The sequence below is a fragment of the Triplophysa rosa genome, linkage group LG3 (assembly GCF_024868665.1).
Source record: "Triplophysa rosa linkage group LG3, Trosa_1v2, whole genome shotgun sequence".
Classification (NCBI taxonomy): Eukaryota; Metazoa; Chordata; class Actinopteri; order Cypriniformes; family Nemacheilidae; genus Triplophysa; species Triplophysa rosa.
In genome coordinates, this window is record NC_079892.1 from 7,474,345 (window position 1) to 7,578,989 (window position 104,645).

Genomic DNA, 104,645 nt, shown 5'->3' on the forward strand with positions numbered 1-104,645 from the left:
GTGACTATGCAGTCACTATTGAGTCAAAAACTGTATAAACTACCAAATTATAAAAAACGAATTACTTAAAGGGATAGTTCACCCAAAAGTGAAAATTCTATCATCATTTACTCGCCCTCTTGTCATTTCAAACCTGTATGACTTTCTTCCGCAGAACACAAAAGAAAATATTTTTAAGAATGTTGGTAACCAAACAACGGCAGTACCCTTTCACTTCTATTCTATTGACACAAAACCAATGCAAGTAAATTAAATTAAATAATAATTAAATAATTTTTTCTTTAAGAAAAGGACCACTGTAACTGTAAAACAAATATTTTTACCCCAAAATGTAATGGATTAGAACTGATTTTTAGTATTGATTAAAACACATTTAAAATCATCTTGGATGTTATTTCAAGCTTGTCGCAACGCATTATGGGACTGCCTTCCCAACCAAGGATGCATATGGTGCTGTCTTATAATTCAGTTTCTTTTTGAGCTACCCAAAGGTTGCCTATATTTTTGTCCCATCTAGTAAAAAAAGGCTGCCAACGAAGGCAAACTCAGGTTCAGGTTCTGGAACACAGCAATAAAGCGGGCTGGTCCTTCTGCAATTCCTTTTTCATTTCAATTCATTCAACACAAAAGCCGTGCAGGAACATTGCTGAGTAAGATCACGTCACGTGACAGAAAAGCTGAGACCGGGGGAAAGCAGCTGCTCTCTCGCGCTTTTCATGCACCTGGTTGATTCACAGCCAGAGTGTTTTTCTAGGAACTTTTCTGTTCAGCACGCTAGTTATCCTCTTAACTTGCCGTGGAGGAGAAACGTGTCTGTTTACAGAGAACGAATGTGAGCTTTGTCCTCGCTGCAGGTGCGGGTTTGCTACCTGGAAGAAACACCTGAGATGAGCGGTGAATTCAGAAAGAAGATAAAGGGAATGTTTGTCACGGCAGCCTCATTTGGGATGGAAAGCAAATTATTTATTTGCGATTTTTGGAGCTGATTCTGTGCAAACAGCTGACAGTTGTGCAGTCTGTATGTCATTGTAATTAAATTAGCCAAAATATGTGATAAAATATGAATTTTGTGGACATTTGCAAGCTTTCTGCCTGTTGCTGGCTTGACATCATTTCACTATATTTTGCGTTTTAAGTTTCCTCACACTTCAAAGTGACTCTGCTTTTATTACAATCTCTTTTTTTGACTATCTTCTTTAAGTTAGTTAATGTCATGAAGATGTTTCTATTTCACCCAAGCCTAAGAATCGTTACTGTGCTGACAAAGACTATTCTCCAGCAATACAGACAGGATTCTCCTGAATACGTGTGGAACAAAAGGTCTTTTATTTTTTTTCAAGGGCATTTTCTCCATTTCATTATCTAGTACATGACCATGGGGACTTATGTCAGCATTCCTATTTACATCTCTCTGTAGAGAACACCACATTGTGGAGATTGAATGTGGTTACAGGGGTGAATTGCTTCTAGGTGGAAATGAAACTCCCAAGAAATCCATTGACTTGCCACAGTATGGGGCTTGGTGTCACAGAGGCCCGGCAAGGCATTATGGGAATGTGGACACACAAAAAAGACTGCGAAGACATAAATGTGGAATACCTGTATGGTCACTTCTTATTGTGACCAAGTAAAAAAACACTGACAATCTTGGCCATTTTTAATCTCGATGTGCTTTCTTTTCTGGTCAAATAAATGTCATACTGTATTGTCATTTACTCACCCCAAATGTCAATGCAAACCTGTATGACTCCATTTCATTTATTTACACAAAAGAAGAAATGCTGAGGAAAACCAATGCAGTTCTAGTTTTTTCACAAATGAAAGTCATACAGGTTTATTTATATAGATAGGGTGAGTAAATGATAGCAGAATGTCGTCTAACTTCATTACGATTCAACATGCAACAAGAGCCCTTCAGGGGCTTTACGTCTAATCTTTGTTTGGCCATGTTAATCTTGTTCAGAGACATTTTATATTTTAAATAACCCCCAGCCTTTGTAAATGGTTAAAAGACGAGTGGAATGTTTAAGGTCTAAGGCAAAGCGCTGCACATCTAAAAGGAGCTCCTAGAGAAGTAACGAAATGAGGTATTGACTCCTTGTCAGAAGAAAGAACACAATCATTTGTCTCCACTGAGAGGCAGGAACCAATCTTGAGAATGCAAGCCAAACAAATGATGGTGTGTTTGTTGAAAATAACAGAGTATCTGCCACAGTGTGGAAAAACGGTTTGCAAACCGTCCCTGACACGACCCTGAATTCACAGATACTTCTGTTGGAGTGTCAAGAAGCAACAGATCCATCTGCACATTTGTCGTGAATGTATTTACCCAGATTTACGTAAATAATTATGTGACGAGGGAGGCGTGACGAGAGCCGTGGGAGGAGGAAGCGAGGCCGGGACGCGATTGATAATGAGTGTCAGCTGGGCGTCATTCCGGCCTCGTATCTCTCACTGAGGAGCGGAAGCATAAAAGGACGAACGGCAGGATAATACGGCGAGAGAGGACCTGGCCCGGAAATGTTTGTGTTTGTGTGGCCAGCAGTCGTCCGTGAGGGGCTGCTGGCCTTTTACTTCCGTATTATTGTTTGTTTATTTTTCATTAAAGTTTGTTAAATGTTCGCCGGTTCCCGCCTCCTTCCTTCCCTTCTATTGAACTATATTACAAATTATTTATTGATCATTGTGATTTATGAAACGACTGGCCCAGACAAAACACTCCATCACTGAGTCGCTATGATAAAGTATTTCTGAGATGGGTGAAAATGTTGTGCTACGTCTGGCAAGAAAAGTAATCTTTTTTTTGTCATTTACTTTGGACATGATTTAAGAGATGGCTGCAAGGACAGGGGTACTTGGCTGTTTTATGCTGGGACTGTGTTAGGGAGTGAGTCAAAAGTTCTGTTTATTTCAGACCGGCCCATTGCAGAAATAGAAAATATTATTGTGAACAATCTGTCTAACTTCTCTTTTTGTGTTCCACAGAAAAAAAGTCATACAGATTCGGAACGACTTTAGGGTGAGTAAATGATAACAAAGTTTTCATTTTTGAAGTCTCAAGTCACTTAAAATCACTTAGAAAAGGATATACCATATGGGCTTTAGGACCGCAGGAATGATCTCGTAGTTCCGGAATGACTTGCCGAAAGCCCCTGCTTTTTGTTGTGTTCACACCGCAGGGACCGGCCGGAATTTTAGTTCGGGAGAAACTTTTTGGAGGAACACTTAAGCTCCTTCTCCGAGGCAGGGTCTAAACCAGCAGGATAGGAACAACCCGTGACGTAAGCAAACGCTGATTGGCCGAACAGGGGCGTAATTTCCACTGGGGACAGGGGGACATATTCCCCTCACATTTCAAAATCCTGTTCGTGTCCCCCTCACTTTCAAATTTGTTTGCAATGATTTTTTAACCACACGCCGTCATCGCCATGGAGAAGTACTAGGACCTTGCAGGACACACAGAGTCTGCGTGTGTCGATGCGATCGTCGCGTGCACACTCTAAAAATAGATCACTGAAAGATTGTTTTCAATCATCTGGTTTTGATTTGAATTTAATAGAAATTTGTTTTTATGTGGTCGTTGTTTCGGTAGGCTATGTTAAGCTGTTTCCTTATAATGGACTTATATGGGGAACAAACACATAATTTATTATTTTTTTCTTTTGATAAGGATTCGTTCTTTTAATAGCAGTTAGTGTTTATGACAAGGCTTGACAGAAATGTGGGCTTCCCTGGTCATTGTTTAGGTATGATAAACCTCGTTAAGCATTTTAGAAAGTCATCCGGCTCATCTCCTTCCGACCGCAGATTCAGGTTTACAAGCTATGTTTTCCTCCGTTTCTCAATCAATACTCACATTTTCCCCCTTCGTGAACATCAACTTTTGCTACACAATAAAAACATCTTTTGGTTTCATGGTTTAATCAATTTAAACAATCATAAACATCGCAAAATTTTGAATTTGTGATAGGATTCAAATCAAAAACATTTTCCCGCATTTTGTGTCCCCCCACTTCTCAAACCAAAGTTACACCCTTGTGGCCGAACTAGGGCTGCAGCTGTCGATTATTTTAGTAATCGAGTATTCTACCCATTATTCCATCGATTAATCGAGTATTCGTATAACAAGAACGTTTTCTTTATTAAAGAGCAATACTAAATATACAAGAGAACACAAGACAGGTCTCTTAAAATGAACCACTAATTAGTTTCCTTTTTAGAAAAATTTACATATTTATTATATATGTAATATATATATTGCATACATTAATATCTGTGTAAGCTAAACTCATTTAGTACATTCCATTCCCATATTACATTCAAAATGCAATATAATACAAATATATAAATAAGAAATATAAATAAGAAACATAAATAAAAATAGAAAGAATCATTTCAAAGGTAAACAACTAACTTCAGCTTATGCATGATGCATTTAGTTGACCTAAATTCGTTTTAATTTTTCAAAGTTCTGTTTTTTTATTTTTTACTATTAAATAGTAATATATTTGTCCACATAAAACTACTGTAGTTAACCGGACTTTTATTTTGTCAGGTCGTCGGAAGATGCTTATTTTTTAGTGTGTGTTAGCTTCACTTAGTAAAATGTTCTGAAATAAACTCTCAGAGCAACTCTGGAGATGAAGTTCATGTGTTCATGTCGTCTTACAGTGCAGACGCGGACAAATCCATGAGAATCATGCGTGTAGCACGTTAAAATGTGCTGTTCATTCACTCAGACACGCAGAACAGCCAGATGGCATGTTTAAATAACAGGATACGGATTGCGGGCTGAGAGTCAGTAACGTTAATCATGGTCCGTGGGGAAACGCGGTGCTCCATGTGATTTAAATGGATTAAACAAAGCTTAATTCGAATACAAAAAATCAAATTTGCGTCGATTTTTTTTGTATTCGAATTACTCGAGTTACTCGAGCAATTGTTGCAGCCCTAGGCCGAACGTCTGTTGTTTGGTTGTTTGTCGTTGTTCAAATGACATTGCTGTTGACCGGCTTACGTCACTAAATAGTTCCTTTTGCCGGTGCGATGATTTTTTTGTATTCAAATTACTCAAGCAATCGTTGCAGCCCTATTGTAGATGCAGCTGTAAGTGTTTACTCCCACCACACAACAATAGGACAGCAAGGACAATTTAAACTATGCATGTACTACAGTAAAAGATATAAAAGAATAAGCCATACTGTAAATAGTGGCATTGAGAAGCTTTTTGAAATGAATGGAAGGTATATGTGTCACGGTTCTGTTATGTTTTAATTCTGGTTTTCTTGTCTGTTCATTCCTATGTTAATTAGTCATCATTAATTTATCCCTATCACCTGTTTGTCCCTGATTATCAACCCTATTAAAGTTGGTGCCTGTGTTCAGTTCATTGTCCGGTTTTGATTGTGTTTGGTGTGCTTCTTTTGGATTTATTAAAAATAAAAAACTTTGCCTTTGGATTACCTTCTGCGTCGTGCGCTTGTATTCATGCAATACTTTCTGCCTGACAAGTATATGAGGCTAACATCTACATATGAGCACAGAAACTGGGTTAATTTTCTGACTGATCGTAGCCTCTGGCTGTCTTTCATTTATTAAATAGGTTATTTTGTCTTTAAACCAATAAAATCACTCATGTATAGCAACATAATGAACATTTGCTCATGATAGAGAGAAACAGTGACACTGTAAGTTAATGGTCCAGTGTGTAATTTTTGGAGGATCTATTGACAGAAATTCAATATAATATACATAACTACGTGTATCGAGACCTTACATAATGAAGCGTTTTTATTACCTATTACCTTAGAATGAGCTATTTCTATCTACATACACCGCGGGTCCCCTTGCATGGAATTTGCCATGTTGTTTCTACAGTAACCCCCTAAACGGACAAACTGCTCCACAGAGCGCGTTTCGTAAATACGTGATTTCCTTCGGCAAAGAAGTGAAAACATGACGACATCTTAGTCCTTTGTCAGCCACCGTAGTGCTTTGAAAGGGAGGGGTGGAGTGAGCTGTTGGTTGCAGTTCACAAACTCACCGCTAGATGCCGCTACATTTCATACACTGGACCTAAAGCTGTTATTTTCCAAACAAGGATCATGTGCACCAAACTCACACCACTGGATGAGCCAATTTCAATGCACTGTGGTGTGCTGGACACAGTTCTGCTTACAGAATGTTAATAACTCGTCCATGACCCTGACGTCACTCTGACAGTGACCTTAGTGACTGCTCGGTAATGAGTCTGGTGTGCTACCAATGTCTCAATCTGATTTAGCAACTAGGCTAAACTTCAAGACATCTCAAGGTAGGGCTGGGCGATATGGCAAAAAAGTAAACTCAATAGTTTTTTTCTATATTGATCGATAACGATATTTATTTCGATATATATTTAATTAAAAACTGTATTTAAAATAATCTATTTTAAATACAGTTAATTAAAAAACGTTATCCTTTAACCAGTTAAAATTCAATTAAATTATTGCACTGTTGCAACACAGAGGATGTTAGGCCATGAACAACATGTACCAGTTCATTCAGTCTCATTTTGACTCAGTTGACTCGTGAAGTAAAGGGAGTGTTCATTCAGTACATTCAACCAATGAAAGGGCTCCGTTACTGGTACATTCGAACGCTATTGGCTCAGCACCTGCGCACATACATAACGCTGCAATAATGTCTTGCTCGAGTAGTGGGATTCATTCAATGCATTCAGTGAACCTTAGTCTTTCAAAAAGACATCTCACATAAACTGTAGTACATTTCTTTAATCATGCAAGCATCTTACATACACGGTTCAATATTTTAATGTGCACACAAACTCACTTCATTACATCTCTGATCTGTACAGGGCAGCGCTGGTTTGTTTCATATGCACCAGCTCATGTTAGCAGATATGTTAACGATGGATATAAAAACGTTTGTGCTTGAGTTTCTAAGTAACTCTCTTGCAATTGCGCCTCAAGTTTGTTTTGTTTAACCGGCGATTGCTAAAAAAAAATAAGACACTTGATAAACCGCGTGATGACAACTCGAGGTTAGTTTCACCTTTGTTTCCGCTTCCAGTCATGTTTTCCTCCTCATGTTGAGTTTTCTTTGCCATGTGCAGTATGAAATGAACTTTGTACTTTGACGCGCATGATAAAAGCTGCACGCTGACTTGACTGTTCTGTTAGACTGTAAGATTAATCCATATCGAGTCAAAATGCCAATAGCTTATCATCGTTTTTGAAATACATTCTATCGCGATTCGATATGATATCGTTTATCGGCACAGCCCTATCTCAAGGGCTATTATGGCTCCTTCCTTTGGGTAGAAACTGTGCTATGGTGTCTTTTGATTAATGCTTGTTTCATTTGCATACCGGGCCATGCAAACATGTCTGAATCAATATCTTGTTTCATTTTTCTTGTGTGAGATGGAATATAAAGCATAGCCCCCAAATAATAATGGAATATGAAATGCACAAAGCTCATAAATAGATAATGCGTGAACTAGCCTAAATCTCTATACAGTAGGTAATCAGGCCCTTGGCATCTAATACAGACAGCCAGAGTCATTTTCCTGCTATCTCATGTGTATGTATTTTATATAAAAAAATTGTGTAAGAAGTTGTGCAGATTGGTGGGTTCAGGGGCCCTTATGACATTTGTGCCCCAGGACATTATGATCTTTTGATATGGCCCTGTCAACCTGTTTTTATAAATAATAGCGGAGATTTCGGGTTACTATAATTAATATCACATCATAAAATTGAAAGGGCAGTTTTCAACCAGGTGTCTTCCTTCCTATCCCAGAATAAACTACTGGACGACAAGCAGTTCGGCTTCAAAACAAAACACTCCACTGAGACTGCACTGCTATCGGTCACAGAAGTACCTAGCCAAGGCGGACTCTAAATCCGCTGTCCTGATTCTGCTAGACTTATCTGCAGTGTTCGACACTGTCAATCACCAGATACTGCTAGCAACCCTGTCATCACTAGGAATCTCAGGCTCTTTAATCCGCTGGTTCAAATCATACCTCTCCAGCAGATCCTTCAGGGTGTCATGGAGGGGCTCGCTGTCCACTGCTCACCACATGATCACTGGGGTCCCTCAGGGATCGGTGCTTGGTCCACTCTTTTTATCCATCTACACGACATCCTTGGGACCCATCATACGGGCACACGGCTTCTCCTATCACTGTTATGCTGACGACACCCAGATTTACATCTCATTTCACCCAGATGATACCACTGTACCAGCTCATGTTACAGCCTGCCTAGAAGACATCTCAGCTTGGATGAAAGAGCATCACCTCCAGCTGAACCCTGCCAATACAGAACTACTTGTATTTCTGGCACACCCCACGGTGCAACACAATCTCATCATCCAACTTGGCAATACCACAATTACTCCTTCCAAAACAGCCAGGAACCTCGGAGTCATATTTGATGACCAGCTGTCCTTCAATGATCACATTGCAAAGACCACGCGGTCATGCCAATTTGCCTTATTTAACATTAGAAAGGTTAGACCCTATCTCTAGACCCAAATCTCTCACAACATTCAAAAAACTACTTAAAACCTATCTCTTCTGTGACTACTTGAAAGTTAAAAGAATCGGAAATCGAAAGGCTCGGAATCGGATCTGAATCGAAAGGAATAGGAATCGGATACTTGAGATTAAAATTTGAATTCCTCTTATCAATTCCTGTGTGCATATTTTCAGAAAAGTACATGCGTTTGCATGATCTGCTGATATCTCAATAAAAGCCCTTATGTAAATTATCGATATTTTTTACTATAGTAAGCATAATTTAGCTTTAGAATTTGCATTAAAGCACAGGAATCACAAATTAACCATAGTTGCATTATAGTAACTGCAGTTTAACCATGATGTAGTTCAACTATAATAATACAAATTGTAATAAATCAGAAAAGGTGTGTTTCTATGTGTAAATATACACAAAACGGTGCTCATAAATATATATATATATTTTGCAAACAAGTCAATAAGCAGGCTAAATGACCATACAGGTTGATATCTAAATGTTTTACTTCAACTGTGGAATCGAAACTGGGAATCGATAAGAATCGAAATCGATAAGCAGAATCGGAATTGGAATCGGAATCGATAAAATTGAAACGATTCCCAACCCTAGTTAAAAATGTGTTTTTACTTGCTTGTTTAAATCCATTCATCCCCCCCAGAGGGTTGAGAAAACAGCAGTGATCCACAATACCTTGTTGATGTGTGTGGCAGAAAAATAGACCTTAAATAAATACGGAATAGTGATGTATAGGCGGCATTAAACTGCATCAGACGAGGAAAGCATTGCACTCTGGATGACAAGGACAGAATGCAAAATCCCCCAAATACATCAGAACAGATTTATGATGTTTTCTTACGCAGACAAATTCTTCAGACTTTGTATTACTGCATGAGACACAGCCGTCCTATTCAGCTCAAATCCTGGCACGAAATTGGCAAAACAAATCAGTGATTCACATGTCTGAATGTGGTCGGCTGTAGTGTGCACAGAATAGTGACTATAAACATAGTTCTATGAATATGATAAATGAAGACAGCAACAAAAACAAGGACCCAAGTCACTGTGGCATTCTGGTCCATACATACAGCAGCTCGTGATTAAATGTCCTGCTTTTTGAAAAATAAATATCCAGCTTATACACCATAGCACTTTTTTGTCTCAAAGCTTCAAAGTTCCAAAGCCAAGGTGACTTTGCTGGTAGAAAGAGTTGATAGCACCGTTACCTGAATTTATAGGCTATCATAAATGAATTGGAAGAGTTTACTGAACATATTTATGTATTCACATAAGCCTAATTTATCACTGTGTCAGTCTTTTTCTCTCATTCGCTCGATCTGTGGAACGTTGATCACTTCTTTCCATTAACGCACAGCAATCATTATCCATCCTGAGCTTCAAAAGCTGTCAGCATGCTAAGTTACATTGCTTACTCACGAAGGGGCACACACACAGATAACTTGTTGGCACTCTGTGCCAGGTAAAAGTAACACCACAACACTGAAATGATTCTGAAGAATTCTAATTTGATTTTAATGACCCAACATAATGCACAAAGCTGGTACATAGCTTTCTTTTAATGGCTGGGGGTCAAAAGAGACATCGTTTTGGGGCTCTATTTCTTTAAATGCATATTTACAATAGGGTCTTTATAACATTAATGTTTTTATAAGCTTAAATCATGTACGTAACAAGAGTTGAGGTAATATTTGACTCAGGCCATCCATCTAAAACAGCTTAGAATTTATATATTGATATACATTAATACATTTCCATAATAATCATTTAAATTGCTTGTGTAACATTGTTTTCTATTGCGTCACGACTAACGCGTTAGCTAGCTCATGTCCAGTTTGGATTAGCTTCACTTGGTAACAAAAGAGCAAGACTTCAAATCCATCACTATATCTTGACCTTTAACAGTGACCTTTTTTCAATTCGGACAAGATGAAAATAAAATAAAAATATGTTGCCTTCAGATATTTGATTTGTAAGAGCACTATAACGTCCAAGACATCCGAATCAAACAGATACGCTAACGAACCTATGACGTAAAACTCAATATAACTGCACAATCATTATTTTTATTTAACGTTACTAAAACTAGAATAAAACGACTAATCCACCTCAAAATGAAACCATCGTTACTTACCTTTATGTTGTTACTCTGCATGGCTTTTATCTTTGTCGCGAAACACAGCATTGGGCGCTCTTTTACAATTAAAAGATAACAGCGACTATTAACTGTTGGACGTCTTATTGCGTGTCAGCACGTGCGCATCTGCATTCGTTTTCGACTCCACGTGGTGCTGCGCAGACTGTTCGACAAATGACATTACGTTCCGTGAGAACACTGATTTCCAATCCCTCTCGCGGTACTTTGACGTCATAAACCTATCAGTCTGCGCAGAGCGCACTACGCGTACAGTCAACCTCACATGATGCGCTGGCAAAGATGCGGACAACGTTGGCGCAGAAGGCGCTCAGATGTTAAAAATACGTATAAAAAGCTATAGATGTCTAGAGGAACACTTTGAGTTGCTGTTTAATAAATGGTCAGCGTAAATGGACGAGTTTTTTTCGTACAGAACTTACCTTTGAAAAAGTCTATGCGTAAATACGCAGCGCAGCTTCGAACGTGGTTTACGCAAAATATAGCAAATATTTTTATTTTTTAGCAGGAATAGGTCTTGATTTCTGGACATCATGATAATTTATTCGAACGAACAAGTCAGCTTGATTCTTTTTTTTCCGACAGCTAACAGTATATAACCTAAGATATTAATAAAGTTATGAACTGATATTTTATACTACATAAACGATTTTGTTATACTACAGAGACCTGCCTAATATATATATATATATATATATATGTGTGTGTGTGTGTGTGTGTGTGTGTGTGTGTGTGTGTGTGTGTGTGGCCAGTCATATTATTGAAGTGAATCGATGGCTTTCCAATGCAGAAGTACAGAGGAGGCTCAATCAATCTGCAATACAGCAAAAGTGGCTGTGCGAACAATTAATCAACTTTCTGTAAAGCGACATATGTGTAAGCGGGCCACATGTGTTAGACACTTTTTTACTTTTCCTATTTTAGCAAATGTGTTATGTGCACCAGAGGAAAGAAAACTATAAACGTGCCGTTGTGTTGTTTACATGTGCTGTATGGGATGGTTTGGAGACAGCTTGCCCTCTTGGGTCTCTAAAAGATCTTGCTGCCTGCCTAATGATTTGAGTTTACAGCCCATTTCCTCCCATTTCTGCGTGCAGCACATAATCTCTTTGTAGAGATGATAATTATGGCTTCATAGAGCTTGGAGGTCCTTTCTCAAGCTGTCTGAAATGGGGTAATGAGAAGGCCGTCCTGAGGACTTGTTGCCCTGTGTTTCACTGGTCACTGGCAGCTGTGAGATCAGGTAATAAGATACAAAACACAAAATCGTAATCTATCTTCTGTTCCAACTGTGAGATTCTAATGACATTTTTTCCCTCTGGAATCAGTCTCATAACTGAAAACATAAGAAAATAATAAATCTATAAACAAAAACTGTATGCATGTGAATCCGAGAATAAAGAATAGTGTTGTCACACTAACTTATTTTGAATAATCCAATAACTTTCTAAGAGAAGATACATGGTACAAATAAGTATGTCAGATGCACTACCTGTTTAAATATATATTTCATGATCTTATAAACCTTTTGTATTCATTGCTTTAGACTGAATTAGTGATCATTAACATGTTGAGAATGCCCAGAGTGTGCATGGCTGTATTTTAGATATTGAAAAGAAGTTAAAACATCAGATATTTTAATTTAACATATTTTTGTAACAAATGAACATGTTTTACATGGCTTGCTCATAGACAACAAACATAACGCCGATATCTGCGGGTACAGCACATTATGTAAGTGTAACTGTTGCAAATACAATGAGAGTACAGGTGCAGGAAGCCAAAGTCTGCCACGCTCACTGACTCTCAATGCACATTACAAACATTATGAATTCCTTCTGCTACCCAGTAAAAAATGCCCCTGTAACTCTGTGGTTTGTTTGAATATTATTTCTCCATTATAGAGAATGTCTACCATGAGAATAAGGTAAAATAGCACACAGAGCTTGCAGCAATTAAACTAGGGAATGCGAGCATCATTGTTCTTTTGTTTCATTCAGAACTGACATATTTAACCAGTTTGTGACAGGACTCCTTTCTGTAAAAATCCAGAAGAAAACCCTATAACCTACAATCTAATCGTAAACAAATACTAACCGTATTAATGTAAACACAAAATATGTTGTCATCACTAGTCAGATTTATTCAATCCGAACCTGTATTTTGCATTATTTCCGTTTGCTTGCAACTGTGATTCTAAAACGATTCTTGAAACTCTTCCAAACCAAGTTAGGTTTGCTTTCTCTCTCTTTCTCTCTTTCTCTCTCTCTCTCTCTCTCTTTCACACACATATAGACACAACTGCACACTTAAACAAGATGCTGAATAATTATGACACATTGGCCCTGCAACACATTATGAGGTGATGCGCTGAAAGGATTCAATAAAGTCTCCCAGCTGACACGGGGTATGATTCAAAATGGCTTCTGAATATTTAATTAAGTGGCGATATGGCTTTTATAGTGCTTGTGCTGAGTGTCTATCCGGTCTCATATGCATTTTAAAGTTAGAGACTGTGATGCTTTCACAAGGAACTGTGCCCATAAATATTGCCTGCGACATCAGTGAATTATCACAATTACTTCAGTAATCACACGTGGTGATCATTACATACAGTCATCATGTGGTGATGGATTATTGCAATGTTACATATTTATTTTAAATTCACTTAAATACTGTACAGTACAGGCTAATGTGATGGGCAATAGGAATCTCTGTGGTAACCTTCACACATGGTCAAATAAGTAGAGACTTTAAATATGCCTGTGAAACTGCATTGTCAAAAAAAATTGTGTTCTTTTGTATTTGTATTCGCTCTGCAGGATTAAAGCATGGAAACGGGAGGGCATCTTTTAATATATTTAAACATTTCATATTTTTAAACAATATTTAAAAAAATCCACTTAGATATGAATGAAATATGACAACACATGTATAGTATATGCAGAAACATGAAATGTTATGTATAAGAATTTAGAATAAAAGAATAAAACTAATGATTTTGAGGGAGAAGTACTTTGATGAATTCTGCTGAATGTATTTAGTTGAGGATGTTTTTTTTACGTGGCTACTGTGGCAGTTTGTTGCCTGATAAATTAAAATATCTGAAAGAAAAAATCACTTGAGAAGTCAAGCAAACTTTAAATATTATGAGTGAAGTGAGAATGATCCTTTCACTAGATCAGTCATTAATCCGTTTTTTTCAGATTGGGTTTCAAGGACTTTTTCCTCACTAAATGTGCCAGAACATAATTTTATGCGATAATTAAGCTACTCATTTTCCCAGTCTTTATTTTAATTGGAACTTTTCACCCTCTTTTAATTAAATGCATTAGTTCTCCTACACTTTGTATGTGGTCAATTGTCATAAATGAGTTACTCATCCAAAAAAGATTGTACCTGATGAAAACCAGCTCTTACATGTAGTCCATGAACCAAATTGTGAAAATACTGCAATGAATTTTTCTAATAAGCGCAAAAGATCAGTCTAGCAGTCTCGAGTCGTATTTTTGTTTCAAGCAGTCTCGAGCAGTAACTCTTTGTTTTATGTGACCCACAATCAGTAAGGCTCCAGCTCACCTTTCATCAAAACTGTGGCCAGAAATGTGTTCCCTTTAACCTTACTGATTCTGCAGACTAGTTACTGTATACACACACACACATATAGCAATATAATGAAGACATTTTTAAAATATCTACTATGTTGCGGGTAAAAAAAAATATATAAGCTTTGGCAACACGTGTCTCCAAAAACTTCCAAATGCTGCCACACATTGCTTAAATCCTTCTTGTTGACCTCAGCTAGATCTCTACGTTTTCTTCCTGCTAGTAGAATCAATTTCAAGATGCTGTTCCCAATTTACTGGTGCCTTTAACCCCGGACCGACCCTATCAGACCTTCATCAATTCACACACCTCTGCTCTGGATCAATGCAATGAGCCACTTCTGGTCACCTGTCTCTCCCATTTCTCTAAATAAAGGAGAGGCTAAGCTTGTCCTGGTCCAGAAATGTCCCCATTCTTAATTGGTGGAATGGGCTCCCATTACAGATTATACATTGTTCAAAAAGCATTTAAATACTCTTGTATTTACCGGATTGCTTACTTATGTGCATTCCTATCCGCCTTTTCTTTAGTGTTTGCACACTCTTGAAGACAGAAACTTTAGGTATTGGACTATTTTTCGTTTCAGGAAGTCACAGTTCACAAACTATCTCTATTTTTATACAACATAGGAGTGCACATGTTTGTAACTTTATAATTCTGATGATGAAGTTGTGTGGATAAATGGATTAAATTGTATGAGAACGAATCTCAATGCTCCTGTGAATTGATTCTTCCCCCATCTTTATTGACAAGCCTTATAATGCAGGTGAATAATCAATGACATTTCGGCTATCAAGTGCTCTAGCTGAACAAAACCACAACTCCAAGTTTCTCCAAGCAGACCATTTCTGAACAGTGCATTTGTACCATTTTTCTTAGGGAAGATGCAGTTATATAGACAGGCCTGTCTTAAAGCAAGCTGTAGCGAGAGAGTTGTCTCCTGACAACATAATCAGACTGTCTGAATGATGGTTAAAACCAGACCCTCTGTGTTTAATGTTTTCTGAGGAAAGATGTTTCTCTCACACAAGAACTTCTGACATTCCCTTATCTTAAAAACATGAATATAAAGGCACAGGCAAAGGTCAGTCAGAGACTTCAAAAGTCTTCAAAAAATATTCTGATATTTCTGGAATGAAAGAGGTCATAATTTAGGCTGATTGTTTTTTCATTGCATTGTCATACATCTATGGTGTTCCTCAGGAGCATTATTTCAGGGAAATGATACATAGATTCTGTAGGTAAATATGATTATGAATACCGTATCATGTTTTCCCTGAAATTGAGCATCCATTTCCACTATTATCTTATGGACAATCTTTCACGAGAAAATGAGCTCAGCCGCTGTTTGAATTGATTTGACCGCATGCTTAATTTGGTAAAAATCTCGTGGTAGTCCAGTATGACCCACCATTATCATCCTGAATTGATTTTGCGATGCGAATCCAACATTTGATATCCAAGCCAGATATACGCTACGAGTTTCTAATAACAATTGGTTTACTTCCTCCGAAATAAATTTCCTCTCCGTCTACCTCATACAAATTTTCTTTTCTATAATATCATCTGTTCAAAACAGGGGTCAACACAGGATCAGTTCATTTTTCTCATATTGGAATAATCAAAAATATTTTAAATGTAAACATTATTAATACATATGGCTGGTGCCTTTACATCACTGTAATCCTGTCTATGTTTTAGCCTTCACCAAGTATGTCAACGACGTACGTAGCCATCATTTTATGTTAGATTCACACGAAAAGCATTCAGATTAATGCATTTTATGTGATGCGTTCGAACTATGTATTCCGATTAAGTCAATTTTGCTCTGTTGGCTTGAACTGCCATTGCTATTGATATTCCAGGCACTGTCTCTCTCCTGTTACATAGCCGATATACCCTAGACCTCTCAGTTTAAATTACAGCCCAATAATATCTCACTGCAGTAGGGGCTTTAGCAGAGAGAACAGAGTGGGTTCTGTATCATTGATCTCATGCATATCTTAGTCATATGTGCCACTAGTCAGGGTTGGATGTGTCAGCAATCTGGTAGTAAAAGAATGCTCACTCCTGATAATTCCTTAAAACGATGTGTTAAAATTGTTATTCTATGCGTATATGCTAAAAATAAGGTGACATTTTTGTAAGATTTCAGTCCTGTATTGGATCAGGTTTCTGAAAATAAAAACATTTGAGTGCCACTTTGGTACATTAAGATTCCAAATCGGTTCATTGAGTTGTTCTTTGAAACAAGTTTAATGTTCTGCGCATCTCTCAGAAGTTACAGTCCTTCATTCACAAGCAATCATAAGTCTTCGTCTTTTTACCGCACCATCATTAAATCTAAAATGAACTGTGAAGTTTTTTTTTAAGATCAATCATTCATGGACCTTTGGATCCCCAACATTTTTAGAAGTAATTACATTCCCCCCCAAAAAATCTTCACCTTTTAATGTTTCAGCATCCATTCATATTTTATGCATCGTTTCGTGCAGCTGAGGCCCCGTAGGTTTCACTGTGTACACTGGATTGGACTAATCAGGTAAAAGAGTAAGTTAAAGAAATGCAAAGCCAAAGACGAAGATCAAAGCCAGCGCCCCCGGGTGGTTTTCTCTTGATTCCATCTGTTAACGTGATGTTCATCTGATGTTTCTTCTCTTTGCTTGATCACTCTGAACGCTTTTAGTAAACCAGAAAGGGTGATGAATAATGCTTACAGTCCAGCTACAATCTGATCATTTGAGATCAAACAGGAAGTGAATTGGACCACCCTTCTCTTCAAACAGAAATGTAAATATGAAATCCTAAATAATCATTAATAAAATGCTTTGATCTCCTAAAGAAGCGAATTGTGAGATAGCACTTCATTAGAAAAACTGTAAACCAAGATTATTTTAATTGACTGGATTGTGAAGTCAGTGCACCAGAATAAGAAGGCTGTCTTGCTGGAAAAACAATACATATTCTAAAAGTTTCCTTTACAAAAGTGAACCATCAGCCATTTACCATTAAAACCATTACAAAATGTATTCATGTATAGTGTGCTAAACATCTTATTCCAGAAGGATTCAATGGTGATTGCCTTTCCAATACACCCACAGAGACCAATATAGTTTCCATTAAAACCAATAGAATTTCCATTATAACCAATCCAGGAGAATTAGAATAACACGCAGAATATTGTGCATCAAAAAGTAAAAAACTCTATTTATATTTCATGTTGTCTTCAACTAAAGCTTCTAATACATAGTTAATTCAAATTCTAATTTAAATAATTTAAGTTGTTTTATTTACATCACACACGTTACCATTGTTTGGAGCACAAATCTAGGTCTCTCCCCCAGGGTCCAATGAAACCCCATTATGACCTATTATAAACAAATAAATTAAATTACAGAAATTAAGTAGTCGACTGGCACAGCATGTTAAAGTTTCCTCCTCTCATTTTTTTACATTACAAGCAGTATTGCAAGGTACCCTGGCTGTCACGGCGGCTGCGCGCGTCCTTCGAGCTCTGACGCCGTCAATCCGTGTGCGCGTGGTGCTGTGTTGCCAACCTGCTGTCCAGTGCGGACGAGCGCGAGAGACATGAAGTGCGTTTACCGTAGAAGCACCGACCCATTTTGACATTTCGACAGTTGCAGCTGTTGTCATAAAATGCATTGGCAACGCAAAGACGAAACGTAAATCGGTTTTATATGGGAAATCATTCGAAGAGTCGCCGAGCGCTTAGTGGATTTCCATTTGTTTTTGACCCTGTTTATACGCACGTTGCGATGTTGCGATGGCATGCACGAGGAGAACCAAAACTTTGGTGTCCACGTGCGTGATTTTAAGCGGCATGACCAATGTTTTGTGTCTGCTGTACGTCGGATGGATCACCAATTACGTGTCGAAAAACGGGAACGGGAACGTGAAAGTTGCGGGAAGGACGCACGAGAAAAAGTTTGACGAGGATAACAGAGGCGAAACGTTGCGGATTATCGACAGGCTGGACAGGCTGGAGAGTGTTGTCAACCAGCACATTCAAGGTATGCTGTTTTTATACGACATGGGGTGTGTAACAGTTCTGCTCCCTTTACATTCGCGGTAATGCTGTTTATAGACCTACTTGCAGCAGACACGAAGATCAATAAAAGTTTAAAGGGGCTTTGCATGTCTTATAGTGATGGTAATAAGATCGCTCGAGGTAAAATACTCTGAATGAGCAGGAAGCTTATTACAATAGTTTGAACCCTTTAAATGTACTGTTCTGGAACTTGCTGAATGTGGAACGATCGTGATAAAGCAAGGAGATGCGTTGAAATCGCTTCATTGTATTTGGCACCTTTTATCTTCAGTTCTTAAAGTCCCAGAGAAATTAAAAATGACAATTCTTATTTTTTCATGAAATATTGCAGCGTTTATAGTAAATAGCTTATCAGTTTGGGTCATTTTCTTTTAAAATTCACGTACCCTCATAATCTTCTATTTAAATCTGAAAATGCACTTCCGCCCTGAAATGACGATCCATCTCAAATGACGTAAATTAGACGGCTTGGGTGGAACATCCTTTAACTCCCCCCCCTTCAACTGTCAGTCTGCTGCTTGTTTCATTTCAAAATGCAACAGCTGTTTTTATACATCCAATCAATTCGCTGTAAAAACGGAAGCCAAGCACACTAATTTGGCACATGATGGCAACATTTTGGTTGAGCTGTTCCTTTAAACAGTTATTTCTGTGATGCGGTCTGTGTAAACTCGATAGAGAGCGGGGCATAAATTTAACACTTGGCAAAGTCCTTGGACAAACATCAGTCTTGCGGATGGTGCCGTGTTATGCTACTGGACTCAGCATCCCGTTTATACAGCTGGGAGTGATGATAACCTGCAAGAGTTTGATCAGCCTCGTTCATCCTGGACCATTAATCATCATCTTGTACTGTTGCAAACTCTTGATGCAAATCCAGTTGATTTAAAAGATTTGGCCTTGAAATAAACAGAAAGGAAAATTATCTTCAAAATAAACTCCCGTTTATGCTCTAACAGGCTTTATGCAAGAGAGTTTAAGTGAGAAATTGTATTCCGACCCATTTCTCTAAAGTATTAATGCATGCATTAATCTTGTCGGAAAGCCTTTGGCTGGATTTATGGGATACATTGGTCTGTACCAAACATACTTCTCCCATGCTGAGCTCAAGGTCTTGAAGCCTGCTGCTCACCCAGAACAGTCATACAGAAGCTATAAATGTCAATCAAAAAATACACAGCACACCTACACTGTCAGGCAGTTAGAAAGATTGAATGTGTTGTGCTGAAAACATTATATACACTACATTGTAAGACACGGTTGTTAGCAACACTGTGTTCCCTACCCCAATTGTCATTCCATACAGTTTTATTCAAAACCAATTCCAAGCATGTAAATTATTTTTCAGGACGTCCAGAGTATGTCACATATAAAGCAGCAAAATATTGTTTACAATAACATAACATATTAGTTAGATTTGTTTGGAGTGTGACAAACACATTTTGCAACTGTGAATTCTACATTTTGAGATCTAGTTTGTTGGGGATAGTTCACCCAAAAATGAAAAAATCTTTCATCACCTATTCACCCTCTTGTCAATTCAAACCTGTATGGTTTTCTTTCTTTCGCAGAACACAAAAGAAGATATTTTGAAGAATGTCGGTCACCAAAAACTGTTGGTCCCCATTGACTTCTATTGTACGTACACAAAACCAATGCAAGTTAATGGGGACCAATGGTTTTCGGTTACCAACATTCTTCAACAATTCGATTCTGTCTGACATTGCATGTACAGGACAGTTTGAGAGTTTACAGAAAAACAGATGTCAATCCCAAACAATGAGCTTAACTAGTTGCAAATTTTATTTATTCAAAGTCTTAACATCACAAAAAGCCAATAAAGCAAAAAAAAAAATGTAGCCACATGATCTTATGTGTGAAAGTTTTATATGCACTTATGCACTTTATGCGATAACCCAAAATACATCGTGAAATTTTGTGTGGCTTGAACTCCCGGTTACCTACTGAGTGAACACAACCACCATGACGATAATAATCAAGGCGCCTCAGGTTTGCTTGCAGTCTGTGCCAGTTTTATGGTAACTGAGTCTGTGGCTCCTGCCAGGGAGTCTTATTTCCCCGAAATCCATTAAACATGAAGAGTCCGGTTTTCACGCCCATGTGGACCTTCTGATTGCATTGTCATTGGAAGAAACTGACATTGGACCTCCAGTTAGAATTGGCAATCGTGTTGAAGTGCTCTCTCACTGTGAAAGATATGAAGCCACTTGTTCCTCTCAAAGAGTTTCAATTTAGCAAATGCAAACTATAAGGTCAGTCTGAAGATGCCATGGTTAAAAAGGTCACTCTTATAAGTCGGTGGTTCTCAACCACTTTCGACAGCAGACACCCAGCTTTCGCAGCAGTCAAAGGTCAGTCTACTATTCATTTCCATGATTCTAGTGGGTAGAAAAATTACACACTTTAATCTTTTTGGATTGCAGCTCTGCAGCTTCGGCTAATGAACCATCTGTAGCTTTACTCTGATATGAAGCTCATGGTTAAAAAACTCTTCTCTTTGAAGACTTTGTAGCTGAAATCTGCTGCTGTTTTAACCGGATCCAATGTACGGAAAGTACAGTACTTTTATACATGAGCTCATCGATCAGTGCTGTGGAAACAGCTGCTGTGTTTCGCTGTATGTCCAGCAGTGATGCACCAAGCAGAAATATCTTATTCAAACTCTTCACGTTTTCTCTCCGCTCCGCACTGGAGATCATCTGGGTGTCTTTATGGTGTAACAACTCCACCCGCACACCATTATCTTTTCTCTGCTCTTCTCACAAGTTCATAAGTTCACGAGTCACACTTTCGAGCAGAACGTTACCCCGCTAATTTATTTTTTTAATGAAACTTCCTGCCAATTCGGTTCGTATGTTTTTGCGCACCCCCCTCGGGCATCGTTGTCATCTCACGCCACTACTGTTAAATGCCACCTGCAATTCTTATCATTATCAAGGGTGTTTTTTGTCCACGCTTCTCTTATTAGGAGATAGGACACGCAAGGTTCTTGTTTCATTGTCACGCTTCTCTCACTGATGGAAAACACCAGAGGTAAGGAGCCGAGAAGCGGATACTTCAGAACACTTGAGGTCACTATGAACATGCATTCCTGGCCTCCGAACGTTTGATTGGCTCTTTTATGTGTTGCAGTTCATTAAAAGTGGGTAATTGCTTAGACACCCATCAGATTTCGCTAATTAAATGAGTTCTCTCCGCGAGCGCTCGGTCAAGACGACCAACATGTAAATTAAAGCGTTGCCATGACGAGATCTCTGTACATGATCAGTTTTTCAGGGATGTGTCATATTTGAAAGCACGTTTAGGGGCAAGTGACATGTGAACTGCTTTATAAGATCTCTTGGAAATCTCTGGTGATGAGGTCAGCGTTTGAGAAACATGCACTTTCCTGTCTTTGACGGTGGGTTTCATTTAGAATGCATTCCGATTCAGTGATTTGTCAGTCTGGCAGATGTCTGATGTCCGGAGAGCAGCCTGTAATCAGGCAGGAGTCTCTGTAATCCTCTTTGATTTAACTCTAATGAAAGTCAAAGCATTTTAGCCTTATTCCGTCGTCCAATCAGACCCATGATATGACTATTTTGCTTTGTGTAAAGGTGCAATCTGTAATTAAAAAAATTGAGAAACCTTAAGTGTGTTAAGACTGCCTAGACCGTTCCTTGTCAGCAACAAATGCATAAAATTAAACCATTCACACATCATGCTGTGTCGCTAATTGAGTGCAAGAGAGAAAGCTATTTAAAGCTTTGTTTATTTTTGTGTGTTTGTTTTGCAGAACCATCTTCATATTAGATGTGACATTGTATTTATTGAATGTGATTGAAGTATTTATTGCTTCAAACTTTCTCCCAGCCAACTTTATTTTAACAGTATTAAAATAAGCTTGCCGGTGGCATTTTTACGATGAAATGACATTTTTCTGTCCATATTCACTTTCCAGCATTCCAGAGGGAATCGATCGGTTTGATTATGTTTTTTCCAGAACCCCTGTCTATCAAACAGACAATCTTGGTTTGACAATGATAACCTTGAGTTCCTCAAGCGGTACTTCGTATGTGCTAATCTATCTATCTCTATAGAGACCAGTTTGTGCTCTTAAATGGGAAGTTCCACATCAAATAGATTTAAAGTGCTATATTTAATGCTAATGGATTTGAGGTGTAATGTGTCCTTTCTGCAGTATTCGTACGAGAGACAAACGCAAGGTCTCGTACTAAACTCTGAGAAACTGCAACATTTTGATTTGGTCTGCATGGCATTGCACTATACTGCGGAAAAAAATATATGCGATAACTTGCTGTTATACACTCACCTAAAGGATTATTAGGAACACCTGTTCAATTTCTCATTAATGCAATTATCTAATCAACCAATCACATGGCAGTTGCTTCAATGCATTTAGGGGTGTGGTCCTGGTCAAGACAATCTCCTGAACTCCAAACTGAATGTCAGAATGGGAAAGAAAGGTGATTTAAGCAATTTTGAGCGTGGCATGGTTGTTGGTGCCAGACGGGCCGGTCTGAGTATTTCACAATCTGCTCAGTTACTGGGATTTTCACGCACAACCATTTCTAGGGTTTACAAAGAATGGTGTGAAAAGGGAAAAACATCCAGTATGCGGCAGTCCTGTGGGCGAAAATGCCTTGTTGATGCTAGAGGTCAGAGGAGAATGGGCCGACTGATTCAAGCTGATAGAAGAGCAACTTTGACTGAAATAACCACTCGTTACAACCGAGGTATGCAGCAAAGCATTTGTGAAGCCACAACACGCACAACCTTGAGGCAGATGGGCTACAACAGCAGAAGACCCCACCGGGTACCACTCATCTCCACTACAAATAGGAAAAAGAGGCTACAATTTGCACGAGCTCACCAAAATTGGACAGTTGAAGACTGGAAAAATGTTGCCTGGTCTGATGAGTCTCGATTTCTGTTGAGACATTCAAATGGTAGAGTCAGAATTTGGCGTAAACAGAATGAGAACATGGATCCATCATGCCTTGTTACCACTGTGCAGGCTGGTGGTGGTGGTGTAATGGTGTGGGGGATGTTTTCTTGGCACACTTTAGGCCCCTTAGTGCCAATTGGGCATCGTTTAAATGCCACTGCCTACCTGAGCATTGTTTCTGACCATGTCCATCCCTTTATGACCACCATGTACCCATCCTCTAATGGCTACTTCCAGCAGGATAATGCACCATGTCACAAAGCTCGAATCATTTCAAATTGGTTTCTTGAACATGACAATGAGTTCACTGTACTAGAATGGCCCCCACAGTCACCAGATGTCAACCCGATAGAACATCTTTGGGATGTGGTGGAACGGGAGCTTCGTGCCCTGGATGTGCATCCCACAAATCTCCATCAACTGCAAGATGCTATCCTATCAATATGGGCCAACATTTCTAAAGAATGCTTTCAGCACCTTGTTGAATCTATGCCACGTAGAATTAAGGCAGTTCTGAAGGCGAAAGGGGGTCAAACACCGTATTAGTATGGTGTTCCTAATAATCCTTTAGGTGAGTGTATATGATATGCAAAACAACATAAAATTTGTTAAATCGTTTTTAGATATATTAAAACTGAATATAACCTAAGTAATAGTGTACATTTTTTCTGATTGTTTGCTAATTTTGATATATTGTGCAGTGCTTATTTTAATAGCTTCACATGGTGACACTTGACATTCATGCTTATACAGATCACATTGGAAATCTGGCATTAAAACTTGGAATGTTTTAGGATTAAAAAAGTGAAGTATAGAAATATTTTAACAGACAAAAAACGAAAAATGTTTAATTCTGCTGTGTTTCCTGGTCACAAACTGTATGTTTAATGGGCAAATGAGGGACATTGACCATGTCAACTACTAGGTCAAGAAGAACTGTCTATTCCTCATCTTAAATATTAAAATCCATTAGATTTTAATCATTCATTTTACTAGTTGTTTGTTCCCTACTTTGTAGCAATAATACATAATGAAATAAAGATGGGGGTTAGGCATGGTTTGTCAGAGAGCAGCACACAAACCAAGGCGACTATTTGTCACGGCTGGACATTTCACAAACTGACCCAAGAGGATTTCATGGAGAACGGGCTGTAGCTTGCCCAGCAGGCACACCTAAGGGCTTGAATTCAAATGTCTCTCTGTGACTTTATTAACCTTTGCACTGGTTAGAGACACACAAGCCGCTCAAAGCAGAAGTGGCAGCATCTGAATATCTAATCACATATGCACTGCGCAGTGTCCTGGCAATTGTGCTCAAGTCGCGTGTATCAGGACAATACTGCCGTCTAAATGGAAGCAGGAAATATGGCAGTGAAAGGTTTTTTTTATTACAGTACTCGAAGACAGCAGTTGTATTTGTATGAGGCATGCATAACTGTCATTGGAAAACACGGTATTGCTGTGTGCACCCAAAAATAAGAAGTGGTGATCATTTATTCACCCTCATGTCATTCAAAACCTGTATTTGACTCTTTCTTATGCGAACACAAAAGAAGATTTTTTTTTTCAGAAATGTTTATGTGCCTATACAATGGAAGTCAATAGGGCCCCAATGTTTTTGGGGCACCAGCATTCTTCAAAATATCTTTTGTGTTCAACAGAAGAAAGAAAGTCATAGGCTTGAAATGACAAGAGGTTGAGTAATTTTCATTTTTGGGTGAACTTTAAAGATAGCTAGTGTTCTTACAGACCAATTCAAATGTGCAGTTGAACTCGCGACTTCAGTTTGACTATGATTTCGATTTTAGTTTATAAGTGCATGAATCAGCTTTTAAAAAGTAATTTAGCAGCAGCAATAGCGTTTGGTTGAAAAGAAGGGGATCCAGGTTCTAACCGACCCCCAAACAATATATTTTAATAAGGGAAAATGTGCAGTAAGTCAGTGAATAATATACAGTATATTTGCAGTGCAAACACATTTGCTTGAAAAGTGAGAATGTGCTGGAGAAACACTCCTCTTGCTTTCAGACACCCAACGACCACTCAGCAAAGCATTAAAATAACAAGTTTCAGTCCACCCACTATAACACAAATGAATAAACTGAACAATTGTGAGCTGTTACTCTTATAAGCTATTACATGGCAGACACACATTACATCACCGCACTGATGCGACCAGCCCCTTCGAATTATTTTTGTCACATTTTTCCGTCTTATTTGATTATTTAACACATGTTTATTAGATCAATTAAAAGCACAAGAGAATCACAGATGGTGACGTTTCGTCTTGTTTTTTTGGTGCGTGTGAGAGGGAGCTGTGCCGGGTTGTCGTGACACGTAGCAGCACAGCTGACAGCTCATTCTCTGTATTAGGCCACCTGTTAATGAACTGGATAGAGAGAGAGAGCGAGAGAGAGAGACGGAGCGTTAAATGAATGTATTATTTCATAAAGCAATTTGATAAAGGTAAAGCACAGAACACAATAGATAGGTTTCACATAGTCCTTATTTATTATAGCCAAATTGACTAGTCTAGCAAATAGATTTATCATCAAGTGTTTCTGTAAGTGGAGTTTAATTTAGCCTCGGTTTGATTTCGAGTGCACTTGGTGTTTTCCGCGGCCTTATTTGCGAGGTCACTGATGCGATCTCGACTTTGATTTCAATAAGGTTTCTTTTCTCAACAGAAGCGCCGTTGCCGGATGTGGCCGTAATTATCATTTCTCCAGGATTGTGTTTTGCATGCAGAAATGAAAGGCAATGAGCTGTAACGTTTGATTTATGAAGTTAAAGTCATTCAGTTTGCTGGGAATACACAACAGGCGTTGTTTTTCTATAGCTTGTGTGAGTCTTGCCCCTATTTGCAAAGATTGTTATAAAAGATTAAGAAACCACTTTAATGCGTCTTATCACCTGAGGGACACTCACTACATGTTTTAAAGCAGCTCTTAAAATGAATATGGGCATCTGTGGTTGCTCATGCATTCATTCATATACACATAAACATTCAGTGGCCTAGAACCTTGGGCCGTCTTCACCTGCTAATGCAATAACCAGCACAGCCCATGGCATTAACCAGCTTGAGTTCAAAGCTCTTCGCTTTCTTTGTGCATGTTTTATGTTGTTAATCCTTTAGTTTTATAGTGTGTATAATACTAGACAGAGAATGTTATCAGTGTGACAGGAAGTCTAGTAAAATATGGGCAAAAATGTGAGCTTTTGTTGCCTTTGTGAGACTGTTGTCAGGGCTCGAGGACAGGGAAACATGATGACAAGTTGGTCAGGCACCAGAAACCGGTTTAAAAGAATTTGAAATGCAAAGAAACTGAGTTTTTTGAGATTTTATACAATGGAAAATTCTAAATTTATTAGTGTGACAAAAGGGTGGGCTTTGCGGCACTCCAGGGGCTCAGTTAGGATGCTATGCCACAGAGGTCAATGGAAGAAATACCACACTCACTTTTACTATTTGGAAGAGCCGCAAACAAATTACTTTGTGCACTTATTTCAGGTTTGTTTAGCATCCTAAAGATTTCTGCAATTGTTTCATGTTGAAAATTATATTTAAGTTGACAAAACAAAACAGTTTTTTTTCCAAGCTCTGCTTTCAAAAGGCATTGGAAAAGAATATGTGAAACAACTATTATTTTCATATATTCATGTTATCATATAAATGTATTTTCTTGCTGACTATTTTCAAGGTGAAAGGTTTAAAAATACAATCAGGATTTGACCCCAAACAAAACATCTAGGTTAAAGTCGACAGGAAATGGAAATTGCAGTGGTGTTTTCTTCCCTATTTTGATGTATATCCAAGTGAATTGGCTTCTGGAATGACAAAAAAGTAGCTTGGGAATTTTCTGGAATTGATTGGATCATTGGAAGCCTGGCCACTGGACAGTGGATATAGTCCCTCCCTCATGCCAAGACATGCCTCATGCAGAGCATAGATGTCCTTAAGAGTTGGAGGGGTGGTTAATGTTTCAATTAAAGATTATGAGGGCACGTGAATAAAAAAGACCCACAAATAAATTATTTATAATGAACACTGCAAAATAAAAAAGGTTTGATTTCATGGTTAGTTTAATGTCAAGGACTTATTGCAAGGATTGTTGAAATTTGCATACAAACGCCATTTCTTTTTTTCATTAAAACAATAATAGTTTGTGTCAGGGTGTAGAATCCATTCAGGACTGCATCTGTGCTTTAAAATCCTGTTATTTCGGTGATAATTACAATTATTCACATTCTCTCTGATTTAGCGAGGAATTGTTTTGACAGATGATCATTTAGCTCTGTGTGGTGCACATAATGGCCAGAATTCACCAGCAGGTTCACCGAAACTTCTCAAATAATTTTGCTTGATTCGTTTTAGGCCATATTTTATACGTGGACAAAAATCCTCATTAAGACGACTCTCTAAGAAAAAATGTTTCATATACATATGAAGAGTTTGGTTCCAAAACGCGATAAACGGCATTAAAAAAAAAAGAGTTTCCACCAAAATCAGTATTGTATCAGGTCGGTATTGAAAAGTCACTTTTTAATTTTACGCAATATGCGATATCCGCCGTGTTATTCTGTCATGTTTTCTCTCTTTTTTTCCAAACAGCAATATACGGCAGTCTCACTTCTCTGCAGAATGCGATATATCCGCTCAACCAATCACAAGCACACCATTCCACACATTGTAAACAGTAATGAACGATTCGTTCGCGAACCGGCCATCACTAATTAGTATTATCTGGGGACCTCGTGTGATTTATAAATTACCTCCCCACATCAGTATTTCATGTGACGCATTCGCACGGGATGATTTTACTCAAATTTACTGACTTATTTCCCGGATGTGATGGCAAGGCTTTGTGTATAGTTTGTATAGCCTATAGTTGTATTGCGTTTAATGATATATGACCGTACCTTTCAGCATTTGAGACCCGTGATCGTGAACCGGACAAAAGATCACCGCGATCGGGGGTCTCAAATGTTACGAGACTTTCCATGATAAATAAACAAACGGGAGACTTCCGGTAACTTATGGATATGACCCAGCACCCGAAATAATACCAAAACACTTCAAAACAGCCTCCATTATTCGCAAACGGTGGATAAAACCTTGAAAAATGATATATGAGCCCGCCAAATCACAGAGATCCCGATTTGCACGGGCTTAAGATCACAGACAACCTCTGCAATTAATACAAATGACTAGAGGTCCCCAGGTAACACTAATTCTGTGCGAATAGGACTATCAGGGCATATCAAGCAATCTCTAACAAAACAATAGTGAGGCATAGTACAAAAATGTTTTACTCACATAAGATTGCTGCGCCATTCCTATCGGATCCAATATTGACGGCACAGCACTGCTTTTTAATTTTAGTCTCTCCACAAATCCAGCGTCGACCTGTGCCTTGTTCACGAAGGAATCCTCGTAGAAATGAAACGAACAAACGATCCTCGTAGAAATGAAACGAACAAAACGAGCCAAACGCTGTTTTTCCCACATGAGCTGGAACGTCTTTAAAAATAAACTTTAACCACGCATTCCCAATATCGGAATCCGAAGGAAGGTTATGCAGCGACTGTGTTCTTCCACAACCGGGGATGGCACAATATTTAGTTATCTTTAACGGCATGTTTGTTTATTGCTTGCTCGCTCTGTCTGGTTTCACGCCACTTACTTCAGAATTGTCATGCGTGAACCAGTGGGCGGGGCTAGAGAAGTTGTTGATATTCTTTCTGTGGAGGCGGTGTTCAACCTATCAATGGGTGCATTCCAGAACCTGCCGTTCGCTGGGCCTGGTGTCAATAACAGTTGTAATCTCAGTAACAAGGGCGTTTTCAGTTCTGACACTTACATGATGTTCGCGTGAATATAATTCCCTCTTATATAACAAAAGCTCGGGTTAAAATTGTGGTTTTAATTCATGGCATCTTAAAAAAAAAATTGTCATGGATTTATTGCATTTTGGGGAAAAAATGACCAGTTTTTATAATAAATCTTTTAAAATCAAAATCTGGATTAGAATTTTTTATGTTACTAGAACCTAAAGATGCTATGTGAAACTTTGAAACAGAAAATAGAGGTTTTGATCTTGCCACTTTCTTTGTAAAGAAAACACATTTTTACTCAGTTATCAAAATGGATTTATAGCGTTTTGGAACCAAACGCTTCATATAATTATGAAGTGTCAAGCTTGCGGCAATTCGCTCATAGCTAATTTGACAAAGCTAGTGTGCACTGAATAGAAGTCTCACCACTGGCTCAAATGACTCACGCTGTTTCAATTGCCCAGAATAACCGATAATTGTGAGACGTGCCTCTATTTCACACTCCGCAGGGTTGCGTGAACTCCCAGCTGCGAGTCGTTTAGCAGTTTTCAGCCTGATTCTGAAAGACCACAAGCGTGCCCCTGTCATAGAGGCTAATGTATGTGCTACCATAAAGTTGTGCACGTAGAGTCCATAGGGAACAATGACGTTTTCACTCAAGATGCACATAGGATTACGGTCAACGATGGGAGACAAATCATCCAAACACTACATCATACATCGACGAACAAAAAGGGGAAAGGCTTCAGGCTATCCGTTTCAAGCTACATCCACAAATATGATAAAAACTAAGTACACTTTTGCACTTACTTGAGGCTTGATCACAGAGGCACTCAACAATGCTCAACTGTAGTACTGTCGGTTCGCTGAAATTTGAATGTTTTTTAGTAAACATGTCCTTATCACTTGATGACAAATTACCTTAGCCAGCTGAGATTTAGCAGACGAAAGTCATCACCCTGCATGCATAGAGTCTATTCGATTTTTAAAGGCGACATTACACTGTTGAAGTATTTAAGCCTTAGTATTTACTTTTAAAAGCGTTGCTGCAAATCTTCATTGTCTTTCAAGTGATAGAACGAGAACAGTTTGGGTTGCAATCCTCTTTTTTTGTTTTAGCTGTTTGCACTGAATGGAGTAAAGCTGACTCGAGCATCAGCTTCAGATGCCCAGACAGGCCTCTCTGAAGTTTGAAGCCATTGCATTATGGTTACATCAGTTGCATCTTGGAAGCATCAGACACTTCCATCTAGAGCACTTCAGATTAGAGGTGGGATATTAATAGTTTGATTGGTTACGTTTAAGGTTCTGCAATTCAACATAGGTGTAATACTTCCAGCATCACGGCTGGGAATTTAAAAATCATTGATTTGCAACCAGACATTCATGATTCATTGACTAAAACATTATTTGTAGTTTCAGTGAGATTATTTAAGTAACAGGATCCATCAAGTTGGATGTCGCTGTCTTGTTTTGCTGTCGGTGGAACGTTTTAACCAAACATGCTATTATAACAGCTTCTGATGAGAAGAGCAGCCAAGGTAACATTCATCAGCCGTGAGTGGTTCACTTGCAGCTTGGTCACTTCCTATGTTGTAAATGCAACACCTCTCAGCCGTTGTGCATTGTTTTCTGTTGTCTATCCATTATATTTGTGAAAGACGTTTTGTTACAAAGCCTGCTTTACATAACGTCTATATAATGTTTATATAACATATTATAGAATGTAAACTTAGGATAAAGTGATTTGACCTTCACGCTGGAGTAGGGCTGTCACAATAAACCGACGATAAATATCACGTGATTTATGCACAGCTTTTGAGTGGAGTACGGGAAAATGCAGCTGCATCCGAAAGCCAGAGGGCGCTCTCGTGCGGAAACTCCAAATGCGCACTGCAGAAGAAGACCATAACACGTTCTAGAATCTAGGAAATGCCTATGGACATCTTTTTATCACTGTTACTCAAGCCTCATTGGGTATTTTTATGATAATAAAGTATATTTATAATGATCATGTTTGACGGGTGTTGCTTTTCAAATGCACATTATAAGCGACTCAAACTCGCACTGCTTTTAGATCGAGCAGCATTTCCTACTGATCCCAGAGACGTGCTTCACAGACAAGCTACGCATTAAAAAAAATATCAAACATTGCATATCGCAGCCAGCTCGATTACAATAGGATTTAGTGGTATCGCTATAAATTATCGTGCAGCCCTACGCTGGAGTTACTGATGTAAACCTGAGTCCGACTGGGGTCAGAATTACAAAACAATGGTATTAACAGTAACTATGATTATCGATATTGTGTTAATTCTATACATATTGTAATAATATAAATCGTTCGGCACCCATTTAAAATTTTGGCTTAATTGTTACAAACTTTTTTCTGCCGTTTTCATTGACCAAATAAAAGACACAAAAAAACAAAATGAAAAATGAATTTGACTTATAGCATGTTAGCATCATTTATTTCTTTACAAAAGATATTGCGATACTGTAATAATACCGTTAATTATTTTGCCCATGATAACCATGTAGGGAAAATTTTTATACTGTGCCCTAGTTCAAATTTTTTTCTCTTGTTTTAATCATAAATGTAACAAAATTTGATTTGCAAATATCGATAAACTTAAAGCTGCAATCTGTAACTGTTGCCTCTCTGTCGCCATCTCTGATCAAAACATAAGATTCCAAGTTACTTTACGCATTTTATCTGGCTTGTCAAATGACATCATCCTCATCAATTCCTGTGAAATCATACCCGACCTGACAAATCATTATTATAAACCTGCTATTGTGAATCGGGGTAAAGAGACTGATTTGTATATTTATTTTATGTAAATTTGTTTATTTTTAATAAGCGTACAGATTGTAGCTTTAAGGAAAATGAGCCTAATTTAACGTTAGGTTTGCATCTTCAAAACACAATCTGCATGTTTGCAGGCTCCTGGTCATATTTATCATAGGATGATGCATTTCTCATAACTGCTTGCATCTGAATAAATTGCCTTTGGTGAGCGGCTTGCATTTTTCGAATCTCTTGCGACGCATCCTCAGATAAACGCAAGTCCCGTTCTGTGTGTTTAAATATTTGGTGGAAATCCAACGCAGTAAAACCGGCGTCTTCTCCTGAGTGCTTATTTATCTACAAGGATAAATAGCTGCCACAGGCCCTCACAGTGGTACTTAAAGTGATGAAGCAAACATACTGTGCTTCGGACTCCAATAAAAACAGATGAAATAGATTTGGAGGTGGAATCAAAGTCTGGACCAAGTAATTGAAACAAGTCAAAACAGCTTTAGGGATTCTTTAGTTATTATTTACTCATCTTCATGTGTTTTCTTGGCATATGTGCAGAATGTTGCTGCTGCTGTTTGTACAGTTTCTATACAGTGAAAGTGAAGAGAGTCTGAAGCTGTCAATCTTTAACATTCTGCTTAAAGTCTACTTTTGTTGCGAAAGAAAGTCATAGGGGTTTGGCACTCCCGATGGTGAGCGTCCCTTCAAACTTCAAAATGTCTTATAACATCTTTCATTCTCTCTGACAGGCGTACTCAAAAGTGGCCCATTTCCCTTCTCTCTTGTGGTCAAACAGATGGTCAACATGGGCGGCCGAACACGTTCCGCCCAAGAGCTCCCAGCTCCCAGCACCGTCTCTGACTTAAGGCCGGGCCCCAGATCGGCATATCCAGTCTCACTTGCTCATTTTGTCACCATCCCTGGAGGGCTGCAGAAAACTCTGAGAAAGTGAATAAAATATATTTCCAGAGTTTGCCAGCAAGCTGTTGTTTCCTATAAGCCGCTCAGAGCGGGATGTGGGCAAATGGAGCATTTAGATGAGCAGGACACGTACCTTCTGTCACTCCATTTTGTAGCCTTGGGTTGTCCAGCAATATTGTTTAATGACCGTGGCTGGAGAACTAGCCCTGTAGCCATCATGCTTTAAGGGATTTGTGTCTTAAATTTCCAAAAAAAAAAAGATTTTTAAAGGTCAGGCTTTATTTTTCTCCTCTGTAGTGGTCTGATGTATGAGTTTTACTAGAACTCGTAATGCATGGTGTGCAACGCAGTCGATGTAATAAAAAGTGGAAAGTTCTGCACACAAATGTTTATTAGATGGCAACATTCGGTCAAAGACATTTTTCAATGCCTCCCGAAGGTCTTTGTAACGTTGCTGTCTAATAAAGATTTGCGAGCTCCGACGTCATGTTGGAATTTTTCTATAAATTTTAATTGCAACTTTTTGTTTAGCGCAATAGCTGCGATCTATATAAAGTATGTTCAATGCAATCTCTCACAATGTTTGCTGGTACCATGGGAGATTTACTTTTTAGGAGGCTTGTCAATTTCTCTCTCTACAGCAAGATTTTAATATCCTACCTGCAGTTTAAAGCCACTAAAAATTAAGTTTACTTTTTACCTTTGCTGATGGTGACTCAAGAGTTTCAGATGCCCTGCAAGGCTGATTTGCTGTTGCTATGGAAAAGGTACAAGTAGGCTAATTAGAAATGAATGTGAATCATTACCTACGCTTTAAAGTATGCTGTGCATTTTGTGTATATAGAAAGGAGAACATGGACTTTGTATGGTCTCATTTTACTGTGATATTTCGTTACTTCCATTAGCGTTATCTGTTTATGTTCATTTGCGGACATTAAGGCTTGTTTGAATCACTAACATCTGAGGAATTACTTATTTGAAATGTGCTTATTATAATTGCTGTGAGGGAATAGGGTGACCCTGGCCCATATCAATATAATTGGTCTACTTTGAAAACTGTTTAATGAAAAGGGTTCTGAGACCATTTTGTGTTGTGAACAGGAGATTGTGGGTAATTTGCAGGCCCAAACTGAATCAGCGCTGAATTGAATTGAGAAAATACACAATATATTTAAACATGCAAAATGTGTAAAAACAATAAGTAATCAAATTAATGACAATATTTAATAAATAATATTGAAGGGCATATGTAGAACTGTGAGTGGTGGAAATTTGTGGTGCTTTCTGGTGATGCAGAAGTTTTATTGTGAGCCCAGTTTTTTGATACAGATAAATCATTTAAGAATTATTATGAGTATAATGGCTTGCATTATAAGCTCATGGCCTCTCTTGTATGGTAATGTTGTTCTGGAACCATGCAGCTTCTAATAATGTTGGCATTGCTCTGTGTTATATAACATGAGATTATTAAATTTGGGCAATAATCATAACATGGATTTATTACATTCATAAAGAAGATTTGTTAAAGGATTAATATGTACAGTAGTATTCCACTAACCTAAGCTGAAAAAATAAAAGCAAGGATAATATGAGTAGTTGAAAAGACTGACAACAGTCTATTTTGTTTTTATTTTAATGTTTTATTTGACAGAATTTTAGATTTTTCGAAAAATAAATGAATCATTATTATCACTATCGTTATTATAAATCAATTATTCATTATTACGCAAATGTTATTATACGTTTTTCTGGCATCCCAGCTGTCGGAATATTAAAAACATTTAACACTGTAGAAAATTAGAGATAAGCTTTGATTTTTTTTACAGTGTATTGGTTGCTACTTTTTTTGTATTATTAATTTTACTAAACGTCAGTTAAAAATTTTAAATGCATCTTTTTTAACTGAAGAAACTAATATGTTTGCACAATTATTATAATTTGACCGTATGCTTTCAGATCGGAAGGTTTGTAATGTCCAGAGAAAAATGTAAGTGATCCTAAACCTATGAACGGTAGTGTACATTTGTTAAAACATTTAGGCTTATGATCAGACTAATGACATCACTATGGTGTCCTTATCTACAATTCTGCTTTAAAGATAAATGAACATTAAACACTAACAAGTGTTTCTTTTTACAGAAAATTTCATAAAATAACACTTCTTTGAGAAAATAACACTCAAAATGCAGTCATACGCAAAGCATGCTGGGAAATATAAGTCATCTGCCCAATTATAACTATTTTATGTTAACACAACACAACTACTTTATGTTGTCCCAACATGAATGGATTCAGTTATATGACTAAACATAAAAAATCATGTTGTGACCAAATTTTCCAAAAGTTGTGTTGATTTAACTTAAGTAAGTTAAGTAAATTGGACAAGCAGCAAAAATCCTTTTTTTCAGTGTATGCCTGTTATTCCTGTAATTGTTCATTCTGAGTAATGCCAGAATTGATTAAGTATTACAGATTCCATCCCACAGCCATTCGCTGCATCATTTGTCACGGTTACAAAACACAGCTCTTGTGTAGCACAGCTTGTAAAACTGCCTTGGGTATCTGGTCATTTTGCTCTGCAATGTGAGGCTGTTCTGGAAGCTCTTGACTGGATAGAATGTATAATCAGGGCTCTACACTGCGACCGGAAATTAGTCTGTGCGACCGTGAAAAAATATTTAGGCGCACTGGTGCGACTGAACCGACCTAAACTCATAACCCATTTAAATACAATAAAATGAAGAAACTACGACTCCCAAAAAATGTGCCTCCATTTATATTACGTGACATTAAGTATTCACTTCCACTTTCACTTTCATTATCCACTGCGATCGGCTGCATTTCATGCTAGTCAACTGATCGGCGTTTCCCGCTAGAGTTCAAGTTCAAGTTCAAGTGGCTTTTATTGTGCAATACACAGTGAAACGCAACAAAATTCGTGACACAATATAAATCACAATACACAACGTTCAACATCGGAGTGCAAACAAGTAGTGAAACATTGTCCATGTAATCATACTACTGTACATGTAAGCGTTCAATGAGGAACTAGCAGCAGTGTTGGTGCAAAAATATGCAAGTAGGGCAGTTATTGTTGCAAATGTGCAAACAGGGTGTTACAATGTTGTGTGTTAGTCCTGAGTCTTTGTTTAGGAATCGAATGGCTTGTGGAAAGAAGCTGTTGCACAGTCTGGAGGTGAGGGCACGAATTCTCCGGTACCTTTTTCCAGAAGGCAGAAGGTTGAAAAGTGCATGAGAGGGGTGAGTGGGTTCAGCTACGATGCTGGTAGCTTTACGGATGCAAGCGTGTGGTGTATATGTCCATGATAGAGGGTAGAGATACCCCGATGATCTTCTCAGCTGTCCTCACTGTCCGTTGTAGGGTCTTTTGGTCTGATGCGGGCATCTGCTCAGGATGCTCTCAATAGTCCCTCTGTAGAACGTGGTCAGGATGGGGGGAGGGAGGTGGGCTTTTCTCAACATTCGTAGGAAGAAGAGACGCTGCTGGGCTTTCTTGGTGATGGAGCTAGTGTTGAGGGACCAGGTGAGGTTCTCCGTCAGGTGGACACCAAGGAATTTAGTGGTCTTTACGATCTTTCTACTGATGAGACCCACCACGGTCGTGTCATCGGTGAACTTGATGATGTGGTTCGAGCCGTGCGTTGCTACACAGTCACGAGTCAGCAATGTGAACAGCAGAGGACTGAGCACGCAGACCTGTGGGGCTCCAGTGCTCAGTGTGGTGGTGCTGGAGGTGTTGTTTCCGATCCGGACTGACTGAGGAGAAGAAAGGAAAGGACTGACTAGAGAAAGGAAAACATGCTTACGCGCCATTTAGTGCTCCGCTTTTACTTTCGGTTCTGGCATAACTGACCCTTGTTAGACGCAGGACAAATGTTTCTGTGTAGTGTTTCTTTGAGCGATCGCATGACGTCCGACAGCTGAGTCCAACACACTTTCTTTATGATGTTGCTTTTGGTGCTAATAAACAAATGGTTGGTTGCATAGGCGTAATTTGCGGGTGGAACATGTCCCCACCACTTTTTGAAAGAAATTATCAAATGCTTGCGGAAGGTGTGTTTAGAGGCCATTAACATCTAAAACTCGTGGAAAATGCAGGATGCGCCACTTTCTGACCATGTCCCGTTGCTCACACTTGAGTTATATTTGCGGAAGACAGAGAGACACGACTCCAGATGCGTGCATCATCTGCGCTCTCGGCGCTTTCTTGTGCATCCAGTGTCCAAGCTCGTAAACCAATGAACAAGTGACATTTTTAGTCATAGGAATAAACAGTTTTTAAGTGTAACACCGCAACAGCCAAGTGACCTTCCCCAAATGACAGTTTGGGAACCACATACTGTGAGAGCTGGAGTCGAAAAGTGGAGTAGCCAATGGACGGACCGCCCACAATATATGAAAAATACTCCCAACGAGTTATAACAGAAACAATTTATTAAAGTGCTGCGTCTGATCTCCTGCTTTTGTGGCAGTTTGAGAGTTGACTGTAACCAAGGCAAGACACAAAGTTCACACGAGACTAATGTGCAATTTGATCTCATCGTTTGTAAATCTCAAATCAAATGTTATTAATTAGGCATACAGTATGCATATTTAATATATTTGAATGATTCTCTCCGTGTTTCGGGTTGTTTGTATTCTATGGTGGACAGTAGGCTACAGTATAATAACGTTATTCAGTTAAACTTGGCCCAGTGATATGAAACTGTAATGTGGTTGACAGATCTGGAACTACTTTATAGGTGTGCGCGTCCTGAAAATCCATGCACACCCTTAGAATGTTTGCCAGCCAATCACAATGAGACATTCAATTAATGTTCCTTTAAAAAAAACTTCAATTATCTTTGCGCCTAAATTTTGGACTGTGCTCCTAAATTTCGCTGTAGAGCCCTGATAATGATGGCTTGTGTGCAGAGAGATGATCCAACGCTTTAAGAGAAGACGGAGAGAGAGAGGTGCTAGAGGGAGGATTGGAATACAAGGGCTATTTGGATTACGTTGCATTGCGTTGGACCAAAGCAGTTTTTAATGGAAGTTTCAGTGCCAGATATTTGCACTGGCATGAAAGAATAAGGAAATATGTGGTGCTACAGATAATTAATAGTGATTTGTTTGTAGATGTGTCTGACTGTCTACATCCTTGACCACAAATGAGATATTACAGTATACTGTATTGGCTTGATATGGTCTGAATAGCTGTGGGAGATTTTCATTATTTTACCAGTTTTTTTCTTTAACAATTCCTGCAACATTAATGGATGCATATACTGTCCTGGAAGATAAAAGCAACAGCAACAAATCTTCCCTGGATATTTGGACTCGCCACACTTAGAGGCGTACACTACAGAGCTAATTCAATCAAGCTGAGTATCCGTTTACCTCTTTACCGTAAACATCTCATCTCACTGTGTCAATGTGGGGTCAACAAGATCATGACATCATACTTCTGCAACTGTTACATCACCACAATATTGATGTGCCATAAAGAAATAGTTTGCCCAAAAATGCAAATTCTTTCATTATGCACTCACTCTAGTGTCTTTCCAAACTTGCATGACTCTCTTTCTTTTACAGAACAGAAAAGAAAATATTTTGATGAATGTTGGTAACTAAACAATACCGGCCCCCATTGGCTTCCATTGTATGGACACAAAATCATTTCTCACAAAATATTATTTTGGGTGAACTATCCCCTCATGAGCCTTAGGTGGAACACATAATATATAATGTATTATTTTTCATAATTTAGTGATTTGTGGTTTAAATTCACCGCCCTGCCTCTGTCCATGATCTACTTGGCCAATAGGGTTAAAATCCCTCTTTGGGACCCCCCATAGTTTTTTCTTATGTATTACAACCTAAAAAATATATTTTATTTTCATTGGAATGCTGATGGAGCAAAACGTGCAAAAAAAGATACCGTATGATGAAATACTGTATCTCTTCACATGCAAACACTTTTGGTAAGGCAAAAGTTTGGCACTAAAAATTATAAATGATTATTTTTTCATTTATAATGTACAGTATGTGATAAATTAATTGATTCTATAATCACACTTGAAGTGTTATATGTGCTATGTTATGTAATATGTGCGATGTTATGTAATGCGTCATATCACATTACCTCAAAATCAGCCTTGAGTTTAAATGGCAGCAGAAGCATTAGGTCAGCAATGTGCCTCATTAGGCGCAAGTGATCTCATGTTTGTCTTTCAGTGTCGTCTTGCATTTATGAGTCAAACTCAGAAGTCAGTTTTTCAATTAAACAAACACATGTACACAAATGCATAAACCTGGACCTGATATTTGTTATGCAATGATGCTTTTTAGTGTATAAATATGAGAGTATAATTTATGCACATTTTCCAGCTTTTTGCGTGTGCTTTTCTGAACCCTAGTTTAGGTTACGTGTGGGGTGTCTTGTTTTACTTCAGCTGCGCAGACTTGGCACTGACAAGCAGACAGCGTGCCACAGGCGAGGTCAGAAATGCCATCCGTCTGCTGTGACGCCTACCTACGAAGGCTCTTGCATTTAAGAGCGGAACTCTTTCGGCTTTGATCCTTCCTAGAACATTTCCTGTCATAGCATGAATTCTTTCAGCATATTTGTTTTTTAACATCCTGTGCGGTTACATTTGTTGTTTGCTTTGTGCCAATTTTTTCTGAATATTAAATCCGAAGCTCTTAACTTATTTACATGGTATGTAAACTAGATTTACCTCACTAGGTCTTTTTAACACGTTTGAAAAGGAAAGTTTAAAGAAAGTTGATAAAGATAATTGCATGTCTTGTTAAGGGAGCGTGAGATATTGTGAATGTTGCCTTGGAACGGTCACTGTTTTGCAGAATTGTTTTTTTATACTGCATAAATTAAACCAAACTGTAGTACCTTTTGTTAATGCCACACGTAAAGTAGAAAATGTAATTAGAACAAATTAGTGAAATCTCATGAATAAAATTAGTGGCACATTGATTTTAGCATGTTTCAGTAAACAGATTGTGCCTAGCTAAAGAGATTTAGCCTGTTGCTAAGCACCATTAATATTGGTCAGTGTGATGAAAGGTAAAAATTATGAAGCTTGATTCATGTACTTTCATACACGATTCCTACTTTACTTGTTTAGACAACCCGTGCCCAAAAATAACATGTCATTTCAAAACCTGTATGACTTTCTTCTGCAGAACACAAAAGAAGATATTTAGAAGAATGCTGGTAACCAAATAACGGCAGTACCCATTTACTTCTATTGCATGGACACAAAACCAATGCAAGTCGATGGGTACCGCCGTTTAAAATATCTTCTTTTGTGTTCTGCAGAAGAAAGAAAGTCAGTCTCACTTTATTTTAAGGTCCAAACCTCGCTATTAACAAACCATTTACTACGACTTTTGCCTTAATAAACTCCTAATTTGGTGCTTATTAATAGTTAGTATGATAGGTGTTAGGTTTAGGTATTGGGTAGGATTAGGGATGTAGAATATGGTCATGCAGAATATGTGTTTTATAAGTACTAACAAACAGCCAATATTCTAATAATATGCATGCTAATAAGTGACTTGTTAATAGTGAGAATTGGTCCCTATACTAAAGTGTTACCAGAAAATCATACAGGTTTGAAATGACAAGAGTAAATGATGACAGATTTTTTTTTGTGAACTGTCCCTAACATGATAGAAAGATGGTTGCTTGGTTGGATGTTTCATACTCAGGCCTGTCATGTTTCATGCGTATCCCATTCAGGTCTTCCACCCTTGTGGACAAATTTGTCTGACTTTGGGTCAGTAAAAATATTTAGATCATCTTCCACATCTTTTAGAGTCATTGCAAGCACAATTAGACCAAAGAGTTACTGTATAATTTACAGTGGTTTTGTTGGGACTACCTGAATTACACAGTGAATTTAACATACAGTACAAACAAAATAATTGAGGATGTTTTGAGCCCAAGCACTGTAATTCCTCATGATGTGTGATTTCTAGCCTGTTTTCGATTAGCTTCACGTTAATGTAGAAAAAACCATAGTCTCCATTGAAAACCTTTGAAAAGTAGTATGAGAAAATACAATTTTTGCAAGCAACATATTAATCACATACTTTGTTTTTGTCAAGGTGTCTTAACATTGTGATGTATTTAAACTTTTGACTAGAGTTCTGTTATAATAATACAGATTTAAAATGAGAGGAGTCTAAATCTGACTTGTTTTAAATTCTGTCATCATTTACTCGCCTTCTTGTCATTTCAAACGTGTATGACTTTCTTCTGCAGAACACAAAAGAAGATATTTTGAAGAATTTTGGTAACCAAACATTCTCTTCTATTGTATAGACACAAAACCAATGCAAGTGAAAGGGTGCCGCCGTTGTTCAGTTACCAACATTCTTCAAAATATCTTGGATGTTCTGCAAAAGAAAGAAAGTCATACAGGTTTGAAAAGACATGAGGGTAAATGACAGAATTTTCATTTCTGGGTGAACTATCACTTCAAGAGTATACCTGCATGCTGGCCCTTTAAGAGGATTTTTCTTGTTCATGAAAGCCGTGACTTGTGTTGTGAAGTTGGATTCATAGCCTCAGTGTCTGCGGTGGCAGAGATGGATTATTCTCCGCAGGCCAGCGCAATGCAGTGAGTGTAATTAAATAACCTCTGATGTTAATTAGCATTCCTTGATTACCTGCACTGGCCTTTCATCATTCTGTGAGCATTGCCAGGTCACTCTCTTTCTGCATCCATACATCTGCACGGTGCACGCTGTCAGATTTTCTTAGTATTTCAATTTGAAGAAGTGGGAGGAGGATATTACTGTTTTGCTGCCCGGGTAACATAATAAATTGTCTTTTATTGGCAAACTGTATTCTACCAGGTATAGTGATGGTATCAGATAGTACCGCATTACTTTTTCTTTTTTTCTAATACCATTGCAAATATCAATTTTCATATATCATATTTTTGAAGTAGAGTGGGTTAAGATGTACAATTCTGTCATCATTTATTCACCCTCATGTGGTTCTGTATAGGACTCTTTTTTTCTGTGGATTACAAAAGAAGATATTTTGAGAAATGTCTCGGTGGTTTTGTGTGTGTAAAATTGAAATCAATGGGGGTCAATGTTATTTGGTTACCAATGTTCTTCAATGTATCTTCTTTTGTGTTCTGCAGAAGAAAGAAAGTCATACAGGTTTGAAATGACATGAGGGTGAATGATAATGAAAGAATTTTCATTTTGGGGGGTGAACTATCCCTTTAATGTAAGAAACTGTGCCAGTAACATTTCATATTTTTGTTTTTGCTTAGTACACTGCAACACAGCATTATGTTAATGCAGTTAAACACAACCCTCTCTGCTCTTTTTCTCTTAAACTCCAGAGAAACCTCTGAAGGACGGCGACGACACAGCCGACCCGTCCCTGTCAGACACTCTTTTTGCCCACTGGGGTCACGACCTCGGCCCGGAGAGCCGCAAAGTGGCCCTGAGGAAGTTCCAGTATTACGGATACAATGGCTACCTCAGCGACAGGCTCTCACTGGACAGAGCCATTCCAGACCTCAGGCCTGATGGGTAAATGAATCACTCGCTGCTCGCTGTCTGCAATCTCTTTTTTGGCTCTCTCTTTCATCCTCACTCGATTCTTTTCCATGACTACATTCGGTGTTCCTTTAGAAATATTGATTTTCCGTCATCATCATGGTGATTATAGCATGCAAAAAGAAACGCTTGGACGAAGTAAAGATATGGAGGCAAAATTTTCTTTCAAATTAACGTTCAGGCTTTTTGTCAGTTAACGCGGAATCCAAGAAAAAGGGAAAGGATATTTAGTATTTTTGGGAGGCTGCCCAAAAAGCTTTTAGATGGCAGTTAGTACAAATGTGATGCTTTGTCTTGTTTCCTTATCGCCCTGTAGCCCTAGTCAGAAAAATCTCAATGTTTAATAAATAGTGCTGTCAAATCAATTAAATGCGATTAGTAGATTTTTTAAATACATGTTTGTGTTTATATAATATATGTGTGTGTGGCATGTATATTTATATGTATATATATATATATATATATTTTATAAACACAATTTGTTTTAGAATCGATGAATCCTGATTTATCGGTTTGACAGTACTATTAATAAACAGTTTTTTTATTTTTCCTACTATTTAATTCATATTATAAATGTTCATTTTTTAACAGTATAGTTTTTCACTTCAGTACGAATCCCATGAAACATTTAGGATTTTTTCAATGATGTCTGACTGTTTGTGGCTTCTTTCGCCTCCAGCTGCCGAAACATCTCGTACCCCTCCAGTCTACCGCAAGTCAGCATCATCTTCATCTTTGTGAACGAAGCGCTGTCGGTCATTCTGCGCTCCGTTCATTCCGTCATCCATCGGACGCCCTCCCACCTGCTGAAGGAGATCATCCTCGTCGATGACAACAGCAACAACGGTGAGATGATGATCCTGCCCTGGCGCTGCCTTTCATTTAACAGGGATGTACGGTGCCTCCTTCAGCGAGAATTGATTCTTTATGACATAAATATGAATAATGCATGTGAATGTGGATTTGTGTTAAAGTTCATCCTGAGACCCTGTAGCGTGATAACACGGGGGATTATGGGAAGCAGATATACATGTACAATCTTTTATATGGTTTTGTTATAGAAACTAAAAAAAAAAAAAAAGATGAAGAGAAATATAGAAAGATTCATGGAAAAGGTAGTTTCAGAATAATGTGATTATGATTATAGTAAGGTAGAGTCTATTCTGCTGCAGGTTTTTATATACTGCTTGTTTTTTACTGCGACATGTCTGGCGGATGAAGCTCACTGGTCAGGTGTGTTCATCTCAAATCACAAAGCAAAGCCTTTTATTTGCTCTCAGTGACCTCTTATATATTTGGTTTTACAGAATAATGACTTCACAGTTGTTATAATGCAGCCCTGACCTTTTCCGCCACTTGTGGTGTAGTGAAGGAATGGGTGAGGTGAAAAGGTACAGACATTTAATTCTCCAAAAGATTGACAGTGCCCCCACGTCACACCATCCCGTTGCCATGGTGAGACAGGGCGATGACTCTCTCTAATAAAAACAGACACGGAAGGCAGATGAAAAAACGTCAAATATCACTAAGCGCTGGCAGATATTAGTGCACGCAAGTCTGGCGTATTTTAGTTTGTGTTTTAATTCCTGGAGAGTTCACACGTTTTGATTGGGATGTAATAAAAGTCAGGCACGAATGCCAATGGGGTCTTTGTGCTTTACTTCCGTCGAGTACAGAAATGATGCGATGTGGCCACGGCAGGTATTAGCAAAGTTTTTGTTGAGATTTCTTGACTGATCCCTCTTTGTGTCCCCTTAAAGCTGAGCTAAGAGAAAACCTTCAGAGGTTTGTGGAAGAGACCAACCAGCAGCATCCAGACTTTATTAAAATGGTCCGGCATGACAAACAGGAGGGTCTGATTCGCTCACGTGTCAGCGGCTGGAGGGCGGCCACCGCCCCAATCGTCGCCCTGTTTGATGCCCATGTGGAGTTCAGCGTAGGATGGTGAGTAGGCAGGACAGTCGGGTGAACAGTTGGCTTTTAGATGGCAGCACAAGGCTTAGCTCCTCTGTATGAAAAGTTAAAGCACTGTTTCAAGTGCATTGTGCCTTACAACTGTAAGAAATGAATGAGGTACACGGAACATTACACCCAGACTTCATGAGAAATCTTGAATTGTTAATCTCAAAATACTGTTAGAGTTTCTCAAAATATTTATATTTTCATCTCATATTCTATTCAATTACGACTTTACTCTTGAAATTTTGTTCTCATTATTTGATGACTGATTTTATTCTCATAGAAACCTATTATCCAACTATGATTTTATTCTGTTCTATTACTATTAGATTTAATTATTATAGGTTTTATATATTTGTATATAAATGCATATACTATTTATTATATACTGTATGCACATACAGTAGTAGGGGTGAAAAGTGACGTCAAACTTCAGAAAAGACTTATTTGCCTGTTATTCAATGATTTATAAAAGAAATGTGTATGCATGTTGCATAGTGCTTGGAGTGTAATCTGCTCAGATTATTTTTGAGAAGAATAGAATAGAATAGAATAGAATAGAATAGAATAGAAGAATAGAAATTTATTGTCATTGTTTAGAATAGATATGAATAACCGTTTAGCAGCTCTACAACAGGCATTTAAAAATACAAAAAGGAAAAATTCATTCATTCATAAATTATGTCATTATACAAATTATATGCAAGACAATGGATGAGACATAAATACAGTGTCAACAATTTGACAGATATGTAGTGTAAAATGGCTTCAAAATAATTCTACAAGACAGTGCCAGTACAGTGCCAAATAACTTTGTCAAATAAATACTGTACCTTTACCCTGTTTAGTTTTTCAATTTTGTACCATACATATTTTTTATATCTTAATTAAACCTGAGGGTTCACTGAAAAGCAAATATTGTGCATATATGCCCTCCAGACATCACTTTTGGCCACTACTGTATACAGTATTGTAAATCTCATGAATATGGATGGAGACTTAGAAACAGCCCATGGGTTGTTAGTGCAGAAATATGAGCAGAAGTACCTGTCTGCTGCAATGAATGTCTTCAGTGTAGCTGTCATGTCACATACCTGTTAATTATTCTCTGTGTAACGAACCCCCCACAACTCGAAGCGGCTTGGAGAGCATCCAGAGTGTCTCTTATGCGTGTCGGCTTATACCTGCTTATAATTCATGCAGCATACCATCGGTTCATGGACACACGCAGAAGTTATACTTCAGAGCACAACACTGCGGTTTAGTACAGTTTTTATAGAAAGGATACTAAACCTTTAGCTTGCCTGGGGCTGTTTGTGGTGTTCAGACACAGAGCTAATGCTTGTGTTCATTTTTAAGATAGCACGGCTATCAGTAGACTGTCAAAATGAAAACTACAATCAGGTTTAATATGCAGGTGTGAAATTGCCTTTTTATTTGCTGTGGCATAAAGGAGATGCATTAAACATGGCGGACTGTGATGTTTAAAGCAGAGCTTAATTCCGTCTCCACACTACGAAATAGTTGGTGGTAATCAGTATTTTGTCTTATTATTTTCTCAGTATTTTTGTAAAATTATGAACACAATAAATTATTTCATGTTTATGTTATCGTTTTATTTTATCTCAATATTTTTGTAAAAATGTTAACACAATAATTTATTTATTTATTGTGTTCTTCTGTTTTAATGTAATGTATTGTATTTAGTTTTATTTGATATCTTTATTTATTTGTTTGTTTATTTATTTGCCATTGGCAGTGTTCTTTTATTTTATGCATAAAAGAAAATTAACTTGTATGAGGTTTGTGCTTAAAATATTGTGAGGGTGAGAATAAAACCTAATTGAAAATACATCGCCTGAGAGGACGTTTTAATATTGTACATAGTTTTGCTTCTAATTAATCCTTACGTTTATTCTGAAATAAGACAAAAATACAACAAAAAATAGATACTTTGATTTGCAAGAGTCGATAAATTCACAGAATATATCTAACATGTTTTATCTCTGTTGGTCTAAGGGCTGAACCGATCCTTCACAGAATTCAAGAGGAACGAACCCGGGTCATCTCTCCATCTTTTGACAACATCAAATATGACACCTTTGAGATTGAAGAGTATCCTCTCTCCGCTCAAGGCTTTGACTGGGAACTCTGGTGTCGATACCTCAATCCTCCCAAGTCCTGGTGGATGCAGAAAGATCAAACTGCACCAATCAGGTATTCAAGCACTAGCAGAATATTTAAACAAAGATTTATTTAAAGTAACTGTAAGTATCTTTTGTTTGTAGACATAAAGACAAAAAATGACTTGAGAAACTGTTTGTAAATGTACAATGCAGGTTTGTTAAAAATATATATATTTCAAATAATATAGTAAAATACTCTCCACTGAATCATTTGTGTGTCTTCTCTTTTTCACCAGAAGCCCTGCCCTGATTGGTTGCTTTGTAGTGGATAGAAAGTACTTTGAGGAAATTGGTCTTCTGGATGAAGGAATGGAATTTTATGGAGGGGAAAACGTGGAGCTGGGCATCAGGGTAAGAAAGAAATTCATATAGTCTAAGCAATGATTTATAAGTGGTGCAGAACTGCAGAAGATTGAATATCTAGGGTCTGGAAAATAATTTTCTGTTTTAATAAATAATGCATTTCGTTTGATGATAAGATTCTTCGGTATATGAGCAGGTAAATTTGGGAGTTTGCTTTCCCCGTTACAAATGTGTGTGTGCGTGTTTTCACCGACAAAATGGAGCTCTCTAAAGCTTGCTAATGATAACCTGCCACTCCGGCATCTCACTACAAACGGGTGGGGTCTCATCCTCAACATATTAGACTTGTACGGAGACCCATCAAGACCTCATGCGTCTCCTGTCAGACCCACAGGGACTGTAATTAGCCTCCACAGCAAGAATCCATTCCCGGGCTGTGAATGGATCTCAACACACAGAACACACACCAGTGTGCACACCCACAATAGCTCTTACTCTGATCTGGCCTCTGTGAGGGCATGCATTGCGTTTTATTCCCTAGTTGTATCGCTAAAGGTCTCAGCAAGGCAGTAAAAATGGAGAAGTCTCGGAACCTGACGGGTTCCATATGTGTGGCGAGATTTAATACTGCGTGGGGATAATGGCTCAACATCTGTTCTTACAGCTGCTTGTTTGCAGCTTAATTCCGCTCTCTCATCCTTTGAGCTCCTTCGAATCTCGAGATAACATGTTGCAGTCCTGCAGTTGAGTGTCAGGTGATCTCAAAGAAGCGAGGAAATAAAGCTGGATGTTTGTGCAGCTTTCTTTTTATAGATCGTCGGATCTTTATCCTAACCAAAAGCGAATTCTTCAATGCCTTGATGCAGAACCCCTATTCTTTTTTGTTTTAGTTACATTTTTGGGGCTTTTATGTCTTTATTGAATAAAGTTTTTTGATTGGAAGTGAATGTACAGGGGGGGGTGGGGGAAACAGAATCAGTTAAGGACCTTGGACTGGGCATCCCACAAGGCTGTCTGCTCGGACCAATTCTGTAATATCAATACTTTGAAATATGCAGTATCATTAAGTACCATTTTAAATCTCTGCCATTGCACACTTTGATTGACACTTTGGTGAGATCAACATCTAAGCACCCACACAGACCAAACGCCACTGCTCCGATGATGGACCGCTTTATGCGATATCACTCTGTCAGTCAAACACAAGCTGGAGGCAGAAATACAGAAAAAAATGTCTATTTTTGTTGACGCCCAATGGCGTTGTGTTGACTGGAGGTATTTTTCCACTTGTAACAGGGTACACGCTCACGAAAGGTCAAAACATCTGCGCACTTCTATTCTTAGACTTTGCTAAAGGGCTCTGTTTATCAGTGATGGAGAATGAAAATCTCTGTTGAACATGTCAGATGTCATCATGGATTTATTTGCTATCTACTGAAACAGAATGTCAGTTTTATTTCAGGTAATAATATCATTGGTGATTCATCGATGGTCGAAAAATGTCCTTAAATTTTTGTTAGAATGCACAGAATTCCCAGAAAATATCAAAACATACTTAAAACTAGATGAATAGGAATAAGAAATGTACTTGAAAAGCAAATCTACATAAGAAATTAAGACTTGTTTTCAAAGACTAATATTTTCAGTACTACTTATTTTTCATACCCTGTTGGCATTCAAGATAATTTCTTAGCAAACAAGCTCTAATATCTTGCACAAATTTGCTCCTCAAGTAAATGTTTCTTGGTTTAAAGATGTTTACAAGACAAGAATTCTGATTAAGAACAGTTGTGCGGTGCATCATACCCGGATATTTTAGATCACCCTTGATGGTATTTTTGGAAAGAGACCAAGTCTTAAATAATCTCGTAGACATTATAAAGCAAGTTTGATTCTCATCTCATGCTTGCGGAATTTTCCTCAGCAGGACAGAGTACGGTCTGTATATCTTCGTCTCTGGCAGGTATTGTATGCAAATGCGCGAAATGATTTTTTTAATGCTTCGGGAGAACAGACAGCTCAGTCATGGATCATTGGGATCGTTGTCTATGATTATGCAAACGGATCATTCTGCTGGAAAATAGGAGCAGTGCACATCTGTCCACTTCCTGTTGAATTCCACCCAACTAGTCGTGCAGGTTAAAGCCAGCCAGACGTGCAGAATTAAAGTAAATGTGATATTCACCCTGTTCGTTTCAAACATGGTGTCTATTGAATTATGACTCTAGGGACTTTGAATTTATAGTTTGATGCTTATTAGATGTTTTTAAATGTACAGTGATGGCCAAAAGTGATGTCCAGCGGGGTATATTTGTACAATATTTGCTTTTATTGCCTCCTCAGGTTCCATCAAAGTATCAAAATATGAAGTATGGTACAAAATAGACAAAACTTTAAAGGTATTTATTGGACAAAATTATTTGGCAAAAAATGCATATTGGGAAATGTTTTCAAATATACAAAAATGCACTGATAAAACAAAAAGCTTGCAGGTAATAAAGCAGTTTAATCCATTGTTAATATTTATTAATTCTTTATAAAGACATATAATGACATTCTTCTGAGCTGTCTTTATAAACTTTGCAACATGTGTTGTGTTAAATTTTTTACCAATCCTTCTTAAAGTAATAGTTCGCCTTCAGAATTAAAATTCTGTCATCATTTACTCACCCTACTGTCATTTTAAACTGTCAGTTTGATTTTCTTTCTTCTGCAAAACACAAAAGAAGATATTTTGAAAAATGTTGGTAACCAAAAGCCGTTGGTCCCCATGGACTTCTATTGTATGGACACAAAACCAATGCAAGTCAATGGGGACCAACAGTTTTCTGTTACCAACATTTTTCAAAATATCTTCTTTTGTGTTCTGCAGAAGAAAGAAAGTTTTTTTTTTTTTTTTAAGTAAACTATTCCTTTAAAAACTTCTCAAAGCTTACACTCCGAACACACCAGAACTCATCTTTATTGTTAATCTTTTGTATTATCATTTAAATAAAATGCAAATACGACAGTTTACCAAAGTTTGACATCACTTTTGTCTGGGACGTAAAATGACCAAATCTCAACCCATAAAGGAGTCCAGTAGTCTGACACCGTATTTAAAATCTAATCTAAACCTCTAATTTAATGTCATGTTAATCGAGAAATTATTTTTAAGATTCTGTCCCAACAAGATTACTGCTTTGTTTCGTATCCGCGTAAATATGCGAATATTTGAATACAGCGCATCCTGCTGGCATTTGGCCTACATAATCCCAGTGTGAAGATTTGCTAGAGAGATTTACAAAGCACATCCCAGTGTGAGAGAGATCGAGCGAGTAAGCATGTGTATGTTTGTGGGTGTGTTTGAAAATCCCCCTTCTCAAAAAACTCTGCAGAAGTGCAGTGGGTGGAAAAAACCAGGGAGTCGGATCCATACACACACACACACACACACAAAACTGGCACGCTTGATTCAGAAAAATCATTGAATAAATGTGTAATACATGCAAGCGCTCCAGGAAAACGGCAGTATTTTTGATCCTCTCCTCTCTTTACCGAAACACCGGGTGGTGACATGCTGTTAAATTGCTCGTAATGTCAGATGGATATTAGGGAAATGTGTTGAATTGTAGCGAATTAAATGATCCGTTTAAGATACCAAATCATCATTCTGCATATCGGGTGGTGAGAAGCCTCTATATTATGGCAGAGTTTCTAATACAACCATGGGAGTTTAGTTTAACAGAGTTCTGCTGTGTTCAAATGAGTAACCCTGTAGTTGGTTGTCCTAGATTTTAATTATTACTTCTTTTTTGAACGTACCAAAAAATCTAAGCAGCACTTTTATGAGCGTATCCTTGCTTGCTTTTTAATTTGAATGTTTTCAGCAAAAACATCACATTCCCAATTCACTTACTTTAATTACTTGTTTTGTAGACTACTTAACATATTTAAAGAACTTATTTAGAGAACAAAATTTGGTTGGTTTGTCATAAAATGTTTCCAGTTCATGGGAATTAGCTAAAACAAGGCTTGCAACTAACAATAACAACAGAAAACACGCTGTAATAGCATATTCATTTCAGGTATTAAAAAAGAAACATTCAAGAATCTAATAATTGTAAACCTCTGCGTGTGTCGATGTGTGAATCCAGGTATGGTTATGCGGAGGAAGTGTGGAGGTGATGCCCTGTTCCAGAATAGCTCACATCGAGCGCGCCCACAAGCCCTATACAGAGGATCTGGCAACTCACGTACGCAGGAACGCACTGAGAGTGGCGGAGGTGTGGATGGACGACCATAAGAACCACGTTTACATGGCCTGGAACGTTCCACAACAGGTACACAGCTTATATATAAAGACTGTAATTTGTAAACTAAAAAAGTTCCAGAGTGATCGTTATAAAATGTATAAATGAGTTGATTGAAGAGTCCGAGATATACACTTACTTATGTAGCCTACATACAGTATGAATTGAATTATATGTTAAAGTGATCGTTTACCCAAAAATGACAATTCTTTCATCATTTACTTACCCTCTTGTCATTTTTAGGACTTTCTTTCTTCCCCAGAACACAAATGAAGATATTTTGAAGAATGTTGGTAAGTAAACAATGGCGGCACCATTTACTTCTATTGTACAGACACAAAACCAATGCAAGTCAATGGGTACCGCCATTGTTCCGTCACCAACATTCTTCAAAATATCTTCTTTTGTGACCACATCTGCACCTCAAAAGGCCAATTTTGATATTTGGACTTATGTGTTCCACAGAAAAGATTAATTCATACACGCTTGGAAAAACAGTAGGGTAAATAATGATATTACTGGGACTTTCTTTCGTTTTGGATGAACTGTTACTATGATATCACTCTTGACTAACAATATTAATGTAACTAATAAATATATGTTGCTTTCTTATTTTAGTTTGTCATATTAGGAGTTGTGATGTGATGAAAATATCTTGTGTTTTAATGAGTTCTCACTTTCGAGCGGTTACCATGACGCCTTGAAATTTCACTTCTGCATTTAGCATCACTTCAATTTAACTCGCTGTAAACGCTTGACCCTGAAACACTGACACAAGATTCTGACTCATTTCATTCTGGAGTGTACATATGAATTCTCATTTGCTCATGTACAGTAAGTATGTGTTTGGGGCTGTTTTTCTGCAGGAGTCGGGGATCGATATCGGCGATATCACAGAGAGGAAGGCTCTCAAAGAGAGACTACAGTGTAAACCCTTTAGCTGGTTCCTGAGGAATATTTACTCAGAAATGAGAACCTACACAGATACAGTCGCTTACGGTGTAGTAAGTATCCTCTTCTTATCTCATAACAAATTCATGGGAGTGTGACTTAAAGGTTGAGTCGGAAATTTAGCGGCATCTAGTGATGTGGTTGGGAATTGCAATCAACGGCTCACCGCTCACCCCTTCCTTTTAAAGCACTATGGTGGGTAACACAGCACTAAGATATTATCATGTTTTCGCATCTTTGCCGAAGGAGATAACGGATTTACAAAACGTGCTCTCTAGAGCAGTTTGTCATTTAGGAATACTGTGCAAACAGGGCTGAGAGCGCGCCAACATTAGTAGCCTTTTAGCTTAAGAAGGTATAACAGGGTGACAAAAATACAAGCAAAAATGTTTAAATCTTATTATTGTAACTATGGATAGGCATTTGTCAGCATAGTGATGTGTGTTCGTGCGTGCGTGTGAGTGTGTGCGTGCGTGTGTGTACACGTGCGTGCGAGCCCCGCCTCCAAAATGGAAAGCAGATAGAGATGACGGAGACAGCACGAACGGCTAATATAAATGACATTCGTTTTAATGTAAACAAACACACATGTGAACACGACAATATATATTGTAAAATATTGCAATGGATCCGTCATTCTTATATGGTAATTTGGTGCCATGAATTTTCTAAATGATCATAAATGTCGAAATTACCTACTTATAATTTTGTTTAAGTCATACACTGCAGTTTGATATTTATTAATCGAGTTAATATTTATGTGTTTTATTTAAAAGTAGAACACAGTTTAATGGTTCAAGCAATAGTGTTTATTTTTGTAATACACTTCATTTCTATTTTACTTTAAGTGTTATTTCTTTATTAGAAATAAATCAATAAAAAAATGGTAATTAATCATTATCGGTAGGTACTGACCACCTTAGTTATCGTTATAGGCAAAATCCAATATCGGTCGACCTCTAGAAACAACATGGAGAATTCCATGCAAGTGTATGTAGTCAGAAATAGCTCATTCGAAGGTAATAAAAACATAACGCTTCATTATGTAAGGTCTTTATACACCTTTAAAGACGTAATTATGTATATTATATTGCATTTCTGTCTACAGTAACAGTTCTGTAAGTAAAACCTATGCACACTTTTGTGACCAGATATTTAATAACATACTTGAGGTTAAAAGTGACACAACTTGATCCGCTCTTCCACGTGGAATATTTTGGTTTTGTATTTCTTTTGTTGACGTGTGAAATTCATTCATTGTAAGCACAGGAGTCTTTGACAAAAATGATTGGGTGTTAGACGTATTAAGACCTTTGATTTCTTCATTTATCACAATCCAACCCACCCAAGCGTTTTCCTAATTGGCATTCTTTTGTGGAAATGGATAATTAACAGCTTCATTGTGAAGACAAAGGAAAGCTGAGCTCCAGGGAATTTTCAGACACATTGGCCATTAGCAGATAGAGGAGGAGAGATGGGTTTTGCATTCTTAATTCATTTCTTCCTCCGAGTTTTTGTTGTGGTGTGACACAGGCCTGATGTGTTTATACCGTGTGTGTATAGTTGAGGAACAGCCTGAGGCCAGATCTGTGTGTGGATCAAGGTCCCGACTCCGACAACATTCCCATCCTGTACCTCTGCCATGGATTGACGCCTCAGGTTAGTGTACAGTTTGTACTGCACCTTCCGGACTTGTTTTTTTATTATTTTACCTCAGAGTGTGTTTAACTCATTTATAACTCGTTGTGCTCATATTTGACTCCATCATGTCTACTGTTTTTTTTTCAGTGTTTCTTATTCAGTCTGCATTGTTTTGTTTTTATATTGAACTATTTATGGATGCAGTGTAAAGTAAAGGAAGGAAATGGGTAAAAGATGGGTGAACAGAATCAGAAAATGTTGGAAGCTCGCTTCGAACTTGCATCGCCTGTATGAGCACCATGGCTTAATCTTTTACATTTTTTTGCTCTGCTTGGCCACAACTTTTACATCAACATTGATTTTAAGCCTCAAGGTAAAATTTATATATATTGTATATATACTGTAAAATATAGTTAGAAGACTCAAAAAATGAAACAAATACTGTATTTTTTTGGGCGGCTGTATAACACACACTACTATAGCTATAATGTATGGTAGATATTACAATGAAAAAGATGTGTTGAAAGGCATCTTTTGACTTCTTTTTCTTTTATAAAGATCTAGCCGCCTCATCCCCCATGTTTGCGTTTCCTCCATCTTCGCGTCACAATTCATCTCTCAGAGTGATACGCTGTCGAGTTTTCCAACCCGTAAAACTGTCATTGTATTGCAAAAAACCTCTTCATTATTTCGTGCTGAGACCCGAAGAATATATTTCAGAACACTTGGGCTGCTCCAGGCGCTTCAACCTTGTTTCCTACACTGAGTATATTACACCACCTGGTTCCACAACAAACCAAACGCAAAAATAGTGAGATTTCTCCATATAGCTTCATGCTCTCTGGGGAGTGTGGGATTTAGATTCTAGTACTATAGTCATTGTAATGAATCTCAATAAAATGCAGTGACTCCCTGCCAGTGAACACTTGCGGGGAGGGTAGTTTTGCCTCCGCGGGGGCATCATTTAGATGCGAGTATGTGTCAGGGATATGTAAATGAAAGAGCGAGGTAGAACCGCGGCGTCAGCACGATTTGAACTACTTGGTTGGGCCTCCCACACCTGCCGAATTCACATCCGTGTACATTTCCTACAGTTTTATTGGAAAGGACACAATGGTGCCGAGCAACACAGTATGATTCCAGTTCTCTTCCTGCTGAATCCAAACTTTCTAGAATCTGTTGCGGAATTTAGAATGACATCGATGTTCGCTCATTGTGATACATTTTAGTCCTGCGATTCTGCTGCGTTTTTAGTTGTTTTTTTTACTTACAGGACACTGTCTTCATTACATAGTCCATTTTAGTTATTTTGAGAAGTGTAAATATTTATTTTGACATGCATTTTGTGGTTCTTCACAAAAATTATGCAGTGCATTTTAGAATTAGAAAATACAGTAGTGTTTACTATAGTACACTGAAAGGGGCGATTCACATTTCATGGCTTTTGTGCGCGCAAGTTCGTTATTTTAAATGTAAACACACTGCAGGCACGCTCAAATAGGGAGCGATGCGGTCGCGACGCACATACCATACTGTATGGTACACTATATGGTACTGTATGGCGCAACGACGCTGCATCGAGATGGAAATATTTCAACTTTTCAGAGTGATCATTTGACAAGAGAAAGCGGCGCGGCTCATATTTTCACTAAATGTGAATCGCCCTTAATGCAACTTTATTATAGTAACTATTAAATTATACTATAGTAACTGTATTTTACTGCAGTATTATAATTGTAATATGCTACAATTTGCTACAGTTTACTATAGTAAATACTATAGTATACTACTTTATTTTTCATGTGGGTTGGTCTATATTTGGCTATATTGTATTTACTGTAGTAAAATTCCTAGGTACTATAGTGTTTTTAACCTTACTGTAGTAAATGTTAAAGTATACTACAGTACACTAGAGAAGTATAAAACAGAATACTATACAGTAGTATACTATAGTAACTGTAGGATACTATAGTTCAATTACTATAATATACTGCAGTGTACTACAATTTGCTACGGTTTACTATAATAAATACTACAGTATACTACATTATTTTTTTCATGTGGGTTGGTCAATATTTGGCTATATTGTATTTACTATAGTAAAATTCCCAGGTACTATAGTGTTTTTAACCTTACTGTAGTAAATGTTAAAGTATACTACAGTACACTAGAGAAGCATAATACAGAATACTGTAGTATACTAAAGTAAGTGTACTATAGCACAGTATAATCAAAATAATACACTACAGTATGCTACAATATGCCACAGTTTACTATAGTAAATCCTACGGTGTACTAAAGCTCTGTTTCATGTGAGTTAGTCTACTATTCAGCTATATAATATTTACTGTACTAAATGTACAGTAAAATGTCAAGATACTATGGTGTTTTTAATCATATTAAATTTTAAAGTATACTACAGTGTACCAAAGAAGTATACTATAGTATACTATTGTAACAATACTTCCAATATAATTACTGTAATAAACAACAGTATGCTGCGATTTACTACAGTTTACTATAGTAATACTACAGTGTACTACAGTATTTTTTTCATGTGGTTTGGTCTATATTCAGTTCAGTTAGATTAATTTGGTATGATACTTAACTATAGAACATAATAAAATATATACTATCTAAAAATATATACTAGGCAGACAGTGCAACTTAGAGGAATAGTTCACCCAAAAATGGACTGATGGCATCTGTCACTAGCATTCCACCAAAATCGAGGTGTTCCACAACTGAACACAGGTCAAAAAATGTAAAAACCCTGAATATTTTTGGTCTTTATAAACAATTATAAAATTCCATAATGACGGCGTTACATTTATGCATTTTAACTCATCTTAAACAATACCTTAACACTCAGGCAGCTGTTTGGGGATTCAAGGATGTTGGAACTGAAGCAAAGAAACACTCACGCTTTTCTTCCAGCATGTTTCTCCTTTTCATTCAGCCAAAGGTACATTGTTCCTATACAATAGCTGTAAATCTCCCAAGCAATGAAAAAACATGCTTTTCCTGAAGCAGAAATAGTGGAATATGGCTGTCCCTTGCATGTTAAATCATTTATTTTCCCCCTCTTTTATAATATTCCCTGTCCTATATTGTAGCCCTCCATCCATTCTTCTGCCTTTCCAGGGCTTCTCAAAAGATGGTGAAGGGCGGGCATCGTTTCCATTGTGAATATATAATTAGTTGCTTTGTGTCCGCATGGACACGGCTGCTTTCAGGTGTCTCACAAAAGTTCTGCTGTTTTGCAAATCGTGCCTTTCCAAAGTCAAACAATTCATCTAGTTCCTTTCAAAGTGGCCTTTGGTGTCGTGCGGTATTGTAAGAAAGAGGCTAAAGACAGGAATCCAGACTCAGTGAAAAGTGTATTATCTCCACAGGGACACCAAGGTACCGAAATTGATTTGGACCTGAAGAGCAAAGGACGGGTGAAAAAGGCTACTCCTGCACTGCTGTAATCAGATTTTTTCCAAAACAACTCGTACCGAAACTTTTAAATGCCAAAGTTGCACTAGACGACCCAACAAATTGAATCTGGGCATTGGAGAAAAGTGTCAATTTGTATGATGTGCTCAGAGATATAAATGGAGAGGTGAAAAACAAGGCCGGATTCAGTCTGATCAATATTACTGTGAGAGCGTCTTGGAGCAGCCAATCCAGACCCTGAAGAAATAATGTGGTCATATTGCATGAAATGATTTCTTTCTGAAAGCTTATTTTCTGTAAGCCAAAGGATTTAAGTATAAGGCCCATTGATTTGGAACTTGGTGCAACAAAATGTGCATTAGTGATTCAAAGCGAATTCTGAGTATTTGTGACTTTGCTAGTCTGAGATTTCCATTTGGCACATGCCATCAGTGTCTGGTGTTTTTTTTTTAAATTGTAATTCAAGTAATTTCGCACAATACAAGCCAGAATTAACGGTGGGAAAATAGGGTTCTGTTTTTTCCATTTTTGCTTTTGTTAGTAGAACATTTTTTAAAGCTTTTGAAAACATATTTCTTCTTTGTGGTAAGATTAAAATAAATACATTCCAAACCGTTGTATGTTGAAAATAGTAAGCCTAAAGTGCCGATTTGTTTTATTATATTATGTGGGTTTTTAAAGTACCCATTTGTGCATGCTTTTTGGGCTAATATTACCCACAACCCCATGCACAACCAAAGAGAAGTTTGTGATGGTTGTTGTCTTTTACCTTACCAGTCTGAGACACTGCAGTTTTTAAATGCATGGATCTGTTTGCACATTTGTATGATGTATTAAAATTTTTTTAATGCAGCGCATTTTAGAATTAGAAAATTCAGTAGTGTTTACTATAGTACATTGTAAGGGGCGATTCACATTTCGCATCTTTTGCGCACACAGAGTTCGTTATTTTAAGTTTGTTATTTTAAAGGGGTCATATGGCTTGAACACGTGTTTTTCTGTGTCTTTGGTGTGTTGCCCATGCATGTACAAAGTATTAGACACGTAAAATTGCAAAAATTAATGTATCGGAACAAAAGATGCATTCTATCTAAAAGCGAATGCTCACCCAGACCTGCCTGAAACGCCTCGTGTAACCACACCCCCACAAATCTACATCAGTTCATGGTATGATTTGACTAAGACCGCCCAAATGTATACGCAAGTAAGGTGGGCGTACCTGTCAGTACAATTGCTTTGGAACCTGATGTTCCAAATATGGTAAGAGGCGTTACATTTCCGTCACATGCTTGCAGTATTCGACCAATCACTACGCACTGGTTAATTGGCCAATCATAGCACACCTCGCTTTTCAGAGCGATGAGCTTTGTTAAAAATCTGCATGTTTCAGAGAGGCGAGGCAAAGAGGAGATACAAACATGCACGGTATGTGGAAAATACAGCGTTTTTTAACCTGAAATCGTGTATACACATTGCATTACATCTAAAACAATCGATAATATTCGTTTTAGCCGTGTCATAAGACCCCTTAAAATGTAGAAACGCGGCAGGCAAATAGTGAGCGATGCAGTCGCAACGCGCATCCGGTGCGCGTTATATTTAAATATTTAAACTTTTCAGAGTGCCGCACACGCACCGCGGGTCATTTGACAAGAGAAAGCGCTGCGGCTAAATGTGAATCGCCCTTAATACAACTTTATTATAGTAAGTATTCAATTATACTATAGTAACTGTATTTTACTGCAGTATTATAATTGTAATATGCTACAATTTGCTACAGTTTACTATAGTAAATACTATAGTATACTACATTTAGCTGAATACAAAGCACTTGTATCATATATTCATTTTTGAACTGATCCGAAAATACACATGAAAATTTTAGAATTGTGTTGTTTAAACATGAATATGAACTTGTTTTCTTTGCAGTATTCAAGATCTGAAAACATGGCATCTTTTTTGTTATTTTGACCAGTTTGTCCAGTTTCAATTTTCTGCAAATAAATGCAAATAATTCCGAAACAATATTTTGGAATTTGGGAAAATGAATAAAAAATGATTATTTATGTAAACACATACATATTAATAGTAAATTCACAAAAACGTAAAATAATTTTGGAGTGGTGTCTTATTTTTTCTACGGCAGTATGTCACAAAACAGGCAGACTTTTATTACATACTCAAAAGCGTGCACTTTTCCCATCACCGGCTTTAAAATGCATAATAAGAGTATGCAAATTGACCCACTGCCCGGATTTGCATGGGTGGTTATGAAATCAGCAAATGAGAGTCATTCAATAAAGTTATTCCTCTCTCTTGAGTCCTATTAAGATGCAACTCTAGGTGTCATTTCAATGGGATTTGGAGCTGAGCCACAAAGTCTTCACAAGAAAGGCTCAATTCCCCTGCATGAATAATTCATTTTATTGCTTAATGCTGAGCTGCCTAATATATTTAGCAGCCATCCGAACCAATCGATCAAAATATAAGATCAGTGAATAGTTTTTGGAGTTTAAGATACGTGTCTCACCTTTATGTCATTGCAGAATGTGTACTACACAAACTCTCAGCAGTTCCATGTTGGAGGCTTGAGTCCAACCATCGATGATGATGACAACAAGTGCCTGGTGGATGTGAACGGCCGACCGCGACTGCTGGAATGCAGCTACGCCAACAACAAGCATATGAAGCTCACCTGGGTCTTCACTCAGGTATACACACAATCTCAGACAGGGAAGTTGCGTTGAAAGCGAAATCAGAGTTTAAAGGGACAGTTCACTCAAAATTACATAAACACTCATTGTTTGCTGGATTTTCATTCTCCTTGGAATAAGTTAAATCATTGTTTGGAAAATCCTATTTTTGTTTTCTATGTCACACAAAAGAAGATATTTGGAGAAATGTCTCAGTGGTTTTGTGTCCATACAATGGATGTCTATGGGGGTCAATGTTGTTTGGTCACCAACATTCTTCAAAATATCTTCTTTTGTGTTCTGCAGAAAAATGAAAGTCATACAGGTTTGAAATGACATGAGAGTGAATAAATGATTCATTTTCATTTTTGGGTGAACTGTCCCATTAGCAGTCCATTAAATCGAAAAGATGGTTCAGTATTAAGACTTCTGAATAAGCGTTTTAAAATGCTGAAAGTGCATGTGTTAATACAGTTCTGGAAATATGCCTACATTTACACATTTGTCAGACACTTTTATCGAAAGAGACTTGCAGTGTATTCCAGGTATTCAGTTTCTTGGTTTGAATCAGACTAATGCTAATTGACTTATATGGCAATTAAAAAGTAATACAAATGAAAAGGTTTTATATGCTGACTTGGTTGTTATGGGTGGTTGATGCATTAAGTCCAAATGAGATCTTTTGAGAATGGTATTAGAATAACCTGTGTACTGTCTGGTTTATTTTCGTACAGAAATGTCACAAAAAGCTTCACCATTGTGGGCCATTATATTCCCAACTACACACGGCGTCATTACGCACACACACCGACATCCTTCACCGTACAGCTCAATTAAAGTCAATGTCGGAATCTCTCATTCTCCTCCCACAAGTTCTAAAATCATTTAAGTAGTTTAGAACTTTAAAACTGTGTCTTCAGCCATAGACTGTGTACCTGCAGTGGACGTTTTCCACATATGAAGAATGACTAAATCAAATGTGTTGAGTCTTCAAAAGCTCTGCTAATTCAATTTAAGCACCGTTCTGAATTGTGTCATCCACGTAATGTATGCATCTCCATTAAAAGAAGAATGATTAATATATGTCACGGCGGTCTAAAAGATTTCGCTGAACGGTGAGGGAAATGTCACAGCGGGTTATTAGAAAAGGGTAACGCTGCCCCCCCCCCGGGAAAGATGTCGAAACAGATGAACAAACACGTGCCATCGTGCACGGTGTAACAGTACGAGCGATATCAATTCTCACATGGTCCCTCGGAATGTGATTTTATATCTTGGCTGAGCTCGATGGGTTAAAGGGTTTATGGCGGATGCCTTTTCCCCAGAGTTTCTTCAAATGGAATCGGGTGCGGGGGAAAAGGGGCCAAATCCATTGTGGCCTTTTAGATGCTATGAATAATTGATAACAAAACTTGTGAAACAGTGCTTTTGACTCAGAAGTGAGCGTCAGAAACGCCTTTAATTAAGTCTTTATCTACTCGCATTGTCCTAGTGCCAGTATGGTGCTCCATCTGTAACCAGGATGCGCTTGGCACCGCGTGAATAAATATAGTACATCATTTCGATTTTTCAACATATGTGCCCGGTTGAAACGTATTATTTAGTCGCTGTATTATTTTATAGCATCCGGGACCCCAATCAGTCTGTGGAGAAACTGGGATATAAATATTTCATGGAGCCTGATGTTAACTAGAATGTAATCGTAGCAGATGCAGTGGTCCGTGACACCCTTTAAATGATGCGTGTCAGATTGGTTGGATTTAATTACAGGGATCTGCTTTATAATCTACATGACCATGAAAGCTGACGTGGAGTCATACTGTGTAAATATATGCATTTAGAGTATTTATAGTTATGTTTACACACAGTTTGGATGAACTTAAATGACTTGTGAGTGAAAAGTTTGGTCAAAGGGATAGTTCACCCCAAAATGAAATTTCTATCATCATTTACTCAACCTCATGTAATTTCAAACCTGTATGACTTTCTTTTCTCTGCAGAACACAAAAGAAGATATTTTGTATAATGTTGGTAATAGAACGTTGGTCCCCATTGCTTTGGTTTTGTGCCCATACAATAGAAGTAAATAGGGACCAACAGTTTTTGTTTACCAACATTCTTCAAAATATCTTTTTTGTGTTTTGCAGAGGAAAGAAAGTCATTCAGGTTTGAAATGACAAGAGGGCGAGTAAATAATGACAGAATTTTCATTTTGGTGTGAACTATCCCTTTAACCTGTGCTGTGAATGTTTCACGTTGTGTGTTTTTACATTTCAATATTCAATAATATTCACCATTTTTGCACTTTCATGTAATTTCAAACCTGTATGACTTTCTTTCTTCTGCATAGCACAAAAGACGATTTAAAGAACGTTGGTAATCAAACCATATTGGCACGCATTGACTTCCATTGTATAGACACAAAACCACTGAGACATGTCTTAAAATATCTTCTTTTGGGTTCTACAGAACAAAGAGTCATATACAGGTTTTTAACCACGCAAGGGTAAATAAATGGTGACAGAATTTGTATTTTTCGGTTGACTACATCCAAGCTTAGATACAGGAACACCTATGGCTTAGCTTTTACAACAAGAAGTCAAGAAACCACAAAATACTAGAAATATCTTAAATGCGGATCTTGTTATAAAATAATTTAGGCAGTGAAGCGAGCCGTTTGAAGAGGGCTTTGTGCACATCGCGTCTTATGTGGATTTCACAGGACAGCAGATGATTTCACAGCAGATGAACTTCACCCACAGCTTGGTTTTTCATGTTGCTTCAGCGCTGTGAGAGTGAGAATCCTTAAGGCTTCTCTTCAGAAGCATCGCTTTCCTTTTGACACTGTTTTGAATTGAGCTTCGGGTTTGGAGGTTGAAAAGCTCTATTTCATTGATCTCTCCAAGGACTTGTACTGTATTTACAGTATCAACTTCAAGAGGTGTAATTCTCAAGGTTTGCAGCTTTGATTGCTGAGGGACAAGTTTACATTAGTGTGCTTTTGAAAGATGTACATTTATATGAGATCTACATTTATATCTTTAAACAATTGTTGAAGTTTGGATAGAGGTGTCTGATAAATCCCTGAATGTTAAAAGTACAGTGTATGAGATTTAGCAGAATCTAGAGGTGAGGTTGTGAATTGCAACCAACGGCTCACTCCACCCCTCCCTTTCGAAGCACAGCGGTGGCTGGCGCAGGACTAAGATGTCGCCATGTTTTCGTTTCTTGGCCGGAGGAGATAACGTATTTACGAAACGTGCTCTGTAGAGCAGTTTGTCCGTTTAGGGCTACTGTAGAAACAACATGGTTAATTCCATGTAAGCGGACCCGCGGTGTATGTAGATAGAAATAGCTCATTCTAAGATAATAAAAACATAACGCTTCATTATGTAAGGTCTTTATACACCTGTGAACACATAGTTACGTTTATTATATTGCATTTCTGTCAATAGATCCTGTAAAAATGACACACATCACCTTAAATAGCTGTAACCATGTCGTAACATCATTCAATTTGGGAATTATTTAAACTGACTGAATCAACTTTTTTAGAATCACATGCTTTACAATGCATTTTATATATCTGTTTCTTCAAGGGAGGCTCCATTCAGAACAGACAGTCCAAGCGTTGCCTGGAGCTGGTGGAGAGAACTGAAGTGGAGCACGGTCACCAGCTGGCTCTTCAGACGTGCAGCAGTCAGAAATGGACAATTACCAACATATTGCCTGGCAAAGTTTTATAAAGGACTGAAGTAACCGCTGGGTTTACAGAGAACTGAGAAATGTCCATTTACATACATGGATGTTTAATGAGATTAAGGACAGGGTTTTTTTACTCTGGTATTTAACACTGGACACACCTTGATGTCAGGATCTCAAGGACATTGAGACATCTACTGATGATTTATTTTTCATTTTGACCAGAGTGTTTGGAGATGGTGGTACTTGAATATACTGTAAATGAATGGAGATTTTCAGCTGTGTGGTTTAGGGCTGCATGGCTCCAGTATATTTAAGCACTTTTATTTATTTCGCTACTGTGTAGCACAAATGTAAAACTTTTTTTTCTACGTGTCTCAGGTTTGTGAATGATCGTTATGATATTCTATGGGACAAAAGTAGAAGATATTTTGTGAATGTAAAGTCTTTCTAAAAATATAAAAGAAGACTTTAAGCGTCTTTCTTTTACATTTACATTTATGCATTTGGCAGACGCTTTTATCCAAAGCGACTTACTTTGCATTGTACTATACATTTGTTTCTGACTATGTGCAATCCCCTGGGATTGAACCCATCACCTTGGCGTTGCTAGCGCCATGCTCTAACCACTCTTTGGAAAAAAAGGTTAAAACAGCTAAACTAGGACTAGAGTGAACTGGTTTTCTTCTGCCAAGTGTGTTTTAAACTAAAACTCAGAAAGAAATGATGATAGAAATACAAAAAGAACTGTTTGATACTTTATTACTTTTCACCAGCGTAGATTCATTGGTATAAAAACTCATTTATGCTCAGGCAGGTATCTGTATTCATCCAAGGAGAGTTCTGGCAGAGATGAAAGATTCTCATTTATAGCTCACACAAAGTAATTTCTGCTTTAGGGTTTTTTCTCCCGTTTTTTTGTCATCTCATAGGTGATAAAGCCGTCATTTTAATTCAAGTAGGCACATTTTAACAGAACTCTTAGGCTGCAAATCTCACAGAGCGCACAATCCTGTAACCAGGATGAACAGTTGAATGCATCATTCTTTGTGAGATGGTTTACCTTGGAAAGGCAAAAATGATTGGATACAAAAAAGAGAACAGACAAAATTCTTGCTTTTGGTAAACAATACTACAAAGTTGGTTGCTCCTGATAATGGCACGATGATAAATTTAAAACTCATTTTCAATTTACTTTATTTAAACAATGTTATTAAGCAATTTTAGGAATTAGGACATTTGTCAGGACATCTCAGACTGTATTCTTTTTTATTCATCTAAACCACAGCATAAAACCATTTTGACAGTTTGACTATTTACTCCACATAGACCCATGACAAAACTTTCCATCTGAGATGACAAAACAGTTTTTTGACCTTGACAGGAAAATCTAATATTTTTGTCAGGAAACAGGACAACTAACATAGAAGCTATTTATTTTACAAGAGCTTCTTGGCCTGGAGATGCAAGAAAAATGTTTCATTTTCAAGAAGTTTTCATTTTCTTCATTACACTGCTTTTAAAACCTATAACAAAAATTCATTTTCACCTTGTGCAAAACTACATCAAGAAATTTGAAAACAGAAAATGACTTCTCTTAAATTAAAATAATAAATAAAATACTATATTTTAGTATACTATACTATACTATACAGTACTATATCACAGGAGTAATACTAAAAAGATACAAATTTGGTCATCATTTACTCTTATTTGTTTCAATCCCTTTAAGGAACAAGAATGATAAAATAGGAATAGAAATAGAACACCCATGAGAATTGCAAGGCTGCAATTACATCACCTAGGACAGGGTTGGGAAAGAATAAAAGACATCTGTTTTGGAAACTGTTGACGTGTATATCCCCTCACAATACCTCTACATCCACTGATGGATTACTCGAGTCTACGGTATAAGTATAAATTGTTCAGGGCCCACAACAAGTAGTACTGACGTAAGTGGTGCAGAATTCTCAGCTATGAATTCAGAAATGTTCCTATTTCACTGTGTCAGTATTCTAATGATCCAGTGCATGACAATCTAGGAGCATCTCAGGAGGTTATCAGCCCTGAAAAATTGTTGGGTTAGCACTTCTGAACCTCTTAATCCCACAGGCTAAAGCGATTAAATGAATGAATACCCCATGAGAACATACTTTATCTATAACCATAGTTCTGCTGCATGGAAATTGTGGATACTAAGAATATTCGATTTTTTCAACAGGATGAAAATACATAATTGGTAATTACATAATTCAGTCAACATTAGGTAAAACTTGTTAAATCTGAACAATTAGTTCTTTGTGTCTTCAAGACATTTACAACTATTGATATGTAAAATAATATAAAGTAATATAATGACACAACAGCAACAAATATAGACACACAAAAAAAGATACGGCAAGCTTCAATATTATCTTATGGATGCAAATAGTCATTTCTATCTGGTGTGAGCTGGTGCTGGTCTGTTCAGACATTTCAGGAAGCACAATGCTGTTTGTTTGTTTGTTTTTTGTTTATCTTGCTACAGGCATCCCCATCTGAGCATGGGGGTATTACTGAAACGAAAAACAAAAGAAATAATCGCGCAACAACCACAACAATATGTTGCTCAGTCCAGGTGCAGGTGTCTGACGTTTTGTGAAAACGCTCCATGTGATCCACACAGCAGGAACATGCATGGCTCAATTTAATATTATGTCAGAAAAGCTTTCCCCAAGGCAAGAGCCCTTAGGATTAACCAGATCTATGCACCAGTATCCCTCGGGTTCTTCATTTCTGGAATCTTTTACATTTAACATAACCCAACCAAACATGAAATGTTTAATACATTAGTGTAATCTGTACAAACCTAACAACCACTGCAGGCTGGCAAAATGTAAAGGATTGTGTTTGTCAAATGAAAGTTTAATATAAAATTATTGATCATGTTTATGAACTGAAGAGCAGATATTATGCAAGCAAGTCTATTATTCCATTTATTTGCTAGAGGATAAAGTAAAGCAGTGAAACGCTTTGTGTCTCCAGACAGAATAAGTCTCGTCGGTATTGTAAGTCCCAGACAGAAAAGCAAACAGCTTTGAAGAACAACAGAATAGTGAGATTTCACATAGCAAAACCAATCGATTCTTCAAAAGTCATGGCCCATTCATGAGACTTGAAAGGCCTGCCTTTGGTCTGAAGTGGATCTGTTTTATTTGACATGCTTGGCAGGTCAGTGTATTGAGAGCTGCTCCAGACCACCCTCACAGTCTTCTTCACAGAGATGATCTCGGACAGTAGAAAGGTAAATTTGGCAAAGAATTTAGCAGTGTGCCCAATTCATGGTTGAGTGTTCCACGTACATTTTACTAGAGACATCTAGTGGCGATATAAAAATCTTTGCAGGGACTTCTGTTGGTTGTCTCTTTTGCAATACGGAAGGCAAGAGCACCACACACTGGCATAGTCCATAGAAAATGTTTTAAAAACGTTAAAATGCCTCATTCCTTACAATTAATCATGGTTTTACTAACCATTGTCTCACTTGTAACCAGTGTTGGGTAAGGTACTCTGAAAAAGTAATTAATTTCTAGTTACTAATTACATATTCAGTAGAGTGACTAGATTACTGTACAAATTACTCTGTCCAAAAAGTATTTTAATTACTTATTACTAATTACTTTCTATATCTTATATCAACTTGATTAGTTAAGTGATTAAAGGATAGACACAAAACTACTCTTAATTCATTCAGATAAATCATATAAAACTATATAAAGTATTCTTATTAACTGAGTAAAGTATTACAAATGTGAGAAAGATACATTAATGCATGCATTTTAAAAGTAGACTTTGAATTTTAATGTCAATTTCAGCATTGTATACATTACACAGTATTTAGTTCAATTATATCTGAAGTAACTAAATTAATTAAATTACAGAAAAAATAAGAGTAATCCCTTACTTTACTTTTAAGGGAAAAGTAATTAAATTACAGTAACTAATTACTTAGTAACTAGTTACACCCAACACTGCTTGTAACCATAGTTTAACATTGATATTTGTAGAACCAACTATGATAATAAATCCGTTAAAAACTATTTTACGACAATAAATTACCAAAATAAAACCATTGATGATTGCTTACTGGCAGCAACACGTTATTTACTTAAGTAAAATTTTAGGACAATTTTAATTAAGGTTAAAAACTCATTATTTAAATGTGTTTGTCTGCGGCGCTGCTCAGACCAGTCCGCGTGACATTAAAGTATCGCGAGAGTGATTCGAACTTGAAACGGAACCTTTCAACAAGGAACACAAAAGCAGGGAACATATTTACAGACGCTCCGCTTTTAACATTTCCGGCGTATTGTTGACATCAACCGAACGGGAAACAAGCTTATTTTTCCCTCATACACATTTTCCGGATATGTCTCAGCATGCATTAAGAAGACTCATAACCGGAGTTTTTAACGTGCAGCGATCTGAAACTTACCGCTCAGCCTTGCGTGTTGGAAGCTGCGTGAAGATAAACAAGAGGTGTCGGTCTGATGAAGTGAAGGGCAGTGAGGAGTTTGATGTGTCCATTCTTGAGTTTCTTGTTTGTCCACTGTCCAAAAAGCAATTGAGGTATAATTGTCTATTAAATATGTAATTTAAATCTTATTTTATAATAGTTATGATTAACTTTATTTAGTTGAGCTGGTGTTATACAATCTTACAAATATTTGTACAATAATAAAATATAAAAAATAGCTACAATAATATGTATATAAGTAATGATGTTAGCACCCAAAATGAAAGAAAATGTGAATGTTTTTAAGTAGAACTTAATTATGGTTTACTATAATTGTACTAATAACTACTTTATATGTGTTTACTTGTATGTAATTTATTTCTTGTTTTTTTTTTTTCAAGGTACGACGAAAAGAGTAATGAACTAATAAACGAGGAGCTTGGCATCGCGTATCCCATCATTGATGGCATTCCTAACATGATCCCACAAGATGCTCGAATGATCCAGAAAATGGAAACCTCTAAGAACCCCTCTGAATCTTAAGAACTTTAATAAATTCAGTGAATTTTCTGCAACAATGTTTTTCTCCTTATCCACAGTGACTGTTCTTGTGCCACTAATATCCCTGACTGGACTGTTTTATTCAGCTAGTGTGGATGAAAACTTCCCTCAAGGCTGCACGAGTACAAACAGCTTGTGCTTCTATAGTCTGCTGTTGCCTGTAACAATTCCTGTGTACGTTTTCTTTCACCTATGGAAGTGGATGGGAATCAAGCTGTTCAGACACAATTAGATTGTATCATTAATTAAAAAAAACATGGAGACTGGTATATCCTCACAACATACGACTATTTTAATCTGTTATTGTGAAGAATGCTTGTAAACAAACTACACATGTTTGGTGTTCAAAAATATTAAAGGTACACCACAACGTGTTATTCAGAACATGTAAAATTTAACATTAAATAAACAATAATATTAAACAAACTGTCTTTGCCTAAATGTGCACAGAACTAGGCTGTATTTAATATGAACGTAATGGTAAATTACATTCGATGTTACTTCTTCGTTTTTTTCTCAGTGCTTTCTGTTAGCTTCATCAGGGGGCATACAGGCTTTGGAGAATCATAACCCTTCACCTTAAAAAAGAAAGACTCGTTTAAGCGAGTCTGAATGACTTTAAGTTGGGAAAATTCACCTTTGGTTTTGGGCACCATGTCGCCATCCTCACTTGATGTGTCTGATATCTTTAATTTAGGTTGACCGATACAACTTGCAACAGGATGCTTTGCTGGTTGATTTGCCCGCTGCACTTGTCTTGCTCTTTTCGGCAGTCTCAGGTCCATGGGTTCCTCGGTGAACGTGGAGATTTTCTGCTGCTGCTGAAACCTGAGGCAGTTGGCAACTTCTGGGAAGGTAAAGAAGTTTTCGGTTTGAGTAGCTGCGTCAGCCGTCATCCTACATGAATGTTCCTCTTGCACCGATACAATAGTGACGTCATTGCCACTGGCACTGCTGAAAAGATTCAGGTTTGGTTCAGAGAATGATTTCTGTGTGATGAATAAATCTTGGCTGCTCATTTCTTCCGCTGTAGTTTGAGATTCCAAGCTGCTTTCTCCTACAAGCTGCTTCCCCTGACTCAAGTTTCCTGAGTAAATAGCTCTCGGCAAGGATGTAGCAGAATTGTAAGCATTTCTAGTGGTAAAGGGTTTTACATGTGTGTCTGCAGCTTGGCTCGGCTCAGGTGGCAAATTAAAAACGACTTGCTTTTTACTTTTGTCGTTCTCTACCTCTTTTACTCTATTCAGACACCCGCGCTTGCTTGAATGTTTTGGTGCCGGGTCTGGAGAGATACAGATGACAGGGTGGATCTGATGTGTGAATCCGGTGTGAGTGCTGCTTGACTGTTTGAGCTGGTTTTCAGATTTTGGTGTCCTGATGGGAGGTAGCAGCTGGAAGTCTTCCTCTGGTTTGATTTTATTTTTCTTTGACTTTTTTCTTTTTTTACAGTCATGCATTTGTTTAAAGGAAACAGTGTCATGGCAGCCATCCTCCAACAAGATGTCAGCTGCACGCTTGGTTTTACTCTTGTCTTTCCTTTCTTTTTTCGTTTTCTTGGATTTCTTATTTTTGTGGATCGTGGATGCTTCAAAAACACTGTCAACATCAGGAGCAATTTCCTCCACAGCAAATGAAGCCATTTCTCCTATAAAAACAATAATATAGCACAAAGGTCACGTGATACATGTTTAAGTGGTTTTAAAGGCATTGCTGCACTTACACATTGGTGTTCTGTTGGGACTTAATACCCCAAGTATGAAAGTTTCTGTCTCATTATGTCAAGTGTCATTTTTTAACAATATTTTTGCAAAGTGCACCTGTTGATTTAATAAATATTTGCATTACATATTGCAATTTATAGAATAAGACTTTATCGACAATGTCGTTTATTACCAACTGTACTCCTACCTGAGATGTTGCGATTTTAGTGGGTCACCTTTTCTGTCAGACCAATGGACCTTCAAAAACAGACGCCTAGTTATAAAACCAACTCTCAGACTTTAGTCGATAACTTGTAAAACAAAAGTTGTGAAACACTTTTTAATTTAATAACACTACGTTCACGGATACACAGATAACGTTACTGCGTAATATTTGTTACTGTTAGCAGTCCACTTGTTCAACTGAGGATGAAGTTACTGCATACTACATATTCTCTGTTAAGTTAATCATATTGAATGTACTAAAATGTCATAGTGGTAGTAAAACAGGAGGATAATGTAATTTCCATACCTGTTACATCGAACCATAATACAATCCGACACTTTTCTGGAAGTGCGCCACTGCGCATGCTCGTAACGACTAGAGCGCGCACACAAAATCACGCGCCAGACGCGTTTTGAACGCGAATGTTCTGTTAAAACGTAATAACAGTAAATGTTGCGTTGTATTTTATTGTATTGTGATAGACGACGTGTAAACTCTTGCCCCTGGTGTGGAGCGAAAAGATGCCATTTTACAACTATCCCCATTGCTATGACGACGAGCAAGTTTTAGGTGACCTTTTTGCCTTTTGGTCCATTAAGTCTACGTCGGCTCGGCCATATTCAACAGCTCTGAGCTCGGCTATCCCCGTTGCTATGACGACGAGCAAGTTTTAGGTGACCTTTTTGCCTTTTGGTCCATTCAGTCTACGTCGGCTCGGTGTGCGTCACTTAAATTTGTCGCTGTGGGTGAAATCATTTTCTGGAAAAGCGTTTTTATCTTCTTGCTTTGAAAAGGCTGCTCCACGCGTCAGAAAACAGCTGCAACTATCGTGATTCTTGCAGCTTTTCTTTTTTTAACGGTTTTATGGGAGTATTAAATGGGACCTTACCTTCGTCATGTGTGTTAGTCATGTCTTTTCAGTCCATTAAGTTAGCTGTTTCTTTGAGAGTTGAGGATAGAAACTCAAAATGATTATAAAATGGTAAATGTATATTCACATAAGGATATGCATTTTAGATCTGCCGTACAAGATGCATTTATCTAAAGTGTCTTTTTTTAAAAGACTTTTTTTTTTAAATTTCCTAAATTTAATCTGTGTCTTCCCTCTACAGTTCTTTTATTGAACTGCATAGCACATGGTGTAGTATTTTGTATTTGCACATTGAATACTTTTGTACAAATAGTTCATGTACATGTGCATTGTCTTGTATTTATGATCAAATATAAATACGTTAGTGTAGACATTTTATTTAAACACATCAACATTTAATTATATTCGCTTTTGGTCTTTTAAACATCTATGGTAATATTTTTAATTGTAAAGCAAATATATGTTGCATTGTTGGGATCTTTTCTTTAAATATGAAGTGTTTACCTATGTGTGACCAATACCTTTGCTCTACTTAAAAACTTTTTGGCTTCTGTGCATGTAAATTGCAACATTAGTGACACATGCCTAGTCTGCCTAGGTTGGTACTCATATGTAGAATACTATTTCGTGGGACTTTCATATAAACAGAGAGCAAGTGAGCAATTCTAAAAAAAACAGATTAAATTCTTAATGGGGTGTCAGTAGGCAATAAAGTCTAGAAATAAATAAATACAATAAAAACTCTTCATGTTCCAATTTCTTAGCATGCAAATGCTCCCTTTATTTGACTAAAACAATTCAGCCTTACTTGTCAACAGATTCAACATCTATTTTGGTTGTCAGATGTTGTATTCAGGTCAGCTCATGCAATAAACAATTTATTACTCAATAAAACCTTGAGTAAACCTGAGAATAAATCTAAAAATAACCACAGTGTTGCACCTAATATAGATTCAATACACAGAGTCACTATATATAAGGACTTGCATGGCTTTTTTCACCTGTGACATGATGGCATTGGGTGTCCTAAGGTCACTTGATATTCTGCCCCTGAATTCTCGTGAATAATCATTGTAGTGGTAACACAAACTGCTAATTCCATGGCTCGCATTGATAAAGCATGAGGTAATGAGAACTGCGCTTTGGCGGTTGAAAGATCCCCCTACCTGCCCCCCAAACGGTCTAAATTCTGCTTAGGATTGTCAAGACTGTGTTAGGGATCTCATGCAAGGGTCAAAGGTCTATTTGCTCGGTGGGTGTCATCTAAACAGCCCATGCCCACTTCGGCCCATAACAGTACAGCAAGGGACCACGATGGGGTCAACCATCTAACACGTGGGCCTAGTCGGGCCATAAATCTTGTGAATCTGGTATGTAAACAACTCTAATTGCTTGCCACCTGTGAAGTTTGTTTTACAGAATGCCAGAGAATGAAACAGTATGCTCATCAACAGGTGCCAAGGAACATCTCCAGAATAAGCGGTATTGGATACAGCTTACATGCACTTCGCTGGTTATTCCATTAACACTTGGATATTGGGTGATGGTGTTTCTCTTGTCCTTTATAATTTATAGGCCGGTGGGTTGCATATTCACTCATGTCATCAGACTGCCTGTTCCCTGTCGTCATACCCCATTTTTTCTCCGGTCAGAAGCCATAGGCATGCTCATACCTTGGAGAGAAACCCTAACCACACCATGAGGAAAGATCTATGGGTCAGACCTGTTTAGGTACTCAAACACACTCTCTGTGTCATGACATAGTCATTCCTAGGCTACTTTTAGAAAACTTCGCTCATACTTACCTAATCTGTCATTCAGTGTCCATAAAACTAGGACAGGACCCTCCGCCTCCCCGGGTGCCCCTTTGGACACCTGTGACTGGAACAGGTTCTTTGGCTCACCACCTGATGAAGTAAACATGTAGCGGCTGTTATCATTTATTTACAATCTGTGCTCTCATGTTTTTTTTTTTGTAAAATGAGAAGAAAAATGTGTTTATACTAAGATCCAATTAAAAAAAAAAAAATCTCTTGTTTTAGCATTTTTGAGGTTATAAGCTGGGTTATTCATTAGAAATAAACCTTATATTTTAGAGCTTCCTAAATTAATTCATATCAAGGTCATATAGAAAAAAATATCATTTAAACAAAAACAGTACATGTTATTAAAATAAATAAGGAAGCATTGGCGACTAACTAAACTAAATCAATAACACAGAATTGATGATGATATTTCAGCATCAAAATACAGTATATGCTAACATTTAATAACAAACATGTAGGCCTAGAATTTTTATATAATAAGTGAAGTAAATGAGGAGATCCCCCTTCCATGTAAAGCGCTTTGAGTGTCTAGAAAAGCGCTATATAAATGTAATTAATTATTATTAAGTAGTCTCTTATTTATATAATTAGAGATACTGTGCTACTTTATTTACCTAGCTAAGCTGAAGCACTGAAACTGTTGTTATTTTTTAAATTACGAATTTAATCATAACTTTTATAAGGTATTGTATCTATTTATTTGTGTGTGTAAAAATGGATCTAAATAAAGTTCAGAAGTTCTTTCTCACATTCAGGGAATTCAAGTTGGTGAGGGGTGAATTATTGGTCGTGTAGAGGTTTTGTCACGCGCATGCTTCATCGTGGGAAAGGATGACATCATCACCTATAGCCTAATGAAAGCGGCTCATCAATGGGCAGAGTGCTATAAAAGCAACTCAGAGACACCAACTCTTATGTGAACTGATTTACCAACACCTGCAAGTGCAATACCTCTCCCGTTATTCAATATCAACAGTGGTGAGTTCAGCATAGAGTTTAATCAAATTTGTTATTGTTTCAACATGTTCATTTTTAGTATTATCGCCTTTATCATATTTTATATAATTTCGTCATCGAATTTAATATTTCGTCATTTAATATTTAAACTACACCCGTTTTTTCCTGTTCATATTGAATAAATGCATGTCTGTTTATTTTATAGCTTCACAAAATGGTTTTGGTCAATCTTGGACTAGTGGAGAAAATTGCTGTATTTTTTTCTATCTGTTTATTATTATATTTTACAAATGCAGAGAGCAAGCCGTTAAGGTTAGTATTTTAAGGATCAATACAATGATAAATGATAAAATGTAAAAACAGATACATGAAAATATAGCGTGGATTATAATGTGATTTTTGTTCTTATACAAAAGCAAAAGGGCTATCAATGAAGTCCAACTTATGCACAATGTTGGTGTGCATAAACACGTGGAACTGAGGCAAGACTGGCTCCTGATGAAATTGCGCGAAATCCACACAGCCTCGGTCAAAAACGCAGAGAAGATGGACCCGGAGCGCACAAGACTCCCTCCAGAGATTTTTCCCATGCTTAAGGATCTAAGTTCAAGAGAAACTGGAGATATCATTCACGTTTTGGAAAAACTAATCGCTCCGTAAAAACAGAATTTGAAATGAATGTCAAACCTGTCGTAATTGGCGTATTTATCTGAACTGTTTAATCCTTATTTATTTTTGTTTTTTATGCAATTATTTATTATTTTATGTATAGTTTTCTATTTTCCCCTTTGGCGGCTTAGCCGTTTTGCCAATGCTCTAAGCTCTCCTATTTAGCCTGTTATGCTATATAAAGGCTTTTGTAATAGAAATAGGACCAAATGTTTCTTAAGAGAAAAGTAGACAAAGCTATTTTAAAGAGTCTTATTTTTATGACAGTATTAAATAAACACAAAATCATTTCAGCTTTGTTTTGTCGTGTTATCGAAAGCTTCCTTCAATTTCTTCTGAATGTTTTGTCACGGAATACATTTAATTAAAAGGAACAATAAAAGAAAGTTTGCTGTTAAATGCCAGCAATGAATGTGTGCTCACCAACAGGTGCAATATACGAGATGTTTGTCATATATTCTCCAGAATAATCCGAATTGGATAAAGCATCTTGATGATTATTAAAACTCATACTGCTGATCTCTCGTGTGCTTTTTAATGTATTAAGTACCCTGATAACATTTGTTAAAATGTTTTGCCATGTTTTCCTGTTACCTTGTAATTTATTGCTGTCGTTTTCTCTAAATTATAGTAATAATTAACATTATTATTATTATTATAGCCTAAAGCATGCTTATTTGTTTTAAATAGCACGTTGTCAGTTAATGCCATCTTTTAAAGTCACTTAGCTAAATCTCAGGACTATTTCTCAATACATGCCCTATATTCTATTTTTGCCACATTGTGAATATCACGCCTTGTATGGTAGCAATGTTACAATGTTTCAAAAGCAGCGTGATACACAGAAGGTTTCACTTGTTGATTGGACGCGAGGTGGTTTCTATAGCGACCAGCGTGCGATCTCGCGATATTTGGCTTAACTCCCTCTACTCGGTTAGCCATGTAGCTTTACCATATCTGTAACTACTTTACCCTGATCGAGGATAATGATGAGCAAGAAGCTGATGTACATCCATGGCAGTAAATTACCAGCTATTGACATTTCTTAGGAAGGACGCGTTTATTAATCACAGACAAAGTTAAATTAAAGAGGAACAGGTGAGAGATCGTCTCGTTGTGTAGCGCTCACTTTAGGAGGCTAACGTTAGGTGTAAAGGTGCTAACCGGATAGCGCGTGTGAAGTAGCTTACGAAGATAAGATATTTGGCTATAATTTTGGACTTTTCGAGAAACAATTTAAGCACTTATCTCGACAAGTAGTTAAATTAATACGAATTGAACTTGTAAGTAGAATGTTAGTGACGTGACAAAAATGACGAAATAAGAATACGGATAAAATTTAGTGTAAAATTTTACAATGTAATCTTTTAACATTTACAAAAAGAAAAAGTTGAGTTTATTTATTCATAATGTAATATTTATTAATATATTTTTCTTGCACATTGTCTTTTTTGTCAGACTTGTTAATAAAAGTAAAACATTTATTTTTACAGTCTATAGACAATTATACCACTTTTTGTGTATAAAGTTTAGTGTTCTTCCTGATTTCTGTTGTGAGTATGACTGGCAAAAAATAAGTTTTTAAGTGAATTAGTTAAATAGAAAGCAGTTTTTTTTGCACTTTGTAATTTTTTGTCATATTTTTTTGCTTTGTTAGATGACAGCTACAGGCGTGTAACTCCCATAATATCAACTTGCTTGAGATGGCAGCACGTCCCATCTCTTATGACAGCCAGTCTAGCGACTCAGAAAATTGGGATCAAAGGACAACTTGTAGGCCCAGGAGAATTTGCAGACACTCAAGGTAAGACAGAACCATCATAGTTTATACTAGTCATGTGTCCACCTGCTGTCTGCCTTCTCTGTCTGTCTTCCAAAATACTGCACATGTATTTGAGTTCTGAATTCCCCCCACTATCTTTTTATTAACGTTTCCATGTTGGCACAAACATTTTTAAACAGAACAAAAATAAAATATTTATTTAAAAAAGAATTTAAAATGTATTAAATATTTATTTGCAGCATATTCACAACCTTTAAAAAAGTTATGGTCAGTTATTTTCATTCACAATAAAAATCACTTTATTTTTTTAACTCAATATAGAATAGCACAAAACTATGGAATAACTGTTATATTTTAGCACCTTCAGTTTTCCTTGCCTATAAAATTTGCAGAAATGTTTTCTTGCCATTTCATCAGTCAGCTTCTTGAGATGCTTTTTTAACAGTATCCATGTTGTTCCCATCAGACAGTTCCCATCTATTCTGGGCTCTTAACGGAAATTGGATTACATGTTTTTTTCTTATATATATTTATTAAATAAAATGTTTGTTTTCAATAAAAAAATATCTTTGCACAGTTTTATTTTAGTTTACAACACAATTTTAATACTTGTAAGCGTATGCCTTCAAATCAAAAGGTCTGTAAGGTCAATAGAAACATTTCACTCAAGTGACCCTTAATTTTTTAACACTACGTATATATTTTGGTATAGACAGGTAGCTATGTATGTCTGTAGTGTCTTAAATAATTATTGTTTCAATGTCTAAATTGGTTTGCAATGCATTATGATGAAGGCAGCGTCGTTCCTCGGGCATGATGTGTGAATAACTGAATAATTATAACCTTGTACACAGCTTGTGTGCCTTTGTGTGCTTGCGCCATCTGCCGATCGGCCAAAAATAGACAGAATGTACCGGTGTAGTCGGAACAAAGGCAATTAAGATTGTGTATGAATGAAAGAATGAACAAAAGCGTTGGTGATGTACTGTCGGGATCACGTTTATAAAGACATGTTTTTTTCTCCACAAAATATTTATGTTAAATACTATGTTTGGGAGTAGATAGGTGAGGTTTATTGTTCTTCATGTAGTAGACTGGTCCGTCACAAACACGCCCTTCATTACTGTTACAGGTTATTACACAAGCATAAATAAAAAATCGAACGATTAATCTAAAACGATAACATCTATTGATATTAAACCATACATTCGCGAACAACTTAATTCATACGATTTGCATTACTTTGTATACGTTAACTTAGCCTTTATATTGTGTACCGCTTTAAACTTTACCGAGACTCGGTCACATATTGTACAAATTCCAGTGTACACGTGGTCATTGAGGACATTTTCCAGTCACCACCGCGTCTCTTTATCAGCCCCTTGTCATCGCGCACGAGACAATCTACAGTATCAGGAGATGTTATAAGAGGTCGGGCTACGTCATCAAGGCTGCCTCCGCGTGCCACAGTAGCGGAAAAAGCGACCAGCCATTCATGCTCGCGCGAGCGTCTCCGTCAGGGTACTATGCTACCGTCCCGCAGTGCCTCGCGCCGATGCTACCTGAGGGCGTCCTTTCTTTCCGAAAAGCAACCTTTCGAGGCCGTGCTCGCTGCGAACAAGTTAACTCGGATTATGCTGAAGTTTGAAAGTAATGCCCGAGGATGCTAAGTCGGCTGGCAAACCTTCGGTGTATGAAGAAGTCCGGGTCCTTTGCGCGTTCATTCATCAGCTGTTTCCCTGCTGCTTTGTCTTCAAGAGAAGCGGGTACGTGCATGCGCTTCATTGTGTGACTGTCAGAGCGAGTAGTTTTGCTCAGAAAACAAAGTTGACTGTGTAATTATGAATGTAATGTTATTACATTAGACGCCGTCTGTGTCTTAAAATAGAGAGAAAGAGACGTTTATATTTATAGATGCTATTTAGGGAGCAGTTTCTTGATCAAACATTTTGTCGTCTAGAAATGATTTGCACACGCGTGTGGATGCAGTGAAGCTGCAGGAGCGCATTGTCTCTGTTTAACATTAGAGGAGCAGTGTCACTGTACTGAATTATTAATGCCACTTTCTCTGTAAGTAACAGAATGCAGTGTGCGCCCGTGGTTAGCTGGAAAAATCTTCAGTAGAAGTAATATTTAAAGTTGTTTGATCTTTGCTGAAGGAACGATCCTCTATTGGCACTCAATATGATGATATTGCCCCCTTTGGGCATCCAGACAGGCCATCATTCTAATTCATTGTGAGCTACTTGTTTGGCACGCTACCGGCTGATGCAACAGAGATGGCAGAAAGTGTCTCGACTTCTAATTATGTAAGATCATGGGTATAATTCCCTGTTTTTTTCCACTGATGCAGTGAAACGTCTCCTCAGCACCTGACACAATTAAATGAATCCATCCTGTGTGCTGAATGAAATAGGGTGCAGCTGAAGTTCAGGTTTCACCATCACATGTATGGCTGTGGCAGCTAAAATAGCAATCGGATTACAAGACAGAGGATGTATTGGTAGATAATTGTTTTGCCAGGGGTACTAGAAATGCTTTTGATTGTTTTGCTAGAGATGGTTTTTGAGTTCAATATACGAAATGCAAACCGGTTATATTTTTATTTCTTTTTTATGACCTGATCATAATCAAACCAGATTAATAAGCATTATTTTGAATAACAGCAACAACAAGAATAATATTGAATTAATAGTAACCATAACTACAAAACTATGTATTTTCAATTATTATAGTAACCATAACAACAAAACAATATATATTCTTAATTATTAGATTTGTTTACAATTATAATAAATACATATTAATAAGCATTGTATATAATATTAATTTGTTGTTATGTAAAAATAAAGCACTCTAAAGCATGATTTAGGAAAAAAAAGAAATGATAAAGATCATGATTTTAACAAATAATTGGTGTTGTCATATGTTTTGCGGCAAACACAATATAACTTACAGCCAAACAGATGCAGCACAACTTATTGAATTTGAAGGCTCTGTTTGGTTTAGTGTTGTGGGCAGTTACGCTTGGGTTGGTTGAAAGGGTCACATAGCTCCCGGCTGGTGCAATCACAAAAGCGAAAATAAACCGAGGGGTTCAGATTTGGCAGCACTTTCACTTGTATAAAACACACCCTATTTCTAGCCTATTCATCATTTATTCAATGAGAAAATTCTGCCCCCTGCATGCTTGAGTGAACTCGTTTTCCTTGATGTTTTTATTGCAGGCAAAAAAGAATATCAGCTATATAGCGAATATCATAAAGGCACATGTTTTTATGTGTGTTTTCAGCCTCTGTCTGTGCTCAACTCCAGTCTCCTTGATTCAAGGGCATCTGCTTTATAATGATCCTGCTTCGGCCCCTCAGGGGAATGAGTATTATTACGAGGAAATATTAACAGCACCTGGTCTGTGCTTAGGGAGTCTGGAGGTTCGTTTTATATTCAGAATTTAAAGTGTGGTGTATGTGTTATGATGGATTTGTGTTTTTGGCTTAAGAAATGATGCCCTAATTAGAATAAGGGAACACCTGGGCTAGTTGTCACACTTTTTACCTCTGCGATTATTTTTCAAGGTTTTTATTTAAAAACTGTTTGTGTATAGGCTTGTACCTTTAAGTATTGGGTGCCAAAAAGACATGTTGAACATTTCCATTTAATCCATTATAAAAATGTCATTTAATGGGGTAAGTTGTCGCACGTTAACAGATCTTTACCTGAATATGTTGTTCAGTGATTTTTTTTGTGGTTTTCTTTTTAGCTATAGCAAACGTTTTAGTTAGACTAAGAGTAGAGTAGAGGATAGACTTTATGAAAAATATAAATTTATGGTTTTGAAACCAGCATGCAAACATTGTATTTTGTAGAGTTGTATTTTTTAATTAAAATTGTATGTTTAGTAAGATATCCCTCTTGTGACACATAGCAATTTCCAAACTACAAGACATATTTAATTATTAATGTAGCTAGGCACCCGAAAGGACAACGTTCAAATTTAAACCCCAGTCACTTTGTTATGAGCAAACCCTGTGAGATGGATAAAATAAAACAACAAGCGAGAACAAATCATCCATGATTGCACAAATCAATACAGCAGTCTGTTTGCCTCCCCCAGGCAGATTATGCTGTAGTGAAAGCCAACCTGCCTGGCCGTTCTTTTGTTTCATGCAGTAGGTTTCCGGCAAACAGTAAAAAAAATTGCGCTTTGCTGTCACTGCACTTCCTGCTTTTAGCGATGAAAGCGCATCTCTTTTAGAGCCAGGAGTTCATCCAAGTTTATTGTTGAGTTCCTCACGTTGCAGAGATGCACGCGGGCCACCCCTGCCTCGCCAGACGATTGCTCACGTGCGTATCTGACTGCGTGTCTGCTCTTCCTTGCAGCGGCCAGCCGCCGGGAGCTCAGCTGGAGGGCGAACTAGCGACAATGAGCCTTCACGGAGCCAGCGGAGGAGGACCCCTGGAACACCACAAGGAGAGACGGCGGTCCGGAGATCGGTCCAGGGACTCTTCACACGAGAGGGGTGAAGGACAGCTCACCCCCTGTATCAGAAATGTGACATCACCCATACGCCAGCATCTTAGCAGTGAGTTCTGAATTATTCAATTTCTGGAATAATTCTGTTACATTTTTATTTCAAATTCACATTTTTGAATAACTAACTCTGTTGATTCCACAGATCGTGAACGGGATTCTGGCTGCTCATCGCGCTCCACGAGTCCCAGACCTCACAAAGTGTGCACCTCCAGTCTGCTCTACAGCGACTTGCACAGTAAAGCCTACAGCTCGTCTGACATGATCTACGTCTACGAAAACACCAAGGAGGGCACTCGCAGTTTGAGGACCGGCGAAAGAGTTACTTTAATCGTGGATAACACACGTTTTGTTGTCGACCCGTCCATCTTCACTGCCCAACCCAACACCATGCTCGGCAGGTTCGATCTAAATCTGCCAACTCCTACATTTAATTTGTTGTAATGTGTTGACCTGTCGTAACTTGCGGGGCTTGTCTTTAAGGATGTTTGGCTCTGGAAGGGAACACAACTTCACGCGGCCTAATGAAAAGGGCGAGTTTGAGGTTGCTGAGGGAATCAGCTCCACTGTGTTCAGAGCCGTTTTGGTGAGTGCACTATGCTTTAAAAGCTTTATTGGGGTTTTAAATATCTCTTTGGCCTAGTTTACCGCATATTGATTAAGTGCCGGATTAGACTTCAGGATCAAAATTCACATGACTTCAGCACAAAGCCGACCAGTTTGTTAAACCTTATTTCAGATGCGTTCCGCATACTGTGTAAAAGTGGCAAGTCAGCACATCGTTTTCCCCGATGTCTGGATTCTTTGTTGTCTTTAAAGGGATAGTTCACCTAAAAACTACTCATGTTGGTTGAAACCTGTATATGACTCTTTCTCCTTGGAAGATGAAAGAAGGTACTTTAAGAAATGTTTCAGTGGTTTTGTGTTCATACAATGGAAGTCAGTGGGGGTCAATGTTGTTGGGATACCAACATTCTTCAAAATATCTTCTTTTGGGTTCTGCAGAAGACAGAAAGTCATACAGGTTTAGAATGAAATGAGGGTGAATAAATGATGAACGAATTTTCATTTTAGTGCCATAATAGGAGTGAGCAAGACCACATATAATCCCTGTCCTTCTGAAACCTTTTATCTAAAATCATAATCATAAATCATTATTATTTATCACTTTGTCAGTGGGTTTTGCAAAAATCTAACCATTTAAAAGTACTAAAGGTGCTGGTCAATTTTGTCAATCATTTAAAAAATACGGTGTTTTTAAGCACTAAAGGAAATTTAGACATCCAAGGTTTCAGAAAGACAGCAACAATATAAAAAAAGATGTGTGTTGTCTACACAACATGTAGTCAGGCTTGATTCTTATGTCTATAAGCATGGTTTACAATAGCTAAAATATTTCACTGGGTAGAACTTGCTGGTGTTTTGGGATATTTTTGCCGATGGATTTGTTGACCGCAATACCCCTCTATGTTTTCGAAGTGTGATGCGCAGAATTATTACATTTACACTTATATTTATGCATTTGTCAGACGCTTTTATCCAAAGCGACTTACATTGCATTGTACTATACATTTGTTTCCAAGTATGCACAATCCCCTGGGATCGAACCCATGACTTCGACGTTGCTAGCGCCATGCTCTAACCACTGAGCCACAGGAAAGCTTAATTTTGAATCTTATGTCAATACAAAGTGTTATAGTAGTCTAATTATGATAATTAATTATGATGAACTAGAAATTAATAATGGAAACTACACAATTATAAAGACACTGTTTTAAGTTAAGATACTGTAAACATTAAAGACGTCATCTTTGGTTATTGCAGTCAAGTTTATGTATTATGGGTAGCGTTGTTTTCCAGAAGTGAAATACTGACCCAAATAACCATGTAGTTTTATGCAACACATTTACTCAAGAAGAAAGTACTAAAGCAGAACATTGCCACCATTAACTCTTCATAGTAAACTAAAGAAAACCCAGAGCCTGTTCACAAATGCCCTATTTTGGCAGCATTCTTACCTTTACATTGAAATTCAAGACAGTAATGAGCTCCTAAAACGTTTATTTAGACATTGATGTGATGATGTGAATCTCTGCAGTATTGAAAGGGTTAAGCTTTTACCACTCGAGGCTCAGCGCCGTGGAAAAAATCAGGACGACACACATTAGAGTGCACTACAAAAACAGCCATTTCCAACCTTTTTTTATTTTGTGGGGGGAAAGTGATTTCTCCGGTGTGTTGTTGCCGTGCGTATAGCTGAGGCCGTTCCACATTTGATTGGCTTTGAATGGGTCGGTGAATGTGAAGGGAAGCAACAGCAGGGAGTGTGTGTGTGTCTGGCATCGAAGCCATTTGCTTCTCTATGGAATAAGTGCTGTTTCAGTAATGGCTGCCTGTTTGTTTTTCCTCTGCATCTCTCCCTTTTAAACGGCAGGATTACTACAAATCAGGGATAATCCGCTGCCCCGATGGGATATCCATACCGGAGCTGAGAGAAGCATGTGACTACCTTTGCATCGCTTTCGACTGTAGCACCATCAAGTGCAGAGACCTCAGTAAGTATTCATTAACATGACAATCCAGCTAAACGGATTCGCCTTTTTGCGGAAAATGCACTGATCGCCACGGCAACTGGGAAACTGGATGAAATTCCCAGTGTTTCCGATGTGTGAGGATGGTAGATACGAGTATGCAAAAGTAGGGCAGTGGCGTATCTGAGCAGAAGTGGGTCACCGGACGCGCTTTAGATCAGAGCTGCTTTTTTAAAAAACTGCATGTGCGCTTTGCATTATATCATTGTGTTGCTGGATCAGGTTACGAATGAATCATAACTGAGTCGTGTCGACTGCAGGTGCACTGATGCACGAGCTGTCTAATGATGGCGCCCGGCAGCAGTTCGAGTTCTATCTGGAGGAGATGGTCATGCCTCTGATGGTGGCCAGCGCTCAGAGCGGCGAGAGGGAGTGTCACGTGGTGGTGCTGACGGACGACGACGTGGTCGACTGGGATGAAGAGTATCCACCGCAGATGGGAGAGGAATACGCACAGAGTCAGTTCACTTCTAGCACCCACACTTCAATTACAACCCATTAACTATGTGTGAGTCACAGTCCCGCTGCATTGTGGGTAATTCTCAGGGGGCTATGAGAATCGATCGGTTGGGGTATTTAGCCTTGCTCATTTAAAGTGTGCATCACTATTATTGCTTATAATTGGGGGTTCTGATAAATCACTCGTCCTGAAATCTAAGGGATAGAATATAGACAGACATTATAGAGGGGATCAGAGAGGACGTTTGTCAGTAATGTGTTGTAATGGGGTTTTGCACTTAAGGTGCTTCGCTAAATCGCTTTCTGTCTTTTTGTAATGCAGTTATATACAGCACAAAACTATACCGGTTCTTCAAATACATTGAAAACCGAGACGTTGCCAAGTCGGTTCTGAAGGAGAGAGGTCTGAAGAAAATCAGATTAGGCATTGAAGGTAAGAGATGGAATAACAGGATGTGGATGAAATGGGTTCGATTCAGTTTCTGCTGCCCATTTACACTCGCAAGTTGCTCTTTAGGTGTTGACTGCTATTTATCTCACCAATTTGTCTGCACTTCTATTTGTTATATGCGTACAGTGGCCCTTAACTCGTACAGATGTATAGATTTCATTGCATTGAAATATCAAACCTTTATTTACCTTAACTATTTTTTAAGATCGTAAGAGAATATTTCCTGTTAATTTTTTACTGATATAATTTTGTTGCTCTGCTGTTAAAATTGTTAATGTAAAGTTTTACTAAATGCCATGAAATTGATACATTCGTATTATATGTGAAAGTACATATGTACTTCTGAAACCTCATATCTCCGTATTTCATGATTTTTATTTTTTGCCATAATTATTAGTCACCTTTATATTTGTCACTGGGTGTGCAAAATGTCTAACCAATAAAAAGTATTAAAAAGTGCTTTTCAATTTTGACATCACAGTATTTAATAATTTAAAACGTACAGTGTTTGTTTCATTTCCTGAAAAACTGTGAATTTGGACGCCCGAGGTCTCGTAAGGACATGCTTATTAAATGAATTTTTACCATGTTCACATTTCCACTCAGGATATCCCACCTACAAAGAAAAAATAAAGAAGCGACCCGGCGGGCGTCCAGAGGTCATATATAACTACGTCCAGAGGCCCTTCATCCGCATGTCCTGGGAGAAAGAGGAAGGCAAAAGCCGACACGTTGACTTCCAGTGCGTGAAGAGCAAGTCCATCACCAACCTCGCTGCAGCCGCTGCCGACATTCCCCAGGACCAGCTGGTGGTCATGCACCCCGGGCCTCAGGTGGACGAACTGGACATTCTACCCAACCACCACCCCCAGCCCAGCCACCAGTACGACCCGGATTCAGATGCCTCGTCGCCGGCCATCTGACCCCGCCCCCTCAGTACACCACTTGCCACTCCAGCACTGCAGAGGCAGGTCAGCCGTTTCGGTGCCAAGACCGCATTGCCTTTCTTTAAGTCCTCTCCCGCCTTACGAGTCTCAAAGACTGATCGCTACATCAGCACAAATGTGAAACGCCCTTTGTACACTATGACTTTCTTTCCCCTGTAGAATGCAACCGAAGGAGTTTTTTATTTGGTTAGACACCTAAGGTGAATCAAAGAAACTCTGTTGGTAATCACTCCTTTGAGTAGTGTCTGAAGAGTTTGTGTGTGTGTGGTGCTGTAAGGCTAACGCTATTAAACTTGGCAATAAAAATGAGCACAATCCACTCGCCTTTTCTGCACTGCAAGACAGATCGTGACGTCTAGAACGGCCCCGTTAGAAGAAACAATGCAGATGTTGCAAATATACTGGAGCCTTCTAGTTGCGTTGAACGCGGCATAACGGAGCACCTGTGTAGCACCACTGTGATGCATGGAGCCTGAATGAGTTCAACTACTGAAGTGATGTCACATATTTTTATTGTACTTTTCATTGTAATGTTATTTGTAGCTACAGTCGGGTGCTGCAAGAGACGCAGAGATAATCCTCTTGTGTATCGCATTAGAAATGTTCTTTTAATAAACATGTTTAAATCAGTATGTGTGGTTCATTTATTTGAATTATGCACAAATGGCATATAAATTGTATTTGACTTTGGATAGGTATTTTACAAAAAAAATATATATGTAGAGTTTGGTTCCAAAATGAGACAACTCTGTTTGCAAAAATCATGTTTTTTATCATGTTTTTGTGTTAGCTGTATTTTTTGAGTTATGGCTTAAATAAAAACAAACCAACTGCAGTTTGATTGATATTAATTGGAATGCACAATAAAAAAACATTTTTGGAATTTTGGAACCAAACTCTTCTTATATAACTTTATGAATGTCAAAATGCCCCACATTCAAAAGAAAATGTTAATATTAAAATTAATATGCAATTTTCCTTAAATTATAAAAATGTGCTTTATGAGGTTAAAAATGCAAGTAATCGTAATGGTGCTAAAAGTAGGCTTATTTTTTCTTGCAAAATATTTGTAATTCTGAAATAAAATATGACCACCTGAATGGCTGTAATTGAGCTCATAATCCTGAACTGTACTGCATCTTTTATAAAGCCATCATCTCCTTTCTCCTGACAACACATTACGCTTCTTCAAAGATTTCACCACTGGATGGCAACATAGGACAAATATATCGCAGCCACGGACCAATCAAAAGCCAGAAACACATCAGGCATGAGAGTACCTGCAGTTTTTCTAAAAAAAAAATGGACCTAATCTACAAAATGAACAAAAGCAAAGTATGACAGCCAACAAACCTTCCTTTGCAGTCACTATTCAAATATACCATTCCATTAATTGTAGGTTGTGAGTCAACAATAAAGTTGAATCAACAATGAATCAATAAATCAACAATGCTGAAGACAAGATTTTTTTATTTTAAAAATATCCACTGCTGATACAATACACTTTTACCATATATATTTTGCATAAAGAATTCTTACATAATAGAATTACAATATTAGTTACAATCTGCATATAGAATATTTAACATTTAAACAACCTTCGTAGTGTAAAAACATTAAAACACAAACAAAAATGTTTATTTATATATGTATAGAAAGATATCCACGATGGGTACCAAATGGATACTACAGGCCGATATCTACAGAGAAACAGGCAGGTCGGATGGATGGTGTGAAGTTCAATGCGAGCTCAGCGGGGGTGCTTGAAGTTTGGAACAAAACCATTTGTGTGCTTTGAGTTGGAAGTCCTCTATATTTAACATCAGCAGCCTTGTTAGTCCTCCGCACGCTAGTGCTCACGCGCTGTGGGTCTTTTGATTGGCTGTGGTCAAACCCGATTAGCCTTGGACCCAACACTTGTCTTTGTGGGACTCCGCTGTGGTTTCACAAAGGCCATGGCAGGTCGCTGAAATCCACAGGTCCGCCCAAGCCAGCGTCAGCTTCCAGGAGGCTCATGATAACGGCCATGGCTGCCTCGTCGTTGCTGGGGCTGCTGGATCCTGGTTCTTCCATGATGTCAATACTAAGATGGGAGTTATCACCTGCAGATGGAAACGTGTATTGAGTGTAAATGTGTATGTGAATATTACATATTTGATTTATTAAACCATGTTCTGCATATTTATGCACTCACTCATTAAAGAATTGTTTGAATATGGGTATCCTATTGAATCCGGACCAGGCACGATTCCTGCTGAAGGCAGATCTGGGGTACCACCATTCTGAATCTATGTAAAAAAACACGTTTTAGCATTTCATGTTTGTTTAGCAAGACGGATGTTAATGCCAGGTGTAAGCAGGGTTGTATGATTTATGAAAATGTCACCTTCTTGCCGCCTGGAGAGCAGGTGTCAGGTGGAGGTGTGGTGGTGATGTTCAAAGGACTGGAGCTACAGCTGGAGGGGGAGGAGCCTCGAATCCTGTTAAAAGGAACATCTTTTATAAAACATTTATTTAAATCTGTATTTCGCGAAAACCTGGATGTGCAAGTTGCTCATCGAACCTCTGAATCTCCATCACTTCCTCTGCAATCATGCGTCCAATCTTCCCAGCTCCTGCTCTAGTCCCTCCTGGTATACCAGGAACGATCTGAAGGGCACGTTTCCTTCCACCTGTTATAAACACACGTTTGGTATCAAACCACTAAGATGATGTTAGAACCAAGCATTCTGATGACTTTGCACAGAACTTTGCTGAGCAGTAACATTAAGAGAAACTTTAAACCAGGAGATCAAATAAGTCAAAAGCTAGCAATTTTCCATGAGCGTGGAATCATAAAAAAGCCATCCGGGCATATAAAACCCCTCTTGGATGAACTTAAAGTACATGAAATAATGAAACTATGACGGCCAGGAATTGCAACTCTTTGGCATGAAATCATTAGGTTACTTACGTAACCCCGGTTCTCTGATAACATGAGTGAGGTATCTCACTATGGGAATGCCTTTGGCATGACAGATCCTGGAAGCACCAATAACACCACGTCTGTCAGATGACAGACCAATCGCGAAAGTGATGCGGGAGTCCTGCCTCCCTGCTATATATACCACTGCCGGTGGTCCCCACTTCATTCTCCGCATATCTCTTCTCCATGCAACTGCAAGGAGGGAAGTGTGGTGAGATACCTCACTCATGTTATCAGAGAACCGGGGTTACGCAAGTAATCTAACGTTCTCTTTCATACACTCGCTCGGTATCTCACTATGGGATATAGACAACTCCGGTATTGCAGATATGCTGTCCGAAGCAGGCCTGTCAACCCACATTTTTTTTTACACATTCAGGACGGAAATGCCTCACATATGTCCTGAACTGACACGCCTTTAAGATTCAAGGGACACGCCCTTCACATTCAAGATGGCGCCGCGGATGGCTGCCTCGGTTTGGAGTGCTCTAGTACTTATGTCTTTTTTGTTTGTTTTTCCTGTTTTAAGCTACTCTTCTTTAATCACTTTTACCAGGGACGAATTGCTTAACATTAAGCAATGCCCTTCTATCAATCTTTTCCCTAATTTTGAAAATTCAGACGTCTTACTGGACATTTTACTCGGAGGAGCGGCAGCTCTGTACAAACGCTCTAAAAGACGCAAGCGGGGAAAGCGAGCGGGTGCGCTCGTCAGACTCCGACGACGCGGATTTAGGACCCCGCTGCCGAGTATACACCTGGCGAATGTCCGCTCCCTTACCAACAAAACGGACGAAATACTCTTACTCACCAGGACAAACAAAGATTTTTCCAACTCCGCTGCGCTGTGTTTCACAGAAACATGGCTCAATGACACCATACCGGACAGCGCGTTACATCTGCCGGGTTTTCAGCTGTTCAGAGCGGATCGCATTGCCGAGTCAACAGGGAAGACACGTGGTGGTGGATTATGTTTTTATATAAACGAAGGTTGGTGCAGAGATATAACAACACTGAAGAAGATGTGCTTTTCGTACTTAGAAGCGTTCTCTATCAACTGCAAACCTTTTTATTCGCCACGCGAGTTTTCCTCATTTATTCTCGTGAATGTTTACATTCCTCCACATGCTTGTGCGAGCGCGGCGCTGCAACAGCTGGCGGATTACATCACTGACACGGAGCAGCAACACCCGGATTCTCTTATTATTATTATTGGGGACTTTAACAGAGCAAACCTCTCCCGTGAGCTGCCAAAATACAGGCAGCATATCACATGCCCCACCAGAGACAGCAACATTCTGGATCACTGTTACACCACAATACGGGATGCATACCACTCTGTTCCCAGAGCAGCTCTGGGTCTCTCTGATCATTGCCTGGTTCATCTTCTTCCGACCTACAGACAGAAGCTTAAATCTGCCAAGCCTGTAGCAAGAACAGCAAAGAGATGGAGCAGCGAAACAGAGCAGGCCTTACAAGCCTGTTTCGACTGCACGGATTGGAGTGTCTTTGAAGCTGCAGCCACTGATCTGGATGAGTTAACTGACACAGTGACATCCTACATCAGCTTCTGTGAGGACATGTGTATTCCCACCAGGACTCGCTTAACATACAACAATGACAAACCATGGTTTACAATGAAACTGAGACAGCTTCGTCAGGCCAAAGAAGATGCTTACAGAAGTGGGGACAAAGTCTTGTATAATCAGGCCAAAAACACACTGACAAAGGAGATAAGAGCAGCTAAGAGAAGCTACTCTGAAAAGCTGAAGAACCAGTTTTCAGCCAACGACCCTGCATCAGTGTGGAAAGGCCTGAAAGACATTACCAACTACAAGCCATCATCCCCTCAGTCTATGGGTAATCAACGACTGGCTGACGACCTGAACGACTTCTATTGTCGTTTTGAAATGCAGAGTCTCACCCTTCACACCCGCCCTGACCCTATCTCTGCTATACCATTAACACCTCCTCTTGACATTCAACCTGCACTTAAGATCTGCGAAGAGGATGTTTGCCAGCTTTTCCGCAAACAAAAGATCAGAAAAGCACCAGGCCCAGACAATGTCTCACCCTCCTGCCTGAAAGTCTGTGCGGAGCAGCTGTCGCCCATCTTCACTAATATTTTTAACAGATCTTTGGAGCAGTGTGAAGTCCCTTCATGCTTCAAACGCTCCACCATCATCCCTGTACAGAAGAAACCCAAAATATCTGGACTTAATGACTACAGGCCTGTTGCTTTAACATCTGTGGTCATGAAGTCATTTGAGAGACTTGTACTGGCCCACCTGAAGGACATCACCAGACCACTTCTTGATCCCCTCCAGTTTGCTTACCGAGCAAACAGGTCTGTGGACGATGCAGTAAACATGGGACTGCATTACATCCTACAACACCTAGACAGACCAGGGACTTACGTCAGGATCCTGTTTGTAGACTTCAGCTCGGCCTTCAACACCATAATCCCAGACCTCCTCCTGCCCAAGCTTACCCAGCTCTCTGTGCCAACCTCTACCTGTCAGTGGATTATTAACTTCCTGTCGAACAGGCAGCAGCTAGTGAGGTTGGGAAAATTTAAATCCAGCACATGTACCATCAGCACCGGAGCTCCTCAAGGATGTGTTCTTTCTCCACTGCTATATTCACTCTACACAAACGAATGCACCTCTACAGACCCTTCTGTCAAACTCCTGAAGTTTGCAGATGACACCACAGTCATTGGCCTTATTCAAGACGGTGATGAATCTGCCTACAGAAAGGAGGTTGCTCAGCTGGCTGCCTGGTGTAGTCAAAACAACCTAGAGCTGAATGCATTCAAGACAGTGGAGATGATAGTGGATTTCAGAAGGAACCCTCCATCACTTCCTCCCCTCACCATCCTGGACAGCACTGTGGATACTGTGGAGTCATTCAGGTTCCTGGGCTCCACCATCTCTCAGGACCTGAAGTGGGAGTCCCACATAGACTCCATTGTAAAGAAGGCCCAGCAGAGGTTATACTTCCTCCGTCAATTGAGGAAGTTCAACCTACCACAGGAGCTACTGACCCAGTTCTACTCAGTGGTCATCGAATCTGTTCTGTGCACTTCAATTACTGTTTGGTATGGCTCGGCCACCAAATCAGACCTACGAAGACTACAACGGACAGTTCGTAGTGCTGAGAAAATTATTGGTGCTCCTCTGCCCACACTTCAGGACCTGTACGATTCCAGAGTGAAAAACAGGGCAAGAAAAATCATCATTGACTCCACACACCCAGCACACAAACTCTTTGATCTGCTGCCCTCTGGCCGGCGCTTTAGAGCACCAAACACCAGGACTTCCAGACACAGAAGCAGCTTCTTCCCCCAGGCAATCTCCCTCCTAAACAGATAACTGCTCCTTAAGAGCAATATTCCACTTCCACTACTCCTATAGTGTGCACTATAGTGCCTTATTATATCTACATCTTATGTATACATGTATATAACACTACCTCTACTTACTAAATTATCCATTTGCACAAGTGTACATACAATCTGTTAATATGTTTATTCTACTATATACTACCCTGTACAATGTCTCTTATATGTTATTATCCCCCATTTTCTGTAAAATAGTCTTTATTTTATATATGCACAATTTAGAATGTTTTAGACTTTAAATCGTATTATATTGTATTGTCATTGTGTTGAATGTCTGTACTAGAAGCTTCCAACACCAAAGAAAATTCCTTGTGTGTGCAAGCACACTTGGCAATAAAGCTCTTCTGATTCTGATTCTGATTAAACAGTGCCCATGAAGCAGACATGCCTCTGGTGGAATGAGCTCTCAGTCCATCGGGAGGACGAAGACCCACGCTATTATAACTTAATATAACAGCTTCCACTACCCAGTGTGACAGGCACTGACGTGAAATAGGTTTGCCCTTATAAGACTCAGAACGAAGGCACTAAGGAAGAGTAATCAGTTATTTGTGTCATGGGCTATCCACATAGTGACGCAATGCACGGACAGGGCACAAACAATGAAGCCGTTCGTCTTCTGATGATGAAAAAGGCGGCGGATGAAAAGCCATTAAATGCACTTGCCTACAGGCGAGCGATGACTCGCTCACTTTAGGCACAAAAGTGGGGTTAGTTTTTAGAGTTACTCTCGAGTAATTCGTAGCAAACAGCATGCAGGAGGTATGAACCGACAACGCATGAAGTTCACTAACCCACAGTAAAGCAACCTTTAACGAAAGGAGTTTTAAATCAATACTCTCTATGGGCTCGAAAGGGGGCTGAGATTAAGAACCACAGACAGATCCCACGGCGGAATCATCGGCTTGGAAACCCTGTTCAGACGCCACGCACCTCTCATAAACCTGCATACGAGCGGGTGCTGACCTACAGTTTTTCCGTCAATCCCCACATGACACGCAGCTATCGCGGCAAGGTACACTTTTACCGTAGAAAAAGATCTGCCCTTGTCTAAAAGCTCCTGCGGAAAGCATAACACATCTGCAATTGAGCATAGGAAAGGAACCCTGTGTCTGTGCGTGAACCACTGCTCGAACACGTTCCATTTCCGATCATACGCAGAGCGCGTTGAAGCCGCTCTAGCATTGAAACATATTTATTTTTGTTTTGTGAACACACTTGTGCAAACTTTCTTCCTCTCTTTTGCAAAACCCCATGGGTGGAGAGGGGAGAAACAACATGGAGGGCACTGGGTGAACTGGTGCCAACACTCCAACATGTGACATTTCTTCCACAAAACTTCCTGCCTGGGTCACACCCCGACGCTTCTTCACTGGTGGGGTGGAACAAGACTCCTGGGCTGGAAAGAGGGGCACTACAGGAACTCCGTGAGTGCTGTAGCCTCTCTTCTGACTGAGACAGAACACTGGTTAGGTCACCTGTCTCTTCTTCCCTCCGTGAGGGTGGGCTGGGCTATGTTTCGCTGCTGCTGCCGCAAATGAGGCCTTACCTCTGGGCTGAGGCTGTTTTGAATGAGCCTCCCCCTGCATTAACTGCTGGGGAGGGGGGGTGGGATCCTAGGGATTCTAAACCCTGATTGCCCCCGAACGGGTGGGCTGGGGGGTCCAGCAGTGGATTTCCTGGGAAGGCATGCATCAAAAGCTTCCCCATCCTTTTTCCGAGAGTTGCACTGCTGCCGCATCTTAGCCACTGCAGCCCCACTTTTGGCTCCACTGGGGCATCGAGAAATTCTGCCTTATCCCTCTCTGACAGGCCAGACAGCCCCAGCCACAGGGCTCTTTCGCCCACCACAGCCAAACCCATGCTGCGGCTGCAGCTCTGTACTGCTCCTCGAGATGAGCGTAGGTTGAAGTCTGCAATGACGCAGATCTCCTCCCATAATGCTGGATCGGGCGATCCAGCATCGATTTGCCATCCCATCTCCTCCATGAGCTCCGCTTGGTACTCTGTGAGCAGTCTGGTGGCATTTAAAGCTCTGACAGCCAAAGCAGAGGAGCGGTAAATCTTCTGATAAAGGGAAGCCGACAGCCTTTCTGTCCGACCAGGAAGTGAAGGAGAGGCCGAAGATAGAGCTGCTTGGGGCGATTGGGGTGGAGGTGGCTTGCCACTGACACTTCCACCGGGGGGTTGGACATCCCCAGCTCCTCCATGTTGTGCACATCCAGCCTGGAGAAACCTTTAACAGGCACCCTATGAGAAAAGGGCTTGTCCCAAAAACGCTGCATCTCTGAGACACATGCTGGGACGGCTGGAATCAGCTGCTTAACCGGGGAGGTGCGTGACGGCAGCCTCTTACCATCATAGAGATCTCTCTCAGTGCCCTGACCTTACTGTTGCGATGGCCAGTCGATAGACAGCTTTTCGGTTGCCCTCCTGCACATTTCGATAAGGTCCAGTTCAACTGGCATGGGGAAGGGGGACTCGCCTGACGCACTGCCCCATCTGGCATAAAAATCTGGTGAGATGATGGCATCCTCCTAATCATCTTTCAAATCCTCTTCCAAAAGACGAGCAATCGCCTCATCGTCCTCCTCCTCATCCTCCTCTTTATCCCCCACCAAAGGGTCTGGTTCAAAGAGGGGTGGGAGTTCAGGAGAGATTTCATCCATTAGGTCTCCCCATGTGCACCGCTGCAGAGCACCCTCGTCCAACCCCGCTGGCGGTGCGGAAAGATTCGGGTCCCCTTTCGGCACGGCCGCAACTCGCACTCAGCACTCTACAACCCTCGACAGGAATTTAGAGCAGTGCTGGCAGCACTCGGAATTTGCGAGCGCGTCTGACTCCCAAACACGCTATGCACAAGGGATGCGAGTCCTTGGAAGAAATCATGGACCCGCATGCACACGGGCGCGAGGGACTTTTCCCTTTCACCGTGCCATCGGATGAACCCGCAGTTGCCATGACAGAGACGCGAACACCACTCCAAATAATAATGTGGCTGGATCGGCCGATCCGTATACCACTAAAACAAAAGAAAGAATGTGAAAACCCGCCTCGACGCGCTGGTTCCCACGAAAAGAGAAAACAGCAGAATCCAGAGAGAAAAATTCACCTTGATAGCAAATATTTCCCCTGTAAGATAAAAAAACAGCCGCCTGTTAACGGCTCGTCTACGAACAGTTAAGCGACCGCTCCTTGCGGAAATCTGCTGAGGATAGCTTCCAAATGATCTTCACGGGGAAGAAAACGAGAATGAAGTGGGGACCACCGGCAGTGGTCCCCACATATATAGCAGGGAGGCGGGACTCCCGCATCACTGTCGCAATTGGTCTGTCAACTGACAGACGTGGTGTTATTGGTGCTTCAAGGATCTGTCACGCCAGAGGCGTTCCCATAGTGAGATACCGAGCGAATGTATGAAAGAGAACTAAATGTACAAGAGAAAGTGTTGTTGAATGGTTGGAAACTGATCGTACCATCTCCTGATGTTAAAACGCTGTCCATGCTCTGAGGAGACGAAGCGGTCTGTGAAAAACTAGGGTCTGCTCCTTCAAGCATACTGCCTCTGAATACAAAGATGAATTATTAACATATCTCAAAACAACTTTCCATTTAGTTTATTACACTGAACTAGGGGTGTCGAAATAGACTGGTATTGGCAATTGTGATATTGATAACTGTTATTATTGAAAGTCTACACGTCAATATTGTAAATAATTCAGCAACAGTATTTGGTGAACACTCGTACACAGCAGGCGGTGGTTTTGCACCCATTTAACACAAACATAAAATAACATTCAACAAAAATAAATAGGAATTTGACTGATAGCATTATGAATGTTTTTTAAAAACATGTCAATATCATTATTGCGAATTCTTTGATTGTGAATTTCTTTTAACGATAATGAAAATCTGAAGTTGTGACAGCTCTACACAGACCATCACTATTCTTTATTCAAGATTAAAACACAATATTCAGATCTAGGACATGATTTCATTCACTGGTTACATAAAAATCATTTCAAAGACAAAGTTAGAAATTTAAATGAAATATTAAAACTAAATGTTATTTTTAAAATAACAGGCACTGACGTGTTGACCTTAAAAGACAAAATTGATTTGATCATAATTTATACCAGTGGGCCGGGCCCAAAGACTTCAGTTCCTCTTCTTAACTATGGAAACAGGCTGATTTATCCATTCTGGCTGAACACCAGACACTTCGGGCATTTACACAAACATTTACGACTGTAATGTGATGTGATTTGACACTTACGAAACCACAGTGTTTGTAGAGACTATATATTCCACCTCTTTGGTCCAAGGGTTCATGAAGCTGAACCATCGGCTTCTCAGGGTGATGAAGGAACCGTCCTTTATTTTGAACTTGTAACAGTTTGTATTGATTTTTTCTCTCATCTGTAGCACTACAGTAGGAAAGAAAGCGAGCATTTATTACAAATCTATCATTGACTGGTATCGATATCATAATGGTGACATTTAAGGTCACCATTTAGACATTTAAAGTATTTCGAAATGGCCATTTTAAGACTAAAACGGTGGTTAAAAACCAAAGTAGGGCTGTATTTAATATGATTTTATAATATAATTTGATAATTATGATTTCATTTACAAATCTTAATGCCCAAATAAATAGCAAAATGTTAGATAATATAATTAAAATCCACCCGGTTTTACATGAGCAGCAAAATTAAGAAGAGCAGCAGTATATTAAGAAATGTGAATGTTTGATTGATCATCCAGCTCTAAATAAAAACTTAAATAAACATAAGAAAATGAAGAACCTTGTCTGTGACACTCTGCGAGGTGGCCGATGTCATCCTGATGGAAATACTCGTAAAATGATGTTCCTAGAAGCTCCTGGGGCAAGTACGCAAGGATGGCTGTCGCCCTAAATGCAATCAATGAAACCAATGCATGATAAAACAGACAAGTCTTCACTAAATTTTAGTAGCTTCCCAGAAATACAAACTTATGAGATTCCTTTAAATGTCACAAACAAGGTAACAAGAAAAAAAACGAAACCTTCTTACCTCTGGTCCACGAAAACAAACTTGCCATCGATGGCGTGGCGGGAGACGTATTCTGTGGGTTTGACGCGGATGTCGCCGTTCATGGGCTGTGGGACGATGTGCGGATGCAGACGGCCGATGGCCACCAGACAGCTGAGGTTACAGCCCTCGTTATCAGGTTCATTGTCCTCGTCCAAACCCATCTTGGTGGGCGGCCAACTTTTAAGGTAGCCGGTACTGTGAATAGTGCAGAAACTCTTGCGGTCTGCTGTAGAGATAGAAGTTATAGTAGAATTAATATTCAACTAAACACTTTAGATATTCCAAAAAAATATTAGAAATTATAGTTATTCAGTAACTGTCAAGCATTTAACCCTTCTTTTCTGAGTGCTGAGCTGAGATTTACTACGAGAACAGATGATACCTTTCTTTTTGGAGCATGTTGAGGGAAAATCCTTGTCCTCCATTTTGACAGAGGGACGGTTGCATTTCATTCTACAGAAGAAGGATCGGCGAGCCCCTGAACACAGTCTGGAGGGTCCGGGTGTGATGTCAGTCTTCACTGGAAGACCGGCTTTAAAAAAGAAATAAAAACAAGTCAAAGTATCTGTCAAAAGATTAGATTTTTTTGTGCATCAAAGGAAGAAAAACATACTTTTGGCATCAATGAGTCGTTCTCGTGGAGCTGTATCTGATGACGACAGCTGCTCTTTTACTTTGGCGATGTCTTTCGGATGCAAGTAGTCAAACAAACTCTGACCAATCAGATCATTCTAATGATGTGAAATGAAACAGTCATTCATAACGTCCATTAACACGGTACCGTAAAATAATGGAGATCGTATCAAAACATACCTGAGTGTAATTGAGAATTTTGTAAACGGACTCTGAGACAAAAAGGATCTTTCCACGATCACAACCGACTACAAAGAGAAAGCCATCAGCAGCCTGCAGAAAAACGCAGAGTTTTAAAACAAAACAAGAATTCCCACATGATACAATCTTGAAAGCTTTGAATTGGACATGTTAAACAACACACCCTCAAAATTAAGTGCTTTAATTCATCGTCAGACAAGAATGCTGGTTTGTAGTTTGCTTCCGTGTAAGGGTTTGAAGCCCCTGCGAGAAAGAAAGTACAAGAAAAGCAAGCATTATTTCCACACATGATAAGTTTAATTTTAAACACAGCTTTGACAACTCTTACCTCGTAACGTCTTCATATGTTGGACGGCCATGCGAAGTACAGTGAGTTTGTCTAACTTGCGAGACATGGCGTTACAGGTGGGAACTAAAGATGCCAGCTCATCTATAAAACTGTTCATTTTATCCCTGCGTCTCTTCTCGATCTGACTGTGAGCTTCCCTAAACAAAGATGAGATGAAGTTTATTTAGCTACAATCGTCACATAATGTTTCCACGTGTGAGATATTCGGTCACATACTGATCCCCATGTTGACTTTACCTGGCATTTTTGATCCGGCCCGGTTGGTCGTCTCTGGATTTAGAGGAAAAAATGTTAATAAATTCATTTCAATTATTAAAGCTGGCATTTAATACTGAACATTTTTTTTACCTTCCGAGCGTCTTGTCTTTGTCTGTGTCCATGCTATCGCTGCGGAAGTGAAATTCATGAGGTCAGTGAAATATACAAATGTTTATGACAAACCTTATTATCCTTCTGAGGCGTTAAAGTTAATGATTATTATATTTAATGTATGTTTAACTTTACTTACTCAAATGAAAAGCCATCAATTCTGCACGACAGAAAAAAACGTAATTAGTAAACATTTACAAAGCAATAAAATGCATAACAAATAATGTTATTATTATTAAAACATAAATATAATTTGCTTTTTTATGCTTTTTATTTAATCTAATCTAAGTACACAAAAACCCCAGGACTGTTTTGTTAATAATTATAAATAAATAGTCCAATTTCATTTATGAAACAATTTATTAGCGCTAAGACATCTATAACGCATTGACTCACTGGTATTCGGTGGTGCTGCCCTTTCTCTTGCGGGTGTAATCCATGCCCGAGCTGCCGATAGAACTACTGATGAGATCTGCGGAGCTCTGGGACATGAACTCGTTCATCGTGGAGGATATGTCCATCCTTTGGTCTGCCATTAGATCATCTAAAAAACAACAATAACACTTAATTCACTGATCACGTCTTCATGGCAAATGCCACTGTATGCATTTTTATTTATCTGTGTGTCTGAGGATGAGACACTCACCGCACAGATTCAGTCAAGCAGCTGTGTTCAAAGCATGTACTATATCGGCGAAAGAAACCTGGAAAAAAATCAAAGGAAAAAAACATTACATTAAACCATTTTTTGTTTAAGTTTTGCATTTTTAATGTTTGGATGTACACATAAGCATATAACTACAGTCACAAACTTTCTCTTGCTTTGACCGTTCCAATATGGCAGACACCTTAGATTAACAATAACAACCCATAGAAACAACGGCTAATGAGGCATCTATGTATACATATTATGAGTGAGCTTGGGTGATTCAAACATGTCATTTCTTAAAAACTTACTGACAGTTGATTCGAACACAATTTTTTTTTACAACAAATGCCTTAAAAATTCTCATTACCGTAACCATTTAAACAGTCAATCTCATAGCATGTTTTGCTAAAAAAACAAACAAGCTAAGCCATGATGTCTAAGAAAATTTTTATGACTCATACAGAAGACTTTAATGATGAACGTGAGGCCCGGATGAACATTATATGCCCATCCCTAACTAGAGATTAGCTCCATCTGAACATCCCGTGCCATACATCTGCGAGAGCCTGCGGACTGACTGACCATCCCAGCTCCAGTTTCAGGCAATTCCATCACCATCCAAGAGCAAAGACGGATTACTTGTCACAATAATGCTAAATTTACAATACTTCGTATTTAATGCTAAATTTACGTCACATGACAGCAGTTTGAAGTTATAGCTGCACTCAGTTACATTATGCCATTACTATTTTTCCTGCTTATAACATTCCTCTGTTGTCTGATATCGATCACAAAATAAGACAAAATTCTTACTAATAAGCTCTCCCTATTTTTCATAAACATTTACTCTGTAATTTTGAGGACCTGGCCCTCCCGCCTGAAACTAGTTTCTCCCCAGGTTTTTTCTCCATTCATTTATCGTTGGAGTTTGGGTTCCTCGCCACAGGGCCGTGTTGGCTTGCTCCCAGGGAGACTGCTTTTATTAGATATTATTTATTAGAATGATCATGCTTGTTCTATAAACACCATGCGCTGTGTTTATACCTTTTCTGTGTTTTTCTTATTTTCTCCTGTAAAGCTGCTTTGGAACAATGCACATCGTGTGAAGTACTATATTAATAAAGTTGAATTGAATTAATGAATTATATTTTAAGATAAAATAATATATGTAACATTTTTTTAAATGCAGGAAACTACGTGTATCGGTAATGAGAATGAAAGTCTTGTACACGGCGTGACAAGAGAATTGTAAGCTTTTAGTGAATATTAAGTACTTCTTTTTAAAGTACTGGTACTGGTCGGAGCCGATAGCCTCGTGGACAGTGTTCTGACACATGGCGCAACTGTGCCTCCGGCGACCCGACTTCAAATCCCAGCTCGAGGTCCTGTGCCGAACCCGCACCCATCACTCCACCCTACAATTTCCTGTCAAGAAACTCTACTGTCCTGTCAAATAAAGGCATAAAAGCCCATAAATATAACTTTAAATATAACTTTAAAAAAAGCACTGGTACTGTAGATGTGTTTCTTCACATATAATCAAACTTAATGTAAATATCTTTGTGTGTGTGTGTGTGTGTGTGTGTGTAAACATTCCTTTAAAAATGTTACGGAGGGTGAGAATATGTCACGGATACTTCTTTTTCCCACTATTTCTTCATTTTTGTTATACATGAATATTCTGTCATTTTTTGTCATTAAAGAAGAACATCCAATTGTTTTTTTCAGAATGTTTCAATTTTACTCTGTTTAAATTACAACATATAATGCACAAATCGGGACGCGTTACGGTAATGAGAAATTCAGCAGAAAAATCAATAAAATATATGAATAATTCATATATGTTAAAATTAAGATTTCCGCAAGGTAGAGAACACAATTATGTTTATTATGATCATTTTTTGTGTTACCGAATGATATGTTTTATAATTAAATTCTGTACTCCCATAATGTTTCAGTGGATTGAAAAGAATGATCTGCTTCTTCCGTGCACCCTAGCAACCGCCTCTACAAAACACTGCCCAGTGATGCCCTGCAAAAACAAAGCTAATCCATGAATTATCCACAAAAACCCCTGAATTATATCTTAATACACATCTTTTAATCTCTCCCGAAATCCAAAGTTGCACACTAAACTATAAACACTGAACTAACCCAACTCCACCTCTTGCATCTAACAAAAAATCAACTATCAAGACTGCAATGTTAACTGCCTAAAACAATTGTCCTGTTCTCACAAACTTGGCCTAAAAAACAAAACAAAAATTCCCTCACGCACCTCCACAAATGCTCACACACACACACACAAGGAGAAATGAGGTCCATCATTGACCTTGGCCTGTTGCCAGGCATAGGCCATATTAGATTACAGCATTGCAACTGGCAGGGCCGGAAGACCCCTTTTCATCCATGGTCAATGAAATGGGAGTCCTCGCTATTCAGAGGGGATTTTCTGCAGAACTGAACAGAGCAAGGGTGACCTCTACATTTTATAAAGCGCATCTCTTAAAGTGCTGTTTTTCTGGACAATATAAAAAATACGTGGTTATTATTATTGAACTTTAGATGGAACTGATACACAGCTGACAAACCAGCATCACTCTACCCATCTGAATAATCTATTATTCAGAGACTTTGAACTGGCGATAGAGGGAAAAAGCAAGCAAATGCAAACAAGACTGGAAGACAACAAGAAAAAGAAGTCGAATCATCATTAATCGAATCATCAAAGTTATTTCTTGCAATGCTGAGCTTCACTGGATTATATGGTTAGATGTATTTATTTTACCTGATTTTACTTTTTAACATTTACATTTAGTCATTTAGCAGACGCTTTTCTCCAAAGCGACTTACAAGTTGGGTAAACAATGGAAGCAACTGGGTCAACATTAGGACAACAAAAAGCATAAGTGCAATAAAACCTGTCTCACAAAGCCTACTACAGTTTTAAAAAGATTCATCCTTAGATTTTGTTACAAAAAGACAAACAAAGAATGGATAATTTGGGAGCTGTTATAAGTGGATGAGGGAAGAGACAAGAAACACCCAAAGATGAGTTGGAATGCAGTTACACTTCAGCCATACGCTACACACCCATCTTACAATATGAAAAGAGTAATTCCACATAACTTGTTGGACTTGAAATGACTACTAACAAAAGCTCCATTAGGCATCGCAAAAGTAATATTTACATGCGAGTGCATATTATATACTGTACGTTAGTGTCCAAAGGTTTGTTTAAAGTTGAAAATAACTTTTGACTACATAACAAATGTAGGCAAATTTGTGACACGTCCGATTTCCTATCTTCCACTTTGCTTATTGGTACTCGGCTAAATCTGACTGGGGTGACACAAATGATCAGGTATCTTGTGCATGTTAATGCCAGATTGAGTGCCATGTATATCATATATAGTTAGTTTTTATTAAAAACGCCAAATGTAAACAGAAAAAAGCTAAATGTATGCAGCTCCCTCTGGACTGGAAGCAGGTGGGGTGGGTGCTATACAAATTCTAATGGTTTTATTACAAATGCCATTGTGAGCTATTAGCTGTTTACCATTAAAACCATTACAAAATTCTTTTTAAATATCCATATAGTAGGATTAAATGATGTTGTGCTGGTTCCCATCTGCCACATAACATCTCACCAAAAGAAGCCAACCAGCAGACACCCACAGAAAGCATTATAGTTTCCATTAAAACCAATACAATTCCCATTATAACCATTGAATCCATCACTACTTCTGTGATGGATTCTATCGGTTTTAATATACAGAGACACATATATTTATTCATGTGGCAGACGTTTCATCGATACATTCAGTGAGGTTAGACTCAATACATTTAGATATTAAAATGAATGCATTCCCTGGGAATCGAACCCTTGATCTTGGGGTTGCTGGCACTAAGCTACGCCAGTTATACAGAAAGAAACAGACCGTATGGTCTCAAAGACGACTGGCGTTAACCGCGACGGAAGACAGCGACGAAAAACGTATAGCTAATAGCATTTCACGGCCCCCTAGCATGACGCCTAACGTTACTTGAGCATCTTTTTGTCAATTATACGTTCGACTCAAATGCTATCAGTTATGCATCCAATTAGCATTGAGACACAGCCATAATTTAACAGCCAAGCAACAAAATCTGTGTCACTGTCACAACATGAAAGCATACATCAAAGCAAGAATCCTTTAAAGTGAGCGAGGAACCCACCCACACATCAAAATCGCACTTCAACGCGCTCTATTCTACGATTTTAAAGGGGACGCAGCCCTTTAACCTCATATCGATAGTGGGTGCGGATGTCTGGCAAAGCAGAGCAAATCTTCCGTTCTGTTATAATTTAAGACTTCTGTTTTTGATCAGCCAGACCACGATGCTGTGATGGCAGCTACATAGCCTGGTATCTAACCTGAGATATGTCACTTATGCCCCTCCTATAGTCGCTACGCGAGAGGACAAAAACGCATATAACGTTAATTCATCGATCAGCTAACGTTACACGCGATGTGTAGAGAGAACGTTCAAAAACCAGATCTCCATACTTACCGGAGGAATAACTCAACATCACAGTTTTATTCAGTAATTTGACGTCCCGGTCGGTGAGGAACTGTGACATAAACGAAATCAGTCTCTGACCTACTTTTCTTCCCTTCGTGTGTCGGACCACTAACCTATATTTTTAACAAATAGGATCCTCGGATAAATAAGTGTGCTGCATGTAGCCAATCAGAATAGAGGTTACATTTAGCAGAGGAATGATTGACACGCGTGATAGCCAATCAAACGGGGTTCTCGGGATTCACCGACATGACTGATGATCTCAGAAGGGGTGGTTCTCTTCTCACTCAGTGCTGCCAGCAGTTGCATGTTGGTGCATTGTGGCATGCGGTTGCTCCTTGTTATGCTAAATTAGAGATTGTTTATAATCATTATCTTAACCTAAAGGTCATTTGTTATTTTTGGAAGTGATGACTAAGTGAATGTTGTTTGACTTAAGTTAACGATTGAAATAAACCGTCTTTTGCTGCGCGGACGGAGACAAACTACTAAATACATATTACTACTAAATACATATGATATTTATCGTATCTTTAAACCAGCAAGCGAAAAGAAACATGTCTTAACATCTATATTGTTATTATGATTTAACTGTATTATTTTTTCCCTTGCAGAATCGGTAACAAAAATGTGACTGTTTTAAGAGGCACAAATGAACAAAGTATTATTGCTACAGTT

The 104,645-nt window shown here is 38.4% G+C and overlaps 5 protein-coding genes and 1 long non-coding RNA gene across 9 annotated transcripts; 4 read left to right on the forward strand and 2 right to left on the reverse strand.

Annotated features, from left to right (window-relative positions):
* Window positions 1-17,859: 17,859 nt before the first annotated feature.
* On the forward strand, window positions 17,860-64,149 carry galnt18a (UDP-N-acetyl-alpha-D-galactosamine:polypeptide N-acetylgalactosaminyltransferase 18a). The gene is made up of 11 exons (XM_057329773.1): window positions 17,860-18,350; window positions 42,303-42,495; window positions 43,202-43,368; window positions 44,283-44,466; window positions 46,501-46,698; window positions 46,904-47,018; window positions 51,107-51,292; window positions 52,129-52,266; window positions 53,777-53,872; window positions 59,842-60,006; window positions 63,588-64,149. The coding sequence occupies exons 1-11, from the start codon at window positions 18,104-18,106 to the stop codon at window positions 63,732-63,734; spliced, it is 1,836 nt and encodes a 611-aa protein (XP_057185756.1). The 5' UTR covers window positions 17,860-18,103; the 3' UTR covers window positions 63,735-64,149.
* A 3,861-nt stretch (window positions 64,150-68,010) lies between these two features.
* Window positions 68,011-68,854, forward strand: zgc:162634 (uncharacterized protein LOC555881 homolog). Its single transcript, XM_057329063.1, has 2 exons — window positions 68,011-68,298; window positions 68,587-68,854. The coding sequence occupies exons 1-2, from the start codon at window positions 68,099-68,101 to the stop codon at window positions 68,726-68,728; spliced, it is 342 nt and encodes a 113-aa protein (XP_057185046.1). The 5' UTR covers window positions 68,011-68,098; the 3' UTR covers window positions 68,729-68,854.
* Window positions 68,855-68,979: 125 nt separating this feature from the next.
* Window positions 68,980-73,444, reverse strand: si:ch211-176l24.4 (uncharacterized). 3 transcript variants are annotated; one of them, XM_057329060.1, is made up of 3 exons: window positions 73,349-73,444; window positions 70,655-70,704; window positions 68,980-70,391 (listed from the first exon to the last, which is right to left on the reverse strand). In XM_057329060.1, exon 3 carries the CDS (start codon window positions 70,384-70,386, stop codon window positions 69,244-69,246), a length of 1,143 nt encoding a protein of 380 aa, XP_057185043.1. In that variant the 5' UTR covers window positions 70,387-70,391; window positions 70,655-70,704; window positions 73,349-73,444; the 3' UTR covers window positions 68,980-69,243. The 3 variants fall into 3 exon arrangements, with proteins under 3 accessions (XP_057185043.1, XP_057185044.1, XP_057185042.1); XM_057329061.1 differs by lacking the exon at window positions 73,349-73,444 and adding an exon at window positions 70,979-71,003; XM_057329059.1 differs by lacking the exons at window positions 70,655-70,704; window positions 73,349-73,444 and adding an exon at window positions 70,979-71,916.
* Window positions 71,960-74,341, forward strand: LOC130551470 (uncharacterized). Its single transcript, XR_008962619.1, has 4 exons — window positions 71,960-73,025; window positions 73,119-73,274; window positions 73,365-73,458; window positions 74,125-74,341. It is a non-coding gene; the product is annotated as an uncharacterized LOC130551470 (long non-coding RNA).
* A 1,588-nt stretch (window positions 74,342-75,929) lies between these two features.
* On the forward strand, window positions 75,930-86,387 carry btbd10a (BTB (POZ) domain containing 10a). 2 transcript variants are annotated; one of them, XM_057330429.1, is made up of 9 exons: window positions 75,930-76,093; window positions 76,653-76,799; window positions 81,159-81,361; window positions 81,455-81,710; window positions 81,793-81,895; window positions 83,744-83,864; window positions 84,161-84,358; window positions 84,682-84,792; window positions 85,417-86,387. In XM_057330429.1, exons 2-9 carry the CDS (start codon window positions 76,699-76,701, stop codon window positions 85,731-85,733), a joined length of 1,410 nt encoding a protein of 469 aa, XP_057186412.1. In that variant the 5' UTR covers window positions 75,930-76,093; window positions 76,653-76,698; the 3' UTR covers window positions 85,734-86,387. The 2 variants fall into 2 exon arrangements, with proteins under 2 accessions (XP_057186412.1, XP_057186411.1); XM_057330428.1 differs by lacking the exons at window positions 75,930-76,093; window positions 76,653-76,799 and adding an exon at window positions 78,112-78,544.
* An 828-nt stretch (window positions 86,388-87,215) lies between these two features.
* On the reverse strand, window positions 87,216-104,069 carry bmal1a (basic helix-loop-helix ARNT like 1a). Its single transcript, XM_057329900.1, has 19 exons — window positions 103,956-104,069; window positions 99,399-99,456; window positions 99,149-99,296; window positions 98,892-98,912; window positions 98,732-98,770; window positions 98,621-98,653; window positions 98,363-98,520; window positions 98,198-98,277; window positions 98,014-98,106; window positions 97,814-97,931; window positions 97,583-97,732; window positions 97,180-97,426; window positions 96,931-97,037; window positions 96,402-96,552; window positions 95,602-95,690; window positions 88,321-88,429; window positions 88,144-88,237; window positions 87,952-88,045; window positions 87,216-87,859 (listed from the first exon to the last, which is right to left on the reverse strand). The coding sequence occupies exons 3-19, from the start codon at window positions 99,286-99,288 to the stop codon at window positions 87,702-87,704; spliced, it is 1,881 nt and encodes a 626-aa protein (XP_057185883.1). The 5' UTR covers window positions 99,289-99,296; window positions 99,399-99,456; window positions 103,956-104,069; the 3' UTR covers window positions 87,216-87,701.
* Window positions 104,070-104,645: the final 576 nt, after the last annotated feature.

Coding starts and splice junctions, on each gene's coding strand:
- galnt18a (XM_057329773.1), top strand. CDS start 18,104: ATGGCATGCACGAGGAGAACCAAAACTTTGGTGTCCACGTGCGTGATT. Junction 51,293..52,128: donor CCTGGAACGTTCCACAACAG/GTACACAGCTTA, acceptor GTTTTTCTGCAG/GAGTCGGGGATCGATATCGG. Junction 52,267..53,776: donor ATACAGTCGCTTACGGTGTA/GTAAGTATCCTC, acceptor GTGTGTGTATAG/TTGAGGAACAGCCTGAGGCC.
- zgc:162634 (XM_057329063.1), top strand. CDS start 68,099: ATGTCTCAGCATGCATTAAGAAGACTCATAACCGGAGTTTTTAACGTG. Junction 68,299..68,586: donor CTGTCCAAAAAGCAATTGAG/GTATAATTGTCT, acceptor TTTTTTTTCAAG/GTACGACGAAAAGAGTAATG.
- si:ch211-176l24.4 (XM_057329059.1), bottom strand. CDS start 71,036: ATGCGCAGTGGCGCACTTCCAGAAAAGTGTCGGATTGTATTATGGTTC. Junction 70,392..70,978: donor ATTATGGTTCGATGTAACAG/GTATGGAAATTA, acceptor TTGTTTTTATAG/GAGAAATGGCTTCATTTGCT.
- btbd10a (XM_057330428.1), top strand. CDS start 78,432: ATGCCCGAGGATGCTAAGTCGGCTGGCAAACCTTCGGTGTATGAAGAA. Junction 81,896..83,743: donor CTGTGTTCAGAGCCGTTTTG/GTGAGTGCACTA, acceptor TTTAAACGGCAG/GATTACTACAAATCAGGGAT. Junction 83,865..84,160: donor CATCAAGTGCAGAGACCTCA/GTAAGTATTCAT, acceptor TGTCGACTGCAG/GTGCACTGATGCACGAGCTG.
- bmal1a (XM_057329900.1), bottom strand. CDS start 99,288: ATGGCAGACCAAAGGATGGACATATCCTCCACGATGAACGAGTTCATG. Junction 97,038..97,179: donor TTTGTTTTCGTGGACCAGAG/GTAAGAAGGTTT, acceptor GATTGCATTTAG/GGCGACAGCCATCCTTGCGT. Junction 88,430..95,601: donor CGTTTTAACATCAGGAGATG/GTACGATCAGTT, acceptor TGTTTATAACAG/GTGGAAGGAAACGTGCCCTT.